This window comes from Acomys russatus, chromosome 28 (genome assembly GCF_903995435.1).
Source record: "Acomys russatus chromosome 28, mAcoRus1.1, whole genome shotgun sequence".
NCBI classification, from domain to species: domain Eukaryota; kingdom Metazoa; phylum Chordata; class Mammalia; order Rodentia; family Muridae; genus Acomys; species Acomys russatus.
The window spans coordinates 33,612,787-33,756,965 of NC_067164.1; the positions used below are offsets into that span (position 1 = coordinate 33,612,787).

General features: G+C 39.0%; 1 protein-coding gene across 1 annotated transcript; it reads right to left on the reverse strand.

Moving 5' to 3' along the window:
- Positions 1-55,521: 55,521 nt before the first annotated feature.
- Slc16a7 (solute carrier family 16 member 7) lies at positions 55,522-106,188 on the reverse strand. The gene is made up of 4 exons (XM_051170775.1): positions 105,830-106,188; positions 62,895-63,038; positions 59,526-60,338; positions 55,522-56,320 (listed from the first exon to the last, which is right to left on the reverse strand). The coding sequence occupies exons 1-4, from the start codon at positions 106,047-106,049 to the stop codon at positions 56,043-56,045; spliced, it is 1,455 nt and encodes a 484-aa protein (XP_051026732.1). The 5' UTR covers positions 106,050-106,188; the 3' UTR covers positions 55,522-56,042.
- Positions 106,189-144,179: the final 37,991 nt, after the last annotated feature.

Sequence of the window (144,179 nt, forward strand, 5' to 3'; positions counted from 1 at the left end):
CGAACACATAGGGACCACTGGCTAGACTCTGTGTTAAAATGAAAGAGGAGTGCCTGGAGAGAAGACTCACTGGTTAGGAGGCTTGCTGTTTGTGCAGAAGATCTCTGCAATCTTCAACACTTATATCAGCTAGCTCATAACTGCCTGTCATCCCAGGGGGATGCAATGCCTCTATACTCTACAAAGGTTAAAAGAAGAGGACATGAACTTAGAAGGTGGACCAGCTGGGGAAGGAGTCCAGGGGGACTGTATGTACTCAAAGGACACTGTGTGCATTCATGAAATGTCTAACCAACACATTTAAAAAGATAACGTATGTTTTGTAAATGAAGGGAGATTGTGGCACAGTTGTATTCAACTTAAAAAATAATCGAGTCAGCAAACATTGATAAATTCATCAATTTGAAGAAGGACCTAACTTTACAGAAATATTGATAATGTGAGTGAAAGTGCCAACAGCCCAGAAACCCTTAGATGTTTGAGTTATTAAATATGAATTAAGACTATGGCCACTGGAGCTCAGAGTATACCTCAGCGGTAGCAAGTTTGCCTATTGTGCCTTGTGTTTCGTCAAAAGTTGTGAGGAAACAAGCATGTGTTCAGACATTTCCAGTTGTTAGGTAAGGGACATAAAGTTCTGTTTTACCAGATGAGTGGGATCCAGGGCATCTAAAGTATCACTATAGAATGTGAATATACTCAAAACTATTTTGCCGTTTGCTTTAAAAATGCTGAAGGCAATCTTAGGTGTTCCCATTGCACAGATACCCAAAACGGTAACTCTGTAAGTTAATGTGTCAGTTATCAAAATTGTAGCAATGATTTCACAATGTAAATGAATATTAAACCACCAAAGTATATGTTTCATTGTCAAATATACTTCAGTTTTCTAATGCATCCATGTATCTTGGGCAGCTTTGCACTTGCTGTGCAGCAGAGAGTGGATTTGAACTTCTGATCCTTACACTGCTGTTTCCTAAGTGCTGACCTCAAAAGCTGCACAACCAAACATGGCTCGACTTCATTTTTAAAATACTTTTTATTATAAATTATGTGTGTATGTGTGTAGATCTGTGCATGTGATCACAGTGACAGCAAAGACTGGGGGAGGATGTTGGAGTCCCTGGACCTGGAGTTAGCATCCCCTGATATCAGGTCTCTGGGAAAAAAAAAAAAAACACCTTCTGTCCTCTGAAAATGCAAGCTTCCATCTCCCCACACCACCACCACCATCCTGCCCTGCACTTCAAGTTTTAAACATAAAAAAAAGATAAAGTGAAAGCTACAAAACAAAGGGAAGGAGCTAAGGGTGGGTTTCTGTTGCTAGAGTGCTTCATTTCCCCACTCATCACCTTGAGTTTGAAACTCAGAGCCACATGCCACTGGGCTGGAGTTCCATGTCTCTCTCTTCACATGGGACATGGAGTCAGCTGGTTTAGCAGTTCTAGGTAATCCTTGGCTCTACAGCAGGGTGAAACCAGCCTGAGCAACTTGAGAACCTGTTCCAAGGCGAGCAGAAAATTCACACACACACACACACACACACACACACACACACACACACACACACAAACAAACAAAGAAAAACATAAAAACATTGTTTTCTAGTAATGTCTGATAAGATGGTTGAAACAGCTAGAGAACTGTTACAATTTAATAATAAAAAGATAAATGGTCCAAATAGAAAGTGGCCATATTCATATGTGGTTTTTCTCTAAATAAGACAGAAAAGTGAACAGAAAACACAAACCACAGTGAAATGCCTCTTCTCAGGCATGCGGATAGCTGTTATAGGAAATAAAGGAGGAAAATGGAAAATGAGAGAGAAAGCATTCAGGAGGGAACACAGACCTTAGTCACACCAACTCCAAGCTGTGGACTTCTCAAGCCAAATCGCATGGTGTCTGAGTTGCAGTTCAATACAGCTATGCAACAAAACCTGCAGACTGGAGGCCTATCGAATAAAATAGCTAACTTTCTCAAGTGGCCATAGCTTAGTCATGATCTCTGTCCTTTATGGAAGTGTATCAAAGGCTACTTGATATGTACTATGACAAGCGGAGAATTTTAGTGACCAAACTAGCCCCACCATTGTCTTTGACTAAGGAAACAGATCTGCCTTCCCAAGGCTTTGAGTCTGGGCCCTTTGCTCAGGTCATGTTTTCCTAGCATCTCAAAACAAAGCATAATTGTCCTTTCTCACGTTCTCTATCTTTTTCTACTGATACAACCATTTCCAAGGAAGTCTCTTTATTTAATATGCTAATACCATAGTCGCTTCCTCTCTTCCTAAGAGCTACATTTAACCTGATGCTGGGCATGAACTTCTTACTGAGGCTGCTTCTGTTTCTTATAATTTTTGTTTGTGAGTCTTAAATGGCTGACCCATCTTCCCAGGCTCTGTTTCTGAATCAATAGAATGGAATGTCCAGACATAATTTCCATTTAGATCTTATTTTCTGCCTTCACTGATCATAACCCAGGTCAGATATATTACAGTAATTTAATTTATTATTTTTCTTTGATATCTGCTTTAGCTTGTACTACCATAGATAATTTATAAGGACATTGACTTAGAACATATTAGAAAAATAGGTAAGCAACAATGCTTAACATATCCTTATCCGGTTACAAGATTTTCCCCATCATATACAAGTACCTGGTCTCACCAGAGTCTCCAAGGATGCTTCTTAGACATTCAAATTTCCATTTAGCTAGCTCAAAGATACCTCTTCCACTTTCAAGGAGCTGGGCCTACATGCCTGCACACTCTAAAAGCATGCCCCGTTATCTAATACACACCAGCCCTGAGGATATCATTGCAACACTCAACTCAAATGGCGCCTGCCATACCTTCTTCACAGGCTCTTATCATCTGTACCTAGGATCAGAATTTAGTCAATTAAGGGCATGCTTTACGTTGTAGTATTATGTGCGTTGTTCTGATAAAATGATGCACTTAGCATCACCCATCACCCTACTCTGTCAGAGCTTGTATAACCGCTGTGGATCACAGAGCTGATGAACAGACTTTGAAGGCTTAATGGACACTCCCCCCGCCTGCCCCCACATACACTTCACTGAAATGTAGTGCTCTCTGCTACATCACAAAGCAGTTCTGAGGATGGGCATGGAGCCTGGTGGTGGATGCTTGATCAATATGCACATGGCCCTGGGGTCACTGTCCAGAAGAGCAAAGTGTAGTAATGATGCTAACTGTGAGGTTGCGCAGATGTCCTCATGAAAAACATTTGCTACTCTGATAAAGGCTGACATTTCCTTGTTCCCACCCATCCTCCAGGAAGTTTCACTCCATCATTATGTCCTCCGTGTGCCTGCCTACGCCCGTCCTGTGCCTTTCTCTCTCTCTAACGGGAGCAGTCAGATTCCTTAACACTGAATGAACATGAGAAGCACATCTCCGTCTGTGAGAGACAACACTGGGCTCAGCTGGGGCTCCTCTCAAGCCTTCTGTGAAAGTTCATTCTCAGATGAGAAGTGTTCGTAAACTGTCTCGGCAGCTCCAAAAACTGACCTAGTAATTGCATTCCAAGAACACTAGGAATCCTCACTTCCGCCCAGAGCGTGCCGGTGAGGTGAAAATGAATGATTTAGGAATAACCTGGCTGGAAATGCCTGTGTGAGTTATAAACAAGCTGTGCTTGCCTTCTCAGTGCTGGTAAGTGCATTGCACTGTTTTAAATAAATTATCTGTAGCCACGGTCAATAATTCAGGGAAGGTCTAATTGACACAAGGAGATACATTTTCTTCTCTGGAAACCACAGGTTTTAGTTCCCCCCCTAAGGTGCTTGCCTGCAGGAGATGGAGGTAACTGGTCTCCATTATTCCCTATAATAGCTTTATGATTCGGCAGACTTCACGTCTAAGACTGAAATACAGTTGCACAAGTGCATCAGGTAGTTGCTTGCCTCTGGTGCCTCATTCTTGAAATTACTGAAAAGGCTTGTTATTCCTCAGGTTTACTGGAGGTGTTCCTTCCAAAGGCTGAAGGCGTTCAGTAGGTAAGATAAACATTCAAAGGAGGACAGAACAGAAGAGATTCACAAGCACGCTGTGTTGCCCAAGGGACTCTAAATGCGACAGCAGAAGACCACAATTTTGGTCTTTGTTTAAAAAAAAATTTATCTAGATGTAAATTCAAGATGAGTTGAAGGGCTAGGCTAACTAATTCAGTAAGGACCAGGTCTTACAAACCATTGGGTACAACAACAACAACAACAAATACCAAAGCAGGGATTCTGTTAAACCACTGTAGAATGCCAAATGTTGAGGCTCTCAAAGTGAGCTTTGTGCGTTTTAGAGAAAGTGGCATGACGGTGATAGGAATTCAAGGTCTCAGAAACTGGGGCTAAAGGAAGCTAAACACAAAGCATCAGCTTAAAAAAAAAAAAGGCCCAAGCTATGAAGTAGATTTCTCTTCTCATTCCTTTGCTAACAGGTCAGCAAGTTCCATCCATTAGGACGCGAGACATTCTCCATGTGATGCCTGCCTTCATCCTTCCTTTCAATTGCCACTACACCCAAGTTCACCTCCTGCTTTACCTTCTAATCTGACTTTTGATTTCTTTCTCCACCAAGACTACCTTGTCCAAAACCCATCACTGACTTCCCTTTGCCTTTGAGATAAAATGCCAAGCTTTCCACAAATTATAACCATAACAAAGATACCTCTATTCCATGTGTAAATGGAAATAGTCTATAACATGGCTATTTGGGATCTTCAGTTGCGCAGTAAGATGGCCTCAGCTTGACTTGTCATTTTCATTTTCATATATGTACGCCTTTCCAGGAAGGATTAATTCTAACGTGTAGGCATATAATTAAATATGTACTTCTTGTCTGAAAGTTCACATCTTACTATGATTAGTAAACTAGTTAAGACACACACACACATGGATTGGCAGAATACAGTTGATTAGTGTTTATATTTTTCCTATCTTTCAGATCCTATTTCTGTTTTTGTTTTTTTGTTTTTTTTTTATGGTAAGAAACCAGTGAAATAGAAAACAAAACAAAACAAAAAATGCATAACATATGATAAAGCAAAAGTTGAATGTTCTCTCTATATATGAGAAGTTTAAATTTTTGATAATATATGTCCAGGTTAACTGAGTTTATAGATTGAGTTTATACTTCTGTATGGTACCTGCAACAATATGCTGATTGACAATTCCACAGGATCTCCCATCACTTTGGAGACAAATCTCGATACATGCCAGTAAAGGATTTTGCAGGCTCATATGAGAAGACACACTCTTAATGTAGGTGGTGCAATTTCATGTGCTGGCTGGCCTGACCATGTAAAGAACAGGAGCTGGACGCCAGCGTCCATCACTTTCTGCCTCATAGTTTATACAGATGAGCAGGCAGCGAAATCGGAGAGCAAGCCTCTTTGCAATTAGTTCCTCTATGACACTGTGTGAGGTATAGTCATCAGGCCTGCACGCAAGCACCTTTCCCACTGAGTCACATCACCAGACCATGGATGACCAATTTTTAGTGATTCTTTTTTCTTAACCCCGTAGAGTATCATGAGTCACTTGCCTGACTAATTATATGACACAATTGCCTTATGGATATTACTCATCAGGACTTGAGTAGCTGTTACTGAGTCACAAAGTTTTCCTAAACTCCCAGGTTATATAAAAATTTAACAAAACATAGTATACATGGGGTCAATTAAATGCCTGTCTCAGAATGGCTTGGTACATTTATTATTAACTCAGCTCAAAACAAAACAAAAAGAAAAAACTCAAGGCCTGACAAATATATGATGAGAAGGTCTGGTGAGCTTAAATTGAAAAGAGTTGACTTGGCCGATCATAGCTGTTTATGCATCGGGTAGATAAACTTGTCCTTTGTATAGAGACAGATTGCTCCTCAGAGTTTTCAATTCCTTCCTCTGTCAGGTGAAAGGGACAGAGTCCACCTCAGATGGCCAAGTCTAAGACTGATCCATAGTGCTCTTGCTTTGACAGTCTTGTCCAGCTCAATGCAAAAGCCCACGGACATCAGTCTGGAGGCCTGTGTGCATGTTCTCAAGAAAAGAGCTGCCAGGAAAGGATACTGTGTGTATAACAGAGGGTCCAGGTGCCCTGCCCAGTGGGCCAGGGGGATATAAATTATGCCCCTTCCTCACTCACTTGGGTTGATGCATTTGACTCTTATTTTTGAAGATTTTTATTTCCCTCTCATTACAGTGAAATATCAAACTAATCAATGCTCTTTCAAAATATTTCTTTTGCCTTATTAATAGATAAAGCTAGTTTCTATGTCTCCGTTTCATTTATACACAGATAATACAATTCAATTCTACTTGTTATAAGTCTTTAGTTGAAAAGTAGGCTGATGAGAGAAGACCACTGGGTTAACATTTATCTAGGTCCTTGGGAGTTGGACGTTGCTGGACGTATGACCTTTGGTGAGTGCATTAACTTCTTCAAGTATCAGAAGTCCTTCTCTCTTTTTAAAAATTGAAAGTATATTTTTTCTCATAAAATATTTTCTGATTAGTTTCTCCTCACCTAAATCCTCTCGGACTCTCCTGCCTTCCCTCCCTCACAAGTCCACACCTTTGTTGATTTTATTAGAAAGCAAATAGGCATTTAAAAGGAGGAGGAAGAGGAAGAAAAGGAGGAGGAGGAAGAAGAAGAGAAATAGAAAAGAAGAGAAAATCACAATAAAAACCCTTGAATAGGACAAAACAAATGAACAGGAAAAAAAGAAACAAAGAAAAAGCACAGAAAACATACATAGATGTAGACGCATACAAACACACAAACAGATATTCACACAGACAAATCTTGTACAGACATGAAATTGGAAATCATGGTATACAAGCAAAAGACCTATAAGTAGAGAATAAAAATAACCTGAAAACATTATGAGAAAAAAAAAACCTCCAAAAATGGCCTTGAGTGCATTTTGTGTTGGTCATCAACTGCTAGGCATGGGGCCTGCCTTTAAGTGCAGTTTGTATACCCAGTGAGTCTCCATTGGAGAAAAGTCAAACTTTCCTCTGCTATTAGCTATCAATTAGTGATAGCATCTGGGTTATGGCTGGGGGCTTCTGTCCACTTTTCCTCTAAGTGATGAACCCCATCAGGCTTAGACATATGCATGCTGCCATAGTCCCTGCAAGGTCTCATGTGCATCAGTTCTGCTGTGTCCGGAAGTCTTTGTTTCCTTGATGCCATCCTTCCCTAGCGGCTCTTACAATTTTTCTTCCATTGAGTTCCTTGAGTCCCAACGGGAAGAATTATATGGAGACATTTAAGACTTAGTGTTCTGAGGAGTCTCCTCCTTTGCACATTTTTCAGTTTTGTGTCTCTGTATTTGTTCACAGACACTGCAGGAGGAAACTTCTCTGCTGATGTCTGAGAAAGACATGGATCAATCTATTGAGCATAGCGAAGTGTCATCAGAAGTCATTTTATGGCTGTATTCCTGCAGCAGAACTGTTGTATTTGGCTCTCCTCTAGTCTCAGGTTCTAGGCCACACATTTTGTCTCATGGAGTGGGCCTTGAATCCAATCAGAGAATGGTTGGGTACTACCACTATTTTTATGTCAATATTACACCAGTGTATCTTGGCATGTCGCCATTGATCAAAGGGTTAGTCGGTATTTATTTACTCCTCTGGGAGCAGGCATAATACTTTCCAGTATCACAAACACTACTCAGTAGGAATGAAAACTCTAGGTAAACATCAACTTCATTTCTTCATGCTCAGTGAGTTATGTAGGTGTTGTCTTTAGCAATAGGGCCTTAGCAGCTTGCGGAAAGCAACTAATCGATTGCCTTGAGAATATCTTGTGTGTTTGGGGTTTCCACAGGATCCACTTGGATAACAACTTGACTATATATAACCTGTTCCTGGCACTGGACATCTCATACGATGGTGAGAGATGTCTACTTGGGGCTTTGTCTACCCTGCTATTTGGTATACATATGTGTGTATATCTGAAATTATTAAAGAACAAATTTATTTAATGCAGAAGATGTAGAAGACGCAATGGAAGAAATCAGTGCATCCATCAAAGAAAATGTTAACCCTAATAAGTTCCCGAAAACATCCAAGAGATCTAGGACTAAACCTATGATTTATAGGTATTGAAGAGAGAGAGGAGTCTGGTTTTATGTTGAAGTCTTTGATGCATTTCAAGTTCATGTTTGTGCAGAGTGATAAGGATGGACCTGTGTGTATTCTTCTGCATTCAGCCACCCAGTTATACCAACACCATTTGTTGAAGATGTGTCAATTGTATCTCAAAAGCATGGACACCTTTTATTTATTTCAAAATGCTTTTAGAATTTAATTACAAATATATTTATGAAATATTAAGCAAAAATTATTTACTCAATTCAACTATTAATTAAATTTGTTCTTTAATAATTTCATATATACACAAATATGCATGTATATGTCATATACATAATTCATTCTTATTATTCTCATTTCCCATTCAAGTCTTCTATTTTGTTTTGTGACATACTGAGTTTAGGTAGGTCTATATTTGTCTTCTAAATAATGAACTTTTGAGAAATTAATTTGACATATGTTTCGATTCTGCTATATTTTAATAATATAGCATTGTTAACATTATTTACACTCTCACTCTGGTATCTCATTGTTTAATTAGACTGCTTTGTTTGTTTGCTTGTTTCCTTTCAAAACAGGGCTTATCTATGTAGCTCTGGCAGTCCTAAAACTCACTCTATAGATGAGGCTGGCCTCAACCTCAGAGATCCATCTGCCTCTGCCTTCCCAATGCTGGAGCTAAAGGTTTCTGCCACCACCACCTGGCTTAATTATACTCTTTTAAAAACACCTTAACTACGCTGATTCACAGACTTTGTGTATGAAATAAACCCTCAATATGAGGGACAGAATAATGTTTGGTGTTACATTATAAAATATTTGGGGGACCACTTATTTATTCTATAAAACTTAATCTCTTGGAATAAATGTTGCAGCTCAGAATGTTAGGTGTTTGGAGGCTACAGATGGGAGGGAAAAGAAGCTCTGACTCAGCCCCTACCTATTACTCCAAAGTCTTTGCTGCCTGTTCTCTATAAACTATGAATGAGGCTCATGGTAAACATTTGGTATATTTCATTTCTGTTTTTTCCAGAATTTAAAAGCACGTGTTTATTTTAAATAGCAGGAAAAAAACTAGAAAATTAAATTATGACCAACGACAAAGAGTTGGACATAAGATAATTGTTTATCTTTTTCATTCTCTGGGTCTAAGCATTAGAACAGCCAACTTGGAGGCAGATTAAGGAGGGTTACATTGCTTCTACACCACTTATCCTATGTCTTTTTTGCCTTCTTTTACTTATTGTTAACTTAGATGTTACTGGGGTTTATAAGGAATGCAATTGAAATAACTATAAACTGTATTTAGATTAAAAATATAATGTCTTAATTTTCTTCTCATCTGTAGAAAATCCTGTGTAGACAGAATCCTCATCCAAATGATACAGAGCCTAAGCCAGCCAGACTTGGAGCATTGATGGGAATTGACACCAACCATAAGAAGTAAACCTCCAGGCTAGCTCTCTGCCGTTTCATGTTGGATCAAGATTCTATGAATTGTTTAGTTTTCTATGTTTCATAATGTAGTTCAATTACAGAACCATTATTAGTCGCTCCATTTTCATTACCAATGTGGCACTGAAGGACCTAGTATGAGACACTCACCCAATTAATACCTTAGCTTTATCCATATGAGCTATTCCTCTGTATCTCTACAATTGACTGGTTTTTTTCTGCCATTTCAGTTTTTTCATAAAGAAAGTCTTCCGTTTGCCTGCTTTTTCTTATTTTTGAGCCAACCAAAAGTAAAAAGACTATTTTCAAATTATGTCCTACTCATAATTACATGTGGAATTATTTTGTTTTGTTTTAGTACTACACATTTAGAAATAAAACAAGTATATTCTTTAAAAGGGTTTTGTTAAAAAAAAAAAAAAACATGTGATCTTTTTATTATCTACTTAGCTCCTTAAACAATACAACTTAGACTCGCCTTTGATTTACCATTCTGCATTTCCTTGCAAACATTGATTCATGCTGATTTCAGATGCTCCAGATGTTTTTTTTTTGTCAAATTACTCCCCTCCCATCTTTATAATACAGTCTGATTTCCAGGTCTTACCAAAATTTTCATAACTAAACTTGCCTATATCTAGTATTGAATTTCTCAAACCAATTCTTGACATAGCTCATTGAATGATCCATTCAACTGTAAATCTGAGTAAGTCAGGTTTAAACCTATAACAATCTCCTTGTAGCTCAGATAATTAAGCAAAATTCCCTTAAAAGGATACATATATGCAATCATACATGCACACATGTCTCCCTTTCCAGGCTAACTCCCTCTACTTACCTGGTAAAGCTTATCTAATGATATTTTTATTTTTTATTGATTTTTTTATGTTTTATATTATACTTTATTCACATTACATCCCAATTGCTAATCCTGCACTTGTATCTTCCTGGTCCCACCCTCTCTCCCGCTGACAGGGGAGGCCCTCCTCCCCTACCATCTGACCACAGACTATCAGGCCTCATCAGGATAACCTGCATCCCTTTCCTATGTGGTCCCTCAAGGCCACTCCATCAAGGGGAAGCAATCAAATCGCAGGCACCAGAGTTCTATTTCACCATGCATTCCATACTCAAGCAACACAGAATCACAAATATGTAGACACACTGTGCTCACTTCCCTACATCTTTTTGTTCACATTATTTCCCTAACTAGAATGCTGTAGCCATTATCTAGCTAAATCTTCCCCAGCCTATAACCCTTAGCCTCTTCAAGAAACTAATGCAATTGATGGTTCACCAGCATTCTTTGTGTTTCTATGTCTCTATAATTTCTTCAATAAGAACAAAACCAATCAATTTTTGTACATGTTTCACTCACCTATTCAAAGAGCACCTCAGGCAGAAGACATAAATATGGATGCCATTGTTACTTCACCACTTATCACAGTAGAGCCTGACACCTAAAGAGACTAAAGGGGCATGCTCAGGATATAATCTGCCACAGAATTTCTGTTTGAGGATAAATGCTTTGCTGTCTTTAATCTCGTCTGTTAGCTGTTTCTTATTTTTTGCTTCAGGTTCAGGATACAGCAGAGAGCAGAGCACACCACCATTCCTTGCTATGTACAAAGTGGACTCTGTTATCTTATAATGAACACTCATGCTTGTTATTTGGGAGGAAAATTTCAGTGAGTCCTTCCAACTTTGAAGAATTTATAAACTAAATTTGGCTTAAGTGTGTTCTCACCAAATTCTTTGGCCAAGACAATGTAATTTTCTGACTTCTCTTTTGAGAAGTCAGCAACTGTGCTGACTTGGACTTTAGGGAGGAAAAAAAATATCCTTTTCAAACAGAATAAGTAATGAGTAAAAGAATAATAATGGCTTGTTTAAAGAAAAGAGAAAGAACAAAATTCAAGAAGCCATTCAAAACTCACAGACTTCACACCAAAGACATAATGGTCTATTCTCATATAAATAGATTCATTACAGTGAAAAGAATAACCTTTTTTTTTCTGAGTTCAAGTCTCTCCAGCAATGACTGAACTCTTATTCATTAGCTGACTAATGATGAAAGGACACATTTTAGGAGCCAAAGCAGACTTTGCCAAATGTAAGGACTGTGTTCAACATTATGTGCTAAAGGAAATAAAAATCAAAGCAAATTAGTCAAGCGGAGAGAGCTTTCAAAGAATAACACTGTCTTTAGAAGGTTTGAGCATAGCAATTCTTTCTTGTATCCATCTATTCAACAAATAATTACTGAGGGATTCAGATATGAACATGAATGGCCGTGGGGTGGAGGTGGGTAGGCAGAGAAAGTGAACAGTAAGTAAGCAATGGATCACTGCATAGAATCGAGGCATGTATCTAACCACTTTCTATGCACGTTATCTTTAATGGTCTCATAACTCTAGTGGTCAGGCACTGTGTTGCAAGCATCATCATGCTGTCTATGTGGAAACCAAGGCTCACTTTTGAATGATTTTGCTCTTGTTTCATTGTCTCCTAGGAGACACCGGTGAGGAGAAAGACCTCACTCACTGACTACTTTAATGGGGATAGAAACCCTACAGGTCACGTTTCCCTTAGTCTTTGTCACATATCACCTTAGCATGGTTAGGTGTTGTATAAATATTTATCAAATGGATTAGCTGGGTGAATGTACCAATCAAGAAGAGTTAGAAAGAGAAAAGCACATGGAAGGCACGAGTATTTGGTGACAGCACTTCAATCAGTGACTGTGAGTAGGAACCATGATGCACACCTCACAGTTGACCTCTGTCACCCTCTGGCCACATGTGCTTGGAAATGGCCTCTGTGTGCTTCCTGACCCTCACTTGTACAGAGGGGCCCTAGTAAGTCCGAAAAATTAACATGAAGATTAATACAAATTCATATGCAGATGTGAGCACCCCAATGTACTACTTCATCATGGCATTATCACTTAGAAGTATAATGTCATGAAATTTATTTGAATATTTATTTTTATTTTTTCTATGGATGGTTTTAGTTAAACACTGAAATTATCACAGTTGATACCATATACTAACTGAAAAAAGGGTCAAGGTGTCTCTTCCTTAGGCACCAAGTTACTGATAACACACAGCAAAGGGCTTCAGAAACACAAAGGAGGAGGATTTATGGAAATTGTCAGGGAGAAAAGAAGAAATGAATGTTAATGTGGTAAATAATAAAGCTAGAACAAAGAGTTTGGAACAAGAAAGCATGGATGTAAAACAACAAAGATTATTTTGAGAAAGAATAAATAATAAAATTTACATAAGAAGAATTTATTTTAGCAGTTAATCATTTTAATTTTATTACAATCTGTTGATATCCTGAGGGAAAATCAAACCAGAGAGAACACCCAAGTAAATCTGAAAGTGTAATATGTTTACTTACATAATTATAACTTAATATAATAATTAACTCTTATATTTCTTATATTTCCATTGACAATTAGAGCATATATATGTATATATATTTAGTATCTATGTATTAGAGTATGTAATCATACATCATACATTATATATATATATATGTATACACATATAAATGCATGGGAGGCCAACAGCAGTCTAGCATGGAGCTGTATTCCCAGTTATAGGTATAATTTTTATTAATTCTGTGTGATATAAATTTCTCTTGATAACTGGCACAGGTCAGGCAATCCTAGAGGTATCTGTTTGGCTTAAATCTATTGAGAGCAAGAGTAGACTACAGTTTAGTGGCTTGCTGAGAGAATTAGACAGTCCGTGAGTCAGGGCCCTGAGAATTGGTGTATGCCTCCTAGCTGACATTGTAATTGGAAGTCCTCGGCAGAGCAGCAAAGTAATCAACAGTCATTGAAAATGGACGGCCCTTTAATTCTCAGTAATGATCCCTGTGGTCAGGGATTAGGCATAATAGCACAAAAGCACAGGGCAGCTGGCATACTGACTTCAGAGGCCTATCATGAATCTAAAAACAGTCTAAAAGTAGTCCACTTGGCATCTTAAGCTCCTCTCAACCCTGCTGTTTTCAGTACTGTTTTTTTTTTTTTTTTAAACAGGAAATGTCTACTGTCTTTGACTGGAGCTGTGATACAGTGGAGATGCTTCACCCATATATAATTCACTCTAAGAGCAAAAGCATTTGGGTCCTAAGCTCTCAGTAAATGTATTTGTTCCATGCAGAAAATAAAATATTCTTGCATCCTACCTCCAAGTGAGGTTTATTTTCTCCCTGAATGAGGAAAAAAGAGGCACATTAAATGATAATCATGTGCTCCATTTCAGGATGTTAGACTCTCACTGTTGACCTTTGTACGGTAGCCTGTTTATAGAAACAAGTCATGGAGAATGAAGGCAGCACATTAGGTCTCTATAAAGGAATGAGAAAGCTTTGGACCTATGTGAGAAGCTATGTTTAAAAGCAGCTTGCTGCATAAATATATTTAGTCAGTAAGACAGTGAACTGGAAAACCAAATTAGGCTCTTTAATATAAAAATCTAAAGCTTAGTGGGAAATGCTTAAAGAGAAAATTCACTGAGCTAGGAGAGCGATTGTTATAGGAGGCAATCCAATTGAACTGGTGGAGTTTTCTCCTTGTTTGAATGAATATAGAATAGAATTAGGAGACCAGATAAAGCTTCCACAACTTCTGACTAAGGTACCTGAGAGACAACCAGTCTACAAGAAGAAATTTAAGTTGGAAGACTGTCAATTTCATGATTTTCAACCACAGTGGAAAGAGTCATGTTCAGACAATATCTGGATTTACATATATAATATTAAAATGCTAAACTTATCACATGAAGATCCAATACTAAGATTCAAAAAAGAAAATAGAGTGTCTATAGACATTCTCTGCCACAAAATTACATGACATACTTTTCTTTCCAAAGTCTTAACAAGGGGAAAAATCAAATTTAAGATTGGAACTAGATAAACATTTCTAAAATAAAGAATAATTTGTGTGCTTTAGCAATCACAAATCACTCTTAAACACTTATCATTAGAAGGTTAGCACTGGTCCTGGTTCTGGGAGCCACTGCAGAGACTAATGAAAAGTACCTTTTCCAATTTAAAAACTTCTCAATGAAAATTAAAATTTGACAGCAAGAGGACATCTGCTTCTCTATGAGCTCTTCCCAACAGAAACCACCCTTTTCAGTGAAGTTGGTAGATATGTTATTTCAAGGGTGCAGGAAGAAATTTGCAGCAGCAATAGGTCCAAATTAGAATCATGAAACTGGGGCTTCAGGCACAGATGAGGAAGAATCCCTGCAACATAGAACAATGAGGGCAAAGTCTAGAATGGTCCATAACCAAAAGGGCAGGCTGTTGTCCAGAGGAATGTCACAGAGGTATGGCAGATGGGTATGTGAGAAGAGAGCTTGGGGCCTACCACCTGTAGACTTTATCTTGATCAGCTCTCCAGTTCCACATTTTCCATCAACCACCTCACATCTTCACAGGCCTCACTGGTGACTTAGAGGGGTAACAACGTCACCACAAGGCCGGTGTTGGTAGAGGCCTGTGAAGACCTCGGCTTGTGGTAGGATGCCCAAATGACTGTTAGTCAATAAAGCTGTCACTTAGGCTTTCATTCATTCGGATTCAGCAAAAAGGCAAACGCTAAAGACTGAGCACATGGCACAGCATTATTTGTTTTTGTCTTAAACTATTTGTCAGTAAGAAGATCAGGTATGATTCTTTTGCTAACAGCACTAGACTTATCCTGAATCGCTATCTTTACTGTCTTACATGTGTATATGTGTTTGGTGTGTGCACATATTTTTGTTTCACTTATGGATATACTTACATGTTTATGTATATGGAGGCCAGAGATTGACATCAGATGTCTTTCTCAATTGATTGCTCTCTGTTTTATTTACAGATATAGGGTCTCTCACCAGACCCAGATGCCACTTTGTTTGGTCTAGCAACCTAGTTGGATCTAGAGAGGCCTTATGTCCACCTCCTATGGGCTGGGACTGTCAGAGCTTTGCTTTGCTTGCCCAGTAAGGTCTCTGCTTTCCTTGCCCAGCTTTAATGAAGCTTAAGGCCATCTGAATTCTGGTTCTCGTGCTCTCACAGCAAGCTCATTACTCACAGAGCCACCTCCCCAATCTATTAATACTTGTATTAACCATCAAGCTCTGGTCCCAGACGGGCAGCAACTATCCCGACACTTCCATTTCTAAACTTGTAGTGCCTAACACTGCATATAACACAGCACTGGTTGACTTCCAGTAACTGATTACAGAGTGAAAAAGTTAATGATTGAATGATAAATTAATCGACACAATTGTGAAAGTGCAGGTCCTTATAGGCAATGGCACATTTGAGTGATTTGTGCATTAGCACCAAGCTGTGTCTTCAGATAGTAGAAGCGAAGTAAATTCAGGATGTAGCCTAGAGCAAAAGACCCCTACCAAACATGAGCCATGTAAGGATGAAAGGATTGCAACATTGAACAAAAATGAATAAATAAGCAAGAAGGGCTTCAATTGCAGTAGAAAGCAAGACAGACATTGACTGAAAAGGAGATGCTGACATGAGAGATAGGAAACTAGCTCTCCCAGATCACAGTGGGATAAAAGCTCCTGGACTATATGCCAAGCTGTCTACATTTATCCTTAGCCCTACAGGGATTCAGAGAGGGGTTTTTGTTTTGTTTTGTTTTGTTTTGTTTTTGTTTGTTTGTTTTTGGTTTTTTGTTTTTTAATACTGAATCCTGATAGTAAATTGTGCATTTAAGAAAGATCCCCTTGTTGCAAAATGAAATTAAGGTTTAGGAAATGAGAAAAAATATGATGTCAATAAAGTCAATGAATAAAAACTGTCTGGAAGTATCATGTAGACAATATAATATATATTTCAATATGGGAACAAGGAGGTTGTTGTGATGTCAGAAAGAATAAGTTCAGGGGAGACAGGGGTATAGGCAATAAGTCAAGAGAAATGAGTGGAGAACTGAATAAAGATTTTCCAGGGTTCATCTGGAGTTGCTATGCTCCCCAAGATCCATGCGAGCAAATTTCCAGGTATCCAAAATGACATAGTGTAAACCTTGCCTCCCAAATTATCCCTGATTGGAAACTAGAGTTGTGTATACATGGACAAGGACAGCAGAATGGTGGGCGGGGTCAAGGTTGGGTAGAGAATAACGACCACAAGGAGGTGAGAGGAAGAGAGCAGAGGTCACCATGAGCTAGCATGAACTAGAAGCGCATGGCTGGAAGAAGTTTGCTCTGAGGATTGGCATGATGGAGAGAAGCAGCCTAAATGGAAAACAGGAGCAAGTACTTATGGGGACTTGGGCTGGGGAACAGACAAGATTGCTTAGAGGGTTAATATCCGCCAAGCCCTAGTGCATTATGGCTTATTAAAAATCTAACAGGTTTCTGTGTCTTTTATTTATATAATAGCAGGTTAAGGAATGACTGACACCCTAATAATTATATGAATCAATATTAAAGAAAATAACCACACAATAGAAATTATGAGAGAGTATCCTTTGAGGGTGCACTTTGTGTGTTGATTTGGTTTATTTGAGACAAAACCTTAACATGTCACTCATGTTATGAGCATGTCATGTTATGGCATATCCTGCCTAATTCTTATGAGTGGCTGGAGTAAAGATTGTCACACACTCAGCTGAAGGTACTAATAAGAAGGGTGAAAAGCAGTAACCAGACCTGTCGGAAAATATTTGACACTGCTCTTTACTGTCAAGTGAAAAACCGCTTACAAGCAGAGTTAAGAATTCAGTTGAGAGTGAAAGCAAGAAACAGGCTTCCATTTATACACACTGAAAAATTCATTCCGGCCCATTAGAAGATAGTCTGTGAAGTCACAGACTGAGACAAGCATAGTACGCCCTCACATATCAAGGTATTCAGCTCTCTGAGCTCACACTCATGTCCCCTTATTCTCATACCTTTGGACTTATAAACCATGAAAACACCAAATGCAGTTGACTAGCCAACACCTTAGTAGGAAGACATAGGCAGTCAGCGAATGAATTGATCCTGTAGCCCAGAATAAGAGCAGGAAACCTGTAGAGCACACACTTTAAGAAGGCAGATGGCTAGGCAATAACTACAGCAGTGTAGAGCCATACTGTGGGAAGGTATCAATTCGAAGACATACTTGACGAGTTATGGTAAATGTCTTCATATGTAGTTCATTGGTAGGTTTGTTCTAGCATGTGGAGGAGGGCAGTCCAGATTGGCCAGTGTACAGTTTGAGGAGGTAGCAGGAGCCACTGTGCAGGTAATTTTATCTTATCCAAACTCTGACTTGAAAATAAGGGCCAGACAAATCTGGCCACACAAATAATTGGCATGCAGATTTAAGTGCTGGTAAAGCTGGGCACAAGGTTACAGCTCTGTGTGGTCATCTTACAGGTTTTACCACTTGGGATTTCTGGGCTCAACTTGTGAATATAGCTTTATCTTCTGGTATCTCAGCAATAGCCTTCCTTCTGTCCACATCTCCTTCTGTACTCTAAACTGTAGAGAGCAAATGCTGATGCCTACCCTCTCCAATCACGAGAGCCAGTGCTCCATATGTGACCACACACAGGGCATATTGGTTCTGTTTTCCTGGAGAATTCCTTTGGTAGCTGTGAGGGCTTAAAAACAGTGCCGCCCCATTATCAACATAAACTTATATCTTGTGTTTTAACTAAGTTATCCAGTGAAAGGACAAAAGGACTACTTGGAGATATGGTTGCTTCTCAGATCTATGCAGTAAACAGACAGGTTGGACTTGTTTTGTTTTTAAGGCAAAAAGCAAGGAAGAGCTCTGGGGATCAATTGGAAGTGCTCTAGGTGGCAAACTGGATGGCTTGATCCCAAAAGCATTTGGTTCATATTTAGTTTTTAACCCAAAGTTGAAATCAAATACTGCTGACTCATTACTAACACAAATTAGTGAAATGTGTGAACCTCTGCAGCAAAAGAGGTCACTAAACAAAACAAAACAAAAACGAAACAAGCAATCAAAAAAAACTGTGAGCAGCCATAATGACCTACTGCATAGAATTGACAGCTTAAGAGTTACTTGTGTCTGATAACTTCCTACAAAGTGTACCAAGTTCATAATGGAGACACTTAACGAATACCAGGTCGATCAGGGGAGCGAGGTCAAGGGAAAAATGACACTGAAAGCAAATGCCTTTGGTAGGATGTGATGAAGGACACCCTTTATCTGTGTGCCCTTCCTCCCCAGAATGCATCATTTTGGCTTAGTCTCAAGGAACATGTCAGACCAGTTCTTAGAGACTTGCATTCTACAAAACACCTCAATGCTGTTAAGGTTTCTGTGAAAACAAACAACTAAAAAAGCGTGATTATAGTAAAGGGAAGCTTGAAGGGGTGTCATGAATAGACAGAATAAGGCATCATTTATGGAATAGTAGGTACAGACAAGAACACTGGGTACAAAGGAAGGAAATCCAAGTAGGTTTCACAATTAGGAATGTATCTAAGTTGCCTCATTAATTCTAACAAACTCACCACAGTAATCTAAGAAGTGAAGACAGAAACGGCGGGTTAAGCGTGTTCACACTGGGAGACACATGTCTCTGCAGCACTGTGGCTCTGAGATTCCGGGTCACACAGGATGCAGGACAATTAAATTCCAAAACTAGTGCTGTTTCTCCAACTCCAGGGCATTCTGCTGCGCTCCAGCCACAGTAGGGAGAAGGGCAATTCTTTTAACAATGCCTTCTAGGCATCAGCGGCTCTGAAGAGGTCTGGGAGTCAGAAGTGATTCTGACCTTAGACCGCCGGGCACTGCAGAACCCCTCTGGTATCTAGACTGCAGGCCCTATTTGGGACCCTCCTTTCCCAGGAGAGTACACCTGACTTCCCACTGCAGTAGAAAACCGTAAGAACACCAACCAGATCAGATAAGGGGGTTATCCTTAAAGTGCTTTTGGATACCCAAGAAAAGGGACTCCTAGCAGGAAAAAGAGACATTCTCAGTACCAGACAGGGGATGATATGGTACTATGTTTTTGGCTTTTTTTAAATTTCAAACTAATGGTAGCAGCTATATAGTATAAATATCATTATAAGCCTTCTATTTGTATGTAAGCGCCATATTAAAAAAAAATAAAAGAAAAGAACCTGCCAAAATGAAATGGCTGCTACATTAGGGGTAAGGTTTTTATTCCAAATAACAGGAAGAATACCAAGAAGATTCTGGAATAGTCTAGAGACAAATTAGACTAGGTTTGGCCAGGGCTGGGGAAGCAAGGGAGAGAGAACAGTAAAGACTAGAAAGAGAACAGTGGAGACAGGAAGACACTAGTTGGCACAACAGGGTATATGGAGGATGAGTAGATAGACGTGCATGCGCTGGAGCAGGCTTGGGGGTTTAGGGTAGGGAAGGAGGGAAGCCTGGAGAGGTGAAAAGGGCCAAGCAGCTAGTGTAGAAGCTTTGAAATGCAGAAAGTGTGCTTGTAAACAGGAAAGCCCAGCACGGACTTTGAGATGCAGTCACAGGTATACGTCAATGGACAGTAGACCATATGTCCTTTCTGCAAGGAAAACTACTCTGTTTGGGGGACAGAGACCTGTCTCACAACTTTCTGAGGAATGTTTAACTTTTATCAAATCACCAACAATCTGTCTGTAGTCCAGCTTGGGCTTGTTTCTAGGCATCTGCACTTCCTGAGACCTCATTCCCGTAGATGAGGGATTCTCACCTTGTGTGTGGTGACCCCTTTAGGGTTGCCTATTAGCTCTCCTGCATATCAGCTATTTGCATTAGAATTTATAACAGTAGCAAAATTGTAGTTATAAGGTAACAATAAAATTTATGGTTAGGTGTCACCACAACATGAGGAACTGCATTAAAGGGCCGCAGCGTTAGGAAGGCTGAGGACCACTGATAAAGACACTTTCTACCTAAAAACAAACAAATAAACAAAAAGTAAAGGCAAAATAACAAAACTGACCCCATTACCTATGTATTACTTAAAGCTTAAAAGTCAGTAAAGAAAATGGATATATTCATGAAAGAGTCTTACTAAGAACAGTCGTCCTTTGCATCACTGTGTTTCAATGAGGCTTTTATAGGAGAGCCCTTGTTTACAAAAAAAAAAAAAATACTTCTGTGCAGTTCTTTTATAACGTAGAATGGAGTCCAGAATTACAGTAGCTCAAAAACTAGATTGGGCATAGAGGAAAATGTATACAGATGGATGAGGAGATAGACAGGCACTGGTAGGCATTTATATATATATATATATATATATATATATATATATATATATATATATATATATATATATATATATAAAGATACATAGTTAGAAATCTCAGTTCTATTCCATTTAAAATATTATTTATTTTTATTTTTGTATATACATATTTACCTGCATACATATATGTAACAGTATGAAACTATGGGGGCCAAAAAAGAGTGCTAGATCCCATGAACCTGAAGTTATGAATGGTTATTGGCTGCCATGTGGCTCCTGGGGACCAAACTTAGGTCTACTGTGAGAGCATCAAGTGATCTTAAATACTCCAGCCAATCTTCTGCTTTTTAAATGGAATAAGTGTGTAATCAGACATTTGTAAAATCCTCATGGAATTAATATTTCTGAATTGTCCTGAGCCTAAGGAGTTTATGCAGTTACTATTTTTATTTCTTGTTTTTATATATAACTTACTGGGGAAAACAGTATAAGGTATAGAGGGGGTAAAAGTCAATACCATTATTATCAATACCAATAAGCACAGTGAAATTGTGTTTCTTTAAAGCAATTTTACATGTAGATATCCTTTCAGAAACATAATCAGGTAACTTACTCCATATTAGAAACATTCCACTTCCATAGCAGGACAATATAATGACTTGATAAAAAGTCAATACCATTATTATCAATACCAATAAACGCAGTGAAATTGTGTTTCTTTAAAGCAATTTTACATGTAGATATCCTTTCAGATATAAAATCAGGTAGCTTACTCCATATTAGAAGCATTCTACTTCCATAGCAGGACAATATAACGACTTAGGCTGTTGGGAGACAGACTTCATTACAAGAACAACTGGACAAATCACTGTTGGTTATCAATCAAAGGAGAACATGTTAAAAGGAAGTTGAAAGCTGCCCTTACTACAATGCTGAGTCAAGGAGGAGGAACTGTGAACATCTCTGTCCCAGCTGGCTTCTTTGTGAACCCACAGAACAGCATTCTTTACAGGCAACAGAGCAGTGAGCAGGCACATAGCTTTGATAATGAATGCAGAAAGGATTACAGCATGTGTGCCCAAGAGTTGCTAGAGACCCACTGCTGAACTAGCTTTGAATGTTCCTTATTAAAGAATCAAACATTAGACCCTGTACAACCATGTTATTGTGTTTCTTTATAGCCTTAGAAACTGGAAGTTTGGCTCAGCTCAAAGAACGAAGTGATAAAATCTTCTAATATTTTAGAATATAGTATGTCTGTAGGATCAAGACAGAAAAAAAAATAACAAATTAAGATAAAGTCTACAATAGAGAAGACCCAATATAGTGCAATGAGACTCCAAACGGTCAATGAGATATTGACCTTTGTCTCTATGGAACTGAGCCGCTGGAGCAGGAGATAAAGGTGATCGTATGCTCTACGTACAAGACAGTGTGTTGACTGGTTGGATTCATGACCCACCTAATGAGAGGGCTGTGGAACTGTTCCTGCAGAGGCGACACTGAGGATGAGAGAACGCTCACTTAACCAGGAGGCAGGAAATAGTGCTGTAACCAAACCCAGCCCAATTGGCAAGGAAGTTCTTTCTTGCTGGTCTATAAGGTAAAAATCCTATTTTACTAGCCTTCTTAAGCCTTAGTTTACATTATGAAAGTTATCGATACTAATGTTACTATACCTTCAAATGGAAGCTCCATGTGTAATTAGGTAAGTTAGTATCACAGCACACAAAATATAACAATTCCTAGTGTTTTATTTCTATATAGCCACTGTTAATTAAGTTGTCAGAATATCACCCAAATTTAACTATTTAAATCGTAACTCTGAAAGCAAGATAGTATAGAGAGGGAGAGAGAAATATATGGGATGACATTCTCACTTTTATTCATGTCAATGATTATAAACATTCTAATGTTTTTAAAGGGTGAAGCTGAGCACATCAATGCCTGAGAAGTAAGTCGTTAGTTGAACTCCAAAGATCCCACGTATTTGTTACTCCGCCAGGAGACTTAAAAGTGATCAGAAGTTATTGGTTTTTGCTGTATTGTGGCTTACAAAAAAAAAAAAAAAAAAAAAAGTACCCTTCAAGTGGGATGCAATTATTTTTACTCCCGTTCATCCAGAGCACTGTTTACAGTGGCGTCATCGAGCACAGAGGCAGCAATAGCTTACCTTCTGTTGTGTGAAGAGAGAAAACACTGCTTGTTTGCTTCCCATCAACAACTAAGTGTGAGGGAGTGAAACAGATGCTGCCTCTGTGGTTCTGGGGTCTGAGTTATTGCAGGAGGGTGAAGCCATGACTGTGCTTCCCTAAATAAGTATGCTGAGCGGCATGGGAAAGCACAGTCCAAGTAAAATTCTAATACGCATCTTCCAGGATATAAAACACAGAAGATGGAATCGGAGGCAGAAAGATTAGAGGGATGAAGTAATAGAAAGTATTTTATCTATTGAGTAATTCCTATAAATTTTCTCAGTAGGCTAGCTCAGATCTTTCCTGGGAGTCTGAGGCATCCCTGCACGGACACCCACATTCAAAAGGAAGTGCCTCCTTACTTGCAAAGAGCAAAGTCAACACAGCATCAGGTAAGACTTTTCTCAAACTCTGAGTTCATGACAAGGGGAGAGTTTGCTCTCTTTCATACATCCGAGCATCCTCTTGAGACCAATTATAAAACACCAGAAGCTGGTATTCTTTGATCACTCTACCCTCTACGTCTATAGATGGAAGAACTGAAAACACAGGTAACAGAGGCACCAAAAGTGGAATCCATGTGTCATGCCTTCTCAAGCAGAATTTTTGTGCCTTTCCAAGAGGACTTTTTGTGAATTCCAGTTTGTAACAGTACAAACAAGAAATTATTGCTGGCACAAGCCTGATGTAGACTTCTTGAGTGCATAGAACTTCTGGCATTTTTGTTACAAGATTTTTTTCTCTAGCCCTTATACTCCTTAATACTACAGGGCCCACAAGGCACTGCCATATATAATTCTATATGAGGAGCATACAGCGGAGAGAGACTTTCTGGCGAAGATCTGAACTAAAACTAAAGAAGGAACCCTTTGATGTCATGATTTTGCTGCTGTGCCTCCTCCCCTCACACACACCTTCCTCCATCACTCTGCTCTGAAAGCCAATATTCTAAACATTGGATAATCTAAATCGGCCGTGTTTATCTAGACCTTTGTACGTTTTATAATCATTGGCTTAATTAATTAATTCACAATTAAACATTATTTCTGTTTTAAGAGCACCAATATGAGGTTCAGTCCAGATAGATGAAATTTCTAAGGCCAACCCCCTAGGAATTTCTGATATGGGAGAAGGACCTGGGAAGGAGATAGGAGAGGGTGGGGAAACAATACTCTGATGTGTTGTTTACACGTATACAATTGTCAAAGACTATCATCAATTAACAAAGAAAACACAATTCTGTCTCTGGTAATGTCATAAATGGAACAGGATAGCATTATGTTACTTGAAATCTCAGGCCTTTGGAGATCATGTAGCCAGAGGCTTTTATATGATAGCATCAATCTCTAAGAAAAACAGAGCCACGTTGCAGTAATAAGAGCAGGGGAGAGTGTGGTCTGGGAGGCACAGGGGACAGATGCTGAGGTGTCATAGGAGGAATAACTTCTGATGGCCTATCGTGGGGTGCCTAGCTGAAAAGAATTAAATATGTATAAATACTTAGAATATTTTAGTACCCCTACTACAAGGAAATTACTTATGTCTGAGGCAAAGGATGCCAGTAACCCAGATCTGATTACTTAATGAACATTGTATTGAATTGTCACAGTGAACCCATAAATACGTATAATTACTATGTGGTAACTTAAAATAAAATATATTACAAAATAAGAAAATAATTAGAATATTTGCATCACTTTACTGCAATACAACTGGGGAAAGAAAATATCCCTTAGAATGGCACTTACTTATCTATGTGTTTTCACACGGCTTGGTAATTCAAACCCCTGACAAACAACTTGCAAATATATTAAGTTCTCAGCCTTTATATATAATAAAGGTGTTAGTATTTATTTTCAACAATCAGTACAAACCCAAAACAAGTGGGAATAAATTCTCGTTTTGAGAGGCAGGAGAAGTCATTTATTAAGCAGATCGACTTCATGCTCACAAAAGTAAAACTGACAATGGCAGCCAGCATACAAACTGGAGCAAGATGCTCTAGCAAGTACAGTGGACAGAAGGAGAGAGTCCTGTTTTTACATAGTGAATAAGATGACATATTGATGGTGCATCTACCACACTGAAAAGGCTGGAAATAATAACTAAACAACAAATGGGTCTTTCTCCAGGCTGGCAAGTCAACATATTTCACCAATAAATGTCACCACTGTGCGTATGTAAGATTTGTAAATTGTGTTGAAATTTAAGAAAACTCTTTTCTTTGACAGAGAAGTATAAAGCAGAGCACATCCCAGTCTCAAGTTTCATAAATACATGTTTTGTCTTGTGGAACAGGTTTGGCTTTGCTATTATAGGGGTCCCTCCAACAACTGTCAAGTCTCTCCTTCCTTGTAAATCCATGCCCCCCCACAGTGATATGGTTAAAAGAAAGAAAGAAAGAAAGAAAGAAAAGAAAGAAAGAAAGAAAGAAAGAAAGAAAGATAGATGCAGGAAGCCCCAAATTCCAGGAAGTGAAATCTGCAACAGTGTTTAAAACTGGGTTGACCTAACTTAGCTACGCAATGCCTGGTTACTCAGAAATGTTTGGTTAAAAGCCTTCAGAAAACCTAGAAAGGCCAGATAGATACCTTGATGCATTCAGAAATCTTGAGAATCGACAGAGAACAAAGGGGTAGTAGTGGTTTGCGCTGGCAGAAAGGTGGGCAGCAGCATTTGTGGAGCTGAATAACAGCTGTAGAAGAAATACTGCTTACTGCTCAGTGCAATCCGAGGAATGAGCTGCCTGTGCCTCTGTAAAGTCTGTAAGGAAATGTTCGGACTTCGAAGGACAGGGTGGTGGATGATGGAGCAAGTGGGATTCATGAACAGGTGGTGAAACAGAATCGTTCAGTGCTTCTAGTGCTTTCTGGTCTAGAGGAGGCAGATACTATTCCATCTCAAGTCTTCCTGAAAGCTGATAGAAGCGCCCCCATATAGAGCTAAGCAATGTCCCTACAGTTTGAAAGCAAGTGTCGCAGACTAATGAACCTTTCCTAGGATCCCCTCACACTACGAACTAGACTTGGACAAAAGAGGAAGAACACTGAGAATTAGCAAACCAAATGCCCAATGTGAGATACCAGAAATTTTTTTAAATGTAGCTTCTCTACTGGTATGAAAAGAGTGTTTTTTGCGGGGGAAGGGGTTATTTTTTGTTTGGTTGGTTGTTTTTTGTTTTTTAGGTTTTGTTTGGTTTGGTTTGGTTTTTGTTCCACTTTCTAGAAAAGCACTTAACAGTTTTCTAATCTTCTATACATCAGGAAATTTATTCATCAAGGCCACTACAAATGGGAAAATAAACTTGTTTCAGAAGTAAAACCTAGGTTGCGTATGCATGTGTGTATGTGAGAGAGATGGTTCAGTACGAGAAGGCATGTGGTGTCAAGCCTGGCATCATGAGTTCAGTCACCAAGACCCCTGTGGTAATTGAAGAGAATCAAATCCAACAACTTGTCCTCTGCTCTCCATACTTGCATCCTTGGATGTCCCTTAATAGATGGTTTAATGGGTGGATGGAAAGACAGATGGATATCCAAGAAGAAATAAAGATACTGTCTTATTTTTAGTTGAAAATGAAATCTATCTTCTGTTAGCTCAAGTCAATTCTATGAAGCAAGGTAAATCATATTTCTAGAAAATTCATTATTTTTGTTCCAAATAGTATTCTGGTGTGTGTGTCTGTCTGTGTGTGTGTCTGTGTGTGTGTGTGTGTGTGTGTGTGTGTGTGTGTGTGTGTGTGTGTTTATGTGTGTGTTTCTGAGGGTGGAAATCAAACATGCTAATACTGCCTTCCCAGAACTTTATTATTGAAATAAGGTTTCACTATATAGTACATGCTAGCCTTAAACTACCCATGTATTCCAGACTATGTTTGAATTTGCCCTTCTTCTGCCTATGCACCAAAAGCTTTGGATCTTTCAGACATATGTCACCATTTAACTTGATTTTACTTTTTAGTATAGGAATGTAACTACCTACATTTGAACTGAATCATGTCACTGTGAAGAAAAACAGCTTTTGGAGTGTTGGTCTATTATTTTGGTTTTATTCATATTTCTTGAAAAAGGACTACAATGGGTTCAGTTGGACATTGTCAATTTTTCAATAAATAAATAATATAAACTAAAATAATTTTAAAACTTGATTTATTTAAAAACTAGGCTATCCTAGTGGACAAGATAGCTATTTGTAGAAACCCCTGGCATATTTGCCTTGTGAAAATGAAAAGAGCAGTTTCCTGGGGTGAGCTACCCAGCGGCTTATCCTTTTAAGAAAGCAAGAAGTAAAGCTCCTCTTAGTTTTCGATGGGGAGGAACCAGTTTCTCTACATTCCTCCTGCCCTGGTGCCATGTCTCATCAGCATTCCATGCAGGGAAGCATGTGATAAGATTGGAAGGCTTAGGTAGATGAGGTGGGGAGAGTAAAATAGAACAGGACTGGCCATCTCTGCCTATGCTGCTGCAAAGATTCAAGGTGATGGCCTCAAAGGGGAGGGGGAGCACAACAGTGTGGGAACAAGGCTACCTGGGGGAGAAAAATCAAAAGAAATAACCACTCTCTGGTTACATCAGGAACACTGAAGTAGGTTGTTCCAGTTCCTCAGAAGTTGGCACAATGGGCTATGAGTAAGGAGATGTATAGTGCTTGCTTCAAGTAACACACACTTCAGGAGTGACTGGTTCAGTGTTACAGCACTCACTTACGCTGCCCCACTTGTTTGATACAAGTTTTAGAAGGAATCTAACCTGCCCTGTGGTCTCCAAAGTCAAGATGAGTACCACTGTTTACTTTCAAGTTGTTTTGGCAGCCACTAATTAATGAGTGTGAGTGTGCCTTTGCTGACTGCACGTTTAGGACTTAGAATATATCAAATAGATTCTTTTCTAATCTATTTTATATCTTCACCCTGTCTTGAGATTTACAGATTTTTTTTCAGCCTTAACTGAAAAGTTTTATAAATTATGGTGCGTCTAAAATATGCACTTTCACTCTTCAGGCAAGTGATATCAGCTAATAGAATTTACGAGACTATATTTCTGAAAATATCCCACAATTCGTGTTTTTCCTTGTAACACTAATAGAGGATGAAGTCATTAATTTTTTAGAAATGGCAGCAACAAGACAAATAAAAATGAAATAAAAGACTATGGCATACATGGACATAGTCTCAAACCAGTCTGGCCTGCCTTTTGAAATGGATGCCAATAAATTAGTGAGAGATCTGAAGAATATGAAATAATGTAATTACTTCAGAAAAGTAAAGCTAGCAGTACAAATAAATTTATAGACTCAATAGTGAACACAAACCATAAATGCAATTCCCTCTGGATGAGCTCAACATTTAATTATTTTAAACAGAAATGAGATGAAAGAATGGATGGAGGAAGGAAGGAGACAGATAAGTGAAACAGGAGAGGAGGAGAGAGAAAGAGGGTGAAAGAGAGAGACACAGAGAGAGAGAGAGAGAGAGAGAGAGAGAGATGGAGAGGAGAAAAAAGAGGAAGCCTAAAAGGAGGCAGGAGAGAAGGGAAAATGTGAGAATCCAAGAGCCTCTTTATCAGTATAGTAACTAAGGCAGGGGCAGGGCAGCTTCAGCTAAGGAGAGTATTTCAGTGGTGCACTGGGCTTGATAGTACTGATAACTTTTCCTTTAAAGTTCTATTTATTCTTGCTAGGAAAAAGTTGACAATTGTTTAAATAAAAAGAATCATCTAACAGTTAAAGACTCTAGGAAGGGCTATTTGAATTTGTGTAAACAATTCCTCTGCAGCAGCTATGTGGGCTCTGAGGATAATTACTAATTGTAAAGCCTCCACGTTCTTCATCCCTGCCACGAGGTTCCAATTTAGAAGACAACGTGCTGATTATCATCAAGCAACAACTGCCTGTTGCCTGAGTTGTCTACAGTCTACGCGGTGAGGGGAGTTAGAAACAGGCTGGTGTCATTTCTAAGCAAACTTCTAACTTATAATTAGAGCCAGTTGATTCATTTTGTTTCAAAAGTCAGTTTAGAGATGGGCTCCCAGCTAAGGCTTCTTTCCAGCACCCTCAGACCATGGGGGACTCTTATTTGATCTGTTGACACAAGAATCTAATTTCCTCACACAAATCAAACGGAACAGAATTTAAGAATTCTGCAATAGTATCCCGCCCATTTCAAGCTTGCACTTGTATTTTGGGGGCAGGAAAAGATAGTGATCATTCCCACAAGTTAGACATGAAGGGATCCTGGTTAATTTCTGGCATTAGCCACTCTTGTGGGTTATGTTTCTAAAACATACCACTGAGATGCTTTCTCTTCCCCATAATTCTGCTTTCTATGTCCCTCAAGCCAGTAGGATGGATGCTTCATAATTGTAAATGGCCTCCAGTATTCTCAACAATCTATCACTGTATAACAATCAAAATTCTTTGTTTAAAACACAGATTTGGTGATGACATCCCTGTGCTCACCCTGATGATGTCTCTTATCACTAAGTGGGGGAGACCATCCTTGTCCATCCAGTATGAGGTAGCCAGCCAAGTATTCTGTATCATAAATGATTTTTTCATAATACAATATTTTTAGGATTTTTTCTATTTATTTATTTATATATATTTCCATGTCCTTGTGGCTGATTATGACTATTACAGAAAACCCTGTGAGAATTTAAAAAAAAAAGTCATGGATAACTTATATTACAAGAACTGGCTAAGGTGAATAGTAGATGTCACTGTTGGCAAAGCTTTGGCTAGTAACAAATACAGGTATACAGGATGCGATGGCTTGGATATGAAGTATCTGCAAAAACAACTGTGTGCTGAGGACTTAGTCTACATCTGGTGCCACTGTTTGTGGATCTTTGTTAGAGGAAGTAAGCCAATTGGTGTGAACTCATGGTAGGGTCTTGGCCATGACTTCTTCTAACTCTGTGCCTCATGTTTACCATTGACCTCAGTTAACTACACATTCCCACTGGCTTGATATGAGTGACACCAAGTAAGCACAGCCTGAACCCCTAAAACCATGAGTTAAAATACAACAAACATCTGACCTGAGGGGCTCAAAGCATAAAAAATAGGAATCTCTGGCAATGGACCCATCATGTTTACATTAGCTCTGACTAGGTAGCCATACTGACGGAGGGGAGCCTTACGTCTTTAATCTCAGTTCTATAACTCTTGGGGCAAAGACTTTCTCCAAATGTCCCTGGAACTTGAAATCCTTATTGGTCTTCCTCAATTACAATTTTGTATCTCTGAATACGTGAGATAAGTTTCATAAAGTTGATACGAACTCATTAATTTCATCACGAATGTGTGAAAAGCCGTGATCTTACTTTTTCCAGCCAAGTGGGTTGTCTGTAATAAAACACCTATCACTTCAGGGATTTAAATTAGCAAGCCATCTGGTAGAAAAAAAGCAATAACGAGGACAGCATTACTCATGAGAAAAGGATTGAGTTTGACTCAAGGGACTAAACAGTATTGTGATCAGTCTTTTTGTTTTTTTAAGTTTCAGTTCATATTAAATTATCACACCTCTGAGGGTCACATTTTTAAAATAGATTTCTGCATTCTAAACCCAAAAGTGTATACCTGAAGAAATGGACATGTAACTGTTAATTAGATGCAGAACCTAATCTTTAACTCAGGGCTACAGAGGACCCGGTGACATTCTCACTGTCAATACTTGCCAGGACATGCTTGCTAAGTGACAGGAATGCACTGTTAAAATATCATGCACACAGTGTGTTTTTGATATGGGAGTACTTGAAACCTAGAACTATTGTTTTTATTAAAATTAATAAGTAAGAAATAAAACTAGTACTGGTGTGAGCATGTGGGTTTGTTCAATGCAAGCTGGTGGAGAGTGGCTCATTTCTCACTTTAGAAAGGAATTCAGCATTATTCTGAAAAGCCCTGTCACAATAATTAACTAATATAGCTTTTAAAATCCTGTTGGTCTAAGATTACGTCAGTAAACCTATGGCATATTTACAGGCTGTTGTGTGGTCATGCTTATGAAAGCTGAGGAGCTCCTGGAAGTCATTTTATGAATGATGAGGGAGGAGACAGGTTTATTGGAGCTTTCTATACAGTCTGGAGTCTAGGATTTATTCTCTATATATTTGTGGCATATTATAGTCATATATGTATTAACAAAATAAAATAAAGTATATATAGTGCATCTTTAAACAGATACTATATTGTTTGGTGATAAGAGTAGATTTTTAGTAATATGGGTATATACTCTTGTAATACCTATATTTTCTATGTGGAATATATATATATAACTTTGTAAATGGGAAATAAGCAATAAGTGCTTTCTTTTACAAATACTGAGGAGATGAATGGCTTATGGGGTTGTTTGTCTAATTCATTTTTCATTTGGTTTACAAAGCACAGCCATGGGGGATGCCATAATAAACATCATAGCACAAATGCTAGATGGACATTTATTCAGCATTAAATTCTTCCTGACTGTCCACTTTATATGATGTAAAAATCTTAACTGCTGCTGAAGTACTAGACTTAGTTATTCTTTGTCTTATTTGACTCCCAAGACATTAGTTTTCTGTATTCACCACATATACTTTTTCTTTTATTTAAGTAATTTATTCAGATTACATTGTTATCCCTTCACTTGTGTCTTCCCATTCCCCCTACCTCCCTTTTCCATCCTATTGCCCTCCCCTAGGTCTGTGATAGAAGGGGATCTTCTCCCACAACCTATGATCACAGCCTATCAGGTCTCATCCTGGTAGCCTGCTTAACCTCCCTCTGAGTGGCACCAAGCCTCCCGATCAAGTAGAAGTGGTCAAATAGGGGACACCAGAGTTCATGTCAGAGTCAGTGTCCACTCTCCACACAGGTGGAGGTGTAGGTTTTCTGCATGCATTATCCTTGCTTGGTACAGTATTTTGAGCAGACTCACCTGTGGTCACCAGCCCCTGAGGCTTTCTGCAGACTGGTGGGATGATCTGAGGTCAGATCTATCCCAGATCCACACTCTTGGCTCCCTCAGGGTCAGTGGACACTGATGCTATTTCTCTGTAGTGCACCATTCAGTCAGAGAGGGTGAGAGAAAAAGCGCAAGTACAAACCGGCACAATACTGTGCTGGGCTTTGGATACTGTGCCTGCGTGGCCACTGACCCCTGGGCATTTCTGTGGACTGGCAGAGTGGTCTGAGGTCACATCCACCCATTTTCCTGGATTTTTCCCAGGCCAGAAGCTCAAGAGTCTGGTGCTTCACCGCCCACAGTTCAGTCCCAGATACAGAGTCTATGATATAGAGCACAGATGCAGCTTGCAGGCAGATATGGGTCCAGACACTGGGGACCGGGCACCCGTCCTCCAAGGGCCAATTGGATGTCCTGAGGCTGGACTCACTTGTGCTCTGCACTGTGTAGACCCCTCTCACCTAGGGCTCTCAGTCCTATAGATCAGATACCACGTGTGCTCAGTGCCGACCTCTTGAATCTCTATCTTTATTTTCTAAAGTGGCATTTAAGTCAAATGTTCATTATTCTCTCTCTCTCTCTCTCTCTCTCTCTCTCTCTCTCTCTCTCTCTCTCTCTCTCTCTCTCAATCAAATTAATAATCAAAACTAGCCTGTGTGTCAATAAAAATTGATGTCAAGGCTGCTGGTAAAAAGGGCTCTACCCAACACTGATATGAGTATATAGAGTGACTCAAAAACATATACAAACCCCTCAACAAAAACCTTCTGGGCAAACAGAATGGCTTGCTATGTCTACAAGGAAAATTAATAGACAGTAAGTTAGGGGTGTCATATTCGAGGAGGCATGTCTCAGTGTGTACAGAAGTGTCTATCACCAAATCAATTTAGGGATGGGGGAAGAGGATGTGTTGCAGGACACCAATGCATTTGTTACAGCTCACTTTTACATTACTTCAATATACTAGGAACCTCTGCATTGGGATACAAATAGCCTCCCTCCAAAGACAAGACCTCATACATTGAAAACTGAAAAGGAGGAAAGGGTTTATTTACCTCACACTTCCACATCACTGTTCATCACCAAAGGAAGTCAGGACAGGAACTCAAGCAGATCAGAAACCTGGAGGCAGGAGCTGCTGCAGAGGCCATGGAGGGTGCTGCTTACTGACTTGCTTCCCCTGGCTTACTCAGCTTGATTTCTTATTGAAGCCAGGAGCACCAGCCCAGGCATGGCCCCACCCACAATGGGCTGGGCACTCTCCCATCAATATCTAATTAAGAAAATCCCCTCCAGCTGGATCTTATGGAGACATTTCTTCAACTCGCCCTCCTTTCTCTCTAATGACTCTAACTTGTGTCAAGTTGACACAAAACCAGCCAAAATATAACCTACTGCATCCATTTAGGTTTGCACAAGTGCATGTGACCAGTGCTGACGATTTGGAATTGGACAACCAAGGTAGGAGTTTGTGTCTGGAGGCAGCAGACTGTCTGTCTCTCAGCAGCCAGTGAAAACATGTGTTTCTTGACCTGGGGTGGGACCATGTGAAGTTTCCCTGTCCACACTGACTTGTCAGTTGCTGTTGTCATTCTGCTTGTCTGCTCAGGCAACCATTCTGTCAGCAGCTCATACATACACTTTTCCTGTCATGTCAAGGTAACATACACTATCAAGATGCACCCTGAGGCCTCTGCTTCTTACAATTTCTCATTCACCTCTCTCCAAAATTTTCTCTAAGCCTTGGGTTTAGGGGTTGCATTACATATGTATCAGGTATTGTTAGGCACCCCACTTATTCTCTGCATTTTGGCTAGTTGTGAAGGTCTGTAATAGTCAGTATCTGTTGCAAAAAGGAGCTTCACTGACAAAGAGTGAGAGCTACACTCACAGGTGAGTGTAAGGATACACATGTATGTAACACGTTACTTTGGTTTAGGGTCGTGGCAGAAGTATGTGCTCCTGAAGGGACTATGACCTTTTCAGCCAAGTAGTCTGCTCGGCTTTCAGTGCCAGCCACAGATTGCTTCCTGTTGAACAGCCCTTAAGTCTGGTTAGACAGATGTTGCTAATACCCACAAAAAAGTGCCACTGTTGTTGCAGTGTGGGTGTGTTGTCCATCCAGCCAATGCTCTGGGTCGTAGACTCTACAATGGATAGAACTTTCTATTGCTTCTCCCCCTTGCAGCTTGTACAGCACCCTACTACTATGAGAGCCGGTTGTCAGGGAAGAGGCCCTCCTCTCACTGTCAGGACAGTTCCTCCACATTCTGTGTCTGAAGTAGATAGATTGGGTCTTCAACAACAGGCTTCTGCCTTCAAATTTTGGGAGACCACCAAAGGCAACAGCAATATCCAGTATTGATTTGGGGTTTTGTTTTTGTTTTTTTTTTTGACTCCTCTAGCCAACATACTTTAGGAGGTTTTTCATGAATGACATTGAAGGTTTTCCTAGCTAGTCTATAGGTTTTAGGGGGAACATTGTCACCCCAAGTGGGAAAATATTCTTTATACTCTATATTTATATATGCATATACACATGTATATGTAATTTTAGATAATCACATAATAATATGCTTCCCTATGCCATCTTTGGTTTTATTAACCCATCACACCTACATCCCCTTTGTGTTGTTGTTCCTCCGCTGCCTTCAGTTAAAGTCTCAATTTTCCCACTGATCCCTTCATAGCACCTGTGTCCTATCATTATTCACCCCCATTCCTCCTCTCTGCAGTTTTTATCCCCCTTCCTTGGCACCTTTTTATTATCTTTGTATCTGAGGTTATTCTGGGATATATTCCCACATCTAAGATTTGGAGCTAAGAGCTACAAATAAGAGACAACCAATGACTCACTGTCATGCCACTTAGTATAATTCCTTCCACTTACGTGAATATTTTACATATGTTTTTACATATATTTCATAGTGTACATGTATCACATTTTCATTATCCATTCATCCGTCGAAGGATACTTAAGTTGTTTCCATTTTCCAGCTATTATGCATAGGGCTCCTAAGACCATGGTTTACTCAGGGTCTGTGGGGTAGACTGTGGAGTCACTTGAGCATCCGGTATTAAACAGTGGTAGAGCTGGATCGTATGATAGACTTACGTTTTGTCTTTTGAGAATTCCCCGCACTGACTCCCAGAGTGGCTACACAGAAGCAATGAAGGAGGGTTACCTTTCCCCAACATCCTGAAAATAGTATGTAGGCCTCAAATCTAGTTATCTCTGTGAGTTAAACAATGTTGAGCTCTCCTATAAATGCATATATGTTGGACGCATTAGGCATCTTTTTTTATTCTCCTGATAATTTGTCCTTGGTCAGTTTAATTTGCAGGCTCCAGTTGCAGAACATAATGAAATAAAGGAAAAAAGCCCACCTCCCCCCACACACCTAGAAACTCAAATGTAATAACAGAACATTACTGTTTATGTTGTCTATGTTTATTGAGTAGGATTTGATTCTTAAGTTCTCATTCAATAAGAAAAAAAAAAGTTTAATTAACTCCATTCCTGAGATTTTCACTTAGAAATGGGGAAAAACTTGAAGGGAAAACACATTTTTAATCATCATTTTTACACTATGAGAGAACGCTTTGTTGAGGCTGAAAGTCATTTAGTGGCATTTTCTTAACTTAGGGATAGATGATCATTCAGAAGGTCATTACCTGGAGATGTCTGTAGGGAATAAGTATTCTGCACTAACTTGTTGATGTCCAGTTCCTTAGTAAGATGATTAAAGCAAAACTTTAAAGATGGGAAGACAGCTCAGCAGTGAGGAGTGCTTGCTGCTGCTGCTGTAGAGGCCCCGGGCTGTGTTCCCTTGATGGATGGTTCACAATTCTCCGCATCATCAGATCCGTGGAGCTAATACACTGCCCACCACAGGCTGGCCCTCCTCCACCAACCTGCAATCAGAAAACACCCAGGCAGACATCCTCTAGGCCAATCTGACAGAAGTAGTTCCTCACCTGAGGCTCTGTCTTCCCGGGTGCATCGAGGGGACAGCTGTAGTGAGCTATGACAGAGCTGTTCCTCCACAGACATCCTACTCTTTACTGTGGCATTTGTTTTAGCACTGGAGTTTACTGTTTTCTTTTTGATGGCATAAATTAAGGAAAGGACTTCAGTGAACAAATCCCTGTTCAGAATTACTTCATAAAATGTCATATGTTTGGAGAGTGGATTTTCAGCCATTATTGGAATATCTAAATGATTTGTGGACTAAGAAAATGTTTAAGGAGCACCACGGTCTTCATACTTGAAGGAGTCAAGTCTAGAACCAACCTGCAAGCTTTCTCAGTGAGCACTACCTCTCAAAATAGCAGGAGGTATTATTCAAGGTTCCAACAGAAAATCAACAGTCCCACTCAGCTGTAAAGCCTAGGAGTGATAGGTCCAGACAAATAGCCTCAATGGAACAGTAGTGGGAATTACACCATGGTCATAACAAACCAACAGTTGTCTAATTCTAATTTGACTCTATTCCCGCTCAATAACGAAACCATGCCTGGTACTGAAATATACCCAACTACTGTGGCTGCACAGGCCATGGACCCTAAATAAATACCTACTACTGTCATTTTCCTAAATCAGCATAATCTTATACCCATGGAGCAGGTACTACGGCTACTACAATTGCACACAATGCTTAGAATAAGTTACTGTAGCGTATACAACCCCAGCTGGTACATATACAACTCAGTGTCTGTGTCTAAGGGTGAGGGACCACCGAAGCCGAAATGTGTGTGTGTGTGTGTGTGTGTGTGTGTGTGTGTGTGTGTGTGTGTGTGTGTGTGTGTGTGTGTGTATTCTGAGGCCTGCGCTCAGCACCTTGTACATGCTCAGCACTAATTCTACCACTAAGAATCCCTCCTTGCCATTCTCACCACTATCTTTGCCATGCACATCATATTGTTAGTATGAGGGAGGAAACAGACCATTTTTACATGAGCATCTATCAAACATCTTCTTCATGTATACACATGCACTAACTTTTTTGGTTTTTAGAAATAATAATAGTGTTTTACATTTATTATTGTGACAAATTTGAAATATTAGGGTCAAATTCAATTCTAATGTGCAAAGAACTTTGAGATGTTCCTCTTTTTTAACACAAAATAATTGGATTTATCAGTAAGTTGAAATCAAGTAGGAAAGAAAGAATTCTATATATACCCCTTTCTTCTTAATTTTAATGCTGAAATTAACAAGTGGCCTTTTAGGTAGCATTTTCTCCTTTGCCTGTAGAGAAGGTGAAATTATTGAACCTATTCACCTGACACTAAGGGGAAAAGGTAAGAAATTTTTAAAAAGGAAGAAGAGCAAGTATGCCATAGAGTAAGTCTTTATTACACCAAGCCTGCTTCATGGTGGCTGCAGAGAAAGGTGTAGATGAGGAGGACAGCATCTGTGACCACTTCCCCTCAATCCACTGCTGCCCCTGAGGTAACACAGACAACTGGAAATGATTAGACGTCGTCACATTTAAAAGCTATGTAAGAAATTAATTACATTGTTAGAATTAGTGCTGGGAAACAGGTAAAGAGAAATGGGACATTGTTTTTTATCTGTCCTGAGGCATAAATGAAGTGATAGCACTTCAGAACTTGAAGTTTGCCTGACGCCTATTCTGTGCCTTTCATTATTATGGCAGGAGATTGAAGGGTGTCTTATAAAAAGTATCAGTGCAGCTCATTATCAATGGACTTTGTAAAAGTCTTAGAAATATTCTACACCAGTTTAAATCAGCAAAATCATCTTCTGTAAGCCATGGGAAGAATTGGAGATAAAACTTGAGTCTCTTAGCCAAGGGTCTACATCAGCCCAGAAAACAAAAAACAAAACCAAAACCAAAAAATGTGACTAGAGAGACTTAATTTGTAAGTGTATTTATGTGAGAAATTGCTGACAGCTTATAGCAAGAAAGAAGGTAGATATGAATAGTTTGTATAACAAAAGTTATATTGTATTATGGCGATGGTCAGCATACAAAGTTCACACTCTGTATTCCTAACTCCAGTCCTAAACCTATTTCCGCAAGGCTGCTCACCTGTGCAATGTATCTTAGCTGGAAATCAGGCACAGTCTCTAATAGAAGTCTCTCATTTGAGAGTCAGGATCCTGGGGAGACTCTCCAGATGCAGGGGAGATCAAAGTAAAGTCTCTCCGGATGTGAAGAGCAGAGCGTTGCTCTGGGTCTCTGGCTATACACCATCCAGTGGCATCATGGGGTTATAGGACTGTGTCTGGTTATCTTGAGTAAGTAATGTCACTGGGTTGTGGCTATTAGTTGCAGCCTTGGGTATAGTGGGTTGCCTGACTAAGATGTTTTTACATGTCTAGAAGGCATTTTTTTTTTTTTGTACTATATTCACTCCATATCGGTCAAGCGAGAAAACCAGAAAATAATAAAGTATTTAAAATTAAATTTCTAGGTAAATAAATGGAGCTAGAAAAAGACATCCTAAGTGAGATAATCCTAGCCCAGAAAGACAAATTCAGTGGTATATATTCAGTTCTATGTGTATATTAGCTACTAATTCAGAGAACCAAGTTGCAATGTATACAATTACAGAGCACACACACACACACACACACACACACACACACACACACACACACACACACACGGACGGACGGACTAGGGATGCAGATATACTTCCCTGGGAGAGGGAAATAAAATAGTGGTTATGTACGGATGGGGCAGCAATGACTGAACTGGTGGATCGAGTGTAGAGAGGGAGTCAAGTGAGGAATGAGAAAGAGAATACTAGGAGAAACAAGAAAAAATAAGAGCCATTTAAGGGGTAGTATCAAACCCTAATACAGGAGAAGCGTTGTTTATATATATATGCAGGCAATCTAAATGATGCACTGTCTGGACATCTCTTTTCACCAAATGAAACTTCTAGCAGTGATGTTGAGGTTGGGTAACAGCCATTTTAGTTGTCCAAAGAGGTCCTGTGGTAATGCTCAAAGAACGCAGGCTGTTGACAAAACTATGGGTTACCATACACAAACAGATAGCAAAGTGGCCTGTTGCTAAAGACAATACCCACAAATAGAAGTATCCAGAGGGTCCTAGAAACCTACAAGAAGATTATTATAGGCGGATCTCGGACCAGGGGTCCTGCTCAAACTATGGTACCAGCCAAGGACAATACATGCAGTAAACTTCGAACCCCTACCCAGATCTACCCAATGGGCAGGACATTCTTCACAGTTGAGTGGAGAGTGCGGTCTGACTTTCACATGAACTCTGGTGCCCCATATTTGACCAAGTCCCCTGGATGGGGAGACCTGGTGGCACTCAGAGGAAAGATAGGTTACCAAGAAGAGACTTGATACCCTATAAGCATATACAGGGGGAGGAAGTCCCCCTCAGTCACAGTCATATGGGAAGGGAGTAAGAGGAAAATGGGAGGGAGAGAGAATGGGAGGATACAAGGGATGGGATAACAACTGAGATGTAACATGAATAAATTAATAAAATATATTTTTAAAAAAGACAATACCCACATGACTCAATGAATATAGAGATGTAGATCTGGTGCCTATATAGGACTTCTGCCAGGACTCTAGCAACTTTGGTACAGGAAGACACTCTGCCCACTACCAAAAAGAAAATGTAAACATCTATCAAGTCTTAACCTCTTGCTCTAAAATTATGTCCTCTCTGCAAGATATGCAGTGCAATGGTAGCACAAACCTTGTAGGAATGTCAATCATTGCCTGATTTGACTTAAGGCCCATTCCATGAGATATAAGCAATACCTGACACTTCTTAGGTGACCAAGAACCTGAGACTATATAGCCCAGGGAACCAGTGTAAAACCAAGTACCTCTGTCCTTAATAATAATGATTTAAAATATAGCAATCGAATGACTCCTAATGATATTCTGACACTCATAGATCAGTGCCTTGCTCACTGGTATTCCTTTGATCATCTCACTGATTATCACAGAAACTTCCTTCTTCAGTAGCTGGGAATAAATACAGAGACCCAAGCCAGACATTATGCAGAAGATGAAAGACCTTGAAACTCTCAGCCCTAAATGGGATGTTTCTATTAAGTGCCTCTGTTCAGGGATTTAAAAAAAAAAAAATCATGCAGAAGAGGATGAAGTAACAAGGGGCCAGTAGGGATGGAAGACACAAAAAGACAAAGCAACAGGAATGCTGCATATATGAATTCACAAATACTGAGGCAGCCTTCACAGAGCCTGCCCAGATCTACACCTAATATGGTGCTGTGGATGAAAATGTACCCATGATCCAGTCCCCAACCATTGGCAATTTCCAACTGACAACCATTTGCAAATGAAAATGTACTGCTTTTTCAAGGAAGTGTCACTGGAGAAACTTTAAGGATTGGCTGTATGCCCAGCAGTAGATTCCCAACACAAACAAAGTCAGTGGCATCTTTTGAGCCTCCTTGTCTTATAATGTCATTTCAGAACTTTTCTTTCTTTTTTAATCTAATTTTTATTTTATATTTAAAATTTTTCCACTACAGGTCTTTTTCATCCATTATGCTACTAGTTTTTATTTTTATGTGTTTTATTGGATTCTTGTGTGTGTGTGTACTGGTTAATCTCTCTGTCTATGTCTATTTCTTCTGACTTTTCTTTGACTCTTTTCCTCATATTTTTGTTTTGTTCTGTCTCGGTGTGTAAGTTTTATATTTCATTGTATTATTTTGTTTTACTTTTCCCTTATAAGACTGTCTTCTAAAGAGAGACAGAAAGTGGTGGAACTGGATACAAGGGAGATGGGTAGGAACTAGAAGGAACAGAGGGAGGGGAAACCATAGTCATATATATAAGAAAAAAGCTATTACTAATCAAAGGAAAATAATAAAAACACACACAAATATCCCACATGCATCTATGTATGTGTATATATATGTGTGTATGAATGTACATATGTATGTCTATCTACATATTGTCAATTTAATGTGTGTGTGTATATGTGCATGTGTGCATGTGTGCTTGGATCCAAAGTGCCTTTAATTACTAAGCCACCAAACAATATGAGGAATTCAGAGTGTTTTGAGAATTATGGAGCTTTTATAGGCTCCTGGTGAGCTTGGCTTGAGGAGCTAGGATCCTAGAAAACTTAATGGGTATCAAAGCTGTCCCAAACCAGTAACTTATCTCAAGAATTCAAAGACTGCATTTCTCACACCGCAGGAGGTTACTTTTAGAAGAAGTGTGTGACAGATTCATAGATGGGGCCTTATGAGGGAGCAAAGGAGGGATGAAAGAGAAGGAAGAGAGGGAGGAAGACAGGGAGTAGAGAATGCCTATAAAGCAAGAAGGTTGCATGAACTAGGGCACCGTCAGGCTTTCAGTCTACAGGCTTTTGAAAAGTCTTTTTCAAGAATTAGAGGGAAATACGGGGAGGTGGGTGTCGGTCAGTCTTGTTGGCCTGATGACAAAATGTCCAAGTCTCCTCTCGGTTTTAGTCAGAAGATACACACAGCCTCTCAGCGGACATGTTCACTTAGGAGAGACAAACAAATACAAAACAAAACTTTCTTCTGGCAATCTTGGTCTCCAGTAAGGACATTCTTGAAATTTCTACATGAGTTCCTTGCACTATCTGGCCAGTTTGTCAATGTTCTCAACATTGCTGGCTTTCCCACAACTTTTAAAGTGCCACCAAAGACCTGGGACTGAAATAATTTAATAGGTGATAGTTACCAAGAACTTTGAAGCATATAAAGTATTATAGAAAACATGCAAAAGATAGTTAGACCTTTCTTTTATGGTTTTCTCTCCTAACTATAGCTTTGTACATTTAAAAAATTATCTACCTAATGTGTTACATGAAATAAAAGTGAGAAAACTATGATCATTTTAGATAAATAGGACATGAGTATAAGTCATGTGTGTTTTTTTCTGAAAATAGTATTCATATGGTTTGTACAATATTAGTATATTTCAGCTTATTTTTCATTATGCAGAATTTAAAGTTTGAGTATTGTAGAAAAATCTAACAACTCCAGAGTTTAGGTTGACATAATTTTAGAGTAACAGTTCCATATTCAAGATTAAGAAAATCTTTTCTTCTTAAAACGTGGACAACTGTTCTAATTAGATTTTCTTGTAATTAAGCTTGAAGGAAAAAAGATATATGAAAGTTTGGCTTCATTACAGAAAATACTGTCATTCTTTATATTCAATTATTCCTTAAAATAAGAAGTGCCTAAATTGTCTTCAATTTAGGGTAATGGACAAACTCTGTTTTAGTGTTGTTTCCCTTACATACAAGTCAGAAACTTGGCATGCTGATTATTTTTAAATTTTAATCTCACGAAGGCCCAGTTAGCTCAATTAAAGCAAATTAGAAATGAGGAAATGTAGTCAATAGAAATGGTGATTTAATGTTATCAATTTTAGAATTATACACAGCAGTGATTCTTCCTCTCTGCCTATCCAGCAAGCGCTCTTCTTAGACTTCTCTAGAAAAATATCTTCCATCCACACAAAGGTCATTCTGTTCATGCAGAGCCTCTTAGGCTGTACCCCAGCGGTGGCCCAGCCAAAGGTGTGATTTGTCATAGACACAGATTGGTTGAAGCTGGGCCTTTGATCTAAGTTTACCCAACTAGAGGGGATCCTATAACTTGTAAGGATAGACTTGGGTTTCTAAGTATGTACCTCTAAACAGCATACATTTTCCATATTTAAAAGCAAAATAAAACTCTAGAGCTTAAGAGTTTAGAACAGAGAAATCTGATAGAAAAAACAGAAAAAGACTCGGTCCCATGAACTTAATTTGAACCCAGCAGGTGTGTTTTCCATCAATTAATAATGAAGAACATGTGCTTATAAACTATACCTTTGATTGAGCTATACTGCCAGGTGTGCACTCAGGAGGCAGAGGCAGGCAGATCCCTGAGCATTCAAGTCCAGCATAGTCTATATAGTGAGTTCTAGGACAGCCAGGGCTACACAGAGAAACCTTGTCTTGAAAAAATTATAAGGTTCTATTAAAATGCACTGGAGAGATGGCTCAGAGGTTAAGAGCACTGACTGCTCTTCCAAAGGTCCTGAGTTTAATTCCCAGAAACCGCATGGTGGATCACAGCCATCTACAATGCGAACTGATGCCCTCACCTGGCCTGCAGGTATACATGTAGGCAGAACACTGTATACATAATATAAATAAATAAATAAATCTATTTTAAATGCCAAACCACTAGAGGCATAGTCGTATATAATTGCATAGCCAACAAGGGAACTTCATCTACACAAAGAGTTCTTGTAAACACTCAGAACTGGTACAGATCTATAAACATCTATTGTGTGCTCACTCCTGACAAGTACAGAATGACCCAAGCATGATGCTTGCTGTTAAAGATTTTGTGGTATATATATTTTAAATAAGATAAACATACATTTAAAAGGTTCATGTCTTATCACTATCCCTGTATCTTATAATTAAGTATTGTCATTAAATCCTTTAACTATACAAAGGGGTAAAATCAAAAGACGTGATTGGCTAGGAGAGGGTGACTATTTGATGGTGGACAATTTACCCTTGACATCTGTGATAATGGTTGGATAAGAGTCTTTCGGGGGATGGTCACTTGATGGGAAAAATATCAAAATGTTCCTACAGCATTCTGAACATGACCATCCCATACTTAATTTAAAAGATTCAACTCTGCTATTTCTATGTTCTTTTCCCCATTCCAACAAGTACATATTATTTTTCCTCAGTCCAATCATTTCATTCAAAAGTTCATTTGAAATTAGATGCATGCATTCCATTTCAGCCTCTGTCTTATTAGAGGTTTAATTAGTAATTGTCTCATTGAAAAAGTCAGGATCTGCAAAACATCCAGTGGGCCTCAGTAGTCATTCATCGGGTCAAGAAATGGAAGAAAGGATTACAGGCCCATGAACCTGCATGTGGGAAAGGAATTAGTAGATTTATGAAAGTAAGAAGAGAACTGTCTGAGTGTATATTTGAAATTATAGAAGGATTTAAGGAATAAGTCTGAGAAAGTATGCAGTCATAGATAATGAAGAATTTTTAATACAGATCAGGATTTTGATATTTTCTTCACAAAATGGGGAATTCATTGGCTATCTGGGAGTGCTATAGTATCTTTATATAAATCTCACTAGCATTTGAAGGCTAAGTAGCTGTGGGAAGAAATGGAGTGGAAGATTAGACATAAAATAGTCCTGGGAAGGGGAAGTAAGAGACTTGGGATGGAGAGAAAATGGCAGACTATAAATTTATGTGCAGTACATCAACGACCATGGTGGAATATACATGATAGAATAATGTGTCTTGGTCACAGTATTCTTCTGTGCAATGTACATGATGGGATGCTGTGTTTTATTCATAGATTTCTCTACAGTGATATTTTGTTTTTAATTTTATTTTTATAAAAAGTAATTATAGAAAAACACTTTATCTCTTAGTATATAAAGCAAAGTCCTTTACGTGACCTCAAGAGCCTTACAGTCAACCTTCACCATGTGAATATGGCCAAGCAGGATAGAGAAAATTGAGAGACCATGTGGGAGAAAATAGTTGCTGCCACTGGGAAAATCAATCTGGCACTCAAAGAATTGGAAATAGGGCTACCTCAAGACCCAGCTATTCCAGTCCTTGGAATATACCCAAAAGATGCTCCACTACACAACAAGGACATTTGCTTAACTATGTTCATAGCAGCCTTATTCTTTTTTTTTTTTTTTTTTTTTTTTTTTTTTTTTTTTTTTTTTTTTTTTTCTTTAGCAGCCTTATTCTTAATAGCCAGAATCTGGAAACAACCTAGTGTCCCTCACTCAAAGAATGGATAAAGTAACTGTGGTACATTTACACTATGGAAATCTTGAAATTTGCAGGCAAAGGGATAGAACTAGAAATGATCATCCTGAGTTAACCCAGACCCAGAAAGATACACCTGGTATATAGTCACTTATAATTGGACACTAGCCCAAACAAGAATGTCCTTTGAGAGTCTTCATTCAGCAGGGGATTTGCGACAGATGCTGAGACTTCCTATTGGGACTCCATATGAGAGACGTAAGAGAGAATGGAGAAATAGTAGGACCCAGAGGACCCTAAAAGAAGACCATGAAAGCTGGCGGATCTGGACCCAGGGAAGTGTGCTCAAACTGTACCAAGCAAGGATAATGCATGCAGTAAATCTAGACCCCCCTCCCTATTCAGATCTAGCCCCTGGACAGCGCATTCTCCACATATGTGTGGAGAGTGGAGACTGACTCTGACATGAACTCTGGTGCCCCCTATTTGACCACTTCCCCTTGATGGGGAGGCCCTAGTAGTACTCAGAGGAAGAATAAACAAACTATCAGGATGAGACCTGATAGGCTGTGATCATATGGTGGGGGAAGAGGTCCCCTTTTGTCACATGCCTAGGGGAGGAGAACAGGGTGGAAGAGAGAGGGAGGGGGGAATGGGAAGATACAACAGAGGGGATAACAATTTAGATGTAATTTGAATAAATTATTTAAATAAAATTAAAAACAAACAAGAAAATAGTTGTTGATCCTGATGCAGTGGCACTGCAGAGTAATACAATTTTACACGGCACATGATGGCTTCCCCTAAACTGTTTTTGTGTGTGTAAATTTGGTTTTATTATGGGCTGTCTTGTTTTCTCCATCTATGGTGATTAAAAGTTTTGGGTGGTATAGTAGTAGTCTGGGCTGACATCTGTGGTCTCTTAGAATCTGCAATATATCTGCCCAGGCCCTTCTGGCTTTTAGAATCTCTGTTGAAAAATTGGGTCTGATTCTGATAGGTCTGCCTTTATATGCAACCCTTTTGCCCCTGCTGCTTTAAATATTGTTTGTCCTGAACATTTAGTGTTTTGATTAGTATGTGGCTGGAGGATTTTTTTTTTTTCTGGACTAATCTATTTGGTGCTCTGTAAGCTTCTGAAGTAGAATCCTAGCTTGCTGATGGGTTTTGCCTTTCTATGTCTCCTTTTATGTGCTTATGTGCTATGAGTGCTTACTACCCAATCCAAAGTAATGTGCTAACCAATCACAGTTGATAGGCTTCCATTATATATGTAGTTGCTCGTGTACAATAAAGTAGATGAAGTCTCACTGGGGGATGCCCAGGTAACCACTTAAATTAAAATCCATCCTCCAAATGCTCATCTTATCCCCTTTCTCCTTCCCCTATTGGATAACGTCTTTCCATGTCACCATCCTACTTTCATCTCTTTGTGTATAGTCTACCACATTGGGCTGGGGTTGTCTTTATGAGCATGGGTGGGGCGCTTTTCACTTGACCTTGTGCTTGTGACTACATTACTGTCTATTGCCCAAAGCTCCTCAGAAGGAGATGAAAGCTGGTGACATCCACCACTAGTATATGGGTGGCTCCAGTCCCAGGAGTGACAACAACCATGTCATGTGACTGAGTTTTGGTGTTCCAAGGTTATTCTTAATTGATGTGATAGTGAGTTTCAAATAAAAAATGTTGAGGTAGGCAGCAATTTATAATACACTTTGTGTATTCACAATTACAAGAAATTCCTAGATACAGCCTTTATTGAATAGCAATGTTATATTAAAGTCCTAATATGATACTGAGGAACTACACATAAAATTTTAATTTGTAAAATGGATTAGTATCTTTACTGAGGTAAAATCATATGCAAAAATTAGTATCTTAAATATTACACTTCATATATATATATTATATGTACACATACTTATTTAAAGTTAGAGGGACAAGTGCTTTATACTGAGTATGCTTTCCACATTTATGATTCTCATTTTAAAAAATACAAATTTATACCACTTCTAAGCTCTTTTTATGCAAATATAATTTTTCTGCAGTACTATAATCACAAGATAATCTATACCTAAAAATTAGTATTACTAATTAACATAGTTCAGGATAAGAATGCATCAAGATAATTTGATTAATAAGTGAGACTGTTCTTGGATCCAGTTTGTGAGTATTTTGTTTGGTATTTTTGCATCAATGTTTATTTAAAAAATTGGTCTGAAATTCTCTTTGTTGGATCTTTGTTGTGGGGTTTAGGTGTCAGGGTGACTGTGGCTACATAGTTTGGTATGGCCCTTCGGTTTCTGTTTTGTGGAATAGTTTGAGGAGTATTGGTATTAGCTCTTCTTTGAATGTCTGGTAGAATTCTGCACTGAAACCATCTGGCCCTGGCTTTTTTTGTCATTGGGAGACTTTTATTGACTGTTTCTATTTCCTTAGAGGTTAAGTCTCTTTAAATTGTTTACTTGATCTTAAATTAATGTTTGTAAGTGGTATCTATCAAGAAAATCATCGATTTCATCCAAATTTTCCAATTTTGTGGAGTACAGCTTTTTGAAGGTCTAACAAATCTTTTTATTTCCTCAGTGTTTGTTATGTCTCCCTTTTCATTTCTGATTTTTGGATACTACCTTTTAGTTAGTTTGGCTAAGGGTTTGTTTATCCTGTTTATGTTCTCAAAGAACTAGACCTTGGTTTCATTGATTCTTTATATATTCCTTTTGTTTATAATTTATTGATTTCAGCCCTAAGCTTGACTACTGTCCCACCTAAAGGAGGGAGTGAAACAGAAAGTGTGAAGGTTATAACCACAAAGTGCAGGCATAAACACTGGGACTTATTTAGAAGGATATACAAAATTTTCCACACCTTGTCTACAGTGCCATTTACAACAATCCCTTTTTGCCTATGCATCATGCTTAGCTACAAAACACCCAAACCAAAACCAAACCAAACAAAAGCCCATAAGACAGTAAAATGTTCAAAATAAAACCAAAACCATCCCACTCCCTAAAACCAAACCAAATGGAATAACCCTTATTTGAAATAAAATAATACCAAACCAAAAACCCAAAACCACTATAGTGTGTGCAGAACTAGAGCAAGCATTCAAACCAGACTCATTACATATAGCAGGATATTAGAATTGTAAGACTGTAAAATTTTTCAACATCTATGATTAATATGCTAATGGCATAGTGGGTAAGCATCATGAGTGAGCAGATGGGGTAATGTAAACAGAGAGATGAAATTCTATGAATACCTAAGAAACGTGTGAGATGAAAATGCTGGTGACAGAAGTGAAGAATGCTTTTCTGTGACATGCTTCTTGCTGTACTGGATATCAGTGCACTGAGAAAGCAGGCTTGACGAAACTTCCTGGAAACTTCAAACACTGAAAATCAAAGAGTGAAAGGAAAGACTGACGTGAACAAGACAACAAAACATCTAAACACTGTGTGAAAATTGCAGAGCACTAATATGTGCATGATGAAGTTACAAGTAGAAAAACTAGGAATCAGAAAAGCATTTGAAATAATGAGAATTTGTCCAACTTGTTGTCAGACACTGAGCAACAGAGGATTCATGAAGTACAGAAATACAGAACACATATCATAAATAGCTACATCTTGCATATAACTTTCCAACTACTGAAAATTAAAGAAAAATGCTAGAAGCTAGAAGAGAAATGAGTGAAGGATTTGCCCCCAAACTATATGTAGACTATAAAAATCCCCGTGTAGCTCATATATGGATTAAAAACAAGTGGGCAAAAAAAGATACACTATGTAAATTCTAATCAAATGAAAAAGGGAAAACTTTAATCTCAAACAGAAAGGATTTCACATGAAGAAACACAACCAGGTTTAGGAGACTGCAGACTGCATAAAGAGTTAGTCTCCCAATAGGACAGACCATTTAATTTGTGAGCCGAATAACAGCACTATATATAAGAATCAAAATTTGTGGATGGCAAGGAGAATAGAGACTATGCTGATATAGCCGCAATCCTGTAATGGACAAGCCGCCATCCATACTCCTGTCAGGAGCCCTTTACCAATGCCCCATCAAGTCACACGTTCAACTCATTGGAGCATCCAGCTAGACTTGGGCAGATTCACTTGATTTGTTTTTGGTGTCTTATTTGGAGTGAAGAGATGCTTGTTCATGCCTTCCACAAAACAGTTATGAAACACTATGGTATATATATATATATATCTACATGCTATTTTGTCCAAAATTCTAGAATGGCCAAAAATGAGGGTGAACTCTTGCCCATAGACTATTAGATAAAAATTTTAGTGTAGGTTGACTAACATTGGTACCATTCTGTTGGAGGTTGTTAAAAAGGAAGTGTTGGGAAATGTACAGGTCAGTACTATGTAGAACACCTTATTCTTTTTTTTTAACATTTATTTATTTATTTTATATCTATGAGTACTCTATCTGCATGTACGTCTACACTCCAGAAGAGGGCATCTGATGCCAGTATAGATGGTTGTAAGCCACCATGTGGTTGCTGGGAATTGAACTCAGGACCTCTGGAAGAGCAGTCAGTGCTCTTAACAGCTGAGCCATCTCTCCAGCCCTGAACATCTTATTCTTTTACTCTTAATTTTGCTACTATTCTCAAAGTGTTCAAATAATAAAGATCATTGTAAAGTCAAGTCAAAGGGAAAGAGCGTCTGTTTCCCAGGCAATAATATCCTTCTGTGGCATTTATGTTCGCTCAATGGGACTCTGGTCAACAAGTAGGAAGAAACAGATGGTAGAAATTCTTTTCAGCCATTAGGAGTTGGTTGTATGTTTTCCATGTTGACATTAGTTGTTCCATTGCCATTACTCAGTTAATTACACCCAAACACAAAAGTGCCCTTATATGTGGGCTAGAGTTGGACATTATACTTTAATCAGTATAGAGTAGGATAGCATTTAATGATTAAGAAAAAGCAGTTACAGATTTCATTTCAAAGATTCAACATCAACATAAATTTTACTGTAATAAGCAATATACGTTTTTCTTGCATACTATAGAAATTTATATTCATGTGCTTCCTAAGAAACAACACAGACCTGCAATTAAATTCATAAGCAATAATAATTAAGATCATGTACCAATAGAGTACAAATAGTTGCAGACTTTCTCAAGTTGCATAATTCAGACAAAAAGGTAATCTAATTTTATTTCACTGCTCTCTAACCCTAAAAAAGAACACACAAAACTCAGCACACAGGAGCATTCATGAGCAAGGTCAATGTCGGAAAGTAAGTAGCACCCTTAGCAATTAAAATGATTGTCAATATTTCCACAAAGCCTAAATAGAGCATACATCGCTTTATAAAGACAATAAAAGTAACTGGTAAGTACCATAGAGTTTACCTGCTGCTCTTCTCAGGATCTGCATTGCATGTTTAACTCAGGAAATTAAAATGAATCCTTAAACACAGAAAATCAATGTTGAGTAGGGAAAAGAGTCCAAGGTGCTTTCAACCCTACTGATTGGACTAGTCAGAGAATTACCCTACTACATCTTAGGCCCCATCATAGAATACCATGAGACTCTCCGCCATCGAGGTCCAATCATTCATTTCCAAGAGGAATTAGTCTATGCTGAGCATGAGAGGTGTTATTCTAGAGACATCTTTGTCTACAAGAAGTGTATAGTCTCTATGGAAATAAGAGACCTTGGAAACATATTTGAAGCAGTAGGCAAACAAAGCATGTATTCTCACAGAGGAATTGGGCACTTGCTTTCAACTTTGTTAAGCAGCAGACTGTAGCAACTATAGTGGATCCTTTTCTGAAGTATTAGGCCCATGTGACACCGCAGCAGGACAGGACCTGAGTGTTTCAGTACCTTAAGAAAGTCTCTTTAAAAAGGAACTCATTACCAAAACAATTTACTCTGTATGCAAGTAAGTCCACATGATGTTTAACTAGAATAAAGATGAAGCAGGCACAGCCATGGCTTAAAGTGAAAAACAATCTACCAAATCTCCTTATTTGCCAAGCAAAGCTCCCTTAATTGCTATTTCAGGGAACACCCATATTTATGTTACCATGTGGTGGTTTGTTCAGTGGTAATCAAGACACACAGAGAACAAAATACATTATGTTTCACTTTGAAATCATGAACTATACCTTAAGGCATAATTTATAATTAAAACAATTTTACAAATTAACTCTGAAACTCATTGTCTTCAGGAATTCTTTCAAAAAGTAGCTGTAGTTAAAGTGAAGTATATCTTCTATGTAACTTAACAAGATATTACATATATCTTTTTATCCAGCAATCTTAGTTCCAATTTAAAGTTATAATGAGAAAATATTTATTGAAAGCATATGCCGTTCACAATGACAGTGGTTACACTGCAAGAGTCTGCTTGGAGGAGCATTAAGTTCTCCCACATGTACACAAGATTCTCCTGGGCTGTGCCAGTTTATGAAAACCTACACAACAGTGGACCCTACAGTAGACGTCACCAGGAACTACCCAAAACACATACCTAGTGCTATTGGTTTTTTTTTTTTGCTTTGCCAAAATGGCCTCCAAAGAGTCACCACTCGTCTTCTGGAGATTTATTTCATTACGAATTACTTTGGGTGTTTGTTGTTGATTTCTGGAGGGATATGGAAAAGAAGAAATGTCTAGAAATGCTATTTGTGCGGGCATAGTAGATGTAAATGGCATTCTCTGGTACCAAAGCTTTAGTTCCACTGTTATTAGCTACCCGTTAAGTATCTCATTTTGCCTGATAGAATTAGTATAGTATTTTTCCTAAAATATCTTCAGATCCTTACACTATTGTATTAGTGGGGTCCTTAGTTTAAATGATGACAATTGTTTAGGAAATGATTGTCTTTAAAAATAATGTCTAGATATAGGCAATGGGACAATTAAAGTAACACTGATATATTTATTAACATAATACTGGTACCTAGAATGCCTTTGATAGTACCATTATATCATATATTGTGCAAAATTTAGTAGTGTAATACTTTGTGACTTACCAAGAATTCTCGAATGTGGCAATGAAATTGTTTAAAAGTTTGACTTTGCAAAGTATGATTGAAGAAATGCATTTATATTGAATATGAAGACTTTTAAGTGTGTTTCTAGGAAACTATTTTACTCACTGTATAAAGTCAACATAACTGAAAGCAGGGCTTGTGTAGTAAATAGAAGTAAAAACATGTTGGAAATAAAAAGAGGGGTTCTATCGTCAAGCTTGCACTCACTCAGAGCACTGAGCTACATACACATAAGTCAGTCTGTAAAAGTGGTGAGAGTACGTGTCAAGACTTTTAAAATGTCTGAGTGACATCTGGAGCTGCAAACAGCTGTGGTGGGCCTGCATCAGTGGTAGCACTGTATTGCTGACAAAGTGGTACCGAAGTGAATTCTAATTCCTGACAGCCTGAGGCACTTTTGGAAAATTCCATAAGGCAAGTGCCAACGACTAATAGATTTGTTTTGCTAGGTTCTGTCAAATAAGATTCAATTATGTAATTTTTCCTGCCTATGGAAAAATCCCTATTTTAAAGATGCCTTCTAGACCACGAACATCTTTAAAATCTCAGAATTCTGAAGCTTGGAGTCAGAAGGGCCTTTCCTATATTTGAAGATGTAGTTCTGTCTTGAAATATTGCTTTGGGCAGGCTATTCTTGCAAATGACAAAGGAACAAGGGCATCTGTATCACAGATGACGTCATAGGGAAAATGAACAGAGATGGATCTCATCAAACAAGGAGGGATGCATAAGCTCTCCAAAGTGTCCAACAAGAGTCCAAATGATGACAAAAGCAGTAACTGCTGTGCTCTCCATGAAATAAGGAGCATGCTCAGACAAACTTTAATAGGTACATATATAAGTTATGTTTTCTCAAATAATGAAAGCAATATCTTGTACTAACAAACCAAATTACTTTGATCTCAAAAACATTATTTTTTGCCTTCTGGGGCAGTCCTATAAATGGGGTAGCCACTAAATTCAAACTATCATGTTTGGTAGTAAGTAATTTTTACTGTTTATATCATAGGTAGCAACAAATATAGGACTAGTTTTGCTATAATAAATAACTTTTTATTCCAATTCAGGGTAATATATTACATTTGAGTCATATCAACACATTACCACTTATATGAGAAAAGGTTTTATGAAAACACTTTAGCTATTATATAATTATCATTGTTTGAGGTAATTTGAACTGATAAGAGAAGCAGGCAGCTTGATATCATGTTGTCTGTATAGGCAAGGCAATTGCTGATGGAAATGTCATGAAGCATAATACAGGCTGAGGCTTGGTCTAATTTCCAGTATAACATTTACACCTTTGTATCTGGGTCTTACCATGTGAATCTGGAAGTTGAGTGAGCACCCCAGGGACTCCTTCTGCTTTTAGATAAACCTAGGTTTAAACTTTGGTCTGACAATATACTATTTTTAACATTAGAGAAATTTCCTGAGCTTGTGTGTGTGTGTGTGTGTGTGTGTGTGTGTGTGTGTGTGTGTGTGTGTGTGTGTGTGTGTGTAAGAGGGAGAGGAGAGAGAGAGAGAGAGGAGAGAGAGAGAGAGAGAGAGAGAGAGAGAGAGAGAGAGAGAGAGAGAGAGAGAGAGAGAGAGAGACTTGATAATGTCAAGTTAATGACGCTGCGTACGGCTGTGGTTTAATTATAAAAGGCAATATGTAGACAAAATGCACGTCCGAGCTGCTTCTCTACTTTGCATTCTCCCATTAATTCAAGCCAAATATTTGGGATAATTTATTTTGTTAAAGGTTGGAAATAGTCTAAATATAAGTTTTTCTTTCATAAGGCATATTTAGATAAAATGTAATTTCTACTATAACATCTCTATAAAATTACATTTATGCTTTTTTAATACTCTTGATTGTCAGGTAGGACTAGGAGCAAGTGAGTAGATAAGTTCTATCTTTACAACACATTTTTGAACATATCAAACTGAATTGTTTCACTTATGTTTTATGTTTTCTGGTGTCTGGGTGGAACATGTGGCCAGTTAGTGAAGGTTGTAGGAACACTGAACAAAAGGGGAAACTCTATACACCATTGAGATTATACTGAGAAAACATCATGTCTTGAATGTGATACACATCCTACCCAATGGCCTCTTCAAAAAGACTCAAAGAGAAGAACAGGCCAGAACCAGCCCGTACCCACTTATCTGTCTATGGATGATGAAGAAATAGTTAAACAGAAAAAAGGGGGGGGGGAGTTTAACCAGCAACCACAAAATATGTAAACTAGCTCGTGCTCAGGGACTCTGGGCACTCTAGTCCCTTTTGTACAATTTCGATATGATAAATGTAGCTCTATGGGGATTTTAATGGTATCAATTTAGTTTCCTATCTTGAACATTTAAAATCTGTTTTTCCTTGGAGACAGGGATGTATTCATCCCTAAAGTTGCAGACAAGGGTGCTACCTGCCTTTCCTCCTCTACTTATGCAATTAGATAGGAACACAGGCTTTAGGCCAGTAGTCTTTCCTCAGTCTTTGAAAGATTTCATTAAAGCAACAAGTGTTTCAACAGGTGCAGTGGACTGGGGAAGGCAAAGAAGCAGATTAGTTTCTATTATGCTTTTGTTATTTATTCAAGTGAGTTATGACTTAATTTTGAATACATCTGTTATAAATATACATACTTACGTCACAGTTCATCATGGCTCTACACGTAAGGTCATATGCTGGGCAACCCTTCCACACCCTTAAAGAAAACCAATTCAATAACCATTAAGGCAACTGAAAAGCACCAAAGGGAATGCAGTTTGGTTTTGGTTTACATCATTAGCAAGTGAGAAAACTAAACCTCTTTCCAAGGAGAAAGAAAGGCACTGGAATCCTCTTCCAGCATCACCTGACCCTGGGCACCAGAGCACACAGGCACTGACTGCAAGTCCCACCCCACTGCCCTACTGGTCCTCTCCTCCTGCAGTCTGATATGTATATTATTTTAAAAGGTATTTTCAAAGAGTGCAAGGCATTCTTGCTGGAAGTGTTTATGGCTGATGACAATAATTTCTTCTGACAAACAGAAGTGAGTATGAATGAAGTAATCATACTAAAAAGCTGATTAAAGACTGGGAGGAACTAAGTTAAAATAAAAGTCACATGGTGCCACACACCATCCTGATTCATTTCTCTTCCATATTGGCACATTTTGTTTTCAATTAGATAATTGGAAATTATAAATATTTTCATATTCAAAAGAGCAAATGTTAAATGAAAAAAACCCAAATGTTATCTTACTCCCTACATATGAACATATGAAACACATTTGAAGCAATGTCTAAATGTTATTTGTGAAACAAATCTTTAATGTTCACTGCATAAAAGTATGGTGTTTAGGAAGAACTCCTAAGAAATAAGAATAGCACCCATCTCAACTGCAAAGAGGAGGAGCAGGAAGAGGAGAAAGAAAGAAAAGGAGGAGGAGCAGGAGGAAGAAGAAGAGGAGGAGGAGGGGTGCATGGTAAGAGTTGCATCACTTCAATAATAAAACACTAAGATCTTTCTATTATAAAATTAAACAAGACTTATAAGAATAATTAGTCTTTGTTTATATATATGCACTAGGAAATCACAGATCTCTCAGAGTGCCTTAGGAATGATTCTGAATTCCAGATACTTTTACGAAAGAAAATGAGAAAAATGCTAAACTAACCTAAGCAACAACTCCCCGATGTCAGAATTGTTATAACCTATATGCCTGCCAGTCTCCACAGCCTGTATCCCTGGAGGAGTCTTTTGTTTAAAAATGACTATGATAATATTTTCGTTTTTTCAAATTAATTTATTTCTTTATGATCTCCAGATACTCAGTGTTTGTGCAGATATATATGTGTTTCCTTGTGTGTGAAAAGACACATGATTTTCCTCAATTTACTTTACAACTTAAAATCAAAAAAAGAACTTTGAAGAGTCATTATATGGAATTAATGCTGAATTATGCTTAAGTAAACCAAGGGTCTGGAATGCAGGTCTCATTCTACAGTTAAAAATTAAATGTCAATGAAAGATTTTTTTAATCTTATTTTTCATCTCTGCACCCGAAGTCAGGTATGCAAAGAAGCCAATTTATGGATTTGCTGTTTGCATAATCTCACATTTTAACTGTGCAAACAAGTATTAAAGTGTTAATTTGTAATATATCATTGAGGAAGACACCAGTTTTGTTACTATTTGTGATCTTTTGTTTTAGCTGAAAATCTTTTCCAACACTTTGAAAAACACAAAGAAACTCATAAGTAAATTCATAAACACTGGTTCGGAGGTGAGATTCATGTTAAATGTTACTTTCTCTTTCTCTGTTGGAAGGAGAACTGTGTGCTGAGGAACCTCTGATGGCAACATTGTCCTGTTTGGATTTGTTCAAAGGCACAGATTCTTTGGAAGTGTGGAAAGATGCCTTGCTCTTCCTTGCATTCGCTCTCTTCTTTTCCTTCTCGAGAAGCCTGTAGTTTATAGCATTGCCAATGAATAGCCAAATGCCCGATATGACCACGATGGTCCCGCAGGCTGCATACATGTATTTGTACTCTCCGGTCTCATCGACCAATTTACCTACAAGACAGAGAACATCCTTTAAGAGGCCATGATAAAATGATAACACAACATCTGGAAGAAACTTCCTCAGTTAATCCGTATTCCTCTTATTTAAATTATTATCAAATTATACTTTAATACAGAAAACATTCCAGATGATACTTCTATATGTACTTAGTAAGGATGTAAGCAGACATCTACAGGCTTACCTTTTACCGGCATGTTGCATTTATTGAAAACTATTTCTGCCAACAAAATATATAATCAAAAAAAAAACTAGACATATCTGTGTTTGTAAATTAAGACATAGGAATATGAGGCATTTTTGTATACAGACATGTGGCTTCATGTGTATTTATTAATTTACTTTAGATACTTTGAGATTACATCATTTCCTCACATTTCTTTGTTTCTTTATGTTAATACTGAAACAGTTACATTCTTTTGGAATGTTTACTAATCAATGTTTGGTGTGGTTAACTAATGGCTTCACCACGCACGCTCATCAGAGACTTAGGTTTATCTGTGATGTCATCCTTTATCATCACTGTCAAGTGCCCTGTGCACTATGGACTCTTCTCTTTTTAATTTTTTCATTATTAGAGTTAACAAAATAAGGCCTCGTTGCTTTCTATTTTTTAAAGGATCTATTTTAGCATGTGTGCATTCATGTGTGTGTGTGTGTGTGTGTGTGTGCGCGCATGTGTTTTCATTCACATGTATTTGCATGTGCCCTTGGAGGCCAGAGGAGGAGGATGGATCTCTTAGAGCTGGAGTTATAAGCCATTGTGTGCTCTCTGATGTGGGTGCTAGGAACTGAACCTGGGTCCTGTGGAAGAGCAGCAAGTACTCTTAACAGATGGGCTGTTTCTCTCCACTCTCAAGATTGTAAACTTTTTTTGAAATTTAAATTTATTTTTTAAATGTATTCACTTTACATCCTGATGGTAGCCTCCTGCCTCCCTCCACACCTCTCTTGCTCCCTCATCTTCTCTCTGTCCTACCCTCCCTCTCTCTACCCTTCATCCCTCTCCCCTAGTCCTCAGAAAGGGAAAGCCTTCCTCCCTTACCAACTGACCCCAGCCTATCAAGTTTCATCTGGACTGCCTACATCCTCTTCCCCTGTGGCCTGGCAAGGCCAAACTGCTAGGGGGAAGTAATCCAAGACCAGGCAACAGAGTCCATGTCAGAGACAGTCCCCACTTCCCTTTCTAGGGGACTCACTTGGAGACTGAGGTTGTCTTAAATGACTCTCATTATAGCTCATGTTTTTAACCATGTTGCAGAATGGATTCACCCAATCTCTTCTATAGACAGGTGCTGTGCCACTTTGGAGGTTAAATACCTTCTTCGTTTTACTGAATCTGCAAACTAGCCTGGAAGAACTTATTTGTTTGTTCCATTTGTTTAAAACTATTCTGATGGCACTAAAGCTGAGGATTAGCTGAGTCTAAAACATTTTTTAGCTCATGTTTAATTTTTCATTTTCCTCATGTGAGCATTAACTTCTTAATAAGTCCTAAGGACAAACTTTGACATTAGCATGTTTGTTAGACAGCACTTACACCCCAAGGGATTGTGGTGTAGACCCTCGAGTGCACCTCTTTACCAGGCTCTCCAGCATTTTGACAATATTACAGTTAGTACTAAATCGAGCTTTGTGAAATACACCTATTTCAGAAAACTCTGCTTTAATTAGGAACAATTAGGAAGGAGCAATCAGGGTTCAGTGAGCTTGAGTAAGCATCACACATACATTGTAGAAAATTTACATCACATGACTCTGAGCACCAGGGGGTAGACAGAGACCCTCAATGAATGAGCTGTATTCATTATACACATGCAGTGACAGGGAGGGAAGTCCCACTGGGAATAACCATTAGCACCATCATCACCACCATCAAAAATATTTAAACATGGAACACTAAAGAAGGTTTTAACTTAAATCATGCAGGGGATGCATTTGCCATTTGCCATTATACTGTGCGTTTAAACAGTAGTGCTGTCTCCCATAGTATCGAAGAATACTCCCAATATATTTCAAAAGGAAGCCACAAAGCGATCCATAGGAAAACCAACCAAACCCACTGAGTATAGAATGACTATTTTACCCATGTCTTTCCCTCCCTTTTTTTCCTTCTAGTCTTATTTATTTTTGTCCTGATTTTTCTCTCCTCTCCTTCTCTCTCGCCAGCCCTTCTCCATCTGAAAAAAATTTAGGCCTTTTTCTCAACTTCTTGATGTAGTTTCATCAGCAGGAATTTTAGGATAGATACTTCCACAGCTGTCTTTGAAACAATTTCAGATCTTGCAAACTACATCTCATCTCTCATTTAGAAATATGTAGCAGACATTATTTACTCAAAAAACTAAACAGGAATGCATGTTCCTTCATCTCTAGTCTTCACCATTAACATAAAAATCCAAATTCTAATCCTTTCAGGATATTATGTTATATTTTTGCTCATTTTTTGTAAGAAAACTAATTACCTGTTCACTAATATTAGCCATACTTTAGACATGTATATAGTCTTAAAATCATAAAATAACTGATATACATGATAATCCCAATGTATGGTACACATCATCAATCCAACTTATGTTCATAACTTTGTAATCACAGGCTCTTAAATTTTGGGTTATACCACCCAATTATAAAAATTTCAAGTGTAAAATCTCTCCAGTCTTTTAGGCAACTCGAGTTATTTACATTAATCATTTAATAAATTAAGAAAGCACTTAATCACCATGAACAAAGTACTTGTTCACAGATACTGATGCTATCCATTCTGCTGTCATTGATGAGATTCTTTTTTAACATTTATTTTTAATTTATGTATTCACTTTACATCCATATTGTAGCACCTCCTTCCCCTTCCTCCCAATCCCTCCCTCCCACCTTCTTTCCTCTTCACTTTGTCTTCAGAAAAGTGGGGACACCCCTCCCTTACTAACCCACACCAGCACATGAGGACTGAGTTGCTCCTCCTCCACTGAGGCTAGGGCAGGCGGCCTGGGCAGGGCAAAGTGATCAAAAGCAGGCAACAGAGTCCATGTCATAGCCAGCACCCACTCAACTTACTAGGGCACCCACATGAAGTTCAAACTGCCCATCAGTTACATGTGTGTAGGGGGCACTGCAAGAACACCAATACAGTCAACTAACATAGACCCATAGGGGCTTACAGAGATGGAAGCACCAACCAAAGAAAAATATTCTTACCAGCAAGAGGAGGGCCGATAAGAACTGGGCCACACTCTGTGATTGTGACAAGTCCCACAGCACTGGAAAACCTGGCAGGTCCGACGTGGTCCATGAGACTTTCATAGAGGACAGAGGAAGTGCTTCCAAATCCAAGGCCAAAAAATATAGCGTAGACCACCAAAGCTGCATAGGTGTCGGCCAGGGGGCAGAGGAGATGGCATATGCCAGTGAAGATGATTGAAATGCTGAAATAGTACTGGATCCGTGGACGGATTAACTTGGTGTTTGCTATTAATCCTCCAACAGGCCGAGAGAACATATCAACAAAAGCCATCACAGACAGCAATAAAGCTGAGTAATAATCATCCACTCCTTTGTTTTTAGCATATGGAGTCAAGAATAAAACAGGGGCAAAAAACCCTATAAACATAATGATACTTCCAGACAGGTAGATTATAAATCCTCTATGCTTAAAAAGTCTAAAATCTAACATCATATTAATCCTGTCTGCTAGTGATAACTTATTGGCATTCTTCGTATTTGGATGTCCTGAATCAATCTTACTTTTATTAGATGTTAAAGTACGTGGATTTTTCACAACTGGTCTCATAAGGGACCCACCAAAACAGCTGTGTAAAAATACGCCTCCCAAAATTAAGAAGCTTCCCCTCCAGCCATATTGGTTATACAGGTACTGACTGAAAGGAGCCAGGGTGCTTAAGAAAACAGGACTTCCAGTCATGGCTAAGCCAATTGCCAAGGGTCTTCTCCTATAGAAGTACTGTCCGAGTATTGTTAAGGCTGGTTGCAGGTTGAATGCTAGTCCTAAACCTAAAACAGAAAACAAAAACAAAACAAAAGCAACAAAACAAAACAAAAATGACAAAGGGGGAAAGAAAACACAAACACATTATGTCACTCACCAAAGAACTTCCCCACAATGTTCATGACAGAGTGTGAGACAATCATACATCCTACAGGGAGTTGAAATCTTTGAAGATTATAAACAGAATTGTAATTGTACAAAAAAGAACCAAATTGGTTTTCATAACTAAACCTAGTAGGAATGTTTCAAAGTCTGTTTCAAGGAGCAGAAATAAGGAAATACTGAGGTATGAAAAAATATCTAAGAAGAGGCTATAGTGAGGACAAAATTACAAACCCTAAATCATAATAATATAATCCCACAGATAAATTAGTGATGCCCTTCTCATATGTACTTATATGTAAATAAACAAGCAAGATTTATTTCTGGTGAGATTTAAAATTGGGGCTACTATGCTCTGACAGTAAAACAAATTTTAAACAGACTAAAACAGTCACAATTTTTAACTATCTTCCACCTGTTCACATATTTCTTTCAATATTGTGCAAGAATAAAATTGAGAAATAAATTTCTTTCATTATTTCAATGCACATCCACCACATTCTAAATTTAGAGTCTAGAGATCTACACATGGCCTAATTAAAAATGATTTCCTTTTATGAGTTGGTGTATAGTTTATCCTCAGGAGTTTTGGTTGATTCATTGGGGACAAGTGCCAACCATGAGATCCTTGGCCCTGCTGGTTCCCATCTTTGAGAGACAGGTTATCTTGCAGATCACCGAGACATGATTCTACTCTAGATGAATAATGCTTTAAAAGCATATAACTGATTTACAATAAGCTCTTCCGCTACACTAGCGCTGGTACTATTCTATTTTAAAAATCAGTATTAAGGTAAGAATCCTTCATCCTACTCATTTGGATAAACGGAAACCGTATATTCCTAAGTAGTTAAGTACTCAACGTCTGGGGTCACAGCACTAAGTACAAGTACTCCAATGCTTGATGATGTTTGCTGACTTTAATTTCCTCTGAAAGCTGTGGGATGAACCAAAACCATACTTTAGGGAAAAACAGGATGCAACCTTTCCAACGTCCCTTAAGCACATCATTGAGATATGCAGAAAGGGTGCAATTGGCTGATTCTCATCACTTTATGGGCAGGTAGTGTGTAAGCAGAGGAAGCTGAGCTAAGACCCAGGTATTGTATTTCATTTATCTTTATTCATTTTATCCCTACAAAAAAGACGAGGACTTTTTGCTTTTACATGTTATGCCAACTAAGTAAAGTGAAACACATTGGTCCACTCTAAAAACACCACACAGTGGTTCATTCTAGAAACACCAGGCCTCTGAGACTCAAACACATGGAGCTGTACTGAAATAGCAGTGAAATTACTGACAGCTCAAACACAGGAACATCAAAGCTATGGCATCCTTACTACACTACACCTTCTTTGTCTTCTCTGCTGAGATACAGGAACGTCAGGGTATCTGTATACAGGACATACGGACAGTCTTTTCATAACAATGCTTAGCTCTGGCATGCAATATTTTGATATGATATTTAAAATATAAAAAATGTGTTTTGCCATACAAAAATGTGAGAGGAACATAGAGTGGTTACAAAAGCAACGAATTATCATCACTATTATTGTAGCTCTTTGTTCTCAGCATGTAGCCCAGGTGGGTCTTGAACTCACTGTGCAGCTCAAACTACCAAAGGACTCACAATCTCTTGGTGCAGTTTCTGCAGTGCTGGTTTTATAAGCATTTACCACAATGGCTGCTATTCATTGGCCTCTAAAGCTATGTTTTTCTTCATCAAAGTACAAATAAGTATAAATGTAGACTGATCTCCACTCAAAAATAAGAAATGTTGATGTAGCCTTAAGTAGACTGAAGTCCAATTTTTCTTAAAATATGAAATGTAGATTTTTTAAATGAAATTTATTCATAAGGAATATAAATATTGCACAGTATAGGTTGCTTTGAGTGAAAGGGACTCCCTCAGATGTCACAGTGTTGTCATTCCCAAGGTCTGCGAGAGTGCTTGTAAGTACTTCACTAAGGGAGAGACAGACTAATGCGCAAGAGCTAAAAACAAACTTGTCAAGACTTTTGTTGTTCATGTTTAACCAGTGTTATCTGAAAATATCTACTTGTCTTAAAATATCTATTTTTAACTTATTATTACTGGTAAGTTAGATACTCTAAACAGGACTAATAGTATGTTTTATAGAGTTGTTACACCAGGAGGTAGTCACACCACCACCACAACTCCCTCAAGAGTAAAAAGTGACCAAGTTAAAACAACTCAAGCAGCTTCTGCTTCCATATCTGTAGGATGACACACAAATAACCATGTAATGAATTTTTTAAAAATTATCTCTTAAAGTGAAATGTTTAGTCCTACCATAGGTACTATTTTAATGCATAAGATTAAAAAGAACCACCTAACAATAGACTTGTTTCAAGAAAACAAACTCAAACAGAACATTTAGAATTGTTTCTTATTCATCCCTTTCAAACAGTCTATATGAAAAAGAAATTGGCTTACCGGTAAGGAAGCCAACGGTGAGGTAAAGTTCTGTCACAGTGTTGCTGAAAGAAGCTGAGATCATTCCAATACAGCATAATAACCCTCCGCACATCACCACTGGCCGGCTGCCATACGTATTCACCAAGACACTACTGATGGGACCTGAGGTAGACAAGTGATGAAAACATATTAGTTGAGGGGGTCAAAGGTTTATCCTTAATATTCTTTGTTCTGAATGCTAAGAAACTGCAGCTTAGTGATCAAGGAAGATAAGTCCCTACATAATATAATTGTGGCTTTCCAATATGCCACATTGACTGATCTGTTTCTAACTTTTGTTTTGCATTCCTGGGCCAAGGTGATCTTGTCTCAAAGGTCTGATTATCTGGAACTAGAGAGAAACATTGGCATTTACACCTGGAGAGCTATTTTATTTTACTTATTTTTAAAGGATTTATTTTATCTTGTGTATGCATGCACTTTAATGTAAACACTCACATGTGCGGTATATGCCACCCTTAGAGGTCATAATGAGATGTCAGGTTCTCAGGGGCTTGAACTACCTCTGAGCTGTCTTTTTTTAATTATTATTAATTTCTTCACATTACATCTCAATGGCTATCCCATCCCTTGTATCCTGTCATTCCCCCTCCCTCCCATTTCCCCCTTACTCCTCTCCCCTAGGACTGTGACTGAGGAACACCTCCTCCCCCTGTATATGCTGAGCTGTCGTTTACGCCCACGCTTCCTTCGTTTAAGATGCTGGCTGTTGCTGTGCACATGGCAATCGCACATCACTAGTACAGCTATCATGCTACGCGTGCTTGGACTTTGTATTAAATCCTATGATTTCCATGACCATAAATTCCCATTTTAAAGAATATGAAAATGAATCCTGACTTCACTCCAATGTTCATTATGTGACCTATTGTCACAACACCATGAACGCAGCAGCATAAAACCATACAGAGTGAGGGCGGCTTCTTGGATGAAGCTGCCCACAGGATGAGGCGATCCTACCTAAGAAGGTTCAGGAAGAAATGTCACAGCTTATTTAACATATATTTTCCAGTGCATTTGTGTGAATGTATATGCAAGTATAAGCATTCAAAAATAATTAAGGTCATTAAAATAATGTATATTTAATTATGTGCAGAGATGCTGTTTAAGGCATTATAAAATATAAATTATAAACCTTAAAGCATTGTGTTCTGCTTTAGTGGACAATATTTTTGGTCTTGCAAAAATGCAAATGTAACTTAAAAACTGAACTCATATTTGCTGAAAGTCTGTTTTATACAGTCTTCCCAATTAGAAATAATTTCCTTTTAAATCTCATCTATAACTTAAAATTATATTTCATATGAAACTAGGGATACTGCTTTAAGGGAAATAAATACACATTAGGTCAGAATTGAGGTCCAAATTTGGTCTAGAAAAATAAATTCTTATCCTGTAGGGCAATTTGAAATTTTCTTGCATCCAATCATGCTGCATTTGAGAATATTTATGTGATAAAGTTAACATACATTGAAATTCAGTTACTATTGTACACACATTCATTCATGCAAGTATAATTAGTTACAATTTAATTTTCAAGTGAGATGACTCAAAAACAATATAAAACCTCATATTAAAAGCAGCAGAAAAGATAACATTTTAAAAGACCTAATTAATATAATACACGTATTCCAAAACAGTGCGGTTGGGAAACAAAAGTAAAGGATAAATGATTAAGATGGGTGAAAGTAGCAGAACTCTGTTCTTAATATGGTAAAGTTTCCTTAGTGATGCGATAAAAACAAAAGAATTGCATGTTATATAATACTTAACATGACCCTTTAATTATAAAATGAGCATCCTCCATGGAAGGCATATAGCTAGATTAAATAGTTTTGAGTGAAAGAGAAAAAGACAATCAGAATAAATTGTGATCATTAATTATTAAACTCAGTTGTAGATGATTCATGGATTTTTTTTTCTGTTTCTTTTCTCAAAATTAGTTAACTGACTCAACTTAATTCAGCTAAATTAAATTCATTGCCTAAGCTCTCAGAATAAAGCGAGCTGACGTACATAAAGAACAAAATAATAAGCAAAACACATTATAATCCTCAATATATTCTAATTTAGAAAAGAAACGAATGAAATGCATTATGAATGATGATAGATATTATGATAAATAGAAAATCGAAACAATCCAAGGTGCTCATCAATTACCAGGACTAACAAATTGATACATGCTCAGCTCTTATATATTGTGTTCCATTTTTGGTGAGGTGCCTGAGTAACTCATGGACAAATGACATACTTCATTACTATATTGATAAGGACCTTTGCCTAAATTTCACAAATACAAAGAGGAATTGAGCCACAAATCACAACCTAATTTGTAATGTATGCCAAGCAGTTACACATCTATGGCCCTAGGTTGCATTAATCTCACGCAATGAGTGCTTTCTCATTGCTGCTATTAGATAAGGAGAGCTGTGAAAACAGACTTAGTGATGTTGGTGTTCCTTTGTAGAGAAGGAGTCTTAAATGAAGTTTCCAACCTTTTTTTTTTTTTCATGTAACCGTTGACTTTTCTTTTCTTTTTTTTTTAACACATTTTATTGAAAAATAAAATAATTCATATTACATCTCATTTTCTATCCCATCCCATGCATCCTCCCATTCCTCCCTCCCTCCCGCTTTCACCCCAATCCCCCTTCCCTATGACTGTGACTGAGGGGGACTTCCTCCCCCAGAATATGGTGCTAGGGTATCAAGTCTCTTCTTGGTAGTCCGCTATCCTTTCTCTGAGTGCCATTGGACCTCCCCAACAAAGGGACATGGCCAAATATGGGGCACCAGAGATCCTGTGAAAGTCAGTCCCCAGTCTCCACTTAACTGTGGAGAATGTTCTGTCCCTTGGCTAGATCTGGGTAGGGGTTTGATGATGGCTGCACGTTTTGTCCTTGGTTGGTGCCTTTGATCAAGCAGAACCCCTGGGCTCAGATCCACCCATCATAATGTTCCTCTTGTAGGTTTCTTGGACCCTCTGGATCCACCTACTTCCCTATCCCCTATATTTTTCTCACCTAGAGTCTCAATAGGATGTCCTCACCTCTATCCCACTTTCCTGGTAGGTGCAGACTTTCATGGGACCTGCCCCTTGGGCTAGTGTCCAGTTATAAGTGAGTATATACCATTTGAGTCTCTCTGCTTCTGGGTTAACTCACTCATTATGATCATTTCTAGTTCAATCCATTTGTCCACAAATTTCGGGAATTCCTTGTTTTTAATAGTTGAGTAGTATTTCATAGTGTAAATGTACCACAGTTTCTTTATCCATTCTTCTACTGAGGGACACTTAGGCTGTTTCCATGTTCCGGCAATTATGAATAAAGCTGCTATGAACATAGTTGAGCAAATTTTCTTGTGTGTGCTGGAGCATCTTCTGGGTATATTCCAAGGAGTGGAATAGCTGGGTCCTAAGGAAGCCCTATTCCCAGTTTTCTGAGATAGCACCAGATAGATTTCCAAAGTGGCTGTACTAGTTTGCATTCCCACCAGCAATAAAGGAGTGTTCCTCTCTCTCCACATCCTCGCCAGCACGTGTTGTCACTTGAATGTTTGATTTTAGCCATTCTCATGGGTGTAAGATGGAATCTCAGAGTTGTTTTGATTTGCATTTCTCTGATTACTAGAGATGTTGAGCATTTCTTTAAGTGTTTCTCAGCCATTTGATATTCCTCTGTTGAGAATTCTCTGTTTAATTCTGAGCCCCATTTCTCAATTGAGTTATTTGGTTTGGTGGCTTTTAATTTCTTGAGTTCTTTATAAAGTTTGGATATTAGACCTTTGTCAGATGCAGGGTTGGTGAAGATTATTTCCTAGTCTCTAGGCTGTCACTTTGTTCTTTTGACAGTGTCTCCTGCCTTACAGAAGCTTCTCAGTCTCATGAGGTCCCATTTATTAATTGTTGACCTTAAGGCCTGGGCTGTTGGTGTTCTGTTCAGGAAGTTGTCTCCTGTGCCAATGTGTTCCAGGCTCTTCCCCACTTTTTCTTCTAACTGATTTAGTGTCTCTGGTTTTATATTGAGGTCTTTAATCCATTTGGACTTGAGTTTTGTGCATGGTGACAAGTATGGGTCCAATTGCATTTTTCTACATGTAGAAATCCAGTTAGACCAGCACCATTTGTTGAAGATGCTATCCTTTTTCCATTGAATAGATTTGGCTTATTTGTCAAAAATCAGGTGACTATATGTGTGTGGATTCATATCTGGGTCAATTCGATTCCATTGATCAACCAGCCTATTGCTGTGCCAGTACCATGCTGTTTTAATTACTATTGCTCTATAGTACAGCTTGAGATCAGGTATGGAGATTCCTCCTGAGGATCTTTTATTGTACAAGATTGTTTTAGCTATTCTGGGTTTTTTGTTTTTCCATATAAAGTTGAGAATTGACCTTTCAATGTCTTTAAAAAATGTGTAGGTATTTTGATAGGGATTGCATTGAATCTTTAAATTCCTTTTGGTAAAATGGCCATTTTTACTATGTTGATTCTCCCGATCCACGAACAAGGGAGATCCCTCCATCTTCTCAAGTCACCTTCAATCTCTTTCTTTAGGGACTTAAAGTTTTTTTCAAACAAGTTTTTCACTTGCTTGGTTAGAGTTACTCCTAGGTATTTTAAATTGCTTGTGGCTAACATGAAGGGTGTAGATTTCCTAATTTCTTCCTCTGTATGATTGTGATTTGTAATAGGAAGGCTACTGATTTTTTTTTAGTTAATTTTGTAACCAGCCGGTTTGCTGAACGTGCTTATCAACTGAAGGAGTTCTCTGGTGGAATTTTGGGGGTCACTTATGTACACTATCATATCATCTGCAAATAGGGATAGTTTGACTTCTTCCTTTCCCATTTGGATACCCTTGACCTCCTTTTGTTGTCTTATTGCTCTGGCTAAGACTTCAAGAACTATATTGAAGAGATATGGAGAAAGTGGGCAGCCTTGCCTCGTTCCCAATTTTAGAGGAATTTCCTTGCCTATCTCACCATTTACTTTGATTTTGGCTATTGGCTTGCTGTATATAGCCTTTATTATGTTGAGGAAAGTGCCTTGTATCCCCGATCTCTCTAAAACTTTAAACATGAATGGGTGTTGGATTTTATCAAATACTTTCTCTGCATCTAAAGAGATGATCATGTGGTTTTTTATTTTCAGTTTGTTTATATGGTGAATTACATTGATAGATTTCCGTATATTAAACCATCCCTGCATCCCTGGAATGAAGCCTACTTGGTCATGATGAATGATATCTTTGATGTGTTCTTGTATTCGTTTTCCAAGTATTTTATTTAGTACTTTTGCATCAATGTTCATAAGAGAAATTGGTCTGAAATTCTCTTTCTTTGTTGAATCTTTGTGAGGTTTAGGTATCAATGAGACTATGGCCTCATAGAATTAATTTGGTAATTTTCCATCCATTTCTATCTTTTGGAGTAGCTTGAATAGTATCAGTATTAGCTCACCCTTGATGGTCTGGTAGAATTCTGCACTGAAACCATCTGGCCCTGGTCTTTTTTCAGTTGGGAAACTATCGATGATTGCTTCTATTTCTGTAGGGGAAATGGGACTATTTAGCTTGTTTATCTGTTCTTCACTCAACTTTGGCAAGTGAACTTGATCAAGAAAATCGTCCATTTCCCTTAGATTTTCAAATTTTGTGGCGTATATGCCTTCAAAGTAGGATCTTATGATTCCCTTTTCATTTCTGATTTTGTTGATTTCAATACTGTCTCTCTGCCTTTTAGTTAGTTTGGCTAACGGTCTGTCTATCTTGTTGATCTTCTCAAAGAACCAGCTCTTGGTTTTGTTGATTCTTTGGACTGTTTTCTTAGTTTCTAATTTGTTAATTTCAGCCCTGAGTTTGATTATTTCCAGACGTCTGCTCCTCTTGGGTGATTCTGCTTCTTTCTTTTCTAGGGCTTCCAGATGTGTTGTTAAGTTGCTTATGTGGGATGTTTCCAATTTCTTTTTAAAGGCACTTAGTGCTATGAATTTTTCTCTTAGCACTGCTTTCAATGTGTCCCACAAATTTGGGTATGTTGTTCCTTCATTTTCATTGAATTTCCGGAAGTCTTTTATTTCTTCTTTTATTTCTTCCATGACCCACGTGTCATTAAGTAGAAAGTTGTTTAGTTTCCATGTGTGAGTAGGCTTTTTGTTATTTCTGTTGTTGTTGAAATCCAGCCTTAGACCATGGTGATCTGATAAGATACAAGGTATTATTTCAATATTCTTGTATCTGTTGAGGCTTGCTTTGTGACCTACAATGTGATCAATTTTGGAGAAGGTTCCATGGGGTGCTGAGAAGAAAGTATAGTCTTTTGTGTTTGGGTGGAAAGTTCTGTACACATCTGTTAGCTCCATTTGATTCATGGTGTTGTTTAGTGATGTGATTTCTCGGCTCAGTTTCTGTTTCAAAGACCTATCCTTTAGTGAAAGTGGAGTGTTGAAATCTTCCACTATTAATGTGTTGGAATCAATGAGTGGTTTAAGCTTTGTTAATAGTTCTTTTACAAATGTGGGTGCCCTCGTATTTGGAACATAGATGTTCAGAATTGTGATGTCATCTTGGTTGATTTTACCCTTGATGAGTATGAAGTGTCCTTCCTCGTCTCTTTTGATTAATTTTGGTTGAAAGTCTATTTTGTTGGATATTAGGATGGCTACACCTTCTTGCTTCCTGTGACCATTAGCTTGGAATATATTTTCCCAGCCTTTTACCCTGAGGTAATGTCTGTCCTTGTGGGTGAGATGTGTTTCTTGGATGCAGAAGAATGTTGGGTCTTGTTTATGCAACCATTCTGTTAGTCTATGTCTTTTTATTGGAGAATTGAGACCATTGATGTTCAGAGATATTAATGACCAGTGACTGTTAAGACCTTTCATTTTGATGTTTAAGTTGAGGGTTTGTGAGGTTGTGATTTTGCAATGGTGTAGTTATCTATTTTCTGTGTAGTTTTGGTTGTAACTCATTCCTGTGTGGTGGAGTTTTCCTTCTAGTAGCTTCTGTAATGCTGGATTTGTGGATAGGTATTGACTGAATTTGTTTCTGTCATGGAATATTTTGTTTTCTCCATCTACGGTTATTGATAGTTTTGCTGGGTACAGTAGTCTAGTCTGGCATCTCTGGTCTCTTAGGGTTTGCAGGACCTCTGTCCATGCCCTTCTGGCTTTCATGGTCTCAGCTGAGAAGTCGGGTGTAATTCTGATAGATTTGCCATTGTATGTTATTCTGTCTTTTTCCCTTGCAGCTTTTAATTTTTTTTCCTTTAGTCTGTATATTTTGTGTTTTGATTATTATGTGGCGGGAAGATTTTCTTTTCTGATCTATTCTATTTGGTGTTCTATAGGCCTCTTGTATGTTCATATGCATCTCCTTCTTCAGATTGGGAAAATTTTCTTCTATAATTTGGTTGAAGATATTTTCTGGGCCATGGAGTCAGGCGTCTTCTCTATCCTCAATGCCTATTATTCTCAGATTTCTTCTTTTCATGGTGTCCTTGATTTCTTGGATGTTCTGTGTTAGGAACTTTTCTGATTTAGCATTTTCCTTGATGGTTGATTCCAGTTCTACAATTGTATCTTCAAGTCCCGAAATTCGTTCCTCCGTTTCCTGGATTCTGTTTGAGAAGGCCGTCTCTTTGTTGGCTGCTTTCTTCTCTACGGTCTCTCGGTCACATTTTTCTTCTGTGTGTTCCTTTATCATAGATTCCCTTTTTGTCCTCAGATCTTGAAGTGTTTTTTTTTTTTTTTTTAATTTCCTTCATCTGTCTGTTTGTATTTTCCTGAAATTCTTCCAGTGCCTTTCTGTATGACTCTTTTATGTCCTCCACCTGCTTGGTTACCTCCTCCCACAGTTGTTTACAGATTTCATTCCTTTCTTCCATTATCATCTTCCTTACTAAGGACTTGAGGTCATTTTCTTGTATTTCAATTGTTTTTGGGTTCCCCGGGTTGCTTTCATTGTGTTTGTTGGGATCTGGAGATTCCAAACTGTTTTGGATTTTGTTTGCATTCTTTCGCTGTCCTCTTGTCATTTTGGTGTCTCTGATGTTGGGAGGTAGCTTCTGGTGACCTTCACTGGTTGAGAGTGGATAGTTGATGAATGATTATTGGTCACGTGCTTTTGCCTGTAGGGATCAGGTAGTTTTCCTCCAGACACAGGCAGGTGACCTAGTTTCCACTCCTGGAGACTTTGCTCTACACCTTAGGCTCTGGGCTGGGTCAACAGAAGTAGGCTTCTGACTGGTTCCTTTCACATTAGTGTTGTGATTCAGGCCTGCTGTTATGAGGTCTCAGATCGAGGCTGGCAAGCTCTGATTGGGCAAGATGTTCTCAGTTGCCTGCACTACCCGCGGACCTGTAGCTCAGACCTTGCCCAACTCAGACGCACTGAGCTAAATGCGCCTTTTAAACCAGCATATAGACACCTCTGGGGTGTCCAGCCTTTCCCGAGGTGGTGGGAGATCCTGCCGAGGCTGTGTGTAGTGACCACACTAGGTTCTAACTGCTGGGATCTGCAGGCTCAGGCCCTGCGCTCTGTTCCAATATGGGCCCGGTATGGCCCCGCTGGCTGCACGCTGCTATCTCTGAGCTAGATGGACCCAAGCAGCTCAGTAACCTGTACTCTGTTCCAAAGTGTGCCTGGTTTGGCGCCACAGGTTGTGCATACTCTCTCTGAGCTAGGCGGACCCAAGCAGCTCAGTATCCTGCGCACTGTTCCAAAGTGGGGAGAGTATGGCGCCGCAGGCTGGATGCTTCTCTCTCTGAGTTAAGTGGGCCCAAGCAGCTCAGTATCCTGCACTCTGTTCCAAAGTGTGCCTGCTTTGGCGCCACGGGTTGCACATACTCTCTCTGAGCTAGGCGGACCCAAGCAGCTCAGTATCCTGCGCACTGTTCCAATGTGGGCAGGGTATGGCGCCGCAGGCTGGACGCCGCTCTCTCTGAGTTAAGTGGGGAAGTTTCCAGTCTTAATGCATTAATTTTGTTTTACACTCCATACCTTAAATGATATTCTGCATGGGTATATTCATATCATATATAATCTTTTTTTTTTTTATTCCCATGAGATTTACCTTATCAGTGATCTTTTTAAACATAAGCAAAACTCTTTACCTCCTACTATTAACACTTAGGGATCTCCTAAAGTCTTTCTAATTTGTAGGAGCTGTGAATAGAACTTAAAGGTATGATACAAAATAAAGACATTTTTATAGAAACAATCCCAAAATGCTTAATAATAGCTTGAAGAGACATCTGACATTGAAAATAATCCCCACCACCTAGGGACATGGCTCTTTGATATATTATCAGCTTGCTTTTTTATAAGACTAAAAAAGAAGAAGATGTGAAAAGCATACATTCTGATGACACATGAGTTTTATTCACAATGAATTTGCTTCACAACCAAAAATGTCTTTTTGCCCAGACATAGGACTGATTATTTTCATGATTACTTACTTAATTTGTTTTTGTCAATAAATCTAAATATTTAAAATCAATATATTATTCATGTAATCACAATGTTTAATACAACTAATGGTTATTAGTATGATATTCTATACATAACATAGATAAATAATGCTTATTGGCTAAATCAATAATAAATATTCCTATCTGCAGAGTTGTATGAGTCCACATCTAAACAGCATCTACTGTTCATTTTCAAAATACATGTATTTCTATTTTCTTTTATTTACAAATATCAATCCCCATCCTTGCCACTGGCCTGGTTGTGAGAAATTTTTGTGACTCTGCTTTGCTAAAATGACAAATATTTTTATGTCTCTTCATTTTGTCCTCTTCTACCATAACATTTTATTTATAAATTCATTTGACCACTACTTTTAATTATCACATCTGTTTAAGAAAACAATTGATTGTGTTCTGTGAGAAAAGAGAAGGCAGAAGAACTAACATCTTATCTAAAATATTAATTCAGACTAAAGATTTTTGGAAAAAAAGAAAATTTTATACATAAATATGATGTGCTCCATTCAACTACCTTACTTCTTCCCTCCAATTCCTTCTATAGCCTACCTCTTATTTTTCCTGCCCAATTTCATATATTCTATATTAAAGCAGGCCCATCCACTGCATCACAGGCAGCCTGCTTGGACCATCTAATGAAAATTGACCGTTCCCAGCAGCCATCATCTAATGTTCTCTATACAGGAGCAGGAAAATCAAACATTTCCTCTGTCTAGAGGTCACATTATTTTCTGGCAGGAAATCATCCCACCTCTTGAAGGCTGCCATGGCTGCTTAAACAATAATGAAAAGACCCTGTGAACATGCAGCATTACTTTAGATATAAAAGTACATTTAATCCTTACAGTCTTCTTGGGCTTCGGAAACTATACACAATTTCCATGCTATACATAAAGAAACAGGATTCAAAGTAGTGGCTTTGAAAGAGAGCTCTAGCTCTCTGCTGTCACTCCTGTGAAATGTCATTTTCTTTTTCTGGCTGGTATGATTGAAATTCTTTTCCATGTGTGATGCACAGTTCATAAAATACTGCACTTGACATAATATTTATATATTACATTTTCTATTCATTGGATTAATTTTTAGAGGAAAAAATAGGCTGTGTTGCAGAAAATACTAGTGCTAGCCCAAGAGACACACTTCTGCCTCATTCTTAGCTGAGCCCTGATTGTATTTCTTACTTACTGGCTGTGGGTTTCTATATGAAGCATAATAATTATATGCTGCTTTGGTGACTTAATGCCATGATCAGACACTTCCCTGGATGTAAAATTTTGAAGGTAATTCATACAGGAACAAGTTGTATGGGAGATCCTATAAAATTATTTTGAAAATCATAATATACACCTCTAGATGTTTTCATGAGAATCTGATGCCTGTAGATGCCACTAATATCATAGAGCCATGATGTGAAACAGCTTAAAGGTGAGGAAGATACTGACAACATGTATTAGATTAGAGGAAGGTCAATGATTAGATGTAGCTAGGTGCCCCTCACGCATATATAAAATCCTCTTACCGATGCTAGGACTTGCAGCTGAACTCTCTGCTGAGTGCTGAGAGTTGTATAGAAGAGTGGGGTGACGGAAATACCTGGAGGGGTCAGGTCAGGAGCTCTACAAGGAGACCATCACGGCTGGTGAATCTGGACCCGGAGGGAGCCTGCAAAAACTGATGCACCAACCAAGGATCCCTGTTCAGATATAGCTGATGGACAGCTCATTCTCCACAGAGGTCAGAGCAGGGCTGAGGACCGAGGAGCTGGGGCTGCCTCCGACATGAACTGTGATGCCAGCCATTTGATCAAATTGCCTTGGCTGGGGAAGGAGTGATGCCTTGAGGGCACATGATGGAAGGGGATGCAGGCTATCCTGATGAGACCTGATAGGCTGTGGTCAGACTATGGGGGAGATGTCCCCTACCTCCTACACCTCGCCATCAGAGGTCTATGAGAGGGAAATAGGGCAGAAGAGGAAGGGAGGGTGGGAATGGGAAGATATGAGCAAGGAAATAACAATCAGAGTATAATGTGAGGGAATAATAATATATAACAATTTTTAAATAGGTCAGAACCAGCAAGAGTGCATTTGAAATAGGAGTATTTTCTACTCCTTCTACAAATGAAAACATTTCATTTTTATTAAATAAATAAGAAAAATAATCACAGATACCTATGAACTTATTTTCAGAGTCTTAATGCCAAGGCATGTCATAGACAAACATTTGGAAAAAACATAAAGACCTATTATGAAGCTGTTTGGAAATTTTGGTGTGTTTCCCACATAACTCTGCCTAGGCTCTAGGCATTTGCTTCTGTTTCTTAGGAAGAACACATATTTTCCCAGTTAATGTGGACTGAAAGAGGATAGACATTTGTCAAGGTATACACTGCTCTAGATTTGCTTCTTAAAATCACTTTGTTGTTGTTGTTGGTGGTGGTTTTTGAGACAGGGTTTCTGTGTGTAGCCCTGGCTGTCCTGGATTCACCATGTAGACCAGGCTGGCCTCAAACTCATAGATATCCACCTGCCTCTGCCTCCTAAGTGCTGAGATTACAGGCCTGTGCCATTATGCCAGGCAGTTAAAAATCACTTTTTAATTTTTTATATTTTATATTTTAATATAATTAACTCATTTCACCCTTCCTTTTACTCCCTCCAAACCCTCCTGTGCTACCCCCTCTCTTTCTATCTCTCTTTCAAACACATGGCCTCTTTTTAATTGCTGAGTTTATATACATACATATATGTACATATTACACATTATACATACATACATGTATGTACATGCAGCCTGTATAATGTTAATTGCATGCAACTGGATATTGCAGCACCTAATGGTCAGGGATCATTGCGGAAGAAGGGGTAGAGACATATATTTTTCAGAAGTAAATCTAATAATCAAATTAAACTGAACTAAAGTTTGTTGTTGTTATGATCACTAAAGAAAAAATTAAACTTTTTGTTTTTGGCTAGTCAAAAGGTAAAAGTAATAATAAAATCAGCAAATGTTTCAAATAACACCAGGAGTAAAGGTGAAGTACTGTGTTCTATGGTAGTTGTAGATTACTACAATGGAAGCTAAGGCTAGTCAGATCTCACAAGTCACAACACAATGAACCACATGCAGAGCATGAGCAGAAAGCTTATACATCAAAATGCTCCAGGAATCATGAACCCATTGCCAGAACCCGAAGGAACAAATGTTTGTAATGCTATGAAATTCAAACCAAACCCCTAAATATTATAACCACACATTTAACAATAAACCATTCCAGTTCTGTAAAAATTCACTCCAATTTTTCTGTTATTTTGATGGTTGTGCCCATCAAGAACTTCAAATACTCAGTCAGTAAATCGAAACATGGCACATCTTACAGAGTGCCTTCAGTTCAACATTTTAATTCTAAGACAGGTGAATGTTTTAGAGTGTATAAAGTAGCTAAAGTATTTGACTAGTTCTTTACAGTCCTCCCAGTTTAATATCTAATAAAACAATCCATATACATTATTTACCCAATATATAATTAATGATGAGGACACTAGATAGCCTACTGTGCGTGTGTGTAATGTGTCTGCGTGTGTGTGTAATGTATGGGGTGTGTGTGTGTAATGTATGTGTGTGTGTGTGTGTGTGTGTGTGTACCTGAAAGTACCTATCTACAATGTGCTCATGTGCATAAACTTGTGCATGTGAAAGTCAGAGGACGATGTCAGATGCCTTCTTCAATTGTTCTCTGCTCTAGCTTTTGAGAAAGGGTCCTTCACTAAACCTGGAGCAAACTGATTTGAGAATACTAACCAACCATCAATCTCCAAAAACATGCCGGTGTCCACTTTCCTAATACAGGTGTATTAAGGGCCATAACATCCGGACTGGCTTTTTACATAAGTGCTTATTGTCTAAAAGCAAATGATAAAAAGTAAGTGCAATTAATCTACGAAGTAAAACTTGAAGGAAATGCCTCAGTTGCTTGCTTGTATTCCTATCTACAATCAAGAGCCAGTTAAGAAGACAGGGGAAGCAAGTCCTCAATAGTTCCTGCCTGACTAACATGTCTGTCAGATTATATTGGGCCCGAAGGCTGAAGAAGATGCTCCAACATCATAGTTTTGGGTGACTATTCAGGTAGCAAACTGTCTCTGTCGTCTTCTCATTTGGAAAGCTACTAACCTGCACTCCTGACATACTCAGGTAATCAAGTTTATTCCTTCTCAAGTCTCTGATAGGTTTGTAGGCCAGGTAGCTTAGTTTAGCAATGAAGCTTAGTTGTTTTAGGGCTTAAGATGTTTTTAGGTCTAGATAGGTGTTTTAAGTTGATAATGACAAAAAAGTTAATAATGACAAGATGTGATGGAAAGTGATTTACATTCAGAATTCTAGATGCACCAAGGTAGTAAAGATGTTTTCTTCAAGACGGCCACATACAAATAGCCAAAATACTAAGAATGTAACCTTTATATAATTCCTGATTGTGTCATGGTTCTGGTTATAGGTAGTTTATTGCATATATGTGTAATGATATAAATGTATATGTAAAAATATTTTAAAAAGAAGAGGAGGCTCATGGATGTGATTCAAATTTTATTCCATGAACAATAAAAAAACATACTGATTTAAAGAACTGCAAATGTTTCTGGTACTCTAATGTGAAGAATTAATCTTAATAGACAGGAAGTAGATTTGTAGATGGGATGATGGTTAGATTTAATAATGCCTATATATCCCTTCATAGTTTTTCATATGTGCTGTAGGATGCTTGTTTGGTTTTATAATTCTTGGGAAAAAAAGTTAATTTTACTGGCTTAGAGTCACACTAAATATACACACAGTGGATTAATAGATGTCTGGTTGAGATTGTACAAAAGTTTTCCTTAAATACACAAAAGACAACTGCCTAGAAATGTTATAGTAAAGACGCAATGACCCTCAAATAATTCCCTGTCATATTATAGACAAGATGACAGTTTTGTTGTTAAGTCCCACAAGCTAGAAGACATAGAAATAATTAAATGTTATCTTATAGCACTATGACAAATGAATATATTTTCATTTTTTCAAGTGAAGGACATTAAAAACCCAACCCAGTGTGAATTACAGGCCTATCTTAAAATAGAGAGGAACAGAGATGTGGCTGTGCACTGAAAGGGGATGGATGACTATCAGTTGGGAAAAGTGTTAAAATCTATGATATTTAGAAACAGAGAGCAGTTGCTGTTTTTAAGATCTGCATCATGCACCCATAAACAGAATAGTCATTAGAGACTAGTTTCATTCACCACTGAATATTCCATTTCTCCCAGCTTTATTGTCTTAATCAATATTATTGTATGCCATTAGCTATAGATTACAGCGAATGAACTGATCCTCTGCAACAATTATATGGGATGAAGAATCTCTGCCTGCAGAGTGTAGCCTGGTGTTGGTTTCATTTCACCAGTCATAAAACTAAAGCAGGTAGTTCTACTCTTCCTTTGTAAAGTATGTGGTACATGGAAACATAACACCCACACACATAGGACACAATACTCTTTAGACAAAAATCCAATCTAACTATAAATATTCTTCCCTCTAGTTTTCTAAGGTCATTATCAAAAACTTCCTTTTATTGTTGTAAGTATATGTTACCTGAGATTGGCTCTTCAAATGTTACCAAGGAATTAAGGTGAATTATTCTTTTCTGTAGTTGTTATAAAATTGATTATTAGAAGGAGTGCCAACGTCACTTAGATTGTATATGGTCCACTGCAAAGAGCAAGGCACACGTATAAAGTATGTAGTATGTTTACTAACCCAAATACTTCAAGACTGTCACACTGAAGGAATGCTAATGCTTCTAATCTGCATGTGTTTTAAATAACCCAAACACTGCACCCAGCCTCTTTCAGATGTATGACTTTTACACTTTGTCTTTCTATATTTTGTTCCATTTAGCCAATAAGAAGGGACAAGATCACAAATTCTAAACATGTGCTAATATAATTTGAATCATTGATTTAATGATAATTTGTTTTATCCCTATGGTTTTTTAAGTACTGGTTTGTTTAAATGTAGAATTTGTTAATTTTCTTACAATGCAGTACAACAATTGTGTATTTTCTGTTTAAATAGTAATTTTAGAGCCTTCCTTTCATATTGTTCTAATATCATATGTATACATACATATATTTGTCTGTTTATTCCCTAGTAGCAGACTATTCATTATTTGTTAGAGGAATCACACTCAGTACTGCTTTCCTTGGATGTGGGGAGCCCAGGGGGATGAGACGTCAAGGACCTCCTCATGCCTAAGAAATGCCATTATGTGCCTTATCAATATTCTTTGAAGAGAAAACACAATTATTTTCCGTGTGGTTTAGATGCAGATAGGAAGTTCCTGTAGAATTCTATCATGACTAAAAATAAACTAGCCCGTTCATTTTTTGTTGCTCTCTATTTCTTTTTCAGGTTAGCCTAGAACTCACTATGTAACCCAGGATAGACTTGAACTCAAGCCAATCCTCATCTTTCTGATTCTCCTATAATTTAAAAATCTTTCCCCTTTTGGTTTAAACATTCCAATTTTCTCTTAGTACTTCAGCGTTGCTAGTTACTAGTGAAAGAACACAGTGAGAGATACTTGAATAACTCGCATCCATACAGACTCTCGTGGAACCACAGGAATTACTCTTTCATCCAGATGTGGCACCTTTATATGACAGTTTCTGTGCACCAAATCTTCTACTTAGATAATATTCAGATACACACGACGTCCCATGTGGGGAGAGATCTTTTCTGGAACTCCATACTCTGTCACTGTAGTCACCAAATAAAACTAAACCTTGGAAATGATGAAGATAATTAATGGTGCGTGCATTTACACAGATATGCAAGACATACTGAAGGAAAGGGAACATCCAATTGTACTTATCTTTGATAAAGACATTGCTGGAGGCACAACATCACAACTATCCATTCTTACACTTAGCACAGCCTGAAAGATCTCAGGAGAATCTCTTACTGATAAATAGCACTGATGGTTTTCTGCAGGAATATTTGTTCTTCTTTTGTTTTTTCTTTCACTCCTTCCCCTCCTCCTCCACCTCTTTCTTTTTTGTTTTCTCAGATCATGATAACTTCTGTAACCTCTTGATTATTTTAAATGTCTCCCTAGAGTCTCATCAAATATCTTTAGCATATTTTCCATGATTTAATTTCTATTTCTTTATTACAAATCTCTGTTGATTCCTTCCTAGTGATTTCTCACTTCCTTTCTATGTGGGCCTTTGGCCCATGAAGGAATAGCCAGCAGCAATCTGAACATTAAGTCTCTTCTTTCCTCTTCATCCTAAAATTAGCTGTAAACCAACAAATCAATAGTGTAAAGTTACTTCTCACAGTTCCCGACTGGCCTCAGGAGCTCTCAAGGGTTCAAGTCAATGCCTTTCTGCTTCTTGCAAGAGCTCTAAGACTGAGTGAAATGGAACCTAGTAACTAACAACTGTGGCTGCACTAGCATGTGACCCTAAGGAAAGCATACCCCGATCTTCCTTCTGAAAAAATGGAGCACTTCATTCTATTTCCAGACTTAATTTTCCAGATTAAAAAAATAGTTATTTTATGTGTATGAGTGAGTGTTTTGCCTGTATGTATGTCTATGCATCAATGTGCATGCATGACTGTTGCCTGTGGAAGCCAAAAGAGGGCAGTAGATCCCTGTAACTGAGCATTTGTGAGCTGTCATGTGGAAGTCCGGTTCTCTGGAAGAGCAGCCAGTGCTCTTAACCACTGAGCCCTCCCTTCTTCTTTTTGCCTTATTTTTAATAAGCATCTACAAGATACCATAGTAAAGCTATTATTTCTAACAATTACCTAGAAAAAAGCGCTATGAACGAGAAGGTTCTGGCCTAGCTCTGAAGGGTGTTCACTTCCTTGCAGCACACTTGCAAACACAAAAGGTTTTCAAAGTGTTGCAACACCATCCACTTTGTGCAGTACACTCTTTGGAGGTGCCCTGGACACAGATGTCTCTAAGGAGCATTTGAGACACTCAACAGATTCTTTTGCACTTAAAGGTCACAATTCTTAGAGTGTAAGCTCAGTGTTCACTGGCCTTTTGCCTGTGGCCAGGTGTCAGCCCCTTCCTTCCTCAGAGGCAAGGCTACAGTGTACGCCTCTAAGACGACCAGCTGTCCTCAGTAAGATAGTGCCAAGGAAAAGGTTGAGGTAGCAACAAAGGGTAGGATGAATGCCAGACCCTCTATAGTTTAAGAACAAGAACAGAGGTGCGACCTTTGTCAGAGTTTGGAGTTGGTAAATAGATTTAAAAAAACATGCAGTAAGAACTGTTTGAGAAATGAGTAAGGCATCCTAACTTTAAACCCGCAGGACACATGAAGAGGTGAGGAAGGGGATGGCTATGAAGAAATGACCCAGAGCTTTTAAGAACCACAGGATCCACTGCCATGTTAATCGGAAATAAGATGCTCTCTTTGGCTACTATCATCCTTGTCTGCCTTTGAGAAAGAGAGACAGAAGAGTCAGGTGTCCTTCACCAGATATAAGAGCTAAGAGGGTGACAACGCTTGAGAAATACTTTAATTCCACATTAGTTTTCAAGAGCCAGGCTTCCTAGTGTTGACTAACCTCCCCTTACAACTGGGATAACAGTCCAGTTACAGTATGTTTTTTGTTATGTTAACAGTTCCTTGTGCTTCCATTGGCCTCACTGACCAAGCCACAAGTTACTGCTCAGCACCAGTTTCACCATGTGATGTTAATACATAATCTTTTAAAAGTTATGGCTAAAACAAAAATCAATCATCAAAACTCACCCTCGACTGTCTCTGTGAGACAGTCGTTCGTAAACAAATCATGTCAATTCCAGGCAAAAACACCCCTCCCTCTTAAGATCTCTTCTAATTTCCATGAACCCTTATTTCTACTCTGTCTCACTGAGTAAATCACTTTATCCAGGCTGTTTACTTGGTGAAGGCATTACCCACGATCAAGAACTACTTCCACTAGATGGAGCAAACCCTCAGGATTCCTCAGAGTCCTGCCAACCCAAGCCAGACTAAGACTAAGAAGAGGCAAATCCAGATACAGAGACCCACAGCCAAACACTGAACAGAGCTAGGGAGTCTTGTGGAAAAGTGGGGGAAGGATAGAAGGACCATAGGTGACAGGTGCTTTGCAAGAAGACCAACTGTGCCAACCTATCAGGGTCAAGAGGAGCACTGAAGCAGAGACTGAAGCACCAAGCAAGGACCATGCGTGGACTATACCTCGGCCCCTACACAGAGGTAGCCAATGGGCAGCTCAGACCTCATGCAGGTCCTCTAGTAAGAGGGGCCTGGGCTGACTCTAACAAGGACTCCACTGTCTGCTTTTCGATCACTCCCCTCTGGCATGGCTGCCTCACCAGGCCACAGTGGAAGAGGAAGTGTTCAGCCCTGATGTGACTTAATGTGCTGGAGGGGGGGGAGGTTAGTTGGGCTCCCCTTTTCCAAGGAATACGGGAGGGGGTGGGGAAAGGAGGCAGGGTAGGACTGGGAAGAGAGGAGGGAGGGGCTATGATCTGGATGTAAGGTGAATAAATAAACAAATTAAAGAGACTGAGAAACACTCTGCAGGATTTCACACCTCAGCATGACCTCCCAGGTCACCTGAATATCTAGAACAGATGAGGTTGATAATAAGGATTCACAGTGTTCTGTGTGTGCCCTTTTGTTAACTGAGCTCTTCTTAGTGTACTGTACAAAGTAAGATAGGACAGAGAGATACTCTTGGGTTGATGTGGACACATTTCATAAATCCAGTATCTCTGGAATAAGTCATAAGAAAAATGGTCAATCTGGTGGTTCTGTGAGAATATAATTTGATATCATTCTTTTTTTTAAAAAGACATGGTCTATTTTAGAGCTTTGAGATTATAATATAATTACATTTCTCTATTGCCTTTCCTCTCTCCCCAGCCTCCTTCTGATTTATGGCCCCCATTTTCTCCGTTTATTTATTTAGTCGCTTTCCATCCTGATCTGACCTCACACACCCTCCACCCATTGTCCCTGCTCCTTCCTCCCAGAGAAGAGGAGGCTCCCATTGATAAAAATCCACCCTGGCATCTCAAGTCACTGCAGGACTTAAGCATATCCTCTCTTAGGAGGGAATGACACAGCAGCCCACTTAGGGGAAAGTGACCCAGAGGCAGGTAACAGAGTCAGAGACAGCCCTTACTCCTAATTTTAGGGGACCTACATGATAAGCAAGCTGCAAATCTGCTACACATGTGTAGAAGGTCTAGGTTCAATCCGTGCATGCTCTTTGGTTGGTGGTTCGGTCCTGTGAGCCTCTGTGGCCCAGGTTCGATTACTCTGTAGGTCTTCCTGTGGTGCCTTTGACCTCTTTAGGCTCCCTCTATCCTTTCTCCCACTCTTCCACAACACTTCCTGAGCTCTGCCCATTGCTTGACCTTGATTCTCTGCACCTGTCTCCATCAGCTGCTAAACAAAGCATCTCAGAAGACAGTTTAGCTAGACTCCTGTCTGAAAGTATAGCAGAGTATCATTAATAGTGATAGTGGTCTGTCCTCTCCTGTGGGGTGGGTCTCAAGCTGAGCTAGGCACTGGTTTGACATTCCCTCAACTTCTGTTTCATCTTTACCGCTATACTTCTTGTAGAAAAGACACATTTTTGGTTGAAGGTTTCATTCATAATAGCCAGAAACAGGAAACAACTAAGATGCTCCTTAACCAAAGAATGGATAAAAAAAAAAAAAAAAAAAAAAAAAAAAGACCAACAACTATACTACATTTACACAATGGAATACTACTCAACTATTAAAAGCAAGGGCATCATGAAATTTGTAGGCAAATGGATGGAACTAAAAAATATCCAGAGTAAGGTAACTCAGACCCAGAAAGGCACACTTGGTATGTATTCACTTATAAGCGGATATTAGTCATATAGTACAGGATAAACATACTATAATCCATAGACTCAGAGAAGCCAAGGAAGTCCTAAGGGAAGATGCATTCAGAGTATCACTCAGAATGGTTAATACAATAGACATCTGAAGTAGAAGGAGGGAGGGAACTGAGTGATGCAGTAGGGAGGATAACAGGGGCGGGATCAGGTTGTCTGAGAGGGGAAGAGGGGGTGAGGGGAAGAACTTGGAAAGAGAAGAGAAATTGTTGGGGGTGCACCTCTAGGACAGCGTAGGCTCCCGGGAGTCTATGGTGGTGACCCTAGCAGAGACTCCCAAGCTGGCCTTGTTATGGAGCATGAAATCTGCACCTTCCAGTGGAGGGAAGGGGACACTGGCCTCTTTTTCCCCTAATTGTTAATGTATATGCATATATTCATATATATTCCTAAATATAACCAGCTCAATCACTATAAGGCTATTGGTATGTAGGTCTTCAGGGCTGCCCTTTTTGACACTGAACAGCAATTGGCATCCTCTGTGGAGAAAGATCACCTCTCCTGCTTCCAGTTCTCCTTAGTTGCCTATAGTTCTTTGTGTATGGTTGCAGCCTCGTGGGCTTTCCCCTTTCCAGTTCTTATATAAACACACAAATAATGAGTTGAAATCTAGGAACGGTGGTCATTATCACATACGGTATGGGAAAGCATTTCCCATTTCTTCAATCTAAAAGCTCTTTGTGCCGTGTACACTAAGCCAGACTAGGGAAACCCTGGAGGGAATGCAAGGCCACACATACCAGGGAGACCCTGGAGGAAACGCAAGGCCACACAGACCAGGGAGACCCTGGAGGGAAATGCAAGGCCACACAGACTAGGGAGACCCTGGAGGGAATGCAGTGGCACACTGGCACTGATACAGGAGCAGGCGGTCCTGAAGGAGAAGCCTAAGGAGCACCACTAGTCCTGCTGGGCTATCAGGGCCAGGAACTCTGCATCAAGGATAAATGCAAACCGTGATAGGAACCCGTCTAGAGAATGGGTATCTTAAGATCTCAAGTCACTGTGGGGGAAAAAAACAGAAAATTCTTATTCCATACAGACATTGATTCAGATCTTTTTGTATCATAGCCATAGCAACAAAGAGGGTATCACATCAACCCTGTTAATAATCCAATGCCAAAGACTGTAGTTCAAACTAAAATGATTTAATAACGTTACCAGACGTAGGTTTTAGATATTGCATTGATTGTTTTATAAGGTCTATCACTAAGCAAAAATAGCTTCTGAGAACTCAAATAAGCTGGACATATTAGTCTTCCACAATGCAATGAAGCAATAAGCTAAATACTGTAATTTAATCTAACATTGATACTGAGACTTAGAGCAGCCTCCAATGTATAAAGTGCAATATACATCCTTTCTGGAGAAAGAGATCATGGTAGGTATCTATTAGCACAGTGTTCCAGCAAGGTGGTGGTGGCACAACCTTTCATCTCAGCACTTGGGAGGCAGGGTCAGGATGATCTCTGAGTTCAAGGACAGCCTGCTCTACAGAAAGAGTTCCAGGACAGTGAGGGCTATGGAGAAACCCTGGCTCAAAAACCAAAATCAACAAATGAAAAAAGAAAACACACACACACACACACAAACAGCTGTTTCACAAACAGTGGAAACTACATGCTTAACTAAAGGCAAACGCAGCGAAGGTTGGTTGGTTGGCTGTGGTTCAGGAGCACTGCCATTATCACCCAAGATAAGGCACAGCAGAGTGCATCAGGCACGAGAACTATTACATAGAATTGGTAAATGTGTGTGCTACCCCATATGATTACATGTGTGGCTTCAGACTTCTTCCCAGTTTCTTTTCCTCTTGAAATGGGCATATTCTTCCATCTGACACTAAGGAATAAAACCCTCCACAAACTGAACTCCTAGTCCTCACAAACTGGACTGAAGTGCCTTGCTACTAATAGATACAATGTATCACCCATTCAAAATAAATCAGTGACCATTAAGCCACAAGCTCCCCATCATTTGTGTTACAAATGATGTTGAGGCATCAAGCATTACCGGAACCACCTCTCATCTGAGGATGGATATTGATGTTCTGCAGCCAGAGCCCTTAACAATGATTCAGCGAAGTACACCAACTTCAGAAGAGATGTAATAGCTCAGACTTGTGATGAGAATGGGATTGAGGATTCATAGTAGCAAAAACATTTTCTCCTGACATAAAAATTATGCTCTGAGGACTAAGTTAAATATGCCTCAAGTCAAACTGACTCCTTAGGAGCCCAGGAGTAGTGCGCTATTTATACCTCAGCTGTTTCCATACTGAATCACAAGACACTAAGGGGGCGTTCAAATTATATTCATGAACTATAAAAACAATTTTGTCTTCATTTTTGTATCATGTTTTAAATTCTTTTGAAGATGATTTAGTTATACAGGAAATGTAGTGGGCTTTGTAGTTGCTGTCATGGAATGGAAGCTTCAAGCTGCATGGTAAGAAACAATTCAGGAATGTACTTGAAGAATTGAAAAATATTTTAAGATTATAAACTTAGTGAAACGGAGGTATTCTATTTTCATCATTGTATTTTTAGGTTATCTGAATAACGTCTAGGTACATAAAAAGAGGAGTTGCTAATGGCATAAATTAGCAAAGTTTTCAAATCTACAATGTTATAACAGCAATGTTAAAGCACTCTCCATCTATTTCAGGCACTAATCAGTCCTCTCATAATATCCTGTTCATTGCCAACATGGCCAGAAAGTCGAGGTTGAGTTCAGATAGAAAAAAACAGTTATCCAGTGAGGAAACATAGTTACCATTTAAATATGCATGAACACTTTTCAGAGCCCTTGATGAGTCTTTCTTGCAGTGAGAACTACAAGATATTTTCTCATATCCATAATAATGAATTATTTCTTTTTGGGACATTGTAAAAGTCACCCCTTATGTTCCCTCTTGCAAAAGTCAGCTCTTTACATAACACACTCACACTCGCATTTGTAAAGTTGGGATTTGGAGGGAGATGGCACACAGCCCAAAAATGGCTACTTCTAGAAATCCAACTACATCTGCCTCAGGCACAAAATTAACATGCTAGAGTGAGTGGGGTGATCAGTTATCACAAAGGGCTGAGTCAGCAGAAATGTCACTTCAGCTCTTACAAAGGCTCCCATAGGGTGGTAGAAAAGCAAGCACCCCAAGGGTTTGAGGAAATTAAGAAATACAGGAAGAAAGGGGTGAAACTCCCAGGGAAAGTTCAGCACGTACAGAAGGGTGCCCTAATCCAGAGTCAGAAGGAGGGTTTTCATCCCATGGGACCTTCTCTGCGCTGTGGCCTCACACGCTTGCATTGCCTTATTTTTTTCAGAAGTCATGGAGATTCCGGAATAATTGTGTTCTCTGTCACAGACATAGAAATAAGTACATTACAAGCTAAAGAGGATTCTCTTCTCCTTTTCTACTCTTTGTTCTTCCTCCTCCCTTTCTCCTTTCCTTCCTCTCCTTCATCCTGTCTTTTTTCTTCTCTTCTCTATCTCACTGTCCTTTCCCCTTCTCTCTTCTCTCTTCTCTTCTCTTCTTCTTCTTTCTCTCTCTCTCTCTCTCTCTCTCTCTCTCTCTCTCTCTCTCTCTCTCTCTCTCCTCTACCTCTCTCATACTACTCCCTCCCTGTCTGTGCTATTTGAACCCACTTTCAGTATTTGAAGACTTCTGTTCATTGTATTTGACTTCTCACAGCCTGAAGTACACACATCCCAGTGTTTTAATGACATAAATATCACCCAACTCCCTGTTTTATAGTGGATACACAGAGTCTCAGAGGCCATTAACTTGGCTAGAATCATGTAACTCTCGGTGGTAGAATTAAGGGTTGACTTCATATTTTTCTGGATAATTCCTTCCTATGAAATGCCATGGTAGCACAGAATGTTTGTTTATATTTTACTACCAGACTGGACAAGAGAGTTGCTGACAAGCCTCTGCTAATGAGCACTCACTCCCTTATTTGTGCTTGAGTAAATTAGCTTAGTGAGACTCCTGCTGCAGTACAGGAAGCTCTCTGAATCCTACGTGGCTTTGTATATTACTAATCTGATTATGTAGAGAGCAAAACCATAAACCATGCCATCACCTTTAATTAAAAGGCTCACACCTTTAATCCCAGCACTTGGGAGGCAGAGTCAGGTAGATTGCTGAGAGTTCGAGGCCAGCTGGTCTACAAAGCAAGTCTAGTACAGTCTAGTACAGTCAAGGCTACACAGAGAAACCCTGTCATGAAAATAAAAAAAAAAATCATGCCATCACCTTATTTCAAAGCAATGTACCATATATAATCTCTATGCTCAATACTGAATAGAGCACAATCCAGGAAGTAGCATCCCTGACAGCTAAATGACAGGGGATCCCACATCAACAATTAGAATACTTGGGCCTCTGAAACATTTTTTTTGTGTTCTTTGTTTTGTTTTTTGAGATTATAATTACATTGACCCCTCTTCCCTTTCCTCCTGTCAAATCATCCCATATACCCTTTAATGTTCAGTGCTGTTCAGTTACAGGCTCACAGTGAACGGAGACCAAAACCCAGATCACATAATTAGTATCCAAGGGCAGTGAGGACAATGTTAAAGTTGTACTAAACAAACAGCTTCCATTTCCTTCAGTCCTTTGGCATCCATTTTCTATTCTTTTTCTATTAAAAATTGCAATTTTATTTATGTTCTCGTGTGTGTGTGTGTGTGTGTGTGTGTGTGTGTGTGTGTGTGTGTGTGTATGTGTGTGTGTGTGTGTGTGCGCGTGCACGCGCGCACAGAAGATAACTTTCAGGAATCCATTTTCTCCTACCGTGTGGATACCCAGGATCAAACTAAGGTGTTCAGTAGGACAGTAAGAGCCTTTACTCACACAGGCATCTTGCTGGCTCCTATTCTTCCTCATCTAATACACAACACCAACTTGAAAAAATATATAATAAATTTAAGGCACTTATTAATTTACAGCTGCAAAATTTAAATACTCTGTATTTTCAAAAGATTTTAAAACACTGCTTGATTCAATACACATTCTTTGGTTATGTGAATATTATGTATGTTATTATTTATAAGGCACTTCAAATGCCTCATGGTAACTTTGTAATGAATGCTGCCAGCATCTTAAAATTAGCTGCACTGATTCCTGGCTCCATTTTAGCAGAGGAAAGTATAAACTCAGTCAGAGGGAGATGAAACTAGAATTTGAATCCCTTCTGAACTCAGTACTTGGTGGTCATTTCCAGCGCCCCCTAAAACCATGAGCTGGGCTGAAATGGGTGAACACGTGGGAGTTCATTCCCTAGTGTACTGAGACCATGCTAAACACAATGCGGTTTTGAGAGAGATGTTATGTTTTGAACAGTGCCAGGTAAGCTGTCAACACTCAAAAGATAAATTACAACAATAGCATGTAGAAGGCCGTTCAGGGAAAAACAAGTGAGATGTGTAACCGGTTATGGGGCTGATTTATGGGGGTTTGTAAAGTACAAAAAATGAGGAGCTTGGTGAAAGAATACTAAGGAGGGTGATGTTGATAACTGTTCATATTTTTAAAACCTAAGTATGCTGAAAAGTAAAACTGCATAGCATTCACCAAGTAAGACAATGATGATAGTTACTATTAGTTTCTATTTCGTTAGTGCAATTTTCAAAAAAAATCTCTCATATCTTAGAGGATAACTAAGCAGTTTAGAAATCCTTGACACATACAAGAAGTTTGTGGAGAAATAAGTTTCTCTTAGGAAAATCATTTCTAATAATAATTGTTATTTAATTATTCATCTACTTCTTTTGCGGTGCTGGGAAATAATTATGCATGCAAACGAAAGGTCCCTTCTCTAATGTAATTGCTAGCTTCCTCCCTGCCCACATGCTGTTTTTATTAAGGAAAATGGACACTCAACCACCAAGAAAAAGTGACTCTGAACACCGTGCTGCACAGCACTGCAAATGTGGAAAGTCAGGCCATGGGAATGTGCTCTGTCCACACTGCCCCCTCTGCAGCCTCTCACTCCCCTTATCTGTAAATAAAGCAAGAGAGGGAAGCTTCCTACACTTTGTACAAGTCTAGCAATCACCATGACTACAGTGGTCCTTTAAATACCATCCACGTGTGTGAAGGTAAGAGAGGTTCCTAGTGAATCAGACTTACAAAATAGTAGTGAGAACTCACCAGCTGCTTTCTATTTAGCTATGAATAAAAGCAAAGAGGTGCTCCCTGGACCTCTGTCACTAAACGTGGACATGTTCTCCACAGGACACTTTCATGCAACATAGAGATAGAGCATTTGTTATCCCATGAACCTGGGACAACGGGTGATGATATTTTAGCAATTTTTTAATAGAAATTACACTAATCTTTGCATAATCATTTCCAAATATTTTCCTAGGTAAGAATTCCTAGCAACACTTTCTTTTCATATTTACAGTTTAGGACTGATAAGTGTATGAGCATCATTCTTAAGTTTAAAAAGAAAAACGTCCTTTAGACATACTTTTAATTAAGACATCCTAAGTGGGATTATTACCTGGCAATGCTGTTTAATTAAACCACACACTCAGTCACCACTATGCTATAAGCTCTAGCCCTGCCCCTCTAGGCTGCTTGTCAAACGTCTGAACACTTCCCGCAAGTTGTGATCTGCCTTATAGAAAGAGATTTATATACTTGAAGGATAATACATTGGGTTAACTAGTTCAGCTTCAATTCTTTTATTTAAAATGGATAGAAGATGATACAGAATATTTTCTCCTTTCCATGTATGCAACAGTGTCCACACCAACACATGCACCTGACAATTGGTAAAAGGCTGCCCTAGTCCTCACATTACATGGCCTCCTAGTTCCTCTGTCACTGAACTCTGGGTAGAGAAAGATGTACTTGCAAGTTGTAGTGGTTATTCTAGATGTCCACTGTCACAAGCTTTTCAGCTCTAAACTGTTCTTGGATAGCACCTGGTTGCTTATGGGGCCAATGAAGGTCCTGTAACGTCACATACATGTGAAGACACACAGGAGTGGTGCGGAAGGTTTTGCTTAAGACATTTAAGGCCCAGCTTCTAATGTTAGCACTGTAAATGCCTGTGAAATAGACACTGAGTTGCTATACTTGGTTTCCCTTTTCTCTGCAACTCTATTCACAACTTTGAATTTTGACAACCTACATCTCCAGTTAGCAAGGAAAGAAGGAGGATCCCACCCTGTGGATTAGCTCACACAAGGAAAACACATCTTACACTGCAGAGAAGACCACAGGGGAATAAAAAGACAACGCAAAAGAGAATGACAGTTGAAAATAAGTAACTATCGTTTGGGAAGAGTCTAACGAAACTGAAGCGTTGTCAACATTTCTGAACATTCTCTGAAGATTAGCACTGTGACTCCATAGCAGCACATGGATGTGGTATGGATGCCTTCTGTCTGATTATGCCTATGGCATTTCCACCCTTCATTACATGGGAAAGAATTAACTATAAACGTTTCTCTGTTGCCTTGATGCTGAAATGCTGAGTCTTTCCAAACATTTAAATCTTCTCTTTCCTCTGAAACACCTTGCTATTTTCTTTTCTACTCATCCTCTGAGCCTTCAGTCTCCTTTGTTTCTTCTTTCCTCTGTAATAGCCATGTACGAAGACATTTTATAGATCACCACACAGCATTCGTAATTTTAACTTCTACCGTTTCCTGCCTAGAGGAACATCTTTTCGAGGGACCATGACTTTTACATTTTGATATGTAAACATCTAGCATGATTATTGGAATACAGAAGAACCTCAATACGCTCTCATTAGATCTGAAAAAACTACAAAGAACCTAAGGAAGAAGACAGTAAGTGACTCCTGCACAATCGCACCACCACTGAGTCACACGGTAGGACCAGAAGCCACTCTTTCAGAGTTTTCATGGTCAGTGTTGTCATTTTGAAAATGATCCATTTATCCATTCATTCAAAAATTATTTTTCAAGAATCTACTTTGTTCATCCAATAGGGATACAAGAGTAAACAAAACAGACATACTCATGAGACATTATTTCCAGTGGAGAGGGAGGTTACATTACAGATGTGTCCTGACCAATACAGTAACCTGTGATTAACCAAGGCTTTTAAATTTTAAGTGGCTTAAAATTGAATACAATGAAAATGCAATTACTTTGCAAACTAGCTTCATTTCAAGTGTTCAGTAGCCACATGTGGTTAGTGAATAGCATTTCTTGGGCATTAAGATTTAAAGGATATTTTTGTCACTTCTGAAAGTTCTGCAAGAAAGAAACTGTAAATTAGATGGTGAAATGTGGCAGATGGAAATATATAATGCAAGAAAGTACATAAAATTGATGAGATATAATGTTAAGATTTTAAGGAATTCTGTAATATGCTCAGACAAACATATATTTTATATAAATATCTGAAATGGAGCAGATACTGAAACAACTTCTTAGTCTTAGGGGAAATAACTGTAAACAAAGAAACAGTGAAAATCCATGGGGAAAGGCTGCTGACACATCTAGGAATAGTGACTGGAGACTGTAATTAAAATGGCCAAGAAGAGAGATGGTAGCAGCTAAGAGCAGAGGGTGAAATAGGGAAAATAGGTCTTTACAGTGAGATGAGAAGTGTGGGCTCACACACAACCAAACTTACACAACACACACACAACAACTTACAGTTGTTGAAAAGAGAGGTTAGGAAATCATAGACTTTAGTAGTGCCCAGCAGTACAACTGTCAGGGCTGTGGACGAGGTAATGGCAATAGAGGCTGGGAAAGGGATCAGTTACCATATACACTCATCAGGGAGAAGCTACAGATATGCTAACTGGGAATGAAGGAACAAACACAGCATTGTCGCAGCTGGGTCATCTGATCTGGAGAATAATGCTCAAAGTAGAAATTAAAACGTCACATTAAAATGCTTACTAGTCATTGGAAGGTGTTAGAAAGAAGCTTTATGAGTTTCGGTCTAGACTCAGAAGAGGTGAATTTAGACATAACTATCAAAGAATTATTAATCTGCAAGTTATAAACTTGTGACAAAGTACAAGGTTACTGGCCCTGAGCCATACCCTACACCATTTCCTGCAGACTCAAGGCCAAGGCTCACTCCAGACTTATCCAGTAACCATCTCCAGAGACTGAGGCCCTGGCATGCCTACGGCTAGGTAAGTTTTTATAACTCTAGATTTCACAATGGCCTTATTTGGATACAGGTTCCTGGCATTTGAGTCCTCATGGACCGAGGATCCTAGCCAATCTCTAATGACTCAGTTACCAGGTCCTCAACAGTAGGTATAGACTCCAGGAACAGCTCTGCATATACAGGCGTCAGGATGTCCACCTGGTAACTCAGGCACTAGATAGCCTGCCTAAAGAAGCCATGAAAGACACCCTGGTCAGATCTCTCTACTGAATGACAAATGAGAAGATTTTCCAGAGAAAGCTAGTCTGCTAAAATTGCAATAAGTCCTTACTTCTAATGTTCAGATGTTAATGTAAAGCAAAAAGAAACACATAAACCAAGGGGGAAAAATAACCACCAAATAGGACAGTAAAAATTTCCCAGTAGCTGGAAATATGTAAGCTACTTGAAAAAGAATTCAAAATCAGTGTTTGAAAGAAGTTTGGAGTACTTCTTGTAGGCAGGACAAACTTCGGAAGATTTTGTGGGTGTGTTGGTGTCCTCCCTCCACTGGAAGTTTTACTTGGCTACAGGACGTAGCCTTCTCAGGTTCCACATACCCTGATGGAAGAATTTAATGTTACCATAGTGAATACTTTTCAAAACATGTGATTTATTTCTATTGCCTTGGGAACTATGTCTTCCAAAAGCTAAGCTCTACTTCTAAAAAATATAGGTCAAAATCATAAATGTTGCTAAAATGGAGGAGATTAAAAACCTAATAAGAAATTTAATCTATTATAAATAAAAATAACAATAATTAAGAAAATATCAAATGGATTAAATGTGATTGTCCTCCATAGACTGTGCTCCTTGGTCAGCCATGCCACATGGTAGGATCCATCAATGGAATATATTCAGTGCTAATGCAGAACACCATGCTAAGGTAGTTAGCAAAAGAAAATGGAAGAATACATAATGGGCAGATTATATGCCATTGTACAGAAAAGTTGGCAGATGCATGAACATAACAGTCAGAAGGATTGGAGATTAAACTTAACTTCAACATTATTTTATTTGTAGTACATTGATAATATAATAATCATCAGTAAAGGATAGGTTGATGCATTGATACTGAACATGATAAATATTGCCTTCATTTTACTAGATTGATCACCAATGAATTTTTCTAAATTATATTAAATTATTTTACAAAAGTTGTTTTAATTCATTCTGTATTGGCATCATAGTTTCTACAGGATATTGATACCACATGCTATAAATTTGGTCTTTTCGGGCATCTCTGAGCCCTAACTTCTCTATTTTCTTTCTTCTTGAAATTCCAATACTGTAGAATTTAATTAACACACCTATTCACATAACCTATAACTTCCAGAATTTCATATTGTTTCCTTATAACTCTTCTAAAACCTGAAGTTTCTATTTAATGAAGGCAGAATGTGATTTGCCTGTCTTGGTGAAGAGGAAAAGGCTACTTCAAAGGCAAACAGCAACCCACAAACGTGTTTATCTTCATCTCAGTGCCTCTGGTTTGCACTTTCTCTGGCAGCACTATGTGACAGACAGGTTTCATATGGCAGTGTGTTGCTTTACAATCTGTTCAAACACAGCACAACAGCCATCCTCAGCCAAGGTCACAGTCATGATGACATTTCACTAATCCGTATGAATTTGTTGACTTATGCATTTTCTACACATGACACGTTTTCTCTGACTATACATTTTAAAAGAAAAATAAATATATGAAACGGATTCTTAAAAAAAATGAACACAAACCCAAGGCTAGATGTTGAATCATCTAATTTAGATGTACTTATATAGAAATGTGAAAGTAATTAAGGTGATGGGAACATGGCCCAGTTTCATTTCCTGAACAAGATTCTTTTAGGGAAAAATGAAGGCATGGCAGGCATTGCCATATGATACTTTCTTTTTGTCTATTCATCCACTCAAGTTGCCAAGTTGTGGAAGTAACTACATCATTAGTAAAGTCTAAATTCCTAAACAGAAGAGGTAAGTTCAAAGCTAAAACATGATATTATATAACCAGAGTTAGAAAGTAAAGAGAGCCACATGTTCTTTCTCATTGAATGTGATCAGGAAGAAGACAATAAAAGCAGGTCAGATATGATGTTCATGTAAATAAATGTGGGCCATAGTGTATAAGGTGGAGACCCGGAGAAAAACTTAGTGTCTTGTCACAAGGACACAGCTCAGGGTGGCAACACTGGAATCTAAGCACAGCAAAGCACCCTATCTCTAAACCACCATCCCCTATCCTACCATGGTGACAGCTCAAAAATTAAATAAAACAAAACTGAAGGAAAAGGGAGAGAAAGATGATTTTGTGAAGAGATTATTTTAAAAGTAAAGTACATACGTTGGATACACATACTTCGGGTATGTGTTGGAACAAGAAGTCTTAGAATAATTAATGACAAAGGGTTCTCTTCCAAGGCTTCCTGTCTAGGCTGTTGGTTTTGGTGGGGGGGTGAGTGTGGGGTAGGTATTGTGTGAAATTCCAAAATAATCAACAAAAATATTATTTGTAAAAACAAGAAATCATGCCAAAGAGTAAACAGAAAGAATGACTGTCCATGGAAAAGGAACACCTCTAAAATAAAGCACCAAACAAACTATTACACCAGCCTTTATGAATACTACATAAGATTCATGAAGAATAAAAGTGGTATTCATGTATCTGCCTAATTTAATTTGCACCTTATTAAACTCACTGTGTGCTAAATACTTATAAGCTTTCCAAAGCAACAAGAGAGTGCTGAAGGAAGCCAAGAAGAAATAAAGGTGCTTTATGAGACACACTCTTCCCATCCCTCTTCCCCAGAACCTTCCTTGGGAAGGACTAACAGTGAGGAAAGCACTTTTTTAAATCATATTTCCTTATGAGTAGCTTGGAAAAATGTGCATCTAATGAAATTCAACACTTATCCTCTCATGAAGAGAATCTAGTAGAAAGAAATCAATGAAGCCAAACAAGAAGTTACAGTGAGAACTTGCCCCAAACTGCTAGTTAGCCATATCTGGTCCAGGCTCGAGGCTGCAGCTGCCTGTATGAAGGTGATATGCTCAGCAAGTAAATGTTCTCCATACTTTAAAACCTAATTCTCACGATTTAGCAAAAATCATCAAGTACTTTTGTTTGCCACTGTGTGGCAGTGCTCATATTTATAGTTCATTTTATCTGAGCCATCTCCTTAAATTACTCTAACAGAATGAGCCAAATTAACTCTTCCTAGATACTTTATATACATTTAAAACTCACTGGGGCATAGTCTTGCTAACTGAAAGGTATTTGAGATGTTGATGCGAATCTCTGGGTGTATAAGGACATTATAAGTTCAACTCTTTAAAAGAATGCTTCAAGATGGATGGGGGTCCATGAAAGACGGTAGAACATGCATATTGAGACAGCAGAGTCTTTGGGCCAGGCCTTGCCTCAGAGATAAACACGGAGTCACAGGTTGTAGCTCATACAGAGATTTTACAACAGTCATCACTAAAACACACACCAATTCATATTTTCACCAATACCACAACAGTTTATACCTGCTGAGTTATATCTCAAAGATTTTCAATCTTCTATCTTTTTCTCCTAATAAGGAGCTCAAATGGATACCAAAATACTATTTTGTTCCATAGGTAAGTTTTTTCTTAAGAACAAATCTTTTTATGCTTTGTGTGCTCAAATGTGTGTAGGTAAACAAACGTGCACATTTGTGTGTGTGTGTGTGCATGTGGAGAATAGTTGTCAAGGGCAGGTTGTCCTTCCCTATTGAGACAAAGTATTTCCCTTGAAGGCAAATCCCATTAATCTGTCTAGTCTGTCTATCCAGCTGATGAGCAGACCTTACTGGCTGCATCTCTTGCAAGATGGACTGATTACAGGTGGGCCTCCGCACCTGGCCACCATGTCTATGGATGCACTCAACACAAAGCCTGGTCCTCATGCATAGTGTAGGTGTTCATATACACTAGTCAACCTCCTCAACCCTCTAGATGATTCTCTTTCCATGGCAATATATGGTATTAGCATTGGCTTACCTGGTTTAAAAAAAAAAAAAAAAAAAAAAAACTAAACAAAGTAAAAGAAATCCAAATCACATACTCACAGTCACACCTCAGCTTTTGCCCCTCTTCACTCCTTTTGTTACAATTACTGTCTCAGTGGCAGGTGCCCTTTACTCACCCTATAAATAGAAGGGGGTAAATGTGTAGTGTGTGAGTTTTTTTCTGAATGGTCTCCTTTGCGTTCAACCTTCCAGGAATGCACACTCGTTTCCTGGTGTGCTAAGAAAATACATAGGCTCTTTCTCTGTGGTGGAAATTATTGATCTACGTGAGAGGTAAAGCCACAAGAGCAGCAAAAACTTATAGGCTACCAGAGTCAGCAAACTTCCAGAGCAAACAGCACATTCTAGTGAGAATAACCCAAGGCTCTGAACCATCATTTATTTGCTCATCAGCTAGTGTTTTCAAAACTGTCAATATTTGATATAAGATTTCCTAGGCTTTTACACTTAATGCTGTTGCTGCAACTTCTAAAAAATACAGCTGTAAACAATTCTGTTTTAATAATGTGGGAAAGTTGTATTCAAGAACACAACTAAATTCTGTATAAATTAGCTCTGCAGTTGTGCAGGCTTCTCTCACTGCTACACAATATAGGTAGAATTATTAGAATAAAGATGAGTTATCAGTGATACAGAGAGCATAGGAAATAATCTGATATAACTGAACCAGAGGAGCTATAATGCTATGGTCTACTCTTGTTATTTCAGACTCTGTATCTGCAAATGTGCTTACTCACTAAAATATATTTCTAATGTGCATACTAGTGCTCACAGAGCTTTCAAAGTCCTTGGTGGGCATGTGCCATGTGTTAAAAATGTGAACAGACCGACATCTATGATCTATAAGAATACAAAAGCAATGATAATCTTTCCTAGTGGAGCTTGGAAATAGTGAATATAGACTTTTTCCATGCTCTTATCAATACCATTAGAGCTTCAGCTGGGCTGTGCACTTTGCACAGATACAGAATTTCTATCCATAGAGTAAGTAAATGAACAAATTATTATAACCTTATCCCTGTTTGCAACACTGAAGTACTTAGATATCATTGTCACTGAGGACAATTAACAGATACATATGCAATAGATGTGTAGAAACAGTAGTTGTTATCAGCTTAGGGACAAATCTATGTACAAAGTGCTTGCTATATCCAAATCTGACTTTCCAAGCAAATTCTTGATCAAGGAAGACCATCCAAATTAATTACATAAAATTCTTTGAAATAATAAGGTTATTCTTCTAGAATTAGATTTTTAAAAAACAAAATATATTACTTTGAATTCTCTGACACAATCCGTCAAATTTAAAGTCACTATAAGCATGTGAAAAGATGAAATCTAATTTCCATATTTCAAGACCTGTTAAAGACAGTTAGTTGAAATTTGAGAGACTGGGATAGTGAAACATCATGTTTAAAGGCATCTTGTGATGTAGAATGAGTTAAAGGCTGCACTGGGCTACACACACACACACACACACACACACACACACACACACACACAGAGAGAGAGAGAGAGAGAGAGAGAGAGAGAGAGAGAGAGAGAGAGAGAGAGAGGCGAGAGAGAGAACATGAAATCCTTAGGTAAAAACTTGGCTCACTGAAGAAAGCATTCAGTAAGGTCATAGAAGTTAAGTCATGAGAAAAAGGAGGCATAAAATACTCAAGCTTAGATGGAAATTAAATCATATTTTATGATACTTGCCGTAAATATTTGTGGGGTCTGGGGAAAAATGTGACCAGGGGAGCGAGCCTGGAACAACATTGAGGTTAAGGTGTGTCCAAACCACAAATTTCTCTTCTTGAGACTGTCAAGTAGAACTGCTCCCTCCCTGTTCTGGGCCTGACTGTCCTCCATGTATGTATCCTTATGGCTTCTACCTTTGCTACCCTTGAGGTTGTAACAATCCCTGGTGGCCAGGTTACAGGCTGAACATCATCTCTCTTTACAAGATCACATCTACAAAACAGCTGGAATTCCTCTTCATGCAAATTAGCCAGTCCTAGCGCCTTAGCTCAGGCTAATAATGATGTGCAGTCACCACAGAGTCTCTACCCACTCCCCAAAGATTTAAATATCCTTGTTCCCCCAGTTAATTAGACAACAGAATTTATAAATATTGTATTATATTTTGACATACAATCCATCTCACAAAGTACATGCAAAAATGTGGCATGAATTACTAGTCAAAATCAACATATGTCATTATTCTTATAAAATAATGTTAAAAGAGTTCAACAGTGAGAAAGGAAACTCTGTCTATACAGATCCATCATTCTCTTGAGGAACAATATTACTTCTGCATTGAAAACCTGCTTCTTCCTTGTACGTTTGGATGCAAAACTCCCTTTAGCTTGCCAATTTTTGGCCCGCATTCATCTGATGCTCTCAGTTTCATGAGGACCTGTTTGTCAGTTGCTGGTCTTAATGCCTTTGCTACTAAGATCACATTTAGCAAGCCGTTTCCTACGCCTTGGTTGCAGAACATTCCTTACTGCCTCCTCTAACAGGTCCAGGGATGAAGTCTTATGATGAGGTTCTCCGTCAATTTAGAGCTGAGGTGCGTGCAAGGAGAGAGGAGGAAGTAGCTCCACTCGTGCCCTGATAGCTATAAAGTCTGACAGGCACTATTTGTTGAAGGCGCTGTCTTACTCCAACTAGAAAGGCTAATCTTAAAAAGTGGCTACAAAAGCAGATATTACCTCAAGGTAAACATAGAGGAACACTTATTCGCTGTTAGTGGTAGTGTTAACTGTGGTATTCCCTATGTAAGTCAGTGTAAAGGGTCTGCAAAAAGATTTTAAAAAAAACTTTCTACCGCATCAGCCAGCTATTCCCAAAGGACAATGTATCCTACAACAGAGATACTTACACATCTCTGTTTGTTTTTGCTCTATTTATCATAGGCAGAAAACAGAAACAGTTTAGATGTCAATTATCAGATGAATAGATAATGAAAACATGGTGTATTTACACGATGGAATGTTATTTTGCCATAGAATAAAAATGAAAATGAAATGTGCGGCTTAAATACATGGAGCCATAAACAATCATTCTTAGTGAGGTGCCCCAGGCTCAGAAGGACAGACACCACCTGCTCTTTCTCATATGTGCGAGTTAGATTTGAAACTTTCAATATGTATTTTAAAATCAGACTACACTGAGAACTCAGGACTACTAAAAGTCCATATGGTACTTCAAAGGAAAGGGATAGCCTGAAGGAGGAAAGGGGGAATAATAGAATAAGAAAGATTAAACAGGGTGGTGAATGGGAGGGAAGTATACAGGATGGAGTGACAGGAGAGATAATTAACACTAAAGACCTATTAAATAGCGGTACAAAAATCTGACTACTGTCAAAGTTTCATAAATTATGCACACACACATATAAAAAACATTAAATGATGGCAGTCTATAATGACAGGGCAATACCTCTCCCAGACAGCACGCTATATCAAATATAAAAAAAACTGTCCAGTGTCAAATATATGTTACCTCTTTTCCATTTGTCCTTGGGCCCCATAGAACCCCAAACACTAGAAGCTACTGTCACTGGTGTTGATGACAAGACAATATTGCTGAAAATAAAAAAATACTTGAATAATAGTACTTAGAACAAAAAAAGCTGGCCCCATCTTGAAAGTTTCATCCTTATGTAATAGATTTCATAGTGTTGTAAGGGTCTATTTGTGCTACTAGGCAAGAAAGATATTCAATAATCCTAAATTGAAAAGTGTTTGAGCTATAGTATAGACTGTCCTGGCAGGGTATAGCCATTGGTGCAATGGCTTTAGGATTGTTAGAAGAGTAACCAACCACTTTCTGATTATATTTAAACCCCACCCACAAGACAGAACTCATGCTTGATATTTTTAACTGTGCCCAAGACCCATCAGTGCATCTCATCAGAAGAGCTTCTTTTTGGCGTGGGTAGGAATTAATACAGAGGCCCGCAACTGGTCAAAATGCAGAAAATAACGGAGTGTGGTGTTCTCAGCTCTGAGAGGAACATCTATATCACAGCTCCTCCTCAGAAGGCTCAGGAATCATCATGGAAGAAGAAGAAGAAGAGGACTGTAATAGTCAGAAGTACTGGACATCTTCAGTGAAATGATATTAGCTTGACACAATAGGACTTCATTCAGGAGCTGTTACTACCTGCTTAAGATCTGCAAATGATGAAGCCACCAAAATCTAAGCATGGTCACAGAGGGTGGTTACCAAGTCCCACCCTAGGCTAAGAAACTAGGTGCATGCTGGTGTATGCTGCGGGTGTTTTTAAAGTTCTCATGAAACTCTCACATTGTTCTGTGTTGAAGTGTTCAGAATGATCATTTTTTGTTACTTGGATTTAAAAAACATATTCTGCTGACCCTCCTCTTTAACACACTATTTTATCTGGGGTGTTGAAGCTTCTGCCTCATTTCCACCAACCTCTTAGCCTTGGGTAAGAGAAAGAAAGTTAGTGGAGAGAGGGAGCACAGACTTCTTTACTTCTCTGGACTATTTAGGGTCAATGAGTTCTTTGGGGCAATACCAATCTCTGTCAACAGCAAATGCAGCAAGCAGTCCCTTCTGGCTATCTCCAAGTCTCTGGTCTCTCCAAACTGCTACAAGCCACAGGCCATACTCAACATGCCACCACGACACTCCACACTTTCTCTCTCCAGGCCCTCCTATTTATCACCCTCAGAGTCCTAGGCCACACCCTCCTCCATGCCACACAGAGTACGCCTTTACCAGCATGTAAAGACTATGCCCTGAAGAAGGCAATTATGAGCTGTGGACATACTAAAGCCTAAACCAAAACCCCACACTTGGGATTGAAACAAAGACATGTGTATATATCATAACTGAGTTCACAAAGAAACAAAAATTTCATTACAGTATTCTTTTTCTTTTCTTTTCTTTTTGAGGTAATAATATAATTATGTAATTTTCCCTTCTCTTTCTTCCTATTAAAGCTTCCTATATACCACTCCTTATTCCCTTTCAAAATCATGCCACTTTTTAATTAATTGCTATTCTGTTCTGTATATACATGTAAATTTCTAAATATAAGAAGTTATTGCAAAAAAAAGAAGTTATTGCTTAATGTTAAAATATATTATTTCTATTACTAGTAAAATATTTCACTTCCTTTAGTTTTCTTTTCTATTTTATTAAGGTAAATGTTTTTATTTTCATTAAAATACTATATCATTCCCTCTCTTTCCTTCCACTGGTCCCTTTGCCTTTTTCCCGAGACTCAGCTTCATGACCTCTCTTATCTTTAACTCTTATTGGTATACCCATACATGAATGTGTGTGTGTGTGTGTGTGTGTGTGTGTATGTGTGTGTGTGCACATGCATGTGCATATGCACTTGTGGAGTTCATTTACTGTCAGTTGTATGTGCATGTCTGTGCAGCTGATCACTTGGTATTGGGTAACCACAGCCAATTAGGAGGCTCATTGCAGAAGAAGACAAATTTTCCCTCTCTCATCAGTCATTAATTGAAATAGATTTTCATCATCTGGGGTAGGGTTCCATGAGATTTTTCCCCATCTGCATTGGAAAGGCCAATGGCATTGAGATTGTTCACATCTTGTTTATATAGATTGCTGAGATTCCATGGATGCAGTATGCTTGTTCTATCAGGAAGACAAACTCCTAGCAGACTTCCTTGCCCTTCCATTCATTTATTGATTTGTGTTTGTATTTTTGTTTGGTTTGAGACAGGGTCTCTCTACACAGTCTTGGATGTCCTGGAACTCACTGTGCAGACCAGGTTAGCCTGGAACTGCCTCTGGGTCCTGGGACTAAATTAGAAATGTGCCACTATACCTGATCCATTTATTTTTGTTGTTATTGTTGTTTGGTTGTCTTTGAGACAAAGTTTCAGTGTGTATCCCTGGATGGCTTAGAACTTATTACCTAGACTATGCTAACCTTATGCTTGTGCATTTCTCTTGCCTTTGCCTACCAGATACTAGAACCCTGAATGTGCACCAGCAGGGTCAGTGCAAAGTATGTACTTTTTTATTCAAAGATAAATCTTGCTTATAGGGTTGACATAAAATGTGGATGGTATAAGCAACCATGTGAATGGATAAACTCTACATCCACCAGTATTTGTTACAGTTAAATGGATTTTGGGTTTTCCTCCCACTACACAAAAGCCTGGATTTGTGTAATACTGTTTCCTACATAGCCAGGAATGGGATGCAAACTGTTGAATCCCCGATAATTGAGGATTTGAGGCAATATTCTAAAGGTTTAATTGGATCTGTTTTAGATCTTACCATTATTAGTTCCTACACAATATATTCCGTGCCTTAAATTATTTTCTCAAAACAACCATGAACAAAACATCTATTAATTTCAATTTAGACATAATCTATTCTTCTGTTACTCTAAATATTTAATGATTTTTCCAAAAATTATAAATACCAAATTACTATCATATTTTTTTTTAATTTTGAGAGTTTTACATTATGTGTTAGAGTTGTATTCCTGTTGGTATAGAACTTATCTAGCCTTTAATATCACATTCAATCCCCAAACCACAAAACCTGGCCATGCCATTACATGCTAGTATCCCACACCTGGAAGGTAGAGACAAGAGAATCACATGTTCAAAGTCATCCTTCCATTCTCAACTCTATAACGAGATAAAGGCCAGCATGGGATACATGAAATCCTGTTTCAAAAAAAAAAAAAAAAGCTGTTCTTTGTGCCTCTTCAAATTTATACCATACATATCTTTAAAAGAAAATAAATGTATACATAAAATAAAGTTCCTTATATATGTCATGTCTAATAAAAAGTGTTCATTAAGATGTTACTCGAAGTAATTTGAAAAAATTAAAATCATATTGAATTAAATATCATTCTTCATTCTCATATCCCTTTTTTATCTAGCTAGCTCAAAGTCTGTGCCACGACTGTGGCACGTCTATGAACCAGCTTTCTTTTGCCTGTGGAAAATAACTGTTCTCATTTTTCTTCCAGGGGGACCACACTTACTGTGGCCCATGACTCAATGTAGTGCAATAATCAGTTCTCATCAGTTGGCTATAGATAGAAATGAAGCTCATAGCTCATAAATCCCAAACATGTACATTAAATAATGCACCTGACCTTTGCTCCTGTGTCTTTTCTCTTTGCTCAATAGATGAAGTAGGTTTAGAGGAGAGCATGAAGTCGTGGGTGCAAGGCAGGTACCACAGAAAGCACTGATGGGGCAGAAAGGACTTGCATGCCCTGAAGCTACAGAAATTGCAGATGATGCATGAAATGTTGAGAGTTGACAACTCAGGAATTGACCTTAATGACACCAAATTCTGTGTCTTGACTTTAAGTTACCAACAATATTTTCAACAGAAAATTATGAAAGAAATAGAACCTGATGTCCAAATTCAATAGACCTTTATCAAGTCTTCCGAGGTATCCATTTTGGTTATACATAAGAGACAGAAAAAAAAAATCTTGGACACATCTCAATATTTACCTTGACCTACTATAGCTATGATCCTTAAAGCAAGCACCCAAAATACAATTCTAAGAAAGCTTTTTTCAAATCATAGTTTTTCCAAATACATGATAAAAATAGAATTTAAATGATACTTTTGATACTCAAATAAAATCTCAACAGTTTAACCATGTAAATCTATTTAAGTCCTGACTAATCCTCAGTCACAGCCATAGGAGTAGGGAGTAAGGGGAAAATGGGAGGGTGGAATGGGAGGACACAAGGGATGGGATAACAATTGAGATGTAATATGAATAAATAAAAAAATATATTAAATTCTTTTTAATCCTGACTAATCTAGACCATTAAAATATAAAAAGCTGAAGATACACACTGACACAACACACTTGTCACACATGCTCACACGCACACACATACAGTAGGAATATTCATGGGTCAAATGTTTGCTCTGGTGGTACATTAGCAAGATGACATCTTAAAGGATAACTGGTATTGCCTCTGGGTCAGATAGAACGTGTGTCAGTCCTGCAAGGCAAGGGCACTGCATTAGGTTTTCAGAGGAACTGACTTGGCCTGGTTCAGCTACATTGCAGATATGAAGAGAAAGATATGAAAAAGGCAGATGGCATGGTGGCTAGGAGCCTGGCGGCTCAGTTTCAAATCTAGAAATGAACCCTGGGACTCTGGAAAACTAGTTTTTCTAGTCCTTAGTCCCAGAATAAAAAGTGGAAAATCATTTCTCAGGCCATTAAGAGGACTTGGAAGATCACACAATTTAAGTATGGAATGAGGTCTCAGCCAACAGCAAAGTCTAATAAATATTGGTTATTATTTATAATGTTCTAAGGATCACATTATCTTTATGTATTTAATTTAAGAAAGACATTAGATAATTTATGTGATGCCTTTAAATTTTTAAATTCTAAGTCTGTATCTCTTGAAATTAAAAGTTTAAAACTCATAGATTCCAAGTAATTATATATATATATATCATATATATACAAATATATATATATATATATATATATATATATATATATATATATATATATAATCTAGACTGTGTGCAGGTGAGAAGGTTTTAAAGACAATAGGTCGCATAGCAATGAGAATTCTACATTATCAAACGTTCCAATGCGAGCTGGCTTCATGTATCCATTTTCACTCAAGACTTGCATCTTAAGAGAGACTCTAAAAATATAATTGGAAGCAGCCATTTAAATAAAACCATGTCATTATTTTGGGAGTCCTAAAGCATTAAGGAATTACCAACCTACAAAACCTTGAGCATGTGCAGAAAGTACATGGAGGCAGTACTCTGAGCAGGGCAAATGGAGACTGTTCTGAGTTTATAAACTGACAGAAACATAAATTTCCTTTTCACTCAAAAGAAACCACAGTGGTCAGCTCTGGCATGCTGAGACATAATGTCAACGTTAGTAGTATTCTGTTCGTTGCAACCAAAGAGCAAATGACTCACTTGGAATCTTGATAATCTCACAAACCTCATTTATACTAATGACTATCCATTCCAACAAAGATTCTATTAAGACTCAAAATAAGTAAACAGATAAATCATGCTAAACCATTCAAAATTATTAAAATTCAGTCCTAATAATGCTTCCAGTTGATTTTAGCCGGTTAACATATAAGAGTTTTAGTATATGGATATGGTTAATGTAAAGTATGTGGTGATAAGAGACTATATTTTTATTCTGGAAATCAACTTATGCCGAGAACCTTACCTCCTGCGTACATGACAGCCAGCATGATGGATGAGATCCACGCGATTTGACTGTGGGAGACCTTAAATATTTCCTGAATATCTTTGAAGAATACTGTGACAGACTTGGGGAAGGCATAGGAAAACCCAATGGAGATAAAGGATGCAAAGACGACTATCCAACCCCATCCTCCATCTGGAGGAAGGGGTTGTTGAGTCGACTCAGGAGACTTCGGTGGCATTTCAGGGCCTCTGCTGGAGACCACAGTATCCTGTTGAAAAAGAATTAACAACAGTTCATGTTATATCTTTGCTGTTGTGTACCACCCTGGATAGTTGTTCAAATAGCAGTTTCATTGTAGCTACAATATGACTTTTATTAATACATTTAATACTCTTGTACTTGGCGAATTATTAGAAAATCAAAACAAAAAATACAGGCTTGATTACTAAGAGGTAAAATCTGAAAGCCTTTAATTATGGAAAAAAGCATTTGGACATGAAGTTAAGAATCTAGATAGAAAGTGCCATGAGGAAAAGAAACCACTAACCTTCAAGAGAAAGTGCTTTCTTCTGTGTGTTTGTGTGTTTGTGTGACTGCATGCGTGTGTGCATGCCTGTGTTTGTGTGTGAATGTGTGTGCCTGTATGTGTGTCAGAGGCTGACATGGTGCTCCTCATGTGTTCCCCACCTTCTTTTTCTAGAAAGGGTCTTTCACAGTATCAGGTCCTTGCTGACATGGCTACTCTTAGGGGCTAACACTCCAAGGACTCTCCTCAATCTATTTCCACAGCACGGGGGTCATACACACAGCTTTTGTGTGGACTCTGAAGGACTGAACTCAGATCCTCACAGTTGTGTGGCAAGCACTAATTAACTGAGCCATTAGTAAGCCGTAAGAATAATATCTTAATTCGAAATGCTGCCCATCCATAACGAGGGCCTCAGAGAACTTCTACCAGCTACACAGATAATGTGCTTGTTTTTGGAAGAGTGGAGAAAAGGCTCTTTAATGTGTGCACATCCAAGAGCAATGAAATACTCCCCTGTGGGGAGAAATGATACAGAGTTTAACATATAAGAAATTATAAAGGGTGGAATCTTTGCCTCTGCATCTATATGTGTATATATATAATACTTTGCAAAATCAGCCTATGGATAAATTTATTTCCTATTATATCTCAATATATTAAAAGTATAGATTATTTTAATAAATACACACATAGAAGTGTATATTTAAAGTGCAAAGACTGATGTTTTAATGTGCATATACAGTGTAGAGTGACAACTGTCTTCAATTTAATCCTCGTGTGGTGTTCATTACTCATTTGTGTGTGTGTGTGTGTGTGTGTGTGTGCACATGTGCACGCATGTGTGTGCATGCGTGTGCATCTGTGTATTAGATTACCTAACAGAGAGCACAGTCGGTAGTGTGCAATACAGGGTCAAGGTACACATATGCTCTGCATGCACAGATTCCAGGCAGCTGCAGCTCTGAGCCTTTGAACAGCTCCTCTTTCTGAACATCTACTTCCCTTCGGTCTCCTATCCTAAGAAACCCACCCTCTGTGCTTGATGTCTATGATTTCAGGCTTGTTTGGGTCTTTTAACCTTCTCCAAAAACAAATGAGATCCTTTCTTTTGTGGGTCAGATGTATATAATTTAGTCTAATGTCCTCTGCATACTCACAAATTGTCACAAAGGTGATTGTATCTTCCGTGCTTCTGAATGGGAACAATCAATAATAGTGTTTTATCAAATTTAATTATAAGACAAAGATCCACAGATTTTATTGTAAGGGACAAATGGATACTGTAAGGTTTCTTGGCTACATGGTCTATACTGTATGTTCGAACTCTAATATTGTTGACGATACTGACATAATTGCACATGATTTTCCAGTGAAGCTTTCTATATAAACTAGTTAGATAACTGCAGTTTAATCATACCGATAACAGACACTAGAAAATAAAAACCAACTAGAGAAGAGCACTCATCTAACAGATATTATTAAAATTGTACATATTTAATTTCACTATTGTTCTATATGACTATTTCCTGATTAACTTAAATGATAATATAATTTTATGAGGTATTTTATTATTTTTATTAGTTGTTATAGAATTTTAGTAGCACTAATAGTTTTAGACAACATATATTTTCAGTATAAATCGTAACTTTAAAAATCATAAAATTCAACTTTTGATTGACACCATGGTTAATAGAGAATGTATTATATTTTATACTGTACTCTTTTCTTTTAGTATATTATATAAATTGCTTGGTCATATGTTGATAATTTTTAAGGCAATCTAAAAGTACAGTTTTAGAAGAAATTAGGAAATGAGTGACAAATGTGATTCCGATTCTATTTGAGAGAGTAGGTGGTGATCAGTATAACTTAGACATTTTTAAATGCTATTGAAACGTAGAATTCCTTCAATTCTTTAACATTCCCCAAGAGGTAATGTATAGTAGCAAATTATTTTAAATTAAATAGAGGAGAGAGGGAGGAGGTGGGGGACATATCCAAACATAAAATGACAGGAAGTTCAGATTGGAGTCAGCAGATACCTTAGCAGTTAGAGAAGTTCGTGATCAAGCCTGAAAGCCTAAGTTCAATTCTGGGAACCAATAAGGTAGAAGTGGAGAAGTAATTCATAAAAGAAGCGATCCTCCACTCTCCACATGTGCACGTCAGTAAACAGACACACGTACGCACTTACGCACGTACATATGCACTCACGCACGTACATACGCACTCACGCACGCACGTACTCTAGCATGCGCGCATGCGCGTGTGTGCGCACAGACTAAAATCAAATGTATATTCGCGGTTGTGATTCTAGCCTTGTGGCATGTCTACATGATTCTTATGCTTTATTTTTGGATCCTAATTTTTTTCTGTTTGTCTCTCTGTTCATTTTGTCTAAAGAAACCAGCAACAAGATAGGAGGTTTAGACACAGACAAATGATGCTTTGAAAGTGGGTATTGTTTCTTAACGAAAAACCAAAAACATAGACAAAGAACAAAGAAAACCTCACAGATTTGTCAAGAATTACTTTTAAAAGGTGTATGTGTTTACAGTGTGGTAAGATCTTTTTAAGTTGTTTCTTGTTGGAAACGATACTAATTATCTCTCTCCTGACTCTTCATTTACTAGGTTTTAAAGTAGCACTATTGCTGTATGACAATCAATTTACAATATTTGAGCGCTCTAAACAGGAGCTGTATGAGTGCATAATGCTTATGGAACACAGAGGGGAAAGGCTGACTGTAAACATCATTTAAATAAGTAGAAGACAGCAATCGGCCCTGGAAGTTATCTTACAAATCTCTGCTTCTGACAACTTTTTAAAATTGAGAAGTTACCAATTTCCTTCTTTCTTGAAAATTATAAAAGAAAACCCCAACATTAATGGAAGAAATATCAAGGGGCATTTATGGACTAAATAGCTTTGCCTTGTGTAATTCACACACGGTTACAAAGAGTAAAGGCATGGCCTTTTAAATTTCCAGTGTTCATAATGAAAACTAAACAGTCGTTCATTACTACTCCATGAGTCCAAACGATTGTACACTTTATCGCATGATATGCTAAACATTCAGAAGTAAAATTTTGCAATGCATTTTTCTGTCATTTTAAAAGGTGTAAATACATTCATCTCCCTCTTCCAGGCAAGGACACCAGACTCACATCCCTTCCACACCAAGTCCACTTGCTCCCACAACCTGCCCGAGGCCTATGGCTTCCTTTCCTGCTGGCTGGTGCTACCCCTCCATGAAGAAATAAGAAATTTCTGTAGCCAACACATTCATACCTGCAGCTCATTTGAGAACCATGTGCTCTGTGCTTGCACTCTATTCCCCACCCCCAGGGTGGGACCTCAGATATGCACAGCCACGCCACTCACTCCAGCTGCTAGAGGACAAGACCTCAACACTTGCCATAGACTCCTAAGGATCATCTGTGAGTGTTTTCTCACTGGGCGTAGGTCTGCTCCACATGAAATACCCCCACAAGAAACTATAAGCTAAAAACAAGAAATGCCAATGCCAGGAAGGCTTTGCATTATTGGTGGTTTTGTCCATCGAAGTCCCGCAGATCTTCAAATATCAAAGTCTTATGTGATTTCTCTTGGCTACTCTCTAGAACCCAGTGGTGAGACCCAGAGACTGAAGACGTCACATGATTGAGTCATAGACAAGGAGAAATCTAGTTGGTAGGAAGCTGAGAGTTTCTTACCTACTGACTCTCTTTCAGAGCACTTGAATGAGCCATGCATAACACCAGAGGAAGTTTCCTATGAATCTTACCCAGCTATAAACTCTAAGAGCTACTGCTAGAAAGAAAAGTATTCCCTCAGGGGTGAAAGTGTCAAGGACAAATAGCACAAAAACAACCAACCACTTTCTGGTTGGATTTATGACACACTCCACAGTATGCAATGCACATCTGCCAGTCACTACGGCTGAGAACCTGTGACTTGACAGATCATAGGCCCTCAGGGGGAACTTTCTACTGTAACTCTGCTAATGGGTCATAGTATTAAGGTCCTAGGCCCTGTTGGAAACTAGTACACCACACAACTGTCACCTCTTGCTTACTAGACGCCTGAGTTGATCAAGTCAAGATTCAGTCCGAATCCACATACTCCTTCATGCTGTTTTTCCTTATCAATAATTCTGTTATATTCTGCATACATGGGAACTGTTACATTTTGTCCCTTTTATTTGTAAGTATGACCAGAAGCAAAACATGTATGCCTACCTGTTCTCAGATGACCACTGTAACAGATTTCTTTGGGTGGGCTGTAGGGTGTTTAAGCCTAGTCCCTTTTACGTTGCTGTGAAGTATTTGAAGACAGTATGATAGGAGAGGTAGAGCAGACGGCAGGTTTTCTAAAGAAAAAGAAAAACAAATATTAAATGTATAACTCTATTCCACTGCCTCATCACTTACTAGGTTTAATTTACCCCAGTAATTCCTCACATCTTTTATAGCTACAATAATTGAATATGTGCACATGCATATATCGATACACATGTAAATCCATTAATTTAATCACTAACGTATGCCTAAAGCGATCAAATGTATATTTATGTGGAGCCAGAAATGAAAAGTGCAAAGTAAAGAAGAATCAGCTTCTTAAAAAATTATTAACCAGTTAAAGGGCCAGGAGAGATAGCTCAGTGGATAAAGTGCTTTCTGTGCCACCATGAGGAACTGAAGAAACTCCAAGCATCACTGAAAGTAGTCCAGCCTATGGCGCTCTCTTAGGATTCTAGGAAGAGGAGAAAGGAGGCTCCCTCAGGCCTGTAAGAAAGCTTGTGGAGCTGAATGGAGGAGTTCCAGATCCTAGAGAGGGACTCGGGATCACTAACAATGCGGATGGCTCCTGAAAATGCCACTGGGGCTTGGCCTCTGCCTCCACCTACACTGTAAACAAATGAGCACACACCTGGACGGACACAGACACATACAGATTACACAAATTACATCTTAAAAAAAGAAAATGTATTGACGTTCATTAGATACCTCTCAATTCCTTATGTCGATTTAAAATGACTTGGTGCTAAATTCTGTGTGTGTGCACCCGTGTGTGCATAAAAGATTTAACAAAATAATACAAATATTATCAATAATATAGGTTCACCCATGTGACACAAAGAATAATTTAGGAATCTGTTTCAGAATTCAAATTTCCTTATGGGTCTACATATCTGATAGATTATATGTCTTTATTTAAGCTATAATCTTCAATATGGTACTGAATATATAAACTTTGCTATAACAAATGATTTTGAATATATTAAGCATAAGAAAAAGTGAAAACTAAAGGTTTTTTTCCAATTAAATAAGCAGTCACCCACTTTGGCTCTAAGGCTTCCTGTTATAAAGTGTTCAAAGCAGACATCGTGACCACTGAGTTGACAGTGCTTGTGTAAGAGGTTGAAGGGTGCGTGGGCACCAACAGACAGAGTGAAGGACTCTGAAAGTCACTGATCAGATGTAGGAAACTGAAGCGCTCTTACTCAGTGGGCTTTCAGGGGCTGTAGACGCGCAGCTTAGGTCAGCACTGGTCCTGCTGGATTTAAGGTTGTCATGGCTCTCCAAAGCTGGGTGAGTCAGAAACTACAGCCCACCCCAAGCAACGGGTCCATATCAATGCAGGAAATCTTTATATGGGTTCTGACCCCCAGGCTGCAAATAATTATACTGTCACACACACACTAGTTAAGAAGCAAGAATAAAAGGGACTCTGAGAAAATCTCAGGATGTTACACATTTTACCTGTTCAGCAAAATTTCTATGAAATCTTGCAATGTATAATCTAACTGATCCATAATTTATAAAAATAAATTTATATCACAGGTGCCTTTAAACAAATGGATTAATAATCTAGAAGTCCAAACTTGAATATTTCAATTAATATACATTATATCCTTTCACTACTGACTTTGATATGTCATGTTCTAATTTACAGACACTTAAGCACAAGGGCATGCACACACGCACACGCGCGCACACACAAACACACACACACACACACATACAAAATGGTGAATGCATGTATTTATTGTTAATTTTAACAATGCATCATCATGTTTGAAGAATTTGTGTTTAATCAAAATTAAGGTGAAATTTTTATTTTAGTTTCATAAAGTAAAAGTTTAGGTGCACTGCTTCCTTTCTCCTCACTACAAAGCAATGCTGTTACTATCACAGGAGGAAAGCATATTTGCTAATACTATTTCCGTGGCTCTACCTATGTGTGCCTCATGTCCCACTGGTGTTATAGGGTGCGTGAATAAATAATGCTTTAATGATTCCATTTCTCCTGGGCAATTAAATTATTTCTTTAATCTACAGATTCAGAGAAATAAGTAATTTGAATCAAGAACATACAGAAGAGGCATAAAGGATCAAAAGTGCAAAATTAGCTTCTCACAGTGATGTTCACCAAGTGTCAGTTTATTGCTGTTACTGGCGTCTCTTTTATTAGCATCGATGACCCCAGTTATCCGGAAACCCAACTCAGGAAGTGATCTTTCTGGATTCAGCAAATCATTTCACTTGTCATTTTCACTCCGTTTTTGTTATTTTTGTGTTTATTTGCTTTTGAACGAATCTTGCTTTCAAACCACAGGCTGCTCTGAAGCTTGCCACATGAACTGTACAAGTCTTCAACTCAGGATCCTCCTGCCTCAGAGCCTCCTAAGTGCTGAGATTACAGCACACGTCATATCCAGAACCCTCAATTTTATTGCTATCCTGAATTTCTAAATTTCAACTCCTGGTCAGGACCTTCAGAATTCAAATACTGACTATTAAAGTTAAGAACTACAACTATACTTCGAAGTCTGAAATTTCATAATTGTTTCAGATTACTTATATCTATGTTTTCTACAACTTTTTGCAGTCATTACAACATAATTACAAATTATGCAAAGGTATTTGAATAGACTTCTTAAGGGCTGTCATTTCAAAAGGGAAAAATGTTTTATTCATTAGGAAATTTACTAATGCAATAACATTAAAAAGGGAATGCAGCAGATCTATACAAACTGGTAAGTAAAACAAACGCTAAAAGTTATAAACAGTAAAGTGTGGTTTAATTTAATTAAATTTATTTTTTATTTCTATATATTAGTGTCTTGCCTGCAAGTATGAGTGTCCATCAGTCCTGGCAGTCTCCTTGTAGGCCAGAGAAGGTGCAGGATTCACTGTGTCAGGAGTTACAGACAGCAGTGAGCCAGCATGTGGGTGTGGGAACCAAACTCAGTTCCTCTACAAAAGCAGCAAATACTCTGAACTGCTCAGCCATCTCTCCAGCCAGCTCTTATGTATTTTAAAGTATTTGCTGCTCTGTTCTGGTGTTCTGGCTGTGCGATCAATACCACAAAGTGTGGATCTACAGACACAGTCGGAGAGTCAAGACTGCTGGCCATCCTGCCTCCGTGTCTTGGCTCTTGATTCTCTTTCTCAATGAAGTTTCATAGCATGTGCCTTGGTCAGCTTGTGTTCCTTAACGTTGGATGTGGACAAGCACAATTACCTTCCAGCATCTCCTTAAAATCTCATCTATAACCTGGCAGGACACACATGGACCTAACTTACAGACACAGAGTGTTGGTCAAAGAAGTCTGTCCTTTGGGTGCACTCCAATTCCAGGGACAATTACTTGGAAATATTTCCCTCCACTATCCTTCCCCCCCCCCAAAAAAAAAAAACACACTTCCTACCCTTCAGAAAGGATGGTCCATATTCTTTTATCACATGAATGGAAGCATGCAAATCTCCCTTGGCAAGGTGGGTAATCTCTCTCCTCTTCATCACCACCATGCAGGCTACTCAAGTGTATATGTACCACCTGACATGGCTCAGGCTTCTAATCCTGCATGCAAGAGGCTGACATGGATCTCAAGTTTGAGGGTCTGCATGGAGCCTGTGTAAAACACTATCTCAAAACCAAATAAAAATATGTCTTTTCGCTATGAGTTTATCTGTTGTCAGTCTCTTCAGGAAAGCTTTCGGGGGTAATGGACAAGAGAAGATTTTTCCTTACCCACACCCTGTATGTGTGCTTATATGCACATGCAAATTATCCAAAATAACACATAAAAAGCTATTAACTACAGATAGCTTTGGTAAATAGCTCTATATATCTTGTGAGGCTTTAAAATGTTTATAAAATTATATAATAAGTATTTATTATTTTTCTATTATAAGTTTATAACATAAAAGTGCTAAAATATAAAAGTTTAATTCACACATATAAATTTGTTTCTTTGTGAAATGGCTGTATTCGGTAGCAGGTACTTCTATTTGTATTAAAAGAGCCTAACCTGGAGGCACAAGTCTGTGTTCCAGGCTGCTCAGAAACTTAAGGCAGAAACATCACATGTTCAAGGCCTGCCAAGTCTCCAGAGAGAGTACAATTCTAACATAGTCTACTTACTGAGGCCTTGTCTCTAATTCAAGGGGAGAAGTAGGGCATTCATATTGTTTTTTCCTAATGTTCCTGTTGTTGGTATTTTTCTAACACTATTTTCACCATGCTGGAGAGAGAAGAGACCTTGATTTTAGAACTCACTAAAAATAAAATTTTGCCCAGAATTCCACCACTCAAACCAGACACCGTTGTTCAAGTTTTGGGGCCATAGAGAGTGGGGTCTCCTCCTATCAATACTAAATTTCTGTTGAAACAAAGCTTAGGGACATGTAAAATTCTTAAAACTTCCTAGAGCAAGGCTATGAAGTCATTTGTACCCTTTCTTCCTCATTCTTAGTGACATTCTCAAATCAACCAATAAGAAAACCTGAATAATGGTTGGGATATTTGGTATCACCCATTTTCAACTAATATTCAAAGACTTCCTAGTTTTACTATCTGCTTTCCTCTTGCTGTGATAAACACCATAACCAAAACCATTGTGTGGAAGAAAGGGTTTATTTCATCCTAAAGCTTACAGGCTATCATGAAGGAAGTCAGTGCAGGACTCAAGGCAGTATCCTGGAGGGAGGAACTGATGCAGAGGCTATGGAGGAACACTGCTTACCGACTTGCTCTCTATGGCTTGCTCATCCTGAGATCTTATCCAACTCTGGACCACCTACCCAGAGGTGGCACTGATCATAGTTGCCAGGGTCTTTCCAAATCAACCTTTAATAAATTAAGCCCCCCACAGACTTTCCTTCAGTCTAGTCTTATAGAAGCAGTTTCTAAATGGAAGTTTTCTCCTACCACTGAGTTTGGTTTGTATCAACCAAACCAAACAAATCTAAACAAAATAAAACCAACCCAAACAAATAAACAAGAAAAAACTAACCAGCACACTGACATTTTAGCTCTTTCTCATTTTCAAAAGAATTAAATTATTACTGGCTTTAATAGGAGGATTACCAAAAAAAATCTCTGGATATTTCTAGATAATTTATATGTATGGAGAATATTTTTTGACTCTTCATTACCATGCTCACTTTTCAAAGGTCAAATGAGAAAAAGATCCATATTAATCCCAATCTCAGTAGCAGGAGTTAGAAATAAAGTAAAGTCTACTGAAAGCGACTAGGAGTTACAGTACCATTCAAGCAGGACTATAGTATCACAACACAGTGAGTCGGTGTGGCCAGAGACATGGGGCCACACGGTCTTCCTTGTCACCAAGATGAGCCTCTTCTGTCTACTGACTCCTCTAGCCACCTGACAGTGGAATTCTCCTGTGGAACATTGTTCCTTTCAGAAGCGTGGATACTTTTAGTTCTATTTATGACACACATGTTAGTCATGGGATTCCATAGCTTCGGTCCCCACCTCTTTGAGTCATCATGTTGAAACCATGAGGGAACCAGAGCATCTAAATGGCACCTGGGACACTAGCTGGAAATAATACTAGCTTCTTGATATATTCTTATGCATTCATTAGATAATAGCTATGAAAATTATATAATAACGTGGTACTTATTATACAACAGTCAATAAAAATGAAGATATAAACCTGTGTCAGCAAGAATACCATAGCAGTGCTATAGTCTATGATGCTCAAGTGAGGAGTGCAAGAAAATTATATTTCATCAAAGTAACTGAGTGTAACTTTTATACAATTATATAACACAAAATACTTTAAGGTAATATTGCACATTTACTAACTTTTTTAGTGTTTAAGAGATGGTGTTAGTGAAATATGATCACTAAGGGAAATAAAGAAGTAAGAATCTATACTTAAGTGAGATAAATGAAAACTATCTCTTGGCTTTCGTTATTTTTCTGTTTTAGTCATACCTAAGTGAGTTAATACCGTTGAACAATTATAAAATTTGTAAGAAGATACCTAGAGAATACCATCTCAAAACATAGAAATGCAAATAACATTTTCTAATTGGCATCTGACTATAAATAATGTATGGTTTTACATGCCACATTATAGATAATTATCACTGAACAGGGCACCTGGCACTTCAACATGCAGATTTTCTTTTACAGAATTATTTGGTAGCTATGGTCCTCATTTTGCAGACACGAAACTAAAACTAAGGACCTAAGTGTATTGTTGTAAGCCATAATGTATTCCTTCAGGACGTATCTCACTTTAGAAGGAAGCTGTTGAAGGAGCCCTCTGCGATCTTCATCTTGGCTTCACTTTCTCCCTCTGCCTGTAGTTCGTCTGGATACAGTGTAACTGTCGCTTGACTGGAGTTCTGCCCTCCAGCAGTCCAGTGACATGTGTCTCCATCAACTTAAAAAAAACAACTCTTAGACGCATCCATTTTGCAGGGGTGGGGGGGTGGGAGGGGGATGGGGGTGCGGGGGGGTGGTTAGGGGGCGTTGGGGAAATGCTTTTTGTCTTATTAGTTGATTGGTTTATTCTATTTTCTTTTTTTTTTTTTTTTTTTTTTTTGGTTTTGTTTGGGGTTGCTTTGCTTTTGATATACAGAAAGAGAAAGAATATAAAATTGAGTGGTGTACAGTGGCACTTCGTCCCATAGACCTACTGTGTACAGATGTTCTTCTGTGTAGAGTGGCACTTCATCCCATAGACCTACTGTGTACAGATGTTCTTTGGTGTACAGTGGCACTTCATTCCATAGACCTACTGGGTGTAGATGTTCCTTGGTGTACAGTGGCACTCCATCCCATAGACCTACTGTGTACAGATATTCTTCTGTGTACAGTGGCACTTCATCCCAAAGACCTACTGTGTACAGATGTTCTTCAGTGTATAGTGACATTTTATCCCACAGACCTACTGTGTACAGATGTTCTTTGGTGTACAGTGGGACTCCATCCCATAGACCAACTGTAAATTGAAAAGTACCAAGTTGGAAACATTGAGTGCCAACCTTTGCTTAGCAACACGACAGATGGCAGAGCAGCTTATTCATTCTCATGGCAGGACACATAAGCTGGAGCTGTGTGACTGACCAGCACCATCCAGAACTCACATCATAATCCAGAAATGCCCTTGAGGTCAAAATCACTTTCTATGGAATACGTTCTAATTTTACAGAATCAAATTTAAAAATTGAAAGTAAGCTTAAAAATGTGTTGACACATTTGACTTCATCTACCCTTCCAAACTAACAGCAGACCTCCCTTAGCATGGATTCCTGAGAAGAAAACAGTGGTGAAAGTCAGCTGAGCCCAACAGTAATCATCAGAGGTGATGCTGACAGACAGCCTCCAAGAGACAAGACAGAGAAGCAAAGGTATGTTGTTGTGAGTTCAAGGACATTGGAGTTGCTTTACAGAACAATCTGAGGTTGGGTAGAGAAAACAAAGGCTGATTCATGGGATCAGCTAGAGGGATGAGCAGTGAGCAAGGGGGCACTATGAGAGAAGATTAGGGAAATGGCAACTCATTTTAGAAAGTGAAAACACCTGGTAAACCCTTTCTCCTGCGATGACTTGAAAAGGTATTCTGGTCTCCAGGATAGAGGTCAGGAGACATGATGTGGGCAGCTTTAGTTGTAATTACCTGGATTATTCAAATACTTTCAGAAGCGAAAACATCTTAACATATTCAGCCGGCCTACAAGCAGAGGTGTGAAAAGGCAACTGACATGCTTTGACTGACATCAGAATGGACAGTCAGGGCACCTCCAACTTTACTGCTGGACAAGCATGCCTTGGATACAACTCATTTCTGTAATACTACCTTTAAATCCTACGTATTCTTCACTATGAGACTTCATAGGAACAGAACATCTTTGAGTGACTGCCGTCTACAAAAGAACATTGTCGCCATCCATCCCATGGGTGCTTTCCTTTCCTTTTGTTTGAAGGGGGCTTATTTTCTATCTTGGGCTGCTGGCTTCCGAACCCTCTATGTGGCTGAGGATGACCTTGAACTTCTCACTCTCCTACCTGTAGCTCCTGTTAGGATTACAGTCATGTGCCACCATACTCCCCCCACCTCCCGCTTCTTTGGGTTGCTGGAGACCAAACCTAGGGTTTCGTAAATACTAGGAAGCACTCTACCAAGCAAATTTTATATCCAGCCTTAGCTTGAGTTTCAGGTTTGTGTTTTAATTTTCATTATTATTCTAGAAACTTCCATGTTTCACTTGAATGGCTCTATTGACGTATCAAAATGGCCTTACAGCTCTTGTAGTTTGAGACTATAAGTATATATAGAGAGAAATTATTGAACGCAGAAGTCTGAAGTTCTAAAAGAACAGATGTGGTAGTCCACATGGCTACTAAGAGACCAACAGGACGGCAGCTCACACAGCGCAGACTGCCCCGTGATGGACAAAGGAGTGGCTTAAAACTCATCTGGTATCAAGCTAGACACCATGAAATCTCACCATCTTACTCAAAATAGTATGAAGCTTCCAAAATTTTCCACTAAAAAAAAATTTTTTTTTAGAGCATAGCTACAAGTAATTGGAACTGCAGAAAGTGAAATTCCAGATAAAGAACTCTGCATTCCCTTCGTGTCTGCTCATTTTAAACCTTGAATCAAGGCTAAGTTAAATGAAAAGGAAGATTACCAAGCCAGGGAAAACATCAAAACATGAGTCTGGTCTTAGCATTGTTGACTATTTTCCTTAGCTGATATCCATATTATTATTAGAATTATTAAACTGACAAAAAGTTTATTATTTTTTACGTACAACATTATGCTTGGTATGCCTGTATACTGCAGAATCAAGTTATCTAAACTATTATTTAACGAACAGAGGTATGTTGTGAGAACACCTAAGCATGTTTTATTTTCAATTATAAAAAATTGTTAGAAGGAGGAAGGAGATATAGAAACCAGTGTGTCACCCTTTCATGATGCGAGAAACCCACATTTATATAATTAAGTCTGTGTAGAGTGACACCCATCAGAACTGATAGTGTGTGACAGTTAATCTTCACTGTCCACATGACTGGACTTCAAATCCCTGTGGAAACACACCTCTGCATGAGTATGTGAGTGTTTCCAAAAGAGTAAACCGAGGACTGAAGATTGAATATGGGCATCAGCACCACATGGGCTGGGGTCTAGGCTGGGCGAAAAGGCAATAGAAAGGAGAGGTGGAGCAGAGCTCCCTGACAGAGGACACAAAGTGACCAGGCGCCTGACACATTCCTGCTGCCACACCTTCCTAGAAGTAACAGACTGCTGGCAAGCCATGAGCGGAAACAGACACTCCTTCCTCAAGTGGCTTGGGTGAGCCACTCTGTCACAGCAATGCAGAAAGTAAACTGCACCTAACGGCTGGTTGCACTAGCTAGAACCGCAGGATTTAAAAACCGCTCTGAAGGGGGTATGCCACCAAGCGTGGAGCAGCGCCACTGGGAAGCAAAAGGAAGTATCGGAAACGGAAAAAGTCAAATGGATGGTGTGACCCCAACAGGCAGCAATTTGAAAACTGACTTCCAAAGTGGAAATGCAATGTGAAAGTGCAATGCCCACATAAGGGCAAATGTTAATGACGTGTCGCCATTTGGGCAGGTGACAGTAACACTGGATCTTAACTTCACCATCCATAAAATGGTAGGCCGAGAGGAAGTGTTTTTCCGAGGTTCCTTTGAATTCCCTTTGTTTCAGTCTATCACGTTGAAACAGTCTTCCTCCACAGAATTCCATAGTGTGAAATATAAAGTTGTTCTCAGATCTGAGAAATGCTACAGCTATTCCAAATCAAACAGTGAACAAACAGTATTTGAACAATTTCCCAATGTTCAAGAAAAAAAAAAAAACTTGTTTAAATGAGAATATTTGGGAAGAATCCCTTTATCCGAGCAGAGCCAGCCTGGCCGTGGCAGTCCCGTCCATGTGCTCCTGAGACTGGCTTCCTTCTTAAAAGAGTACTTAGAATTTGTTTCCATTTTCAAGCCACAATTTAGTTTCCATAACTAAATATGGAACTGATAGAGGAGGGAGTGGTTTTCATTAATCAAGTTCAAAATGAAGAAGTATATTTCCAGGCTGTTTAAAAGAAAATGCCCCCTAAAACGGAGACAATTTGTCTCAGTGCTGCAAATCAATCACTGAAGGTATTCCTGAAGATAAAAATTTTAAAAAGCACCATGCATATTATATCTATATATTCAGTGTTTGAAAGCTTTGAAGTCTCTCCTCCTAAACTACAGCTGTCTATACATGAATCATTTATACACTGTCAGAAGTCTGTACTGTACAACTAAATAATGACAATCATGTTAATCATATTCTGTAAAATGTTTAAAAACTCATGAAGAATTGCATCTAAACAGTCACTAAAATACTTGAGAGGTTGTGAGACATGTACAGATTTTATGATACCACATTGGTGGGGACTAGTAATTGCAAACATTCCTACAAAGGAGTAATTAAAGCACAGACGTCGTCAAGATTCCTTGCATATGCCATCTCTAAAGAAATCTCACAACCACATGCCACTATGTTCAGAGCTCTAAAACCTAGCATTTAGAGTTCAAGTGTCTTATTAGAGGACTTTCTAGTAAGAGGAAGAAAGTTGACCACCCCCCCTTGCCCTCTGCCTCACTGTGGCATCATAGCACAGAAGACAGGTGTCATCAGATACCAATACCTTGACCCTAGGGCTTGCTAACTTCTCCTGTAAGAAAGGAGTCATTATTCTTTATAAGTGACCCAGGCTCAGGTATGTTGTGATAGCATAAAAACAAGGCCAACACAGTTATACTGAGTTGGGAGCTGAACTAGGTGAATACTATTGACTACCAGGATGTGTTACACCAAGGTGGAAACGGGGAACAGCAAGAGTAATGTAGACTGTGTCCCGAGGGAAAGAGAAAACACTACATCAAGACATATAAAGTTGAATAGAAATGAGAATGAAGAGGCACCGCGCATTTATTTATCTTACTGCCTTGGGAATTCTATCTTTTATTCTATTAGCAAGGGGAAAAAACTGAGGTAGCCTACATCTTAGAAAAGGAAAAGGTGGAAACGGCTGGAGACGGGGACTATGACAACAAGCCGCTGAGACTCTTCTGCAGTTACAGTCTAGGTGTCACTCACAGGTAGAATTTTTGTCATCTTTCACTGCGGTGTTCTAGAAAAGGCACAGCACACCAGCCTTGGGGAAAGGCAGGCAGAGGGCAGATCTAGGCGTTGTTGAGGAAATAGAACCATACACATCTTTGGGGAAATGGATACTAAAGTAGAGTAGAAAACATAGAGGAGCCAGGCAAATGGTAGACATTTGAAGTTAGGGCTCAGTGAAATCTCCCTTTAAGAGAAGGTCAGTTGAAGATGACAGGTTTAACTTGGAATCAGATCCAGTTAGTAGCAACTTTAAAAAAACATATCACTGACTTTAATAATGAACATTCAAATAGAGACTTAAAGATCATCCCAAAATCTGTGTTATGTGTCCCCAAATATTACCAGCATTGGTGTTAGTATTTCCAGCAGGGCCCTGGGCTGTAGAATACTAATCGGCCGGACCTATCCACTTCCACACACTTTCTTAATGTATGTTTTTATTAGAAATAACACTGTAGCTCATGAAAAACAAAAATAGAGTTTCTTAAATTCATCTAAGATTCCACTGCAGATTCGGAAGATAAATGCAATCACACTTTTTTTCAAGACAGGGTTTCTCTGTGTAGCCTTGGCTGTCCTGGACTCGGTTTGTATTAAATGCTTCTGCAATGAGAAAAATACTAGTCATATCAATAACTACGTGAGTACGCATAGTGCTTGTCCAGCATGCACAAAGCCCTAGATTCAGTGTCCTCCTATACCGTACAAACTGGACATGAAGCACACGCTGGCGACCCAGCACCTGGGAGTAGAAGCATGAAGAAGTCCAAGATCATCCCTGAGCGCACAGTGAATTCAAGGCCAGCCGTGGCTCCACCTGACCTGCTCACAGAAAGATGGAAGGAAGCAAAGGGGAGGAGGGTGTGAGAAGGAAGAGAAGAAGAGGGAGATAAGAGGGGAATATGCAATAATAAATTAAATTAATGTGGTACATTTCATTTTCTTTATTTAAATGTTTTACAATCCAGAGTACTCTAAAGGAGAAAGAGAAAAGAACTTCTTATGTTTTCACTTTGCAGAAATGGCAGTAAGGTTGTGCCTAATTGTCTATAATAGTCTCCAAGCACATTCCTGGACTTGAATAAATAACAACACATTTCTGGTAACTACTAAATAGCCTTTTATGACTAATATCTCACTGTTGATATACCAAAAAGAGTTAGGAGTTATTCAACCTTCCTTAAGAGAAAGAAAAAAATTTATGTCAGTATTCTAAAACACAATTGAAATTGTCTTTTTTATAAAAAAAAAAAGAAATCTAATTGAAAAACATTAGCTTATTCAAACTGCACATGTTATCAATAGAAAAAAAATTTAAGTTTCTCATTCAATTAGTGAAGGAGTATAGTAAAATGCGTTTTAAATGAAGCAAATTGTCTTTACCCAGAAGCATGATAAATCAGAAGTAAACTGTCAGCCATTAGTCGCTGAGAACATCCACCTGCGGTGCCTCTGCTGTCAACTGAGGCTTGAGGCTTCATCACTTCAGGAACAAGAAAGGCGTGAGTCATCGTTTGTCCAGGAGACAGCTGGGTACACATAATCATACCATTGCCTTCATAAACTTCTGGACAATTTGCCTGAAGCTCAATTGTCAATGAAATAATAGAAATCTTATGTTTGGAACAGCATATGGTGAGAAAGATTTAAAATGAATATTTACCCTTCATTGTGATTTGATTTTATGTACATGTGCAGCAGGAAATATTATTCAGGATGCAAATTTACTGAAATATATAATAGTCTTGAGATGCATTTAATATGTGGGAGAGTTATTAAAAAACAATGAAAACCTTAGAAATTCTGACTCATGTTAAATATTTGTATAGGGTTAACTTTCACTCATTAGTTTGTGTCAAATAAAGCATAATTTGTTAACTTACCGAAGCCTACTCAAATGCTACTGCATTACATGTCCTGTTTATTCAGACTATGGTGCAATTATGGCTGGTTGGAAAACAGGCTACACATTTCCCTTACATCTGCCTCTTTTTTTTTTTTTTTTTACTCACATTAAATGAATTTATTTCTTTAACCTTTTTTTAATTGAAAAATAAAATCATTCATATTACATCTTAATTGCTATCCCATCCCATGCACCCTCCCATTCCTCCCTCCCTCCCGCTTTCACCCCATTCCCCTTCCCTATGACTGTGAACATCGGCCTCTTTAAATAGCTCCCTTTGCCTTCACATTTACTCTAGGGCTTGGCCATGTGATTTCTTTTATTAGCTTCTTTGAGCTGTGGTGACATAGCTCAACAAACTGTTTGACTTCAACAATGCAAACTGACTTTCTCCCGTATCCAGAACCTGGAAACCTAGGTCAGGTTGCCAGTGTGGAAGTCTTCTGGTGAGGGGCATCGCCCTGTGGAATCATCTGTCTTCCATGCCCCTAGGGGTAAAAAACTAATGGATGTCATGACCTCCAGAGTCCTTATGAGAGCACTAAGGTCACCAGACCAGAGTCTTCCTTCATGATATAATCTCCCTCGAAGAGCTTTATCTCGAAGTACCATCATTTAGGGCACCATAGATATCCACACTTGGACATCCAATCCATAGAAATATAGCCAGGGAATGAGGCATGGGCAAACGGGAACCAAGTCAATCACAGGAAAACATTATGATGAGGTTGAACCTGTTTTCACTTCCCAGGTCTCAAAGGTCTCTTCTGATCCTTGTCACCACCACCCACAAAGGGCTCTCAGGTCACCCACTGGTAATGGAACACTCAGAGGCTGGCCCCACAATCATCCTTGCTGACCCAGGCTTGCAAAGGTATGCAAGTAATCCTGAAAAGATCAGCATTGCCACTTTCTGAGAACATTATGAATTACTGTTTCCATACCCTTGGCAGCCCCCTAGCTAGAGTGCCTGAGTTCTTTTCTGTCCTGTCACATGCAAGTTTGGTTTAAGATATCTGGAAACCATATCAATCGCTGTCAAATATGATCCCTCTGTGGGTTGCTGAATTGCCGTCCAGATCCTAACTGACTGGATTAATTGTTATGACATTTTGGCAACAGGAACACACGCTCCCTAGCTTACTTCTGTCATTCTTCTCTCCTTTTCTCTAATCTCTCACTGTAGTGACTGAAAACATGATATGTGACTTTACCTTCACCTAAGGAGACCTAGCAGCAGCAGAGATAATCTTGGTGCCTACACCAAGTATCAACATAATTCTGAGAAGCTGCTGGTCTGATAGCCCGACTGAGCCCACACAGAGGTCAACGCTACTTGATATATAATCTGAGCTTCTTGTGCATGGTGAAATGAATGACAGGTCACCTTGGGTAGTTCTATTACTAACATTCTTTCCACAAAAGAAGCCCCCATTATATCATTTCATTCACATGACTTATTAGATCAGCCTCTACCATAAGGAGTTGGGTTGGTAGTACTAAGCCTACAGTCCCAGCAGCTCTGTTTTCACTATGTGTACAGTTGCTTTGGAGAGAACAAGTAAGTTAAAGCAATATTATAAGTCTCTATAGGAGCTTATCTCAGCTTAAGCATACGGAACTATCACAAATAGAAAATGGTTTTGGTGCAGTAGTTCCTATATTTCCTAATGCTGAACCCTTTAGTACAGTTCCTCCTGTTGTGGTGACCCTCAGCCATAAAATTATCTTGTTGCTACATCATAACTTTAATTTTACTAGTGTTATGAATCCCTATGTAAAGATCTGATATGCAAGCCCTGTGAAAGGCTTGGTTGTCTCCAAAAGGGGTTGAGATCCACAGGTTGAGAAACCACTGCCCTAGTGGCTCCTTCCTTAGTTCTATAATATTATGTAAGTATTTCATACTTCAGTGCACAGGAGAAAAGTTATCTCAATACACAAGTAGAGTATGTCAAGCACTAAGACAAATGCCACAAGAGCTAATTTTCTCATCAAACTCTGGTTGAGGCAAGCTGGTCTTCTGTAAGAGCCCAGTGGATCATGATTACATTTTGGCTGAATCTTAAATGCTAATCGTGGTTTACTAAGATGAAGAGATGAAAGAAAAAAAATCCTATACACATACCTCCTAAGTTTCTTGCAAGAGAGGTCATGTTATCCATGGATGCATTGGCCTCCCTCTACCAAGTAGTCAGGAGTGGTGCCCGACAAATAATGCCACAACATCCAGGGAGATGAAAGGCTCTCAGAGAGACTGACACAAAAGGGCAGACAGTTTCATTTTTTAAAAAGATGGTCAATCTTCTATATTAGGTCTATAAAAAACAAACCTTGTGATTTTCCATTATCATTGCCAATTTCCTCTTGGCTTTTATGAGAAAGGTACTCAGTATGTCTATGGCTTTTAGAATATACTAAGGAGAAGAAAATAAATTAAAAATTGATGCAAATTATTTGCTAGCAAAAGCTAAATATACTAGGGATTGAAAGTGAAAGAAATTATTTTCACTAATGTTATGGTTTAGACCTTGAGATCCTTCAACGCTTCATATGTGGAAAGTTTAGTTTCCAGGTCAAGAGACTGTGGGACAGCCATGCGACTGTGGGAGACAAAGCCTAATAGAAGAACATTAACCTACTGAGAACATCTTAAAAAGGGTACTGGAATTAAGCTACTTCCTTTTTCTCTATTTCTCTCTCGATCTCGATCTCCCCGCCCCCGCCCCCCCACCTCGGTCCACTTCCCAATTTCTCCTTCCTAGAAACAACAGAGTTACCTGCACGATGTTTCCTGCCATAATTTTCTCCTTCAACTGAAGCCAAAAATAATGGTACCAAGAAACCATGAACAGAAACCTCTAAAGCCACAAGTCCAGAGGAATCCTTCCTACTTACTCTAAGCATTTTCCATCAGTGGCATAACCTGCAGGATGCATGGTGTATGAGTGACACATTGAGCCACCACACTGAGGCAGCACTGAACTGGGCCCAGCATTGTGGAATTCTCAGATCCAGGGTTTATTCCGTATATACTGATTGGCATGTGTCCTGGTATGCCTTTGAACTAGGCTCAGGAAATGACAAAATCTACTTGCCAATTACTATCTGAAAGAACAGCTCAACATTAACTTTTCTGATACCAGTTTGTCAATACCAACTCATAAGTTTTGGCAAATATCCTTCTATACTCAGAAGGAAAATGCTAAAAGTCCTCTTCAACACATCGACTTCATTGTAGGTGGGACTGTTAACCAGCAAAGCCACTCTGACGGGTCTCTTATAGGGCTCTACACCCTGAGTCTTCTAAAAGCCTTCTAAGTTTTATGATAAAGGTGATAGAAAAGAGTAAGTTGTGCTGGCAAAATATCTCAAGTCAGAATCAAGTCTTTTATGCTTTATGATACAGAGCCCCACAGCTTCATTAAGGCTTTGATTCAAATAACTGAATAAATCCAAAAAACTGGCTGAATCAAATTTGCTATCAAGTATGCAAGCAGAATCATCTCTGTAGAAATGTACAAATTCCATCTAGGTAAAAGTACAAATATGGTTTTTAAACTTATTTTTTATGTAAAACTGTTATTTTTGTCAGACCACACAATTAGGATTCAGATCAGTTCTATCCAATAGGAACACAGAAAATTGTAGTGCCAACCACCACAGATTTGGTCCATCTAGGTTTACTCAGAATCAGCCTCCCGACCAGGGAAGTCTACAGATGTAAGGAAAATGAGAGCCAAACAGAGAAAGCCAAATTAAGTAGCAATGGGCATTTCTACCACACAAACACAGAGTGTAGACAGAGCTGTGAATGCACTCTGCCAGGGAGGCTCCCCGTGCGAGACAGAAGATCAAAAAGACTGCTAGTGATACAAGCCTAGTGCCCACATACCATTGCTTCCCACGCCCCCAGGCCCTCCTGAATGAAGAAAATAAGTCTGTAGTCAGAAACACACAGGACAATTAGAAACAAAACAAAACACTACAGCCAAGAGAACATAGGCAGGGCTCTGGATGGAAAACAGAGTGAGTAATGCCTGTATTTCCACAACTCCAAACAAGTACATGACCTAGCGCATGTAATCTCTTCCTAAGCTTAAAAATAAAAAAGTATGTGACTAGCCTACAACTGTTCCAGATGTTCACGTTGGTGCTGAGGGACTGCTTCCAACATAACGTGCACAGTATGAAAGAACAGAAACACCTCATATGTGTTTTGACAGAGGAACAGAGAAGGTCCACATACTCATAAGGTGGAATCTACAGGAGTTAAATGGATGACCCACAGCATCAAGCCTCAGAAGTGGAATCTGTTTAAAGCTACTGACTGAGCCCCCCACCCACCCATTTAGAATAGCTATTACGTAATGACTGAAATCAGAGAATAATAAAGACTGGAGGAGGGTTGGGCGGTGGTGGCGGACGCCTTTAATCCCAGCACTTGGGAGGCAGAGACAGGTGGATTGCTGTGAGTTTGAGGCCAGCCTGGTCTACAAAGTGAGTCCAGGACAGTCAAGGCTACACAGAGAAACTCTGGCTCAAAAAACAAACAAACAAACAAAAACAACAACAACAACAAAACAAAGATTGAGGAGTATTCAAATGGCAATGTGAAATAAAACAGCCCTCTCTACACTGTAGAACCGACCGAAGAGTCTCACAAAAGGAAAAGTAGATACATACATATAATTCACCTCCCCAATTTGATAGCAGCTGAGGGCAATGAAGCCAGCGTGTAAAAGACACAGCTGCACACCAGTGTTCACTGCAGCATATTTATAGTATTTTTTTTAGTTAGGCCACAGAAAAGCATGAAATCCTGCCATCTACATTAAATTAACTAAAGTGTTCAGGAAAGGAACATATGCCTTGCACTCCCACATGCCTTTGCAAGCTAAAAATGTGAACCTCACAGTAGAACAGTGATTTGGCTAGATAAGGTGCGGAGGTGGAGGGACTAGAATCCAGGGTGAGAAAATATACTGAAATCACTACTGTATGTAATTAATGTGTTAATAAACACAAATTAAAATTAATTAGAGTGGGAAGGATAGCTCAGTCAGTAAAGCTCTTGCCTTGCAAGTTTGAAGACCTAAATTTAATTCCCAAATCCACCAGGAGTGGTTGTCTGTGCTTCGAGCCAAAACATAAGACATGGGAAGCCATCTTTGGACTTGATAGTCAGAGGAGTCCAAGAGATTCCAAAAACATTATAAGTGCTTGCTATTTCCCTTGGCTTCTCTGGGAAAGGTGCAGGATAAATCCTTAGTGCTGAAGATGCCATGCAGTTTGGACACAGAGCCCAGAGGCTTCCGAGCTGGAACCAACCTGAAAGAGTTCTCCCTGGAGACTAGATTTCGTGGTACCAAAAGGCACCATGCAAGCATCCAAAAAAGGCAACGTTCCAAACAGTTCTATCCAGCTATGACAGCTAGGAATCATAAGTACCAGCACGACACAATAAATAATCCTAAGCGTAGTCGTGGCACATGTACCTTGAGGTAACTCTAATTAGACTCAAGACACCTTCCGCAAGCAGGAATCCAGGCCTGGTACAGAGCACCTAGCCAACTACCCGAGGCTAGTGAAACAGCAGATCTTAGAGCAAGGGCTGTGTTACTAATCAGCATAATCCCTGACTGCGTTAGAAATACTTGTCCTTATACCCACAAAGTAGTCCTTATCACTCAAGGACATTTCTCTTTGGAACAGAAGGAGGCCGTTACAGAAAACCACAACCAATTAAAATGCAGAGATCTGAAGACCAGTTCCCGGTGATACATCGACAACATTAACTCCTGCACATAAGGCTCAGGGATGATTGTGGACTAGGAGACAGAAAGAGTTTACTGTGAGAGTGTAGTCTCCTAGTACTGTCAGAAGCCACACCCACAAAGGCTCACCAACAGGACTTCCTACTCATGAGCTGAACAGGGAGGCACCAATAGAGATGCTGACATGCACATAGGCAAAGCTGAAGAGGCCTCAACCCAAGATAAAGAACTACAGGCACCTAAGGGAAGCTAAGACTGGGAGAAATAGTCTTCCCCAGGGAGGAGCACACCAATTGATTACCTAATACCAAATGGTCAGCTCTGAAAAGTTATATATATAAATAATGTTTTTCAGACTTAGCAACTTGTATTTATGCATTAAGGAATATATATATACATATATATATTCCTTAATATTATTATATTATTAATATTATTATCAAATCAATAAAATTATTATGTTGCATTAATACAATCTATTGCATATTACATGTTTATTATATAATATATTAATATACTAAAATATATTTATTAATGCAATAACAATAATAATGCAACAACAATTAACAAAAAGATGCCATAAATTTAAAAGAGAGCAAGGAGGAATACACAGGAAACTTAAATGGGGAGAAAGGGAGAAGTATGAAATTATATTACATTACAACCTTAACAAATTTAAAAGACAACAAATGTATTACCTGAAATTCTAAAAGAATAAAACAAATGAGAAAAAAATAAAACATCTAAGGAAATGTATAGAGAACCCTCTTGTCTGAGGACTTTGAGTCCTTTGAATTGCAAAGACGGGTGAAATTATTCCAACATCAGAAACATTGCCGACCTGCCTTGAAAGCAACAACTAAAACCAAAGGGCAAACAAACAAAAACATAAAAGCAGAACTCTGAGCATAGACCCAAAGGCCGCAGGTCCAGAGGTCCAGGCCTCTGTGTTTGACAGAGAAGACCCATACGCAGCACTGATGAGGCAGACCTGAGTCTAAGAACAGAAGAGACAGGCCTGACATCCAGAGTTTAAGGACACACAGAACTGAGGTCCGGGGCTTAGCAAGGCAGCAAGGCTGAGACCCTGGGCTGAGGCCCCTGTGGTAGGATCAAAAGACATGCTGGAATTTGCTTTACTACGCTATGAATTTGCTTTACCACAAGTGAAAACTTTATTTTCTCCTCCTCCTCCTCCTCCTCCTCCTCCTCCTCCTCCTCCTTCTTCTTCTCTCTCTTGTTTTCTCTCTCTCTCTCTCTCTCTCTCTCTCTCTCTCTCTCTCTCTCTCTCTCTCTCTCTCTCTCTCTCTCTCTTCCTATTTTGTAATGAAATCTCTATTTATTTTCTCTCTCCCTGTCTTTGCTCGGAATTAATGAGACTGGTTTCCAGGTTTCAGAGGTCCACAGGGGAGCGTGGCTCTATTTCATGTCTCATTTATTTCGATAGGACGTAGACCAAGAGTTGATGCTGCAAGTGCAGGTATCTGAGATGCTAGGATGTGGTAAACATATGTGGTGGGTAGGAGGATCAAGGTCAGGCTTGACTGACTGCATAAACCCCTGAAAAGAAGCTTTGATTTCCCATCATTCACAATAGGACACTGTTTGAAAACAAAGTACGTTAGTAAACTTTCTACTAAAAAACAAAAAACAAAACAAAACAAAAAACAAATAATCAACTTACAATGTCAGGATGCATATCTTGGCTAAGAGTTTTAGATGTGTTGGACCATGATAAGTTTGCCCTGCTGTCAGGCTTGTGGCAGGGCATCATGTATGGCAGAAGGAAACTACCCACTGTTGGCTGGGGAGGTAAAGCCAGGAAGAAGAAGGGCTTAGACCTCACTGTCCTCTTGAGGGCATGTCTTCCACAACCAAACTCCTCCCACTGACCTACTCCTCCTAAAGCTTCCACTGCCTCTCAAAGAGCCAAGTGAGAACCAAGCTTCTAACACATGGGACTCTGAGAGACAGTCTAGATCCAAATTCTAGTATAATGCTGCAGACATGCCAATGGGTATGCTGGCTCCCAAGATGGCATGAAGGGTGTCCTCATAAGAAGGTATCTGTGAAGACTGAGGGACATCCTGGAATGACATTGCCACAGGTCAAGCAAAGCCTGCATCAGGCGAGAACTGGAAAAAGCAAGAAAACACAGCTCAGCCTCTGCCGTGCCTTATTTCAGACTTGCAGGATCCAAATGGAATGAGAGTAATTTTGATTGAGTCTGAACCACCCAGCCGGTGGAGCTTGTTAGGGCAGACCTAGGAATGCTGAGAAGGATTTGCACTGCATAGCAGGCCCATAGCTCTGTGAATTGCCCTGCTTGCTACACTGCAACAAATAAAACAAGCATAAGGACTACTACGCCCCCCACTTCGAGCTCACATAATCGGGGAGCCTCACAGTCATGTGATTCACCCATGATCTGAAAAGCCAGTGGATGTCAAACCATCCTTCATGACATTGATCCCTCTCGCTTCCTCTATTTTTTTTTTTTTAACAGAATTTAAAATTTTATGTGTCTCTGAATTGCTTAATGTCTATCAGGACCTTGAAAAACTTCAACAGAGTATAATTCAGTTTACTGGTGTCTAATAATGGGCTAAAGAAATAGAGATAAACTTTTTGATGGCAACTTGACTTATAAATTTGTGATGAGAAACTGAGCAGTCAACGTCAAGGGGCTCAGTGCATCAGAGTAGAACCTAGTGGTTTTGTGTTAATTGAAGAGTATACTAGAACTATAATATGAAATCTGCATGCATATATATATATATATACATACACACACACACAATGTAAAACAAGCAGAAAAACAAAAACCAACACTCCTCCCCACCCCCCCCCAAAAAAAGACAACAACAAGAAGAACAAACCTAACCTCAGGCTGGGGATGTGACCAGTGGGTGATAGCGCTTGATGTGCAAGCATGAAGACCTGAGTTCAAATCCCCAGAATTCATGTTAAAACCAGGTACGGCTATGTGCCTGTATTCTTGGTATTGGAAGGTAGAGACAAGGGGAGGAGTCCAAGCGGTTGCTGTCCAGGCAGCCTAGTTGAAATGGTAAACTTCTGGTTCAGCAAAAGACTATGTCTTGGGACAAAATGGCGGGTGAGGTCGAGGGAGAAACCCTATAACCCTGTCCTTGCTTCTACACACATGAATATGAAGGTATACATGTATGCAGCAAACATTCCACACTGCACACAAATTCTTGATCACACACAAACACATAACACACACACACACACACACACACACACATCATCATCATCATCTTAGAATCTAAAATGTTCTACCGTATCACTGCAAATGATCACTCTTTTCCTGATATGTGAATAACTTCAAACTTTATATGAATATTCATATATTACTATGTACTTTGACTTTTAACATTATCTTCAATTTCCTTAGTTAAAGAATTTTCAGCCACCTGAAAACTTATAAATTACAAACTTTGTAATATTGGTTTTTTTATGTGCAACAAAATAAGTGGCGAAATTTTTATTCTTAACTTTGAGAAATTCCTCTTGTAAGGAGAACTGAAATGCACTTATGCAAATACACTGCACATAAGATCAAGTTTTACAAGTCAAACTGGTAAACAAATTTACAGTGCCAAAGGTGAACTGGAGTATATAACTGGTCGGTCCCCTGCAAATTAATGCTTGGCCAGCTCTGCTCCAAAATGAAAATTAGCTAGGGAATAAAATATGATTTCTCTTTCAAAACCAGCAGGAGTGCAGACAAATAAGCCTTCAACTCTACTTCTCACCCACAACCGGAGGCATTGCTCTAGTCCCAGCGTTGCCCATAATGCTCCTAAGCCCCTTCTCTGGACCCTGTTTCTTGTGTGTGAAACAGATGTTTGCTGTGTTATTACCAGCTCTACATTTCAATTGCAAAATCATCAATCATTGTCTGACATTTAATTTCAGCTGGGGAAGAAATATCAATGTAACTACATACACAGCATCGCCAAAATATCTAGCTGTTGAAGCTATTCAAAGCTCATGTGGCTTGAGTCTAAATCCAACCAACACAAGTTTCCTTGGCCTGGGAATTTGGTTGAAATCGGGAGCCCAGCGGGCAGACAGTTCAGAAAAAAACAAAGATTTTCTGTTAATTTCTCTAATGTGTGTTCTGTGATGGAGCAATGAGCCCTTACTGAAGGACACTTTATGAAGAATTGACAATTCTGAAGATATACAGAGTATGTCCTGACAGCTTCAGGAGCTAGCTTTCAGCATGAACATTGAATGAGCAAGGCCTTTAGTTACAACAGTATCTTCCAGAGGTACCACACCAAAGATAACTGTAGAATAACCCCCACCTTCCACCATACCAACTTACCTAACTTGCAAACTAAAAATAACACTGTTTATTTTACTACTTTCCATTAAATCACACATATTTATAAGATGTAACAACATAGAAGAGAAAAAGGACACTTTATTGTTAGATAACTTAAGGTACATATAAAACTTTAGTGCATAAAGAACTACCCCAATTTTCAAAACTTCAGAATCAATGATTTAAAACCTTTGCTCCAAATCAAAACTTGGCAGGCTACATAAAATGAGGTATTCTTTTAAGTAATTCTGGTTAATTCATCTTTCAGCCAGGAGGGCTAAGAACCAAAATAGTAAATTTTATAGAACATTTAACAATTCTCTCTGCTACCATAAGCACACACCCTCTCATCAGCTTTCACTCAGTCCATTTCATAAATTACATACTTTTCCATGAGGCAACACTTAGGAGTCTGAACTCTACTCTCAATAAACTTAAAACATGAAATCGAATGGGAAGAGCCATGCCTGTAATCTAGTAGAGCCAACAGGAGCAGAGTTTGTAGAAATGTGTAGTTACCTGGAGAGAGCCAGAAAAGCTGCACTAGCTGCTTGTTTGGGACTCCGGAAGCTGAGAACAAGAGGGATTGATTGTTAACTTTTGGCCAGAAGCAAACTTGCAGACAGCTCTCCAGAGGCCGAGTCTCTGCTCTCCCTTCCTTCTCTCCTCTCTGATAGGGGAAAGGTAGTTCCCTTTCTCTTCTTGAGCAACTTGCTTTGACATGCACGATTAGTTCACATGTCTCACAGTGTAATGTAAACTGGGCTTTAATTATATCCAGGGGAACAGAAGGTGACCGGGTCTGGAGTCTGGATTGCTGCATTTCATCTTCAAGTTTTCCTACTCTGTACTTGAAGTAGACATATTTTCAACGGTACTTTTTTTTCCCCCATCATGTAACTTGATATCATATCCAGAAGACACTGCAAGAACCCTTGTACAATATGCACAGCAGAGTCTTAGCGTGGGGAAAGGCAGTGTGATGGACAGTAACGAAGAGGTCAAGGTCACAGAGTTTGGTTTTGTTGCCCGCAATGGACTTCAGGTTTCTCTCCTGGATTGTTCTCCAACTTCGTGTTGTATTGAGACAAGGGCTCCTCTCTGCCCCTGAAGCTCATGGATACAGCAGGACCAATGTGACCTTCTGAGTGCCACCTCATCAGTGCTATGGTGACAGGAGCACGCTGTCACTCTAGGTGCTTTACACTGGTGCTGTGGACACATGCAGCAGGCCATTCACCGGCAGCCGTCTCTGCTGCTCGTGGGAGGGATTTTGCCAAACAATCTGCATTCGTTACCTCATTCTCTAAACAATATAAAATAGTCACTGTGTAAACGTTCGAAGCACTGGAATACGGAAGTAAAACGCTCCAGTGACTTTTGTAAGGTCCTAGTGTTGAGGATAGTAGATTTTTAAAAATATATCTGAGGTCCATGTTCCTCTCTACTCAACAGCAGGTTAATTTAAGGGGCTGAAGAGCTAATTGTAAATCTGACAAATCCTAAAATCACTTGGAAGAGGGCACCTGGACAAGCCTGTGGGGATTATCTTGATTATATTCAATCGGGTTGGGATGTGCCTCAGGAAGAGGATCCTGTAGCCACGAGTGAGTTGGGGAGCACCGACATGTTTGCATTCCTTGCTCTCTGCCACTCTCTGAGGACAGATGTGATGTGAGAAGCTCCCTCAAGCTCCTGCCTCTGTGACTTCCCTGCCCAGGTAGATGATAACCTGAATTATGAGTCAGGGTGAAACCCTTCCTCCCTGAAATTCCTGTGGTCAGCGTAGTCTATCACAGTGACAGGCGAAGAAACTAAGACAGGATCCATGGCTTCCAAAGGGAAAGATTCATTTCTCTAGGACTGAGTACCAGATATCATCAGCCAGTTACAAAATCTGCTTCTCAAAGATTTTAATGACGTGTATAATAATTATAATGACTCACCCCATAGGAGAGAGCCAACTCCTGATGCTATTAATGATATTCTTCTATGCTTGCAGACAGGAGCCTAGCATAACTGTCCTCTGAGGGGATCCACCCAAGAGCAGTAGAAACAGATGCAGAAACCCACAGCTGGTCATTTGGCAGAGCTCAGGAGTCTTGTGGAAGAGGTGGGGGAAAGGATAGAGGGAGTCTGAGGGAAGAAGAAATCCACAGGAAGACCAACAGAGGATCATGGGGCCTCACAGAGACTGAACCAGCATGCATGGACTGGACCTATGTAGCTGAAGGGCAGCCTCCTCTTAGTGAGGCCAGCCTAGCACTTAGAACAGAGGCTGTCTCTGGCAAGGACTCCGTTGCCTGCTTTTGGAGCCCTCTCCCCTAGCTGGGCTGCCTTGCTGGGCCTCAGGGGAATAGGACTTGCTTAGTCCTGATGCAACTTGATGTGCTGGGGTAGGTTGGGGGGAGGGCTCCCCTTTTCTGAGAAGGAGGAGGGAGGGAGAAGAGGGTGAAGGGTAGGACCAGGAGGAGAGGAGAGAGGGGCCTGTAATAAGGATATAAAAATCAAAAACTAATTATAATGACCCAATGACCAAGTAACAAGGGCAATTCTCTCTAGAAATTCTCTCCAATTTATTGATCAAATGCAGTAATTCCTTTTTCCGAAGCACCCGGTATGTTTCTGCTTCTTCTATGAAAATCTTGAGTTAAAAACTAAAAGGAATAGAAGCACAAGGAAATTCTTTCCTTCTACAAATATAGGCAAACAGTGAGGTTTGGATACGGTGACAAATTAAAGTATGGGTCTTCCCACTACACAGTCCACCTGGCACTCTAGAGGCGATGACATTTTTACAGAAACTTCTCACAGGCATCTCTGTCCCAACAAAGCTCAGCACTTAGCAAGGAGAGAGTGAGCATCAGTGCACAGAAGACAGCAACTCTGACGGCTTCCTTCCATCAAATACAAGGCCTGTTCTAATGGGCCAAGCACAGCAGGTTGGTGCTAAGCAGAGAAATGGAAAGCAGGGCACCACCGCCCCCACCAGAGTCACTTGACTTCTACTGGGTAAGGAAGGATTAAGGTGAGGGAGAGAAAGTCATTATCTCACAACTGAACTGGCCTGCTTGGGAAAGTGTTTGATTGTCTTTGTAATCTCGCCCCGAAAATAGTGCACTGTCATGAAGATCCCACACAACACCTACTTATTTTTTTTTATTATTAATTTATTCTTGTTACATCTCAATGTTTATCCCATCCCTTGTATCCTCCCATTCCTCCCCTCCCCCCATTTTCCCATTATTCCCCTCCCCTATGACTGTTCCTGAGGGGGATTACCTCCCCCTATATATTCTCATAGGGTATCAAGTCTCTTCTTGGCTACCCGCTGTCCTTCCTCTGAGTGCCACCAGGTCTCCCCCTCCAGGGGACATGGTCAAATGTGAGGCACCAGAGTACGTGAGAAAGTCATATCACACTCTCCACTCAACTGTGGAGAATATTCTGACCATTGGCTAGATCTGGGAAGGGGTTTAAAGTTTACCTCCTGTATTGTCCTTGGCTGGTGCCTTAGTTTGAGCGGGACCCCGCTGGAGAGATGGCTCAGCCGTTAAAGGCTAGGCTCACAACAACACCTACTTTTTGACTTTCACCCTGGTCTGGTGGGGACCAATGAAGAAGCTTAGAGCAGAAAACAAGGCCTCTGGTATAACTTTTAACACTCTTTGGGGTTCAGAACACTTATTTGAGCTAGAATTATTATGTAGGACAAGTGACTAAGCAATTAAAGTTTAACTCTACTTTGCACTCTCTGGATTACCTCAGTTTCTTTCAAAAATAAAATATTAAAGAATAAATGCTATTAAAGTCCATTTTGTCTGTTGAAATGGTGGCAATGCACTCAGTCTTATACTCAGAAAAGACCATTGATGTTACTAAAATAAGCACTATTAATTTTACCATGATCGTGTACTTTATTAAGCTTATACATGTAGAATATTTTGTTTCAATATTACAAGGTATTCTAAGTCAACTAAAACAAGTGTTTATCTTTGATATGTCAAAATATGGAGGTAGTTAGCGAGAAAGGACAAATGATGTAATTATATTGTAATCTTAAAAATAGAAAAACTGTAATCAATAGACAACTTCACAACATCTGTAAGATTGTACAGAGTATGGGCAATAGATTTTGTGCCTTTAACATCTTTTGTTTACTGCTGTTCCAATATTAAGTCCCTAAAATTTCTAGGTGTTGATTAAAATTATAGTGTTAGTTTACTGAACATGCTACAAAAGGTTACAGAGCTTAAATGATGTATTAACAATTTGCTTTATAAATACATAATTTTTTACACAAGGTATTATTCCTTTTTTTGAATTTTAAATATCCACTTGTAGCAATTCTACCAAAAACTAAATTTATCTAGAAATTAACTTGAGGAGTAACGTTTGCTGTAGTAGAAAAAAATTAGCAAATGAAGCTGGCTTGACTCACCACACAGATTGGATAGTGAGCCCAGGGCTCAATACATGTGACAACTATTACACCACTAAGCCACCCAAGCTCCCCCTTTCTTCTTCTTTATTTTTTAACTAAAAGGAAATATACAATATGCAAAGGACAAAGAAAGTACATACTTGTAGTTGTACAAGCAATTCTGCAGGATATGAGATAAAGACAGATACGTTGTCTACATGTGCCTCTAAGAACGATGAGTGCAAACAAGCCCTGCTCTGTTCCCTGAGCCCTGGGGAGACCAGGACAGGAGGTGACTAACCTTTGCCAAGGTTACATGTTCTCAAGAGTAATTCCAGTGCTGCGATCACAAAAAGGTTTGCTCCTACAGACCCCCAAGTTCTTACCATTCTTCAATCAGTTGGGGACAAGAAAAAGAGGAAATACAGTCTTAGCAGAAGATCCTGATGAATAGCACATGTGATCCTGGAATGTGTCACTGGTTCCATGTTTGGATCATGGCAGTAAGTTCTTGGTGATAGATTTGTTTATAATCTTATTCCCAAGATTCATGTAGTCTTGCACAATTCCCTTGTGAGATCTTGATGTTGTTCACATTATGACTAAAAGTTAGAAACTGGATTAATGAGGAAAAACTCATACTTTTCACCTGATTAAAAAGCCTAATTACTTATAAAGAATAGGAAGCCCAGGTATATATTATAGAAGGGAAATAGAAAGAAAACAGTTGAAAAGCAAGCAAACAAAATATAACAATAAATATCTACCACCATGATGTGAGTATATATTTGCTTTTCCCATTGGTAATATTTTTTCCAGGAAAAAGTCCTATAGCCTTCACAGTCATTAAGTAGAGTTGACTATGATTTTATGGTCTGATTCTAGAATACAATAGAACTCAAAATTAGCAGAGAGTAGAGGGAAACAACTCTAGTTCATCTCCTGAGCTAATGATTCCTCAGAGTCACAACATAAAAGGCACTTTGCTCATAGCTTTGAAATCAAAGACAAGAAGAGAGCAGTCAGTCAAATTTGCATTGAATATATAGGGGGACGTAATCCCCCTCAGGAACAGACATAGGGGAGGGGAATAATGGGAAAATGGGGGGGGAGGAATGGGAGGATACAAGGGATGGGATAAACATTGAGATGTAACAAGAATAAATTAATAAAAAAAAAAAAAAAAAAAAAAATAATAATCAATCCCTTTAAGGTTTCAACATTTCACAGGAAAATAAAATGGGGTAGGCAGAGATGTTACACACAAAATTTGTATGTATTCTACCATCTCAGAGCAGTTCTTCTTCATGGCAGTTAATAGAGCAGAGCCATAACAAGGTGACTTGGGTACAGGAGACATTTAGGATCCCTTCATCCTTGGCTATTGTCTGGTCAATAGTACACTCTAGTATATCCAGCTAATAGATGAGGAGATTCGGGGAAAGTGCTTTTGATGCATCTTTCCATCTCAGAAGTTGTGAGTTGACAGAGCTCCCTGGCACTGCCACAGCATGACCAGCCTCCCAACCTTCTGTCACATGAACCAACCCTCAGCCAGTGACCCAGAACTAAGTCCATATAGGCAAGCATCTCTCCTTTTCCTTACGGGGTCAGTTTCCAACCACACAGGCTTGCCTACCGTCCCTTCATTTCATGGGTACCTTGTAACGTCTATAATTGTAGTAGCCTCCGGTTTTGACTCCATACCTCTAACTGTCTAATTACAGACCACACGCACCTGTCTACCTGCCCAACCCCCATGGGAATTCCAGAAACTTTGTTAGAAATTATAGTATGATCAAGAGTGTGGTCCATTCACTGCTACAGACAGTGGCGCCAGGATATATATTTTAATGTTATTTGGCTTTTTAATGGCATTTGTAAAACAAGGAACCATTAGTCATACTGCTTTTTTTAAACTGTACGTTCATTAGTCCTTAACACAATATCCACAAGCACCCTTAAAGACAACTGATAGGCTACCTCAGACACATCACCTCACTGGAAATAAGTTGTTTCAATGTCTCAAAACTAGTTTAATAAGTAAATTGCTTACTCCTAAGGCATTCTAAAATGTTTTGGTTTTAAAAAAAGGCCTCTTGTTACCCTTATTTTAAAGAAAAGTACAGGATCGTCACCTGATAATGTCAGGAAATAGCAAGAAGAAAAGTATTGTAGGGCCAGGGAGATGATTAATAAAAGTACTCTCCATAGAGCCCAGGCAACCTGAGTTTGTCTCCGGAAGCAGAACCTATGCAAAGATGAGAGAACTTTCTCCAGAAAGTTCTTATCTGGCTATAGTAGTTATAGTGGTTATACTAGTGCTATGCCATACACATATGTGTACTCACATACATACGTCACACACTCACACTCATACACACATACACAGGTGTACCCACACCCACACTCACATGCACACACACACTCACACTCACACTCATACACACATACACAGGTGTACCCACACTCACACTCACACACCTACACATACACAGGTGTACCCACACGCACACTCACATGCACACACACACTCACACTCACACACATACACAGGTGTACCCACACACACACTTAACATGCACACACACACTCACACACATACACATACACAGGTGTACCCACACGCACACTCACATGCACACACACACACTCACACACCTACACATACACAGGTGTACCCACACCCACACTCACATGCACACACACACTCACACTCACACACCTACACATACACAGGTGTACCCACACGCACACTCACATGCACACACACACTCACACACCTACACATACACAGGTGTACCCACACGCACACTCACATGCGCACACACACTCACACACATACACAGGTGTACCCACACGCACACTCACATGTACACACACACATACACACACAGACACAGACACACACACACACAAATAAATAATAATCACTGCACAAAACTTTTCTCAGTACAAGTGGAATGTGTGTACATATGACAAAGCATCAATGTGCGCCTGAGCACTAATCAGACAATTTTGTTCTTTCAGTGACCACTAATTACCGCAGACGTCCCACAACCAGACAGACATGTGCAGAGAATAAAAGGCACCTTTGAATGACCAGCCCTAAGTGAGGTAGCCCTATCACACCTCTCCCCTTTGAATGACCAGCCCTAAGTGAGGTAGCCCTATCACACCTCTCCCCTTTGAATGACCAGCTCTAAGTGAGGTAGCCCTATCACTTCCTCTCCCCTCAAGGCTCAGGGATCTATGCAATGGAAAGATTGAGCAGGGTCTGCACAAGGTCAAGCTGGATAAAAGCCACAGCATGCTGGCAGGGAGTGGACACAAACCCCACCTCTAGGGGAGGGGCTGTTAACAAAGGATAGGGATTGGGTAGAGCGGTTTTCTTCAGAGGAGGGACTCTGGGTAATTCCATGCATGCTTGAGGGTAGTCAGGTCGCACAAATTGGACTCCATAGTAGGGAGTTTTTAAGGAGAGAAAGTGCATGCATTTGGGGGTAAGGAGGTGGGGGAAGGTCTGGGAGGATGTAGGGGAACAGAAAGTATAAGATCAAGTTATATTGTAACAAAATCTTACATAAAAGTATGTTAAAGGGGGATTGTAATAAAAGAGGAGTAGTGTAAAGTCATATACAGTTAACAGGAGTCTTCATCATATCTGAAACTAGATAGCACATACATAATCATCATAATAATAATTAATAATAATAATAATAATTTAAAAAACAACTTTTGAAATGAAGAATATTAGACATCATGCAAGAAACCAGTTGACAGGAATTGCACCACACCTGAGGCTTGGCAAGGCTTCACTGTGTATCTTCCAGTCTCCTATGTCTCTGAATAGACTAGATTTCCTTGATTGTCATGCTGGCAGCAAAGGACATAGGCCTTTTGGCTTTGATGAGCATGTCACCAGCACCAGAGGCATCAGTGGGTCTCTTTGCCCTAGGGTGCCTCTCCTGTTTCCCTGCACAGTCTATCATAGCTCCTTGCTTACTGTCCTTCACTGCACCAAAGGACTGGGCTTCTATATGTTTGCTTTTGTTATACGTATGAGGACTTATTTTTAGTGTGGACTTATACTCTATTCTGTACCTTGAACAAATTACCTAGCCAAAGTATCAGGCTTACCACCTAAGAAGAGGTTTTACATAGTTCCTTAAGAAAACACATATGATAAAACAATACTATAGCCCATTCCACATTTAGTTGATAAATTTTCAAGAAAAAAAAAAAGCCAAAGCAAAAACAACCCTCCCCCACCCCCCAAATAAGCAAGGTTGGTGAGGACATTTCCCATTCTCCTTTTTAGGTACCTTACTACACAGGAGATGGATTTGTGTGTGTGTGTGTGTGTGTGTGTGTGTGTGTGTGTGTGTGTGTGTGTGTGTGTGTGTGTGAAGGCCCTATGAAATCTCTTTAGGAAAGCTCCTCCCCCTGAGAATGGAAAATTGAGCTTGGAGATAAATTCAAAATAAAGTTTCCAGTTGATTATATATTCAAGCCATATTCTCCAACCTAACATCAGGTATAAGAGTTGAGTAGACACATCAAAGAAGCTAGCTGAATCTGCTTCCCCCTTGCTTAATTAGTTTAGCCAGGATTTCTGGGTGGCTAGCATACAGAGCCAGTGTGGTAGGGCTTGGAGGGATTCCAGGGTAGGCATGGCGGGTGCTCTTTCTGTTGCATGGACTCGCCCCGTGATGTAATATAGATGGCTTCAGAGCTACCCATCAAGAATTATTAAAACTCCAATAGAGGCATGGCCTTACTAAGAGTGGCCAATGTCTTTCAGCGCCTTGTAGGATTTAAGTGAGCACCATGTGCATTAACTCAGACTGCGCATGAGGTAGATGAGTCATAAACCCATATTCTACAGGGCTCTTCTGTATCACAAGGCTGTTACGCAATACTAGGTTCTGACTCTCTGGACAAGAGAGAAGAATCATTTCCTTGTATCCAAAAGCATCATCCTCTCTCACTAGAGTTTTTAGGGACAGGTTAGCAAATATAATGACACAGTCATGGCAGGAACTCTCAAACTGTTACTACGAACCAGATGAGAGGTAAAGAAGAATAAACATCATGGGATTTTTTTTCTAGATTTAGAATACTGCCCACAGAATCCCCAAACATGCAGGCCTTTGCCAAACCTACAGGTTGCTCTCCACAAACAAACAGCAAAGTCCCCATGGCTAATCACAACACCTACCCAAGTCACTGAACATGGAGAGGTAGAGCTGGCACTCACATAGACCTTCACCTACGGGTTCTACTGTCTTTGTTATGGGAACGTGCTCTACAGGCTACCAAAAGAGAAATAAACGTAAACACCAACTCAGAGATGGACCTTTTGATGTACAATCCTTCCTGCTTGCAATATATGCCAGGACAATGGTGGCACAAAACCTGTGGGAGCAAGCACCAAAGCCATCTGACTTATGGCTCACTCCATGAAATGGAACCCAGACCTGAAACTGCTTGGTGATCAAGAATGTGACAGGCCAAGGACCTACGATAAAACCAACTGTTACCATTCTAAAAAAAAAAAAAAAAAAAAAGCAATAAAAAGACTCCCTAATTGAATAAAAAATAAATAAAAACAGTACTCATGGAATAGATGGGAACTAACATAGGAATCTACAGCTGGATAATGTTCAGAGAGTGGGAGGCTTTGGAGCACTAAAACCTAACTGGGATGTCTTCATCAAAGCCCTCCCACCAAGACCCAGGGATTTATGTGGGAGAGGTAGTGGAAGTGGAAATAGCCAGAGATGACAGATGACTCTAAGGAAACAGTGTCTTCCAGAAACAAGAGAACTGAGTCACATAGAGCATTGCAGCACATACAAGGAATGCACAGGTTCAAGCCATGCAGACTCCCAG

Excerpts from the sequence above, each read along its gene's own strand:
- Slc16a7 (XM_051170775.1), bottom strand. The coding sequence starts at position 106,049 with ATGCCACCGAAGTCTCCTGAGTCGACTCAACAACCCCTTCCTCCAGAT. Across the intron at positions 63,039-105,829 it reads GGCTGTCATGTACGCAGGAG|GTCCCATCAGTAGTGTCTTG; the intron begins GTAAGGTTCTCG and ends TGTCTACCTCAG. Across the intron at positions 60,339-62,894 it reads CACCGTTGGCTTCCTTACCG|GTTTAGGACTAGCATTCAAC; the intron begins GTAAGCCAATTT and ends TTTCTGTTTTAG.